The sequence below is a fragment of the Pipistrellus hanaki genome, assembly GCF_964339955.1.
Source record: "Pipistrellus hanaki genome assembly, chromosome: 2".
NCBI classification, from domain to species: Eukaryota; Metazoa; Chordata; class Mammalia; order Chiroptera; family Vespertilionidae; genus Pipistrellus; species Pipistrellus hanaki.
Window position 1 is genome coordinate 136,695,642 of NC_140504.1, and position 144,179 is coordinate 136,839,820.

The window sequence follows — 144,179 nt, forward strand, 5'->3', positions numbered from 1 at the left end:
TGTGTAAATATGAATTAGGACTGCCAATACTGATAATTCCCAGCTATGCATACTACCTAAAAATGGGCCAACTAGCAGCTTTTCAAAATTTCCATCCTGTTTTTTAAAAGATTTAAAATGCTAAAAGTAAATGAAGAAATAATACATACATACATACATACATACATAATGAAGTGCCACACATAATGAAGTACCATGCATACATACATACATACATACATACATAATGAAGTGCCACACATAATGAAGTGCCATGCATACATACATACATACATACATAATGAAGTGCCAAACAATGAGAGTTGTTGGAACTCTTAAATGCAATGATTTTTCCCTTTCTCTTTTCCAATTTTACCCCTTTATCATCAATCTCACTCCCCCAACTTTAATAAAATATAACTGACATAAATATAGCATTGTATCAGTATATGGTGATAGTAATTAGGTTTTAAAATGTTGTAATCTAAAGATTTTCCAGCCAGAATAAGCAATCTTATAGGTCATTAAGGCGAGTGGGAATGGCATTTACTGGAAACATAATAAAAAAGATGAAAGAGAAAGCAGGAAAGAGCAACTTCCAAAATATCAGCTGCCTTTCTGTAGGAACAATAATTGAGCCTGATATTGACAATCTAAATCCATTGCAAAAAATATAGAAAATGTCAGTGGAGTAAGTGGAAGGTCACAGACATGCTCCCAGGAGACAACTGAAATTATAACTAAAATACAAAAAAAAAAACAAAAACAACCCTCAACCTGAATGACCAACTGAAGACTAGCTGGAGAGATGTCTGATAACCAAGAATGGAATGTGAGCCCACATAGAGACTGATAGGAATGCTGGAGACAGAAGAGCTGGCCAAACTCCCACAGACAGAAGCTGAAGTTCCAGAGAGCTATCTCGGCTTTACAGATTTGCCACTGAAAACTGTGGGGTCAAATCTGCAATCTGGGCCCCCCAGCAGAGAGCACCAGAACTGAGAAAGCTTTACATGTAACCTTTGCTGTGCAAAACAGCAGAGTTGCTGTCTGCCAGGGTGTGTTTGCTGGAAATGCTGGCACTCTCTTAAATGGCCATTACACAACATTTTGAGTGCAGCCACTCACATTGGGCTCTGGCAGAGGGAGGGCAGAGTGGACTGGAACTGTAAGAACATAAATCAGCGTTGGGGAATCTGAGGTTAGAGCTCAGAAGGCAGACACCTCAGTTTCATGTGCTGAGTTATCTATCCCCTTGTGCTATGGAGGTCATCTTTCCCAGGCAAATATTTAACTCTCCTTCCATTTTAGTTTAGATGGGAAACGTTGACCCACCCTATTGCAAAATCCCTTGCTTCACCCTGTGGTTTCTGGGGAGCATTAAAAAACTGTGAATAATAATTAACATCTAGATAGAAGCAGTTGTCCCTTCCTATTGGGAAACCTATCACCCAACCTGTGATGATTGCTTGAGGCTACTCCAGACTGAATCCAGTCTGTAGGCAGTGGCGGTTCTCTGGAGGCTTTGAGTCTTTGCCTGATTAAATTGCTCAAAAACATCAGTTTGGGTCCTTTGCAAAAACACCATCCTAGACAGTACAGCCAGAGAAAGCCAGTGGGACCCCAGACACCTGTAGCTGACACCTGTAGGACCAGTTCCATCGGGGAAAGAAGTACAGCTTAGAACAGGGTCAATCAAAGTGTGAGGCTCAAGGCAGACTCAGCTTCTGGGCTAAGGAGTCCTCAATCACTGTACAATTGGAACAATGACATTGGGATTGAATCTTATTGGAAGCAAGTCAAAGGGTTCAACTATGCCACACATGGGACATTAGCAATCAAGCCCCAATTACAACAGGACAGCCCAAAACATACATATAGGGCCATTCCTAGAACATCCAGCTCAGATGAACAAAGAGACTACACCACTGGACCCCTCAAAACACCTTCTACATAAATCCATACCACAGACACTGGGAGGTTTAGCAGTTCTATTTAATACATAAAATCAAATACAAAAAGACAGCTAAAATGGAGAGATAAAGAAACGATCCCCAAATGAGAGAAAAGAGGAATCTACAGAGAAATAACTAAATGACATGGAAGCAAGCAATCTATCAGGCATAGAATTCAAAGCAATGATTATAAAGATGCTTAAGGAACTTCGTGAAAATTACAACAGCATGAAAAGGAAATTAGAGGCCATTAACAAGAACCATACTGAAATAAAAAAATGATATATCTGATATTAAGGACACATTGAAGGGGATTAAAAATAGATTGAATGAAGCAGAGGACTGAATCAGTGATTTGGTAGACAAGGTAGAATTAAATACCCAATTATAGCAGAAAATAGAAAAAACAATAAAAAAGCAGGAAGATAGCTAAAGAGGGCTCTGGGACAACATGAAACTGAACAACATCTGCATTACAGGAATACCAGAAGGGGAAGAGGATGAGCAATAAACGCATAATAATCTGGCCACTCAACAAACTAAAGTGCTGATGAGGATGTGGAAGGGAACCCTAGTTCACTGCTGGTGGGAGTGCAGATTGGTCCAGCCACAATGGAAAACAGTATGGAGTGTTCTCAAAAAATTAAAAATGGAACTTTCATTTGACCCAGTGACCCACTCCTGGGAATATGCCCTAAAAACCCCCAAACCCCAAACAGAAAGAATATATGCACCCATGTATTCATAGCAGCATTATTTACAATAGCTATGATTTGGAAACAGCCCAATGCCTGTCAGTAAATGAATGGATAAAAACCTGTGGGACATTAACACTTTGAAATACTATGCAGCTGTTTGCTGTTAGTACCTTAGTGAGATCACCTTACAAGACTTTGCATCCATCCTTCTATTGCTGTGCATGTTCATTGCTAAAAAGCTCACAGCTGCTCATTTCTTTGGAAAATGTCCTTTAACAACATAGCTGATCTGATTAAGATGGATAGCCCACACACAATGCCTTGATGGGTTTCAAATGTCTAGTACTTTGCTTCAAGGAGGGACAAACTCTCAGGCTATTTGTGTACAGAGATCTCAGAGGATCAGCTTGAAGCCATTTTTTTGCCTGCAACCATAGCCTCTTTTCATTCCTCTTTACTTGCCCTCTCCCGCTTCCCTTAGACCCCTTCTGTTGAAAGCACAGCCTCAATAAATCACATGTACACAAACCCATCACCAAGGGACTGTTTTTTTTTAGAAAATCTGACATAAGACAACTAACACTGCTTTGTAGTTTGGTACAGGTAAAATTCATGTGACATTTGTTAGTGTGCTTTTTTTTTTTTTTTTTAAAGCATATTCTACTATTGTTGGCAGTAGGGTTCTACATTCATATATTAGGCTAAGTTGATCACATTTTCAAAATATTTTGTAACTTTACTTAACATTTTTCTTGTTTTTCTGTTTTTTATTTACTGAGATGTATGAAAATCAGTTTTATGTCTCCTAGTATAGAAATTGAAAACTTCCTCTGTTCTTTAACTGATTACATTATAAATGGCAATCTTTAGACTTAAATGATGAAACCCAAATTACTCTCTTTAGTCTCCTCAAAACAATTCAATGATCTTATAATACTTAAGCTATATCCAGACTCTTTGGGATTTATATCATATAATAAAGAGGTAATATGCAAAGTGACCATCACACCCTCACGAGATGGCTGCTTACAACCAGCCTGCAGAAGGGTTAGTGAAGGATGACCAAATGACTGAATAGCAGGTTGTGTGGGGCAATCAGGCTGGCAGGGGGCCGTGAGGAGTGAGCAGGCCAGCAGTGGGGGGTCAGTTGGTGGTGACCAGGATGGTGGAGGGGGAGGCAGTAAGAGACAACCAGGCCAGTGGGGGCATTCAGGGGTGACCAGGCCAACAGAGGGGGGCAGTTGGGGTTTTATGTAAATTTTATGTACAAAACCTCTAGTTCTATGTTAATTTTATCTGCTCTTTTTAATGCCAGAGTACATTATTATGATTTTATAGACAGTCAACACTTATTGTTTCACATATCTATTACAGTTTTGGATCTGCATTCACTTTTATATTGCAGACATTATATTTGGGCTATCAGATATGTGCAACCATCACCACTCAAGTTTAGACCATTTTCATCATCTGCAAAGTGAAACCTAGTACACTTTAGCTTTTACCTCCCTGCTCCCCCCATACTCTTACCCAACCCTAAGCAGTCACCTCTACTCTCATGTCTATGAATTTGGCTATTTGGGACATTTCATATGAATGAAATACTAAAATACATGATTTTAGTAATGGCTTCCTTCACTTAGCATAATGCTTTCAAGGCTCATCAATAAAATGGATTTCCAACATGGCTCTAAGCATGCCTTATAACGATCAAAGTATCCACCTGCTTGCACAACCTTGTCTATGATCCAGGTCCCAATTGATTTTTCCACTTTATTCCTAGTGAGCCCACTACACTGGCTACATTGGGCTTAGCTAATATCTAGGATTTACCTCCTACTTTTGCAAATTTGCTCTTTCCCTTCCTTTGCCTTAAAATACCTTTCCTCCAATCACTCTTTTTCACAAGTGAGTCATTCTTTAAGACCTAACAGAAATAAAACTTTTCCATGAAGTCATCTATAAACTATCCTAACCCTCCCTAGTAGAAATAATTGTTGCTTTTGTTGAGACAAACACTTTTTTCCTACCATCATTTATTAACACTGTTCACGTCTTGTTTTATTTTATATTTCCCTCCTTCAAGGTTTAGATTATCGAAAGGTAAGGCCATTCCTTTGTTCATCTTTAAATTTGCAAAGGCAATGGGCCTCAAAGTATATTACATGTACCATTGAAATATACCACTATGTATTGCTGGAAAACAATAGCAGTGCCAAAATTAAAAATCCCAAATATAGATAAATTATAAAGACTGATAAACTAATATTACACAATATGGTTACATTACAACCCTGAAAGTCAGAAGTCTAGGTATAATCTCATATTAGAAGACAAACATTCTCAAGAGAACATAATAAGTAGTATTATATCACATATTAAAGGACGAAATTTCAATTTTCAGATTTTAATATATGTTATGATATTGTATTCAATGTAACAGCTTTCTTGGAACAAGTATTTCATTTTAGTAATTTACTTATGATAAATCTATAAAAATTAATCTAACATCTAGCTGCTGCTGCTTTATTTTTACTATTGTCCAAGAGCCGATTTCAACCAAGCATACTGGTGAAAGTAGAAATAACATTTAAATGTCTTTGAAACCAACTCAGAATATTCTAGGCACAGAAAAATAAACAATGAAACTCACTCAAAATTGTTCTAATAACACAGCTCCTACCTATATCCGTCCAGAAGACAACAGTTATAACAAAAATACTTTGATTACACAGTTTTTAAAAATAGTCTATTAGAGTGGAATCCTGTACAATTACATATTTTTTTCTGAATTATTATTCAGATGAAATGCAAATATAGAGAACAAAACTTAATAGACGATAAAACCAGAAAGAGCCAATATTTGTGGCACTTGTCAACTTTTAAAATCTTGTTGATGGTTATGACTTCTTTATTCATTTTGAATGTTCAGTTTTGAGTTAGTTTGTATTTTTATATTATTTCACTGAAAGAAACACTCGAAATATAAACTCAGGACCCTTACACTCCCCCACATAGCCTCCACAAAGAAAAACAAAAAACAACCGTAATTGGGAGAATATGCTACAAAATACTAGGGTCTATCTCTTGATAGGGAAAATAGGAGGTTTATGCACACAGTTATTGATAATGAAGAAGGATAAATTAATAATAAGTTTTTTTAAAGCAGAAATGAAACGGCAGTCTTAGCATAAAATTACTACAACAACAATAAGAAAAACCTCATTGGCTTTCCAAAGGATTTCTGAGAGACACACTGCAGACTGTCAGTCTGCTGTTACTGGCCTACATTCAGCCCTGCAGCTCTGTGTTCCTATGGAGTCAGGAAACACAAGTCCCCTGAGGGGGAGGTGTCAAACAGGATTTCCAAGGGGGTGTGGAAGAAATGTCATCCACCCTGCATGCCTTTGAGGGGGGTTGGGGTGGGGGGCAGAGAAGAGGGTGAGCAGGGGTGAAGGTCCACCACGTAATTTCCCAGAAAAGGATGTGTCCTTTCGATTTGATTTTTCTCAACCACACTGAAAACACCTTTGCTCTCAAATTTGGCTTCATTATCAGCTTCAAAAGAGAACTGTGAGCACCTGCGGAGCCAGACTCAGGAGGAGCAAGGCAGCAAGAGGCAAGGATTTATCCGTTGTCTGCAGCTTAGGAGACAGGTAAATTCCCTCAGAGACTTGGATTTCCATGCACATGTTCATTAAGTAACATCAACAAGAAGAATGCATGCTCCAGGGCAGCACACCTGGCTCTGGAGGCAAGAGTCTCCACTGTCAGCTCTGGAAGCACTGGCTGATGGTGTGGGCCAAGGAAGGGTGGGCCTCCAGGGCTATAAGCTGTTTGGATGGAAGGCTGCTGCAGGGCAGCAGGCACAGCTTGTTCCTGGGATGCCCAGCTCCTTCTCGGGCACCCTCCCAGGCTGCAAAAAGAGCCCTGACCGGGAGCAGGAGGGGTGAACCCTATATCACCTGCTTGGAGGGGCTGAAGTCCTTTCTGTGACTGAGGAACGAAACCTGTCCTATCCTAAGAAGCCCTGGTTGCAGTCACTTCCTCCATCTTCCCCTCACCATTTCAGACATTTCCCTGGTGTCTGTGGGACATTGAAAAAACAGAGGGAAGATGATCCTTAACATACAATTTAAACATGAAAACATACTTTATTGCATTAACTGTATTTAGTATCCCAGATATTCTATAAAGTGGTATTTAGATAAAATACTTCATTTTAACATATTTTATTCAACTATTAAAACTATCTGTAAGGTCTTAGCCAGGCTTTTATTCTGTAGTTTACAAATGTTTAAACCCTACCAAAAATTTACATCAATTATTGATTTTAGGTTCAGTTGTTTTGCTGAGTCCTCTGTAAGAATGAAAACAAATTTCCTCAGCTTTAATTTTTTTTTAAACTTCTGTAAACTACCAACAGAAAATTGGGAGGAGGAGAGAGAGGAAGGAGGAGTGAGAAGGACCTGGGAGCTTGTTCTGGGACACTCTGACCAGGGATCTGTGGGACAGAAGTGGGAATTCAACTTTCCTTTGTAAGGAACTTGGTCCTGAGCTTAAACCTCTCACTTTCTGATTCAGAATGGACTGAGGAATGGAGAGGTAGGGACACTAGTAGTCTGGTAGCTTGGACTGTAGGGCTCAGCTGCTCGCTTTAGCTTCCCCATCAGGGGCAGTGGTAGTTGTGAGGTGACAGTTTAGTAGGACTTCACATAACCGGGATAGTAGATGGTGGAGAAGAGAATGTGGGTGTATGGAGAGATGAGAGATTCAGGTGTTCTCCTGGCTGCTTAAAGGGATGGGGTGGGGCATGGAGACAGCTTCTTCATGCATGAGCTCAGTGTTCCTCATTGTAGTGTGCACTAGTTTGGACTTATGGTCCTATTCTAATTCCACCTTAGATTTACTGCGTACACAGCATTTAAAATTTTACATTTTTTAGTTAATTTTTCCCCCCTCAAGAGCAGACTTGGCTCAGAGAGCTCTGGAGTGCAGTTATTTATTAGAAAAAGAGAGGAAGGGAGGAAAAGAGGGAGAGAGAGAGAGAGAGAGAGAGAGAGAGAGAGAGAGAGAGAGTAAGAAAAGGGGCCAGACACAGATGGGCTGCATTTTGATTGTGGCCTCAACCCCAGCTCCCAGTCACATCCTTAAACGTTAGATAAAGAGAATGCTGTCCCCTGACAAGGCCCAATTCACTGCTCAGGCCCAAACTTGCTTAGAACACTGCCTGGCTCAGCTTCATTCTTGGTATGTTCTGAAAATTAGGAAGGACCAGCACAGCACTTCCTTGAATATAAGAAGTAATTTCTCTGCCCTAACAAAGTCCTAGGTCAGACATGTCCAGGAATTATGCAGACCCACTTGATATTTTCACATGCATAGTTTTTATTTATTTATAGTTTGTTTTATTTATCTTTTTTCTTTATTGATTAAGGTATTACTATGTGTCCTTATCCTCCAATTGCCACCTCCTCACCCCCACACTCATGCCCTCACCCACCTGTTGTCTGTGTCCATTGGTTAGGCTTATATGCATGCATACAGTCCTTTGATTGATCTCTTCCTCTTACACCCTCTGTCCCCTACGTTCCCTCTGAGGTTTGATGGTCTGATCAATGCTTCTCTGTCTCTGGATCTATTTTTGTTCATCTGTTTATGTTGTTCATTATATTCCACAAATGATTGAGATCATGTTATATTTATCTTTCTCTGACTGACTTATTTTGCTTAGCATAATGCTCTCCAGGTCCATCATGCTGTTGTAAATGGTAGGATTTTCTTCCTTTTTACAGCAGCATAGTATTCCATTGTGTAGATGTATCACGTTTTTTTCTAAAGTTTTACATATGTCTCCTTTTCCCCCAATTGACCCCTTCCCAGGCATGCCCCCACCGCCCCAGTGTCTGTGTCCATTGGTTATGCTAATATGCGTGCATACAAGTCCTTTGGTTGCTCTCTAACACCCCCTCCCCTACCATTTGTCTCTATCCATCTATTTTTGTTCATCAAATTATGTTGATCATTATATCCTACATATGAATGAGGTCATGTGTTGTTTAACTTTCTCGACAGGTTTATTTTGCTTAGTATATTGCCCTCCAGTTCCATCCATGTTGTTATAAATGATAAAAATTCCTTCTTTTTAAAAGCGTGTAGCTGTACCACAGTTTTTTATTTTTTTATTTTTATTTTTAAAAAACATATTGTATTGATTTTTTACAGAGAGGAAGGGAGAGAGATAGAGAGCTAGAAACGTAGATGAGAGAGAAACATCGACCAACTGCCTCTTGCACACCCCCCACCGGGGATGTGTCCACAACCAACGTATATGCCCTTGACCGGAATCGAACCTGGGACCTTTCAGTCCGCAGACTGATGCTCTTCCGCTGAGCCAAACCGGTTTAGGCAGTACCACAGTTTTTTAATCCACTCATCGGCTGATGGGCACTTAGGCTGTTTCCAAATATTAGCTGTTGTAAATTGTACTGCTATGAACATAGGGTTGCATATCTTTTCTGATTGGTGTTTCTGTTTTCTTGGAATATATTCCTAGAAGTGGTATCACTGGGTCAAATGGGAGTTCCATTTTTAGTTTTTTGAGAAAAATCCATACTATTCTCCACAGTGGCTGCACCAGTCTGCATTACTTCCAGCAGTAGTACATGAGGGTTCTTTTTTCTCTGCATCCTTGCCAGCATTTGTCATTTGTTGATTTGTTGACGATAGCCATTCTGACAGGTGTGAGATAATATCTCATTGTCATTTGTGATATTGTGAATGAATTGCATCACTCAGATGATTAGTGACTTTGAGCATGTTTTCATATATCTCCTGGCGTCCTGTATGCCCTCTTTCAAAATGTTTCTATTTAGGTCTGATGCCCATTTTTTGATTGGATTGTTTATCTTCCCTTTGGTGAGTTGTATGAGTTCCCCGTAAATGTTGGATATTAAACCCTTATCGGTGATAACATTGGAAAATATGTTCTCCCATGCAGTGGGCTCTGTTGTTTTATTGATGGTTTCTTTTGCTGTAGTCCCATTTGTTTATTTTCCCTTTAGTTTCCATTGCCCTAAGAGTTGCATCTATGAAGATAATGCTTGGCCATATGTCTGACATTATGCTGCCTGTAAATTTCTCTAATATTTTATGATTTCCCATCTTACGTTTAAGTCCTTTATCTATTTTGCATTTATTTTTGTGTACGGTATAATTTGGTGGTCTAGTTTAATTTTTTTGCATTATTCTGTCCAATTTTCCCAACACAATTTATTGAAGTGACTATCTTGACTCCATTGTATGTACTTGGCTCTTTGTCATACAAATATAATTGAGCACAGTGGTTTGGGTAGATTTCCGTGTTCTCTATTCTATTCCATTGGTTTATATGTCTGTTCTTGTGCCAGTACAAGGCCATTTTGAGAACAGTGGCTTTGTAATATAGCTTGATATCTGGTATTGAGAGCCCTCTTAGTTTGTTCTTCTTTCTCAGGATTGCTGCAGCTTTCAGGGTTTTATTTTATTCTAAATGAATAATTTGTTCTAGGTCTGTGAAATATGACATTGGTACTTTAATGGGGAGTGCATTGGGTAGTGTGAATATGTTAATGATGTTGATTCTATCAATCCATGAACATGATATGTTGTTCTATCTATGTCTTCCTCTGTCTCTTTATTCAGTGTCCTGTAGTTTTCTGAGTATAGCTCTTTTCCCTCCTTAGTTAACTTTATTCCAAGGTATCTTAATTTTGTTGGTGCAATGGTAAATGGAATTGTTTTTGTAACCTCTGTTCCTGTAAGTTCACTATTGTTGTATAAAAATGCAATGAATTTTGGGTGTTAATTTTGTATCCTGCTACATTGCTGAATTCATTGATTAAATCTAATAATTTTTGATGGAGCCTTTCAGTTTTTCTAGTACAGTATCATGTCATCTTCAAATAATGACAGTTTTACTTCTTTTCCAAGTTGGATGCCTTTTATTTCATCTTCTCCACTGATCACTATGGCTAGCACTTCCAGCTCTATATTGAAGAGGAGTGGTGAATGTGGGCATCCCTGTCTTTTCCTGTTCTTAGGTGAAATGGTTTTAATTTTTGCCCATCGAGTATGATATTGGCTGTAGGTTTGTCATATAACGCTTTTATTAAGCTGAGGTATGATTCCTCTATTCTCTTCAGTGAGAGTTTTTATCAAGAAAGAGTCTTGGATTTTGTCAAATGCCTTTTCTGTATCAATTGATAGGACTGTGTGATTTTATTTCTCAATTTGTTTATATGATATATCATTTTTATCAATTTTCAGATATTGTGCCATCCTTGCATCCCCAAGATAAATTCTACTTGATCATGGTGTATGATCTTTCTGATGTACTGCTGGATTTGATTTGCTATAATTTTATTGAGGATTTTGGCATCAATGTTCATGAAGGATATTGGCCTGTAATTCTGTTTCTTTGCATTGTCTTTATCTGGTTTTGGTATTTGGGTAATGCTGGCTTCATAGAATGAGCTTGGAAGGCTGAAACTGGTTTGGCTCAATGGATAGAGCGTTGGCTTGGAGACTGAAGGGTCCCAGGTTCGATTCTGGTCAAGGGCATGTATCTTGGTTGCGGGCATATCCTCAGTAAGGGATGTGCAAGAGGCAGCTGATCGATGACTCTCTCTCATCGATGTTTCTAACTCTCTATCCCTCTCTCTTCCTCTCTATGCAAAATCAATAAAATATATTTTTTAAAAAAAGAATGAGCTTGGAAGTATTCCTTCCTCTTGAATTGTTTCAAATAATCTGAGGAGCATAGGTTTTATTTCTTCTTTGAATGTTTGGTAAAATTCTTCTGTGAAGCTGTTTGGTCCAGTGCTTTTATTTGCTAGAGGTTTTTGATAACTGCTTCAATTTCTTTCATAATTATTGGCCTATTGAGATTTTTAGATTCTATCTGATTGAGTTTTGGAAGGTTGCATCTTTCTAGTAATATTTTCATTTCCTCCAGATTGTGTAGTTTTTAGAAATAGAGTTGTTCATAGTATTTTTTGAGATCCTTTGAATTTCTGTGGGGTCTGTTGTTATTTTGCCTCTTTCATTTCTGATTTTGTTTATTTGGGTCCTCTCTCTTTGCTTCTGAGTGAGCCTGGCTAAAGGTTCATCAAGCTTGTTTATCCTTTCAAAGAACCAGCTCTTGTTTTCATTGATCATTTGTATTGCCATTTTTTGGTCTCTATGTCATTCATTTTTGCTCTGAGCCTTCCTTCTGCTCACTCTGGGCTTTTCTTGTTGCTCTCTTTCTAATTTTTTAAGTTGCAGAGTTAGATAATTTATTAACAGTTTTACCTGCTTTATTTATTTATCTATCTGTTCTTTATTCATTTATTTATTTACTTACTTATTTATTTTTAGGTAGGCCTGTAGAGCTATAACCTTCCCTCTCGTGACTGCTTTCTCTGTGTCCATAGATTTTGGGTTGTCCATATATTTTGTGTTTTCATTGTCATTTGTTTCCAGGATTTAAAAAAATTTCTTCTTTGATGTCTTTGGTAACCCAATCATTGTTTAATACTATTCAACCTCTAAGTATTTTAAAATTTTTGGTTGTTTTTATTGTAGTTTATTTCTAATATTATGCTATTATGGTCTGTGAAGATGCTTGATCTATTTAAATCTTCTTGAATTTGGAGAGACTTTGCCTGTGACCAGCTATGTGGTCTATCTTTGAAAATGTCCCATGAGCATTGAGAAGAATGTATATTCCATGGCTTTGGGGTGAAATGTTCTGAAGATGTCAATTAATTCTATCTGATCTAGTGAGTAATTTAGGATTGATGTTTCTTTGGTGATTTTTTTGTCTAGAGGACTTATTCAGTGATGTCAGTGGGGTATTAATGTCCCCTACTATGTTGATCTCTTCCTTGATATCTTCCAGGAGGGTTTTTTTTTTTTTTTATGTATTTGGGTACTCCTGCATTGGGTGCATATTTGTTTACCAGGGTTCTATCCTCTTGTTATGTCAATCCCTTTAATATTATGAAGTGACTTTCATTATCTCTTGTTATGACCTTCACTTTGAGGTCTATTTTGTCAGGTATAAGTATTACTACCCCAGCTTTTTTCTCATTTCCATTTGCCTGAAATATATTTTTCCTGCTTTCAGTGGGTGTGAGTCCCTTGTTCTGAGGTGGTTCTTTAGTAGGCAGCATATACAGTATATAGGTCATGTTTTCTTTTTAAAAAATATATTTTATTAGCTTTTTACAGAGAGGAAGGGAAAGGGATAGAGAGTTAGAAACATCGATGAGAGATAAACATTAATCAACTGCCTTCTGCACACTCCCTATTGGGTATGTGCCTGCAATCAAGGTACATGCCCGTGACCGGAATCAGACCTGGGACCCTTTAGTCCACAGGCATATGCTCTATCCACTGAACCAAATTGATTAGTGCCGCTCATGTTTTCTTAACCATTCAGCCACTCAATGTCTTTTGATTGGAGCAGTTAGTCCGTTTACATTTAATGTTATTATTGTAAGGTACATGTCTGTAGCCATTTTTATTTTTTGTGCCTCTGTTCCTTCTTCCTTTTTTATTTCTTTTTTTTTTATACCAGGCCTTTGACATTTCTGCATTTTTGGTTTCGTAGTGATAAACCCCCTTAGCATTTTTTTGTCTGTGAAGCTTCCTATTTCACTTTCAATTTTGAATGACAGCTTTTCTAGACAGAGTATTCTTAGATTCAGTCCCCTACTTTGAGTCACTTTGTAAACTTTCTTCCATTCCTTTCTGGCCTGATGTGTTTCTGTTGAGAAATCATTTGATAGTCTAATCGGGGGATCCTTTGTAACTTTCTGTCTCTCTCTTGCAGCCTTTAAGATTCTCTCTTTCTCTTGAACATTTGCCATCATACTTACGTTGAGTGTTGGTGTGAGTCTTTTTGGGTTTATCTTCTTTTGAATTCTCTTGTGCTTGTGTGACCTTTTTCTTCCCCAAATCAGGGAAGTTTTCTGACATTATTACTTCATTACTTCAAAAAATTTTCTAACCCTTTTATCCTCTTTTTGTTGTTCTGGCACCCCTATTATCAATATTTATATGCTGCTCTGTTTCATGTTGCCCCAAAGCTCTCTTAGGCTCTCCTCCTTGCCTTTAATTTTTATCTTCAATTGTTTGGGTGTGTTGCTGCCCTATCTTCTATCAATAATTCACTAATTCACAACTCTGCTTCTCCTAGTCTACTACTGAAACTTTCCACAGTATTTTTATTTTTTTTTATATTTTATTGCAGCTATATTACTCTTAATTTCTTCTACAGTCTTACATAAGTTGTTGATTTTTTTTTTCAATCACAAGGATATTTTTAACAGACATGGAGGATGCAAAAATTGGGAGGAGTTCTTGTTATTCTTTACTGACAGTTTTATTAATATACACTTTTTTTATTGGTTTATAACATAAATCTATTTTTAAATTTTGATGCACACTTCATTTTGTAAAACAAAATAGATATCACACCACTCAATTTCTCTAAACAGGGAATGACTGTTAAACTTTATGGCCTAAATAATTTTGAAAACTTATAAGAAAGGAGAAAAATCAAAAGCTGTTTTTCTTCTGGAGCCCCACACTCCTTCAGTCCCTTCAGTATCATAAATGGAGCCATAGATATTACATTTTATTGGTCTGTCATATGTCAAACCAAATCTTCAACCTAAAATCTCAGATTGTGATGCATACTAGTCATACTCATCACTAGTTTTATAGCTGTTCTCAACAACTAGGACCACGAAACAGAGAGATGCATGAAACCTGTGGCTTAAAATACCTCGACTTTGTCCCCAGGTGCTCTGGTCCCAGGCAGGTCCTTCCTCAGTATCTGCCTCTCACTATCCTCTTAGAAGCTGGTTAAGCCTTATATTTGGGGAGAGGATATTTACATGAAGTGGTGGCTTTGCTTCTCAGTGGTGATTCTGGCATAGGGTAAAGCCACTTCACAGCATTATAAGATGTTGCTGCCCAGCGCCAGCAATAACATTCAGTCAGAGGCCCTCACAGCATTGGGAACACTTTCGCCCTTGCTGAGATTCAGTGCAAGTATAGAGCCAAAGTAGGTAAATTTTTCATTGCAGGTCCTGGCTTATGCTTACTATGACAGGAACAAAGTGGAACGCTCATATTGCTCTGAGATGGTGGGTGCTTTGCACAACTCTGCTTCAGAGAATAGGATTGTATTCTTATTTCTACTGGGATGTTCTTCTAGGTTTGCAGGTTGCTATGGCATCTAGACCCAACATGATGGCCCCCATTTGCCTGGTGGAAAACATCAATGAGCGTCTGTCAGTGAATCAGAAAGCTCTAGAGATTCTTGACCAGATTTCTCAGCCAGTGGTGGTTGTGGCCATTGTAGGACTGTATCGTACAGGAAAATCCTACTTGATGAATCGGCTTGCAGGACAGAATCACGGTGAGTGGTGTCTCAGGCAGAGGACAATTCTTTGACTCTAGCTATATCACAGTTTCTTAATTTTCTTCACTAGTCATATGAGAAAAAAAAGAGCTTAATTCCTTTCAATAAACAACCTTCTAATTCTAATTCTTTCTGATAAATTATGACCTTAATTGGTGTTATCTCATGCCAGGGCCAATTTTGTTACTCTAACTAAATCTCAACTCATTAGTTTTCTTCCCTGATTACATTAAGAGAGAACTAAACTCCTCTCAATAAACCAAATTTCTAAGTCTAATTTTCATCACTAAATCATTACTTTAATATATTCTATTGCCATATTTATAGTTTTACTTATGTTAAGAAAAATTCCTTCTAGTAATGCATAGGCTCCTTTTTTTTCTTCTTACCAGTTCCAAGACAGAGATGTTTAAATTGTGCCCTCTCTCTTGCTCATAATATGTTTTACTCTCTCTTTATAAAATTTTGCTTTTCCTATGAACATATAAAGATAATTGCATATCTGTCACCATGTTTAAATATTTTGTGAGTTCACATCCCATTGTTGTTAACCTCTCCCACACCATTTGCCATTTTTATTTTTATCACTTTGATTGGAAAAGTATTATCTGAATTTCTTTTTCTTTAGATGTCTCTCTTCTATCCACTTCTATTTGGCCTTTACTGGATCATTCTTTAAAATGCTCTCATTGTGGTATTCAATAACATTTATTATGTCTGATTATGGATGCACTTCACCTCTATTTTGAGCTCTTGCTGGGTATCATTTTCACAGTTAATATTCATCTCCTTTGAATAGGTGACAAACAAAGTAAAGAATTCTTACAAAATAGAGAAAGCACCATCTTCTATTCTGGGGTACTTCCATTCCAAAAAGTCTGATTTTGTAGTCCCTTGGCTGCTTAGTTTGTCTATTGTCACTGTGTGTTCGGTCTCCCCTTCATTTATAGGTTTCCCTCTGGGCTCTACGGTGCAGTCTGAAACCAAGGGCATCTGGATGTGGTGTGTGCCTCACCCCTATAAGCGTAATTGCACTCTGGTCCTTCTAGACACGGAGGGCCTGGGAGATGTGGAGAAGGTAAGGCAGAGAGTGACAAATAAAATGTATTCAACCTGGATATTTTCATAATGAACTTTTTAATTTAACTGCTTGATCTATTTGTGAAATCTAGAAATCCAATTACATATCAGGCAAAAGCACACTTGTTTGACTTATTTCCAGGTAAGGCGTCATGATAAATTGAGTAAATTTTTTTCTATTTCTCAGCAATCCATGACTAATTTGATTCAATTGCTGAACACCATATTCCTGGGTCTCTAAGTTAATACTGTAGATACCCATGTAAAAGCCCTGCCCTCAAAAAGTCTGCAGATCTCTGGTGAAGTTCATCATGTACTCACCAAACATTCTGGAAGACTTTCTGGAAGACTTTGAGATAGCTCTGAATGAGATGGTTCTATAAAAGCATGTGTTTGTGTACAACATTTTAAGATGTGTCTTAGATATTTTAGTTTTCTACTAAAGGATGAATTGAATGATTTCTCATTTTCTTCTTTAGTTTGAGACTTATTTTGATAGAAGAGGCCTGGTGCACAAAATTCATGCACTGGAGTGGTGTCCCTTTTGTAGTCTGGGACCCTTTGCTTCTTACCATTGCCATTTCTTCTTACTGCTTGGCTTGATGCTCCTTAGAGCTGCTGCAGAGGCAAGAAAGGCTTCTGCCACTGCTGCTGCATTCGCCAGCTGTGAGCCCGGCTTTTGATTGAGCAGCACTTCCCCTGTGGGAGTGAACTGTCCACCAGAGGACAGCTCTTACATTGAGCGTCTGCTCCTTGGTGGTCAGTGTGCATCATAGGGGCCAGTCATTCTGATCATTCAGCTGTAATGGTCACTTAGGCTTTTATTATGTAGATAGTATCTAAATGTCTACAACTTCCTATTTCTACCCAAAGAAGAGTTAGAAATTTTGTGTTTATTTTTATGTATATATTAGTCTTGCTGTCTGTATAACCTATTGTTTGTCATAAGAGCCACTTCTTATTGTAATCATTTTTAAAAAAATGAGGCTTGGAATACAAATGTACAAATCAGCATTTCCCTCCAAATTTTTCTAGGTCTTTTTAACTTTTACTGTGGTGAAATGTTACATAGTGTTTATAATAGAATGAAAATTCTGTATTGTGCTGTTATTTAGATCTGTTGTATTTATTCAAACAAATTAACCCCTCCTTTAAGCTCCTTCATCTCTTTGCCAGACTCCTGTATATGGCCATGTCTACTTTTGCTTCTGTGGGTCTATCTGCAGGATACCTTCACTTATTCAAATTCACACTTTGCTAAGACTTTAATTTTCAATCAAGATGCTGAGAAAGACTTCATGTTATGTAAAAGTTTCCAACTTTCAGAGTTCTGGTTCTTCCAGGCTTGACTTGTAAATTTTAATTTAATATTTCTTAAAATTTATATTCATTATTTAAAGTATTACATATTTTTTCCTTCTTTCCATCCTATTGACCAAGTCTTCCTAACATCTATCCCCGCTGCAGACCTTCAGCATACTATTGTCAGTGTCCATGTTATGTGCATATATGTATATAAGTTCTTTGGTTGATATTATCTCTCCCTCTCCCAAATGCCTTAATTTACTATTAGAGCTACAGGTTCCAATGCTTATATACATTACTTTGATGTAGCAACCTACAGATATTATCCTTGTTAAATTCCTTGCTACAGATGTTCATCATGGTTTTGAAATAATCATCTTGAAAGTAATATTTGTCATTTTAAACTGATTTCTACTTTAACAATAGTGGACACATTCAGTAGTTTATCATAAACACTTCTTGGCTATATCCCCAGTTATTTAACTATGGAGTATTTTATATAGCCCATGACCAACAAATATATGCAGAATAAATATGTACTAACCCGTTCATCCTACATAATAAAAGAGTAATAAACAAATTAACTATTACTCAGCTACATCCACCAGACATGCCCACCAGCCACACCCACCAGCAATTCAGAGCAAGCATGCAAATTAACACCAACCAAGATTGCTGTGGCCACAGAGAGCAGGTGGGAGGCTTGGTTTTCCCAGGCAATAGAAGAAGCCAAGATTTCCGCCTGCCCTGCCAGCCTAAGCCTCCACTCAAGGCCACAAAGTTTCAATTATAGAAGGAAAACAAATCCAAACAGAAGTGGCTCCTGCCACTGAGCAAGTAAAAGGCTTGGCTCTGCTCCAGCCTACAAAGTTTCAATTGTAAAAGGTAAATAAATTCTAGATAACAGGTCCTCCACTTGGGTCACCATGGGGCATGGCCAGCCTGCAAACCATCACAGGCACCTCGGTCAGGCCACCCTAAGCTCCAAAGGAATCCCCACCCTGATCCGGGACACCCTTCAGGGCAAACCAGCTGGCCCTCACCCATGCACCAGGCCTCTAGCCTATTTAAAAAAAGAGTAATATGCGGATTGACCGTCACTCTAGCAAACAATATGGCTGTCCCTATGTGGTCAAAGATCCTGTCCCTATGTGGACACAAAAAGACCACCACAAGATCGCCAGCAGGGGAGGGCAGTTGGGAGACAACAGGTCTGCAAGGGATGGCAGTTGTGTGTGATCAGGCAAGCAAGGTAGGGTAGTTGGTGAGCATCAGGCCTGCAAAGGTGGGCAGTTGGGGATGATCAACCCTGCAGGGGAGGGCAGTTAGGAGTGACCAGGCCTGAAGGGAAGGATAGTTAGGGGCAAACAGGCTCGCAGGGGAGCAGTTAGGCATCAGTCAGGCTGGCATGGGAATAGTTAGGGGGTGATTAGGCTGGGAGGCAGAAGCAGTTAGGGGCAATCAGGAAGGCAGGCAGGTGAGCATTTGGGAGCCAGCAGTCCTGGAAGGTGAGAGGGATCCCAGATTGGAGAGGGTGCAGGCTGGGCTGAGGAACACCACCCTTTTTTGCATGAATTTTTTTCACTGGGCCTCTAGTTTAACATAACAGCATACCAGGTGCTGCACTAAATTACCTTATATGTTATATTTTTTTTAATGAATTGGATGAAATATGTTACTTATTTCATCCAATTCATTAAAAAGAAATCCCTGTGAAGACAAAAATCACATTCACAAGTAATGTTTTTGTAATTGTAAAGCTCATATGTATATTTATTTCCATAGTCAAACTTACTTATTTGCAAGGTGAGTACATTACTTGAAATAAAAGGAAGGACTGTTAGACTTAGTGTCTGAATGGATTTCTATAGAGTAAATCTCTGACTGTTTTGCCCTAATGTACTTCCAGGGTGACCCTAAGAATGACTTGTGGATCTTTGCCCTGGCTGTGCTGCTATGTAGCAGCTTTGTCTACAATAGCATGAACACCATCAACCACCAGGCCCTGGAGCAGCTGCAGTATCCTTTCAGGAACCCAATCTCCATGTGTCATGGAGGCTGTGGGAATGGAAATCCAGTCAATTTCTCTTTTCCTCTCACTTAGTTTCCTTTGGTGGATCCAAAGGAACCAGAGTAAAAGAGAATGTTTGTAATTCTATTTTTTTTTAATGAAAGAAATATGGGAATTGTGGGTAGAAAGTTTATTTTCCTTAGCCAGGTTCTAGTTATGTGACAGAGCTTACAGAACTCATCAGGGCAAAGTCCTCCCTTACACCAAATGGAGTAGGAGATTCAACAAAATTTGTGAGTTTCTTTCCAGACTTTATCTGGACCGTACGGGATTTCACTCTGGAGCTGAAGTTAAATGGTCTCCCTATCACAGAAGATGAATACCTGGAGAATGCCTTGAAGCTTATTCCAGGTAACAAAGCATGGCTGGGCAGTGGATGGTCCAATGCAGGGTGAGAGGTACTAAACATCATGTCTGGAGTTGCATTTGTACTTGAAGTCTGCAGAAATGGTGGCTGTGAATGAGTTGAAAAGCTCTATGGACTGGAGTTTAAGTTCACATAAGAAAAGTGGAGCCTAAAGTAGAGTAAAACTATCCATAACCAATTTGTTCTTTACACATTGTAATTTAGAATCCAATTGTAACTTTTAAAATGGTGGTGCTAACATCTTCTAAAAAGCAGGCACTTATTTTTATTATTTTGCCTTTTGCTTTTCTTTTTGAGGAAAACAGCTGATCAAATAATACTTTGGCATAAAATTACAAAGAAAAGCCCATTAATGAAAAAAATGTGTTTCATGTAATTAGACATAATTTTTCTTAAATGGGCATATAATTTTGTAATATCTTTATACGAACGTTATTTATAAAAATGACTATGGTCTCATAAACCCGAAGTAGTATATTTTGTCTTTACAATCTACCAATTGGTGTAATTTTTGATAATTTTCAGAATATTATTTTAATTTCTATATAAAAGATTTACCCCCCATTGTAATGCATTTTATTTTTTTAAAAAATAACTAATCACTGAACTGAATCCAATAGGTATAATAATTTAACATTAAGCATTATTTATTTATTTATTTATTATTTTAAAAAATTCCTTTATTGATTATGGTATCACATAATTGTCTTCTTTCCCCCATTCTCATCCCAAACCCCTCCCCACATATGCCCCCACCCTCCTGTTATTTATGACCACTGGTTAGGCTTATATGCATGCATACAAGTCCTTTGGTTGATCTCTTCCCTTTTCCCCCACTTTTCCCTATCTTCCCTCTGAGGTTTGACAGTCTGATTGATGCTTCCTTGTCTCGGGGTCTGTTTTTGTTCTTCAGTTTATGTTGCTCATTATTTCCCCTAGATTTGTGAGATCATGTAATAAAAGAAATACACTTATAAGAACCAAAAATGAGACAAGCCATAATGGTTTTGCTGAGAGGCAAATGAATCAGTCTGTAGTGAGTTCCTTTCTGGACCAACAGTTCTTTTGAGTCCCAATTTCAATGTCATACAGTTCCGTATGTGTACATGTCAGCCACGGTATTTCAGATCTGGTTGGTGGACAAATGGTGGTGTTGCAGGTCCGACCATCTCTTTTGAATTGGGCATCCTTCAGTGATGCACAGCTGCTGTCTGTTAGTATGGCAAGGTGTTGTCAGTTTCTTCCATCTTTGGACTGCTTCTCTTTTGTCATCATGGCTGGAGCAGTCATGTGAATTCCTCTCTGTTGCAGGAATCCACATGGTCTCAGAGTTGTTTACTGAAAATATGCAAACATATCCTCGATCAAATGTTAATAAAGGAAAATTTTCTATAAATTTGACTTGGAATCCTTTTTCATTTTTTGCCCAAATGATTTTCCTCTGGCTCATTTTGACACCATGTGCGTGTTTCATGTCATGGTGTCCTGCAGTTAGCATTACAAATGAAAGTGAATTTTCTAAAGTACAAATTTTATAGATGTAATTTACTCACAGGATATTTTTCCTTACATGATATTCTTCTACTATCATGCCCTTTTTTAATTTAAATATTAGGAGGTTTTTGGAATTTTTATAATGTAGTCTTGATAGCTTTTACATTTTAATTATTTGCTCTAAAATATGACTGCTTTAGGTTCATTACATGTTATGCAATTTTATCATGAGATGAACTGCCAATAAAATTTTTTGTTAACACTTTAGAAACAGCTTTTTGTTCAGTACAATCAATTTTTTTTCTAGAATATTTGCTTATTTCAACTAGCCAATTTAAATTACTCTGAAAACTTGACTACTATTCTATTGTCAAACTCAACACTCTAACAACAATTTTATTTTACCCTGTGTATATTAGTGGAAGGGATTATTTTCCTTTTTGAGTAGGCCCTGAGTATTCCTGGTACTAGGCTGGATTTGGATATCAAAAACCCACTTCCCCACACCATGGGTACAAGACATCTTAAACAAGTCTTGTTGCAGTGAGAGGAAGCTGCTGTTGGCCAATTCTCTGTCTGTTAACTGGGTCCCAATTTGAGCTGTGTATGGGAAGTGAAGCTGACATGGGGGCAGGAGACCTCCCTCAGAAGGGGTGAGGTCCCCTTCAAAGTTGGGTGTGGGGGGGGTAAAGGTCTGTGCCCCACCTTTTTGACCCCCAAGTTCTCTCCTGCTGGCCCCTCTGCGACTGTGCCTGTCTTATGTTGTTCCATCCCTGAGGAATCTTACCCATCTCTGGCTAATCAGCCATCCTCCAGGGTCAAGCAGGGTGATGTGAGGTTCAGTTCTCTCCTTTTTTTAAAAAAAACTTTTTTTAAAAAATAAGTGAGAGGGATAGAGAGCTAGAAACATTGATGAGAAAGAAACATAGATCATCTGCCTCCTGCACAGCCCCTACCGGGAATGTACATGCAACCAATGTACATGACTTTGACAGGAATCGAACCTGGGACCTTTCAGTCCGCAGGCAGATGCTCTATCCACTGAGCCAAACTGGTCTTGGCCAGTTCTGTCTCCTTGATAGCCTATGCCGCTGTGGTCTCCACGCTCAGCACATGTCTTGAGATCCTATCCCTTGCTGTAGAGGTCCTGGCACTGATCACATATCTTGGGGAACCCAGGTTTATTCTACAGGGAGGGCCCAGCTCACCCCACTGGGCTAGAGACACATCCATGGTACATGATGCTTCAACACTGGCATAAACTGATAGCTCAGGCAACAGCTTTGGGCAACTGGACCATGATAAGAGCGTCCCTTTTGGCCAAATGGGGAAGAGGGGACAATATAAAATGCTCAGATGCATTCCCAGGGGGATATCTATACAGTGGAAGTGATTAAATCCTTTCATGTAATTTTTAAATTACTGCTAGACATTCAAAGAATTGTTTTGTAAGTTTGTTTAGGATAATTGTACATTATGCTGTTGTAATTCAAAACTATCAAGAGATGTGTTACCTTAGTCTCAAAGCTCCGAAAAGATTATTATTTTTTATTGATTCTGAAGGGTGTGAGGTACTATTATAGGTATTGAGGGTAACACAATTCTGGGGAGAATTGTAATGACGTTATAGAATAATATCATGTAAGGATATTCTTTGCTCTAGGCCATGGCAATTCCATTTCAAACTGGCTGTCAATTTCTTTTTGTATAGACAAGGTCTTAGTTACATTTTCTTCACCTCTCCCAGGAGCAAGTCTCTTTCAGCACCCCCCCTCTCCCCTTTTCCCTGAGTATCGTCAGTCTAATCCCCTTCCATATCTCTGATTCTATTATATTCACCAGTTAATATTGTTCATCAGATTTTATAATTCTCCTTGGTTTTTAGTTTCACTTGTTGATAGTTACGTATTTGTTGTTCATAATTTTTATCTTTATCTTATTCCTCTTACTAAAAAACCCCTTTCAGCAATTCATATAATTCTAGTTTCGTGGTGATGAACTTCTTTAGCTTTTTTTATTTTTATTTGTGAACCTGTTTATCTGGCCTTCAATTCTAAGTTATAGCTTTGCTGGGTAGAGTATTTTTGGCTGTAGGTTCTTGCTATTCATCACCTTGAATATTTCTTGCCATTCCCCACTGGTCTGCATGGTTGCTGTTGAGAAATCAGCTGACAATCATATGGGTGCTTCTTTATTGGTAAGGACCTATTTTTTTTTTCTATTCTTTCTGCTTTTAATATTCTCTCTTTGTCTTTTGCTCTTGGAATTTTAATTATGATGTGTCTTGGTGTGGTCCTCTTTGGATTCCTTTTGTGTGCTAGGTGTTCTGGTAGAACCCAGTAGCACAGCCTTCCCAGTCACCTGAGATGGACAGTGTTGGTGTGACCCTTTGTGGGCTGTGTGTGCATTCTTGTTGCTAAGCCTTGCTTGTTGTTGGAATCACTGGGTAGCATTGATCTCCAAGCCAGTTGGCTGTGAGGATCAGCAGTGTCTCAGCTAGGAGGCCTTCTGTACTCCTCTTGGATGGGGCAGCCTCTCAGGGTGACACAGACAAGCTTTGGTGAGTCCCACAAGATTGGTTGCAGGCGCACACACCTCTTTGGTATAGGCGCAGACAAACTTAGGATTCGTTCTTCATTTGGAGACTCCAGTTTGAGGGTAATGAAAAAGCCAGCTTCCGGGAGGGCTTTTGTGTTCCACTTGGATGGGGGGGAGTCTCGGGGTGGTCCCCAGAAGCTTTGGTTTCTAGTTGGCCCTTCCCTGACTCCCTCAGTAATGGCCACTGGCTTCACACACCTCCGAGAGATCTCTGCCCATTGCCTAACAGTCTGGCCTCTCCCTGACTGGGGCCATCTCTCAGAGCAATAGGGTAGTTTTGTTTTCCTCCCAAAGAAGAAAGCCAGTCGCGTATTAGCTGTCTGCCCTCTCTGTGTTTGAGGAGTAAGCCAGCCACCAACTCAGCCCACCTTTTCATGCTGCAAGTAAGCCAGTAGTGAATTCGGGCGGCCTCCTTTTCTCAAGCACAGATCTCTGGACCTTTACAGTTCTCGAGGTTCAGCGTGCCTTCTCTTTCCTTCCCGGATGGTAGAGCCTCCTCTCAACCAGCCATCCGGTGCTTCAAGGCGATGTTCCCCCGGTTTTCCAGCTCTAAATTCAAAATTGTTGTGGTAGGCTGCATTCAGGTTTCTACCGTATGCCGCCATCTTGGTTTCTCCTCTATCTCTTTTTTCAGTGTCCTTTTGTTTTCCATCTATAAGTCTTTTACTTCCTTATTCCTAGGTATCTTATTTTTTTTTAGTTCAATGGTAAATGGGATTGCTTTTTTAGTCTCTCTTTCTGTAAGCTTATTATTGATGTACAGAAATGCACAGATTTGTTGGTATTGCTTTTGTATCTTGCTACCTTGCAGAATTAATTTATTAAGTCTAATATTTTTTGATGGAGTCTTTAGGGTTTTCTATGTACAGTATCATATCATCTACAAATATGGACAATTTTACTTCTTTTCCAATTTGGATGCCTTTTATTTAATCTTCTTTACTGATCACTATGGCTAGTATTTACAGCACTATGTTGAACAGGAGTGGTGAGAGTGGGCATCCCCATCTTGTTCCTGTTCTTAGAGGAAATGGTTTAAGTTTTTGCCCATTGAGTATGATATTGGCTGTGGGTTTATCATATATAGCTTTTATTATGTTGAGGGATAATCCTTCTATTCCCACCTTGCTGAGAGTTTTTATTAAGAAATGGTGTTGGATTTTGTCAAATGCTTTTTCTGCATCAATTTATATTATTATATGGTTTTTATTTCTCAATTTGGTTATGTGATGTATAACCTTTATTGATTTGCGAATATTGTACCATCCTTGCATCCCCAGGATAAATCCTAGCTGATTGTGGTTTATGATTTTTCTGATGTACTGCTGGATCCTATATGCTAGAATTTTGTTGAGGATTTTGGCATATATGTTCATGAAGGATATTGGCCTGTAATTCTCTTTCATTGTGTTATCTTTATCTGGTTTTGGTATTAGGGTGATGCTGGCTTCATAGAAGGAACTTGGTAATAATCCTTCCTTGAATTTTATGGAATATTCTGAGGAGGATATGCTTTATTTCTTCCTTGAATGTTTGGTGAAACTGCCCTGTGAAACTGTCTGGCCCTGGACTTTTGTTTGCTGGAAGCTTTTTGATGACTGCTTCAATTTTGTCCATAGTTATCAGCCTGGTTTTTTTTGGTCTCCAAGTCATTCATTTTTGCTCTGATCTTTATTATTTCCTTCCTTCTAGTCACCTTGGTTTTTTCTTGATTCTCCCTTTCTAATTCTTTGAGTTGTTGACTCAGATGATTTATTACCATGTTTTCTTATTTTTTGAGGTAGCCCTGGACAGCTGTAAACTTCCCTCTCTGGACTGCTTCCATTGTGTCCCAAAGGATTTGCAATGTTGTGTTTTTATTGTCATTAGTCTCAGGGATATTTTTAATTTCTTCTTTGATCTCATTGATAACTGAATCATTGTTTAGTATCATGCTATTCAGCTACCAAGTGTTTGAATTTTTTGGAATGTTTTTATTGTAGTTTATTTCTAATACTATGCCATTGTGATATGAGAAAATGCTTGATATGATTTCAATCTTTTTAATTTGGGGAGACTTTACTTGTGACACGATATGTGGCCTATTTTTGAAAATGTCCCATGTGCATTTGAGAGGAACGTATATTCTGTGGCTTTGGGGTGAAATGCTCTGAAGATGTCAATTAGGTCCATCTGATCTAGTGTGTCATTTAGAATTGCTGTTTCTTTGTTGATTTTTTTTTTTTTGTCTAGAGGGTTTGTCCAGTGATGTCAGTGGTGTATTAAAGTCCCCTACTATGATTATATTGATGTTGATCTCTCCCTTGATATCTTTCAGGAGACTTTTTATGTATTGGGGTGCTCCTGCATTGGATGTGTAGACGTTTACCAGAGTTATATCTTCTTGTTGAATTGTTCCCTATAGTATTATGTAGTGGCCTTCCTTATCTTTTATTATGGCCTTTACTTTGAGGCCTATTTTATCTGACATAAGTATCACAACCCAGCTTTTTTCTCATTTTCATTTGCCTAAAAATTGTTTTTCCATCCATTCATTCTCAATATGTGTGAATCCTTTGCTCTAAGGTGGGTCTCTTGTAGGTAGCAAATATATGGTCCATATTTTCTTATCCATTCAGCTACCCTATGTCTTTTGATTGTTGCATTTAATCCATTGACATTTAATGTTATTATTGATAAGTACCTGTTTGTTGTCATGTTTTTCCTTAGTGTTTTAGTTTCTTCTTACCTTTCTCTTTCTTCTTTTTATAACAGTCCCTTTAGCATTGCTGTCTTGGTAGTGATAAACTCTCTTAGCCCTTTTTTGTTTGTGAAGCTTCTGATTCCACCTTCAATTTTGAATCATAGCCTTGCTGGTAATAGTATTCTTGGATTCAGTCCCTTGTTTTGCATCACATTGTATAGTTCATTCCATTCTCTTCTGGCATGTTGTATTTCTGTTGAGAAATCAGTCGGTATTTTAATCGGAGATCCCTTGTAAATAACTTTTGTATCTCTCTTGCAGCCTTTAAGATTCTTATTTTGTTGTTGATGATCACCAATTTAATTATGATTTGTCTCGGTGTGGGTCTTCTGTGTTTCAAATTGTTTGGAACTCTATGTACTTCTTGGGCTTGGATAGTTTTTTTCTTGCCAATATCAGGGAAGTTTCCTGTCATTATTTCTTCAAACAGGTTTTCTATACTTTGCTTCTCTTCCTCTCTTTCTGATATCCTTATTAAATGAATGTTATTTTGTTTTGTGTTGTCCCAAAGCTCCCTTAGGCTCTCCTTTTGCTCCATAAGTCTTCTTTTTAGTTCCTGCAGTGTTTGTGGGTTTTTTTTTTCTTTCTACCTTGTCTTCTAGTTTGCTGATGCGGTCCTCAGCCTCTTCTAGTCTACTGTTTAAGCCTTCCATTTTGTTCTTTATTGCAGCTATGTCATTTTTCATCTCCTCTTGGTTTCTTTTCATGTTGTGACATTCTCATTCAGCTCCTTATAGTTCTCATTGAGTTGTGTGTAGTTGTCATTGAGCTGTGTGTATTTGTCATACAGCCATTTAAACTCCCTTATAACCATTAGTCTGAATTCTATCTCTGATAAGCTGCTAGTCTTGAATTCATTTAACTCCCTTTCTGGTGATTCCTCTTTCTCTTTACTTTGGGCTTTGCTTTTGTTGTCTTCCCATGTTTTCCTGTAATGTTTTTATTGTAGATGCAATGGCTCTTCTGCCAAGGTTCTTTTGGGGATGGTGCTGCTGGAGCAATCTCTCAACTCTCCTGGGCTTGTTTATCTAGTGTAGCTCCCTACTAGAGCTATTTGGGTTCTCTTGATGTAGGCCTGCGAGCATTGAAGGCACAACTGTGGTGTCTAGAATTCAGCCACTGTGGACTGGAATATCCTAATCTTTGCTGCCTTGCACCCTGAATTGTAATCACATGTGCCTAGCAGGGACACCCTGGAACCATCTGTTGGGATGTTGGCGCCCAGGGAAAAGGTCTTTGGAAAGGCTTGATTCTGGTGCCCAGGGTTCTGCAGTCATGGGGTTGGGAGACTCAGCTTTTGCTCTTGTACCTGTGGTGGTTTGGCGCTTACTCCCAGCACAAGTTCACTGGAGCACCTTTGTAACTTTTGCCAGCAAGGCACACTGAAGGACTCTGAAGAGCCCTGGCAGTGTAGCTGCACAATTGAGGTGCCTGTGGGCCAGTATACAGGCTAAATGAATCCAAAGCTTCTATTTCTAGAGAGGAGTGTGCCCCCTGTTCAAGATCGCACCGAAGGAGAGCTCACAGTGGTTTCCACTAGCGCCCTGTGGTTAGTTGGGCTCAGTGTGTCTGGCTGCTGGAACCTCGCATCTGCAAAGACACACTCTCTGGGCACAGAGCTCCAATGCACTCTGAGGGATGCCTGCTCCATGGTTGAGCAGTTGGGATGAACGTGGGCAACCCTCCAGGAATAGAGAATTCAGAATTTCCACTGCAGGGCTGCGCGCCCCCGACTGCACAGAACCACACCCTTGGATGCTCTCAGTGTTTCCCAAGCTCTTCCAAAAGAGACACATGCAAACCCAAAGTAAAGTGTCCAGGCTTACCTATGGTGTTGGGAGTACACGCACGAACACGTGCACACATGTGAACACAGGGTTCTACTGCTGGGGAGGAGCAGATGCACTTACAGCTGCGGAATGTTGTTTCTTTGGCGGTGGAGGTCCCAGAGTTTGCAGGTCTGCAGCTGGGGTAGCAGGATATTGGCTGGTGTGGGTGCTGGGTCACGGGGCAGTTCCAAGGCTTGCCTTGTTGGTGGTATTGATGGGTTTCTACAAAAGGCCATTCTCTGCTTCAAAATGGCATGGGCACTGTGCTGGAGTCCCGCAGTCCTTGGAGTGCCCACAGTGGTGGTAGTCTCTCCTTGTCAACAAAAGGCTGTCTTCCAGCCCCTGCTGCTCCTGAGAGATATAATATTCCCTCCCTCACTCACACACATCCCACACACATCCACATATACTCCTTTCATACCCTCACTCACTCACTTCCTCACTCTCAGCTCTGTCTTGCCAGATGCCATCTTTTCTCTCTAAATATTTTTTTTTATTTTTAAATAATTTAATTTTTTAAAATTTTATTTTATTTAAAGTATTACAAATAGTAGTACTTATATCTCCTTTCCCCCCTCACTGACCTCCCCCTAGCCTCCGCTATCTTCTGGCACATGCCTTCATCCTCACACAGAGTATGTTGTGTCCATTGGTTATGCTTATATGCATGAATACAAGTCTTTCAATTGGGCTCTTATCCCTCTCCTGCAACCCTACCCTGCCTTCTTGATGTAGTTTGACAGTGTGTTGGATGCTGCTTTGCCTTTGTATCTATTTTTGTTCATCCTATCTAATAAAAGAGTAATATTCAAATTGACCATCACTCCAAGACACAAGATGCTGGCCCCATGTGGTCAAAGATGGCTGTCCACATGTGGACACAAGATGGCCAGTGGGGGAGGGAAGTTGTGAGCAGTTAGGGGTGACAGACCACCAGAGGAGGGCAGTTGGGGGAGACCAGGCCAACAAGGGAGAGCAGTTGGGGGAAACTGAGGCCTGCTGGGGAGAGAAGTTGGGGGAGACCAGGCCTGCAAGGGAGGGCAATTGCAGGGGGACTAGGCCTGGAGTAGAGGGCAGTTGGGTGGGGATCAGGCCTACTGAGGAGGACAGTTGCAGGGAGGACCCAGGTATGCAGGGGAGGAAAGTTGGAGGTGACCAGCCTAGCAGGAGAGGGCAGTTAGGTGTAACGTGGCCAGCAGGCGAGGACAGTTGCGGGTGATCAGGCCTGTTGGAAAGGCCAGTTAGGGGCAATTGGGCAGGCCAATGAGCAGTTAGGTATTGATCAGGCTGGCAGAGGGATGGTTAGGGGTTGATTAAGCTGGCAGGCAGAAGTGGTTAGTGGCAATCAGACACATGCAGGTCAGTGTTTGGAGCCAGCAGTCCTGGTGTGATTGGGCCTAAATAGGTAGTCAGACATCTATCAAGGGGTCCCAGATTGGACAGAGTGCAGGCTGGGCTGAGGAATCCCCACCCCATGCACAAATTTCGTGCATCGGGCCTCTAGTGAGTTTATAATGTTATTTATATTCCACAAATGAGTGAGATCATACTATATTTATCTTTCACTGACTGGTTTATTTTGCTTAGCATAATGCTCTCCCATTCCAAACATGCTGTTGTAAATGGTAAGAGTTTTTCCTTTTTATAGGAGCATAATATTCCATTATGTAGATGTACCACCGTTTTTTAATCCACTCATCTGCTGATGGGCATAAAGGCTGTTTCTAAATCTTAGCTATTATGAATTGTGCTGCTATAAACATAGGGGTGCATATATCCTTTCTGATTGGTGTTTCTGCTTTCTTGGGATTATATTCCTAGAAGTGGTATTATTGGGCCAAATGTGAGTTCCATTCAATTTTTTGAAGAAATGCCATTCTCTTTTCCACAGTGGCTGTTCCAGTCTGCATCCCTCCAGCAGTTGTCATTTTTCTACATCCTAGCCAGCACTTGTCATTTGTTGATTTTTTGATGATAGCCATTCTGGTAGGTGTGGCATAGTTCCTCATTGTTGTTTTGATTTGCATCTCTCTGATGATTAGTAACTTTGAGCATGTTTTCATATGTCTCAACTTTGTATATGTCCTCTTTTAAAAAGTACCTATTTACATCCTTTGCACATTTTTTGATTGGATTGTTTACCTTCCTTTTGTTAAGTTATATGAGTTCCCTGCAAATGTTGGAGATTAAACACTTAAATCAGATATAACATAGGCAAATATGTTCTCCCATGCAGTGGGCTTTCTTGTTGTTTTATTGGTGGTTTATTTTGCTGTGCAGAAGCTATTTATTTTGATGTAATCCCATTTGTTTATTTTCTCATTAATTTCTATTGTCATAGGAGCTCTATCAATAAAGATATTGCTACAACAAATGTCTTCTACTTTAGTGCCTATGGATTTTTAAGATTTTTGTGATTCCCCATCTTATGTTTAAGACATTTATCCATTTTGAGATTATTTTTGTGTATGGCTTAAGTTGGAGAACTAATTTAATTATTTTGCATGTATCTGTCCAATTTCCCAACATCATTTATTGAAGAGACTATCTTGACTCCATTGTATGTTCTTACCTCCTTTGTCAAATATTAATTGAGCATAGTGACTTGTGTCAATTTCTGTGTTCTCTGTTCCTTTCCACTGGTCTATATGTCTGTTCTTGTGCGAGTACTAGGCAATTTTGAAAACAGTGGCTTTGTAGTATAGCCTGATACCTGGTATTGAGATACTTCCAACATTGTTCTTGTTTTTCAAGATTGTTGAGGCTATTTGGGGTCTTTGAGCATGTTTTAACATATCTCTTGAATTTCTATATGTGCTAGGTCTTTGAAGTATGAGTTGGTATTTTAATGAGGATTGCATTGAATTTATAGATTGCTTTGAGTAGTATGGTCATTTTAATGTTGATTCTACCAAACCCATGAACATGGTATATTCTTCCATTTGTTCATGTCTTCCTGTATGTCTGTTTTCAGTGTCCTAAAATTTTCTGAGTACGGGTCCTTTATCTCCTTGGTTAAATTTATTCCTAGGTATCTTAATTTTTATGTTGCAATGGTAAATTTGATTGCTCTTTTAGTTTCTCTTGCTGTGAGTTCATTAGTTGTGTATAGAAAAGCCATATACTTCTTGGTGCTAATTTTGTATCCTGCTACTTTACTGAATTCATTTATTAAATCTAGTAGTTTTTTGATGGAGTCTTTGGGGTTTTCTGTGTACAATATCATTGTCATCTGTGAATAAGGACAATTTTACTTCTCCTTTTCTAGTTTCGATGCCTTTTATTTCTTCTTCTTATCTAATAGTAATGGCTAGCACTTCCAGTACTATGTTAAACAGGAGTGGTTAGAGTGGGCATCCCTGTCTTGTTCCTGTTTTTAGGGAAAATGTTTTCATTTTTTGCCAATTGAGTATTATGCTTTTATTCCACGTTGCTGAACGTTTTTATCAAGAAAGGGTGTTGGATTTTGTGAAATGCTTTTTCTGCATAAAGGGATATGATTATATAGGTTTTCTCTCTCAGTTTGTTTATGTGATGTATCACATTTATTGATCTGCAGATAGTGAACCATCCTTGCATCCTTGTAATAAATCCCACTTGGTTATGGTGTATGATCTTTCTAATGTAATTGCTAGAATTTTTTGATAATGTTGGCATCTATATTCATGAGGGATATTGGCTCATAATTCTTTCTTTTTTTTTCTTTCCTTCCTTCCTTCCTTCCTTCCTTCCTCTCTCTCTCTCTCTCTCTCTCTCTCTCTCTCTCTCTCTCTCTCTCTCTCTCTCTTTCTCTCTCTCAATCTTTCTTTCTTCCTTCCTTCCTTCCTTCCTTCCTTCCTTCCTTCCTTCCTTCCTTCCTTCCTTCCTTCCTTCCTCCTTTCCTTCTTTCCTTCTTTCCTTCTGTCTTTCTGTCTTTCTGTCTTTCTTTCTTTCTTTCTTTCTTTCTTTCTTTCTTTCTTTCTTTCTTTCTTTCTTTCTTTCTTCCTTCCTTCCTTCCTTCCTTCCTTCCTTCCTTCCTTCCTTCCTTCCTTCCTTCCTTCCTCCTTTCCTTCCTTCCTTCCTTCTTTCTTTCTTTCTTTCTTTCTTTCTTTCTTTCTTTCTTTCTTTCTTTCTTTCTTTCTTTCTTTTCTTCCTTCCTTCCTTCCTTCCTTCCTTCCTTCCTTCCTTCCTTCCTTCCTTCCTTCCTTCCTTCCTTCTTTCTTTCTTACCTGTTTTGGGGATTAGGGTAATATTGGCTTCATAGAAATAGCTTGAAAGTGTTTCTTCCTCTTCAATTATTTGAATAGTTCCTTCCTCTTGAATTATTTGAACTATTCAATAATAGTTCTTGAGGAAGATAGGTTTTATTTCTTCTCTGAATGTTTGATAAAAGTCCTGTCTGAAGCCCTCTGGTTCAGGGCTTTTTATTATTGGAAGATTTTTTTATTATGCTTCAATTTTCTCCATAGTCATCAGCCTTTAGTTTTTTTTTTTTTTTTTTTATTCCTCCTGCTTGATTGTTGGAAAGTTGTATTTTTCTAGAAACATGTGCATTTCTTTTTTTGACCAGTTTGTTGGAATAGTGTTATTCATAATATTTTTTTGTAATCCTTCATATTTCTATGTGGTCTGTTGTTACTTCACCTCTTTCATTTCTGATTTTGTTTATTTGGGTCCTCACTCTTTGCTTCTTGGTGAGCCTGGCTAAAGGTTCACCAATCTTGTTTATCCCTTCAAAGAACCAGTTCTTAGTTTCATTGATCTTCTGTATTTTAGTTTTGCTCTGATCTTTATTATTTCCTTCCTTCTGCTCACTCTGAGATTTTCTTGTTACTCTTTTTCTAATTCTTCAAGTTTCAGAGTTAATGGTTTATTACCAGTATTTCAAAGTAGGCCTGAAATGCTATAAACTTCCCCCTCAAGATTGCTTTCAGTATGTCCCAAAGATTTTGGATTGAATTTTCATTGTTGTTTGTTTCCAGGATGCTTTTATTTCTTCCTTTTGGCAACCCACTCATAGTTTAGTAGTATGCTATTCAGCTATTTGAATTTTTCTATTGTTTTTATTGTAGTTGATTTCCAATTTTATGGCATTCTGATCTGAGAATAAGCTTGATATGATTTCAATCATTTTGGATTTGGAGAGGCTTTGCCTGTGTCCCAATATGTGGTATATATTTGGAAATGTCCCATGTGTGCTTGAGAAGAATATATATCCTGTGGTTTTGGAGTGGAAAATTCTAAAGATGTTGATTAAGTTTATCTGATCTAGTGTGTCATTTAGGATTGCTGTTTCTTTGCTAATTTTTTGTCTAGAGGATTTATCCAGTGTTAAATCCTCCTACATTTATTATAATACTATAAATCTCTCCTCTGATATCTTACAGAATTTTTAAAATTTATTTATTAGGTTGCTCCTGTATTGGTTGCATATATATATATATATCATATTTACCAGGCTTATATCCTCTTGTTTTATCGATCTCTTTTGAATTATAAAGTGCCCTACCATGTCTCTTGTTATGGACTTCATTTTGAGGTCTATTTTGTCATATATAAGTATTGCTTCTGAGTATATTTTTCATTTCCATTTGCCTGATAAATATTTTTTCAACCCTTCACATTCATTCCATTTGAGTCCCTTGTTCTGAGGTGGGTCTCCTGAAGACAGCATATATATGGGTCATGTTTTCTTATCCATTCAGTCACTCCATGTCTTTTGATTGGAGCATTTAAAAAAAATATATTTTATTGGTTTTTTACAGAGAGAAAGGGAGAGAGATAGAGAGCTAGAAACGTCCATGAGAGAGAAACATCGACCAGCTGCCTCTTGCACACACCCTACTGGGGATGTGCCCGCAACCAACATACATGCCCTTGACCAGAATCGAACCTGGGACCTTTCAGTCTGCAGACTGATGCTCTACCGCTGAGCCAAACCGGTTTCGGCTGACTGGAGAATTTAATCCATTTAAGTTTAATATTATTATTGATTGGTACTTGTTTTTAGACATTTCTGTACTTTATGCCTGTGTGTTCATCCCTGTCTATTTCTTCTTTTCACAACATTCCTCTTAGCTTTTTTACATTTCTGGATTGCTAGTGATAAACTCCCTTAGCATTTTTTTTTGTCTGCAAAGCTCCTGATGTCCCTTTTAATTCTGATTGATAGTCTTGCATTCAGTCCTTTGCTTTGCAAAACTTTATATATATGATTCCATTACCTTCTAGTTTGGTGTGTTTCTGTTGAGAAATCATTTGATAATCTGATGGGGAATCCTTTGTAAGTAACTGTCGATGTCTTGCAGCCTTTAAGATTCTCTCTTTGTCATTAACATTTGTGATTGTAATTATGACGTGTCTTGGTGTGGGTCTATTTTGGATTCACCTTGTTTAGGAATCTCTGTACTTGTGTGACTTTTTCTTTCCCATATTAGGGATGTTTTTTTCTGTCATTATTTCTTCAAATAAATTCTCCAGTCATTGCTCATCTTCTTATCCTTTTGGTACCCCTGTTATGTGTATGTTACTTCATTTTGTATTGTCCCAAATTTCACTTATGCTCTCCTTCTGTTAAAAAAATTTTTTTTGTCCAGGCGGAGTTCAGATTGGGCTTGTTTCTCTACCTTATCTCTTAACTCACTAATTCAGTCATCTGATTCTTCTGGTTTACCATTGAAACCTTCCATAACATTTTTGATTGTAGCTATATCACTTTTGATTTCTTCCTGATTTTTGCATGGGTTGTTGATTTTCTCATCCATCTGCTTTATGAACTGTATGACCATTACTCTGAATTATTTTTCTGTCATATTGCATGTCTCCATTTCACTTATTTCCTTTCTTGGCGATTCCTCTTTTTCTTTCGTCTGGGGATTGTTTCATTTTCTATTCATTCTAACTATCATCAGAAGGTCCAAATGCTAAGTTGTAGGTGGCCTGATCCATGTGAAGTGGGAAAGTCAAACCACCAGAGTGTCACTGAAGAGCTCTGAAACCGAGACCTGTGGCTGCCATGGGTCAGTGGGTGCCATGCGTGCCAAGTTTCGGAGTTACTGGTGTTCAGTGCAGCCTCCTGCGTGCACCTAGAATAGGGATCCCACATGCACCGCACTGAAAAAAGTAAGGCTCTTTAGTTATGCACTGAAAATCAGAGTCCTCTGGCATATGCCAGGAGTCAGAGTCACCTTATGTACATGCCGAGAATTGAGTATTGGAGTCTCTGTCATTAGTGTGACTTTGCGCCGAGAATCACGGTCCATGTGGGCATGTGTGCCAAGAATTGGAGTCACTGGAACTCAGTTTGCAAAAATTGAGAATTAGGGATCCCATGTGCATCCAATGAGAAACAAAGTTCCAGCCTGTAAGTGCTGAGAGTCAAGTTACTGGTGTACACAGCTGCCTTTTCCTGTGCATTGGATAGACATGACTGTGGTGTCTGGTGGTTGGCAGCTGTGGATTGGGAAGACTCAGTTTTTGCTGCTGTGCCCTTGTGCCTTTGTGCCCTTGTGCCCTTGATTGAATTCACAAGCCCAGCAGTGGCTCACAGAGGCACCCGGTGGTCCTTTGCCATGGCAGGGCACTCTGAAGGATCCTGGCGTTGAAGCTGTGTTACCTCCTGTGCCTGTGGGCAGACAGCCAGGAAGGAGGGAGTTCCAATTTCTATTGCTAACGCATGTTCCCTTGTTTGATTAAAGTGCACCCATTGGGGGTTCACACTGGCACTGAAAAGTCACTTTTGAGGTGGTGGGCTCAGGAGACTTGCACAATGGAAAGGCACAACTGTGGTGTCTGGAGGTTGACAGCCAGGGAGAGGGAAGTCACACTTATTGCTGCGGGAGCCTTGCACCCTTGGAGGCGGAAGTCCTAAGGATCTGCAGGTCTGTGGCCAGGACAACCGGATTTTGACTAGAATGACTGCAGGGTCACGGGCAGTGTTCAAGGCCAGTGTGGGTGGTGGTGTTGATGAGTTCCTTGAAGAGGCTGCTCTCCTCTTCAAGATGGCAAGGGCTCTGTGTCCAAGTCCCACAGCCCAGGGAGTGTTGCTGGTGATAGTAGGTGCTCCCTGTCCAGGAGAGCCTGGTCTGCCAGCCTCTGATATTTCTGCTGGATTTAATTGTCCCACACACACTGACACCTATTTTCAATTTTAGTTTACATTCAATATCATTTTGTATTATTTTCAAGTATGTAACACAATAGTTAGATAACACATACTTTACAATTAGATTTCCCCCTATATTTCAAGTACCCACCTGGTACCATACATAGATATTACAATATTATTAACTATATTCTGTATGCTGTTTTTCACATCCCCATGAATATTCTTAAATACCAACTTGTATTTGTTAATGCCTTCACTTTTTTCTCCCCCACTTCTCTCAGGCAGCCATAATTTTGTTCTCTATATGTATTAGTCTGTATTAATTTTGTTTAGTTTGTTTTTTTAGAATCTATAAATACGTGAAGTCATATGATATTTGTCTTTCTCTGTCTAACTTATTTCACTGAGCACAGTACTAGATTCATCCATGCTATCTCAAATGGTATGATTTGATTCATCTCTAGATTCATCCATGTTATCTCAAATGGTATGATTTCATTCTTTATTATGATTGAGTAGTAGTTCATTGTGTATATTACTTCCTATACTTTATCTACTTGTCTATTTTTGGGCACTTATGTTACTTCCATATATTGGCTATTGTAAACAATGCTGCAATGAATATAAGAGTCACATATTCTTTTTGAATTCGTGTTTTGGATTTCTTCAAATATATAACCAGTAGTGAAATCACTGGGCCATAAGATAGCTCTAATTTTAATTCTTTTTGAAACTTCCATTCTCTTTTCTTAGTAGGTGCACAAATCTGTATTCCCTCCAACAATGCACAATGGCTCCCTATTTTTCATATCCTCCGCAACCCTTATTGCTTGTTTATTTATTAATGAATGCCATTTGGACAGACATGAGGTGATATCTCATTGTTGTTTTAACTTGCATTTCTCTGATGATTAGCAATGTTGAACATCTTATCATATGTGTATTGGCCTTCATGTTGGAGATTATACTGTCCATGTTTTATTCTAGTAGATGTATGGTTTTGAGTCTTACATTTAAGTCTTCAATCTATTTTGAGTTTATTCTTATATATGGTTTAAGAATGTGGTGTAGTTCCACTTCTTTTGCACATATTTGTCCAATTTCCCAACTCCATGCACGAACTAGGTTGCCTTTACCACATTGTATGTTGTTGTTGTTTTGTCATCTATTAATTGATTGTATTCGCATAGGTTTATTTCTGGGCACCCTTATGTTTCAATTGATCTTTATGTCTGTTTTTATTCCAACACTATGCTGCTTAGATTAACACAGCATTGTATTATAGTTTGGCATCAGGTAGCATAATAGTTCCAACTTTATTCTTTCTCAGTATGTCTGTGACTATTCAGGGTCTTTTATGGTTTCATGTACATTTTTTGGATTATTTATTGTAGTGATATGAAAAACACCATTGGTATTTTGAAATAGATTGTGTTGAATTTATGGATTTCTCTGGGCATTATAGACATTTTTTATTATGTTAATTCTTTTTATTTGTATCATAGATTTTCCCCCATTTTCCCCATATTTACCCATGCTACAATTTCAAAATAATAAAAATATTTGAATGGGTTACATTTTCATAGGCATGTAGATATCTGATGAACCCTTGAAAGAAATTCCACTTCTGATTTATACACTCTTGATTTCATGTTTGTATTTATAATTTCTCAAAACAATGAGAAATGGGCTACACAGAACAGCAAAACTATGAAAGAAATATAATTCTTTACCTTAAAGAGTTAAGAGACTAATGGTGATATCTTAAAATTGTGTTTTAACTACATTTACACTTCACTCTTCAGAGTATTTTATTTTTTTAAAAGCTAATGCTGTACACATTATTTTTAGCATCTAAACAGTTTTCTTTAGATAATCTGGTGTTATTTCCAACATTGCTTCATTAACTATTGTTTGAGCTCTTCATTTTGATCCACAGCTTCATTTTCCCATGGTGTCAAGTAGACCAAAAACTTACATTTGACCCATCTTTCTGTTATTCATTCAGTAGCTAATTTTGACAATATAAACATTTCTCTACCATTTGAGGCCCGACAACAATAGTAGGTTGCTGTAGTTGTTTTTTAAGCATATTTAATCAATTCCAAAAATTTCCCCAAAGTTGTATCATCAGTAAATTTGATATTAAAGAAGCATTTGTATGTCCATCCAAAGGAGTTATAACCAGAAGTTATATATGGCAAAGATACACAATTCTCTGTCATAAAAATCTTTAGATCCCTTGTCCTCAGACTGCACCTACTGTAATACCTGTTTTTGTTTGCTTTATTTTTCAGGCAGGAATCCCAAAGCCCAAATATCCAATCTCCCCAGAGAGTGCATCCGGAATTTCTTTCCAAAACGAAAGTGTTTTGTCTTTGACCGACCAATAAATGACAAAGAACTCCTAGCCAATATTGAGAAGGTTGCAGAATACCAACTGGATCCTAAATTCCAGGAACAAACAAAGAATTTCTGTTCTTACATCCTCACTCAGGCAAGGGCCAAGACCCTCAGGGAGAGAATCACAATCACTGGGAAACGTGAGTCTCAATTTCACATTTTGGGTTCCCAATAATTGTTGAATATATTATAGGATGTGTTCTCCAGGATTTATTTTTGATTCTACATAGAATTATGAGTCCACAGATATTCATACTACACAAATACACATGTGTATTTATCCTACTTTTGGATGTTTATAAATTTCTCTCCAAAATTACAACCATTGACAGCAAAATCTGTAACATCTATACATATAAAAAGTGTTCTACTAATAATGAATCACTAACTGGGTCTAAAACCAGAATACTATATTTCCTTAATTGAAGTCAATATAATGAATGAGATTTGCAAGAAGAATACAAAAGATATTTTGGAGGTTTAGAGAAATTTAACAATGCACCTAAGCCCATAAAGCTCTGATAATTTACTGGCAGCTTCAGAATTCAGAAAAATATAGCATCACATTTACCCTGCCTCATCTTATCTACCTATGTAAACAATTTGTTTCTAAGATTTTCAATGGGAAATTATGTTTTCCAGATACCCTTTTGTATGTTGGATAAAGGAATATATTGAATTATGTTAGCCCTGTGGTCTAAAGAAACATAAAAATTAATAGTCAATGGGACACTAGTGTTACTGGAGGAAATATGTTCTCCTGTGGTGTTGTGTGAAAGGAATTTAAAGGACCCTTGATGTCGGAGGAATTTTATGTGATAATGGCAAGGGTTATTAAAGTGAAAAGCAATGTACACTCTAAGGAAGACAGAGATCTGGCATATTAGAGAGCAGCTACTGCCCTGACGTTTTTGTTAAGCTTCCTCATATTTGGGTTTGGGAAAGATCAGGTTTTTTTTTTTTTTTTTTTTTTTTTTTTTTTTTTTTTTTTTTTTAAATGATCCAATCTCTTTCCTGTTTTCTTTAAGGCTTGTGCCCTTACCCTTTGCAATCTTTTCCCCTAGATTTTCCCAGGCTTGTGCCCTCCCCCCCAAATGGTCCAAATATAACTCCTATTGCACACACTTCATTTGGCTCCTATTGTGCAGGTACTTAGTAGAGGAATTCTTTCTGCACCACTTTCTCCCATCCTGGTTAGTTGGGTAGACTCCCCAAAGTGTGTGTAAGACTATTTTTTCCTATTTAATCAGGTTTTATCAGATGTCTCATTCCATTATGCCCCTAGTCTCTTGTTAATATTTAATTAACAGCGTAGACCAATCATAGTAGATGGAAGTATTGTGTGTGTGTGTGTGTGTGTGTGTGTGTGTGTGTACGGGCGCACATGCACGTGCATTTGTGTGTGTGTATATGTGTGCACATATGTATGTGTTTGGTTGTGAAAGACAGACAGACAGACAGAGAGATTTGGAAATGTAGTCTTTGAATCTTAGATCCCGTTTAGCTATATCCCTTAAATTTACTGGCTTATTAGGTCTAAGAACTCTAGTGGTTATTTATGTGGATGCCATCAATAGTGGAGCAGTGCCTTGTTTGGAGAATGCAGTGAAAACTCTTGCCCAGCTTGAGAACTCAGCGGCTGTGCAGAAGGCAGCCGACCACTACAGTGAGCAGATGGCCCAGAGAGTGAGCTTCCCCACAGACACCCTGCAGGAGCTGCTGGACCTGCATGCAGCCTGTGAGAAGGAAGCCATTGCCATCTTCATGGAGAACTCCTTCAAGGATGAAAACCAGGAGTTCCTGAAGCATCTTATGGTACTTTGTCTTAGCATTCATTTACCCTTTGTGTCTTTCCCTTGAAAAATGAAGCCTAGAAGAGCTTTTCTGACCTGAGTCCTCCTCTCTCAATCCATTGATTGAGTGGTCTGGATTCTTATGAAGGACAGAGTTTCAAGGGACTGCATTTTCTTCTTCCTCTCCCCACCAAACCTCAGGCACTTAATGTAAAAATTTCGCTGGTCCCTGATGTATATTCAGTATAGATGTCTTTCATAAATGAATGCTTATGTTGAATTCAAGCCTGCCCTGAACACCCAAAAGAAGGACATGGAATAAAAGCTAGTCACTTTCGTGAGGGACTCCCCTACTCTCAGGAACCAAATGTCTCAAAACAGACCTTCCATACCAGGCTATTTTCAACTCCTTTAACTCCTTGTTGCATCTATTTAATCAGGCTTCATCAGATGTCTCATTCCATTAGGCCCCTAGTCTCTTGTTAATAACTAACTAACTGCCATTGAAGATGGAATTAACAAAAGTTTTAGCTGTAGTGAGCCAAAGAGAAAAGGGAATTCAACACCAACATTTTTTATGAGGAGCCTGAGACCTAGGAAGGTTGGAAGCTTTTACCTGGCTCACATGGAATTACCTACCTTGTGGGTAAAGGAAGCCTTGTAATTCCTGTTTTATTCCATGTCCTTCTCCAACAGAATGCTTTTCTCATGAGGACTACAGCTAGACTTGCTTCCACCAGATTCTTTGGAATTTTTTCTCCTCTGTTCCTTTCTCCTGGTGACAGCCCTCTATATTTCCCTTGCAGGAAATCATAAAGGATAAGCAGGATAAGTTCTTGCTGCAGAATGAAGATGCATCTGTTAAATACTGTCAGGATCAACTTGAGCAGCTTTCCAAGTCCCTAATGGAAGCTATTTCAGCAGGCATGTTCTCTGTTCCTGGTGGTCACAAGCTCTACATGGAAACAAAGGGAAAGATTGAACAGGACTACTGGCAAGTGCCCAAGAAAGGAGTGAAGGTGAGGAATAAGGGGAGCATAGGATCCTACAGATTAAAGTCAAGAGGGTCTCCTGGAAATTGGTCACAGCACTGGTTGTGGGTAATATGAGAGCATGGGGATATCATGACTGTTTTAACGTTAAAGGCCCATAATTTGATCTTTATTCCTAAGGAAATCCCCAATGTCCATTCTCAAAAAGGAATATGGATTTCTGAAATCCATAAAATTCGGAAGAGAAATAATCATTTTCCATCAACAATATAACATTCAGTGAGTCAAAGGCAAACAATTTACAAGTTAAAATTAGAGTTTTTGTATTCAAAACTTATCAAAAGAAGAAAGGAATTCAATCATGCACATAATTGCATACAGCATTAAAATACTTATGAATCTGAGATAGTTGTCTATATATTGTAGATGGTGGTACAAACTAATAATATTAAAATAATAATGATAATAATGCAATTAATGTTTATTGAAATCTTAATGTTAAGACCTAATGTTGAGTACTTTTCCTAGAATTTTAATTTTATTCTTCAAGTAGCATTAATAGGCATCTATACATTTTGTAAACATTTCACACATCTGAACTGAGAGGCAGAGATGGATTAAAATGACTTGCTTAAAGGTACATCCAGCAAGTGTCAGAGGAGAACAGCAACACTAATTGAAAAAAACATATCTCCCTGGAAGGTAAATATACAAAAGCACCAGAGCCATTGGTTTTGCAGCACTGAAAATGGTTCTCACTGGCTGGAATGTAGAATGAATAGAAGAATGGAGCACTAGGAGAGACAGTTCAGGGGGTATGAAGAGCTTCTGATCTCTCTAATGAGATTGGAAACTATGGAGATATGATTCAGTTTTAATCAGGAAGGAAAAATTATATAGACACAGTTATTTTGAAGCCTTTTCTTCCCAGTGGAAGTCAAAGTTTTTTGTTCCTTCTTGTCTCCTTAGGCAAATGAGGTTCTCCAGAGGTTCCTGCAGTCGCAGGCAGCAATAGAGAATTCCATCCTGCAGGCAGACAAAGCTCTCATGGACAGGGAGAAGGCCATGGCAAGTAAGTGGCAGGGCTGGGCTTACAATGGGTGGCAGGTACCTGCAGTGTCCTTTGACAGTTGTGAGAACAAAACTTCCTGAAACAAGGAGCTTTCTGTTCTTCTGTGGGACATACTCTATAACTTGAAAACACCAAAGCACCTCAACCAGTCAGGGCCTTTCCCATCACACTCTGAAATGTGCTCCTGATGGTGTGGCAGAGGGAGCAATTCAGATTCTTCTACCTCCTCTTCCAGTTTGGCTTGTTCTCAGAGCTCAGGAGGGTAGAGATCAGTCCTCACCTAATTTTTTTTGCCTCTCTCAAACCTCCCTGGGGCAGCGGAGCAGGCCAAGAAGGAGGCTGCTGAGATGGAACAGGAGCTGATGAAACAGAAACTACAGGAGCAGGAGCAACAGATGGAGGCACAGATGAAAAGTTTTGAGGAACATATATTGCAACTGAAGGAGAAGATGGAGAAGGAAAGAGAGAATATAATAAAAGAGCAGACTATGATGTTGGAGCATAAATTGAAGGTAAGTCCTGCCATGGCCTCAGTACTGCTCCATGGTCATTGTCCTTGTACGTCTGGTGGGATGGAGAATGTTACAGCAAGACCATGGAGGCAACACCATTGCCCTTTACTACTTGTGATTTGGTAAAGTATTGAATCTTCCCCTTGTTCCCTTTCTTTGTAAAAAAAATTAATTTTGAAATATACTTTGTGCATAGACTCTGGAGTGGTCAGGACAAGCATCTCATCTCTCAATACTTAGACAATATAAATAGGTTCTGAGCTGTGATTTTAGGTCATTTTAAAATGACTTATTTTGAAACACATGTACTTATTGTGACTACCAACTGGTTTATTTTACCGAGATCATTGCCTATTATCAGGAACCCTGCTACCACCCAAAGACTCTGAGGTAGATCTATGCTGACAATAAACTATCAGAAATGTCCAGATTAAAAATATCAGGATTTGACACCTTTAAACTTGCTGCATGGTTCCCAGATATGGAGAATCTACCCAAGACATCTAATGGCAAAGGAAGAATTCCTGATTGGCTATCTGATCATGTTTATAATAGGGTTCTAGAGCAATGTATAATTTCCCATTATTTCTACATTTGATTGGCCATATTATCCTAAGAGGGATTGAGAATTTGTGCCAGCAGACCTAGGTTATTGCTCAACTGATATTGTGACTGGCACACATTACATTTGTCCTCATGCTAAGCTTAGCATCCTATAAAACCCTATATATGTGTGAATATTTGTAAGAATGTAAACTAATCTTTCTTTCAAAGTTTAGGTCCAAGACAGAATTATTCATTTTGGAAAAATATCCTTGATTCTATAATAGAGAACAATTTTCAGAGTGAAAGGAAAGAGTTATTAAATATAAAATTAAATTCTTGTAAAACATGTGAATTTAAAATATTTTATTTTCCTTCTCACATTTTTTAGGTTCAAGAAGATCTACTTAAAGAAGGGTTTAAAAAGAAAGCTGAAGAGATGAATGCAGAGATCAGTAATTTGAAAAATAAGGTTGATAATGCTAAAGAAGATGCTTCTCACTGGATTGAAAAAGCCATAGATGTCTTTACAATTTTGTGTTTTCCTGGTAACCCTGTTATGAAAGGCATTGGATTACTGCTTAGAATAATGAAATAATTCTCCTTTGAAATAAATTATAGACTGGATATATGCTATGGATTGTTTCTAGTGTGTATTCTTTTTAATTTCATTCATCCAAGTCTTAAACAAAAAAAGGTGCCTACTAAAGTATATCAATGCCTAGCCCTCATTAGACAGAATTAATGCTCCTATGCTTTGATATAATATGTTTACTTTATGAAATATGCATGTTGAAAAAAATATACTTACAAAAAATTCATTGACTTACCACTGTAAGTGACAAGAAATTGGAAACTACTAAAACATTTATCTATATAAATTGGTAATGTAATTTAACATGTGCACATGCTGGAATAATATGCAGCCATTAAGTTCAGCTCTATTTTTTTTTATAAATATACAACAATGTTGAAAATACATTGTAAAGTGAAAAAAGGAGGTGCACCAGTAGTGTATAATGTGTTTACTGGAAAAATGTAAGAACTGTGTGCAATCATATGTATGTGCACACATTGAATACCCATGGGAGTCCTCAAAGAAGTAATATCTTCTACTCCGGAGAAGTGGGTGGAATCAGGGTAAACATGTCCCTTGCTTTTCAGTATATACTCTTTCTTTTTGAATCATGTAAAAAAATCATAAATAAATAAATAAATAACAAAGAAATGTAAAGTACAATACAAATAATGACTATAATAACAAGAAAATGTAAAAAATGGCTGTGGAATCATGAAAGTTCTCACTGTTTCTAGAAATGACACCAGCCTGCAAAATTAGGGGTTTCATCTTAAGTCAAAGTATACAAGGTATAAAATTTGCATCCTCATCTTGTTTCCTTTTAGGCCTAGTTCTCAATTCATTATATTTGCTTCAAAACTAAGACATACGCCGAAGCCGGTTTGGCTCAGTGGATAGAGCGTCAGTCTGCGGACTGAAAGGTCCCAAGTTTGATTCCGGTCAAGGGCATGTACATTGGTTGTGGCCACATACCCGGTAGGGGGTGTGCAAGAGGCAGCTGGTCGATGTTTCTCTGTCCTCGACGTTTCTAGCTTTCTATCTCTCTCCCTTCCTCTCTGTAAAAAAATCAATAAAATATATTAAAAACAAACAAAAAAAACTAAGACATACACTTGCTTGTCTCACCTAGAAATCAAATCTCAGCTAGAATAACTTCTACTTCCTATCCTGAATTACCCTTATAAGATTTTAGAAACAAATTACCAAACATAAGAACATGGTCTGGTGAGAGAGATCCTGTCATCCTTAAAAGTGTAATGGTGGCCGCTATGCTCTAATCAAGGGCCAAAGAGACATGAGCAACTGCGTAACTGGATGGCCTGCTGGTGTTGTGGATAAACCTTGTCACACGGAGGCCAGGTTTTGCAGTATATGCCATCAGTATCATGGTTTGCCTTAGCTCAGGCTGCTAGAAAAAGTTACCATTTATTGTGTGTCTTTGAAAGCAAATATTTCTTTCTTCTAGTTCTGGAGGCTGTTAGAGATCAGTGTGCCGGCATTGGGTGTGCTTGGTCTGAATTCTCTTCTTGATTTGCAGAAGGCTGCTTGCATGTTGTGTCTTCACATGGTGGAAAGGGTCTGAAGGTGTTGTCTTCACATGGTGGAAAGGGTCTGAAGGTATAATATTTTCATGATCTTTATAATTAGGGTAGTCAAACCGCAGTGCAAGAACCAGAGTGTAAGTTTGTGAATTATAATTGTCAACCTAGATGTATGGTGCCAAAAAATAACTTTCAAAATGGGTGCAAAATTTATATTTGGGGGGTCATTTTTCTTGAAAAAGTCTGAAATGTTATAAATATTTTAGTTCAGGCAAAAATAACGATAGCCTAAATAAAATGTCTGCATTATATATGTGGATGCAGATCCAAAACTGTAATATATATGTGAAACAATAAATATTGAATGTGTAAAAAAAATAATAATATACTCTGGGATTAAAAGAGAGCAGATAAAATTAACATAAAAAATTTCCAAAGAGTCTGGATATAAATCAAGTATTACTTGGTCCTTGAATTGTTTTGAAGAGGCTAAAGCCTAAGGTGAGTAATTTTGGGTTTCTTGATTTAAGTCTAAAAATTGCCATTTACAACATAATCAGTTAGAGAACAGAGAAAGTTTCCATTATACTAGTAGACATAAAAATAATTTTTATACATCTCAGTAAGTAAAAAAGCAAAAAACCAAACACAACAAAAAATGAAAAATTAAAAAAAATGTTAAGTAAAGTTAGAAAATATTTTGAAAACATGATGATCAACTAAGCCTAATGTATGAATGTAGAACCCTACAGCCCACAATAATGGAATATGCTTTTTTTTTAAGCACACTAAGAAACATCAGATGAATTTTACCTGTACCAAACCATAAAGCAGGATTAGTTGTCTTATGTCAGATTCTCTAGAAGCTGAGCCCTGGTGCGGGTTCTTGTTCACGTGATTTTTGACGGTGTGCTTTCAATAGAAGGGCCTAAGGGAAGCAAGAGAGGGCAGGAAGATAGAAATGAAAAGAGGCTATCGATTTAGGCAAAAAATGGCTTTAAGCTAATACACTGGGGTTTCCATAGCACAAATAGCATGAGAGATTGTTCTTCCTTGAAACAAAATGCTAGATACTTGTACCCCATCAGGCATTATGCGGGAGCTATCCATCTCGAGCAGAGCAGCCACCGTGCTGCTAAGGGAAATTTTCCAAAGAAAAGAGCAGCTGTGAGCTTTTTAGCAATGAACACGCACAATGACTTGTAAGATGATCTAACTGAGGCACTAACAGCAAACAGCACCCGTATAATGATTAATATATGCATACCTCCCTTGTGCCATGGTCTATGTATGCCACACTAAGCATTACTGGTGGGGTCCTGTCATTTAGGCAGCCAGTTACCTAGTTCTAGAATCCCTTTATAGAAACTTATTTTTCAGAGCTCTGTGGGTACAATCTACTGCTGGTTGAATTCCCTAGAAAGCAAATTCTACAACTGAAATTTGTATGAAAAATTTTTGTATGGAACACTACTCCGTTGAGCATTTATGAAAGGATGTGGACAGAAATGAGACTAGGAAGGAAGGAAGGAAGGAAGGAAGGGAAAATTAGCCACATCCTTAACAATTGCTTCACCCATTTCAATGGAGAACTCTGGTCATCAGTAGTTCTTTCTTTTCCCATGTTTTTAAGAGATCAGTCATGGAATGATGAACACTTTGAGCAAGGGAGCTGAACACTGAATTACATGTGTTTGTAGGAGAGGATGAAATTTAAAGGCAAAGAATCTTACAAAGTTAAGTGACATGGGAGAGGTGAAAAGTGGTGAGAACAATGGATATATATATATACTCCACTGAGGTTCAAGATCATTCAAGTAGGGTTGTAGAAGAAGGGCTCACAATACAAAAAAGAATGTCATGAGCAAAGAATTAAATTTGTATTGGCAAGTTTCATAGGCAGAAATGTTATTGTTAATTCCAAAATTTGACCCTGTGTTGTAGTTAGGGTTCTACAAAGAAACAAATAAATCAAGACAAACAAAAAAACCCCAGAACGAATAGGATGTGTGTATATGTTGAAAGAAATTTATTGAAAGGAATTGGCTCAAATTATTATGGAGGTTATCAAGTCCATAACCTGCAAGGTGGGCCAGAAAGCCCAGAAGAGCTGAAGTTCCATTTCTAGTCTGAAGGCCAGGAAGAGCCAAAGTTGCAGATGAAGTTCTGAGTCTACTGGAGAGTTTAGTATAGAGGTACCCACAATATTAATTACACATAAATGCATCCTTGAAACTCCCCCATGATAAAAATATAAAGCATTAATTTAATCCCAGTAATGTTTTTACTTCTCCTTACCCACAATTAACTACTACTGTGATTTTTATGACCAAGCAAAGTTTAGTCTGTCTTTACTTCATATAACACAACTTCATATACTCTTTTCTGAGATTTTTGCTCAATGTTGTTTTGTTTGTGACAGTCATCCTTGTTGCAAACAGAAGTTCATTCTCTTCCTTGCTCCACAAACATTTCTCAATGTTAGCACTCTTGATATTTTGGGCTGGAAATACACACACACACACACACACACACACACACACACACACACACATACACGGGGCCTGGTGCACGAAATTCATGCAATGGGATGTGGTCTCTCAGCCCAGCCTGCCCCTCTCATATACTGGAAGCCCTCAGGGGATGTCCTACTGAGGCGACATGGCTGATCAGGGGAATGCACCAGCCCCATCACCCTGCTGCTGCAGCCACTGCCAGTCACCATTGCCATTGAGGTGTTTTGATCAATACAGACTCCAGTCTCTTTCCCATGGAAAAATGAAAACTTTAGGTATTTTCAAGATGTGATTTTCATAGGATATGACATTTCTTTCTTTCTGTCTCTCTTTTTGTAATCCCCAATCTGAGGATATGTTTCCATTGATTTTTAGAGAATGTGGAAGAGAAAGGGAAAGACAGAAACATCCAAGTGAGAGGAACACTTTGATTGGTTGCCTCCTGCATGAGCCATGACCTGGGCACCCACCAGGGAGGATCCTGTAACCTAGGTACATGCCCTTGATCAGAATAGAACCAGACCCTGTGGTCAGCAGGCCAAGGCATTATCCACTGAGCCAAACCTGCTAGGGCAGGATATGACATCTCTTAGCCCTCCAGCAGCAGACCTTCATTTTTTTCTCCACGAGTGTGGTGGAAAAACCCTAAATCACCTTTTTGGATTCTTATACCAAAGTTACTAATATTACCAATGCCATACAGAGAGGTTAGTCAATGAGCTGTCAGAAAAGGTAGTTCACACTGATAACTTCTGATCTCAGACTCCACCTCTACCAAGGCCTAAAGCTTCCAGACCTGCGCAGGGCCTTCCAGCTCCCTCTGATTGCCAGGTCCATCCCTGCCAAGCCCTAAAGCCTCAGGGCCTGGGCAGGGGCTAACCAGCACCCTTGATCACCCGGCTCTGGCCCTGCCCAGACCCAAGCTTCTGGCCTGGGCTTGAGGCGTGGATAGGGGAACCCCAGCTCCCTCTGATTACTTGGCTCCACCCCTGCCCAGGAGCCCCCTGGCTCTGATCCTTCCCATGTTTCTTAGGACCCAGGGGAGGCCCACCTTCGAGTGTTCTGGGTGCTGAGAAAGTCCCCAGGACCCAGGCTGCAGGGCTCCTACATTTGCAAATTAACCTCAATCTTTGTTTGGTTAATTTGCATACTCACTCTGATTGGATGTGGGCATTGCAGAAGTATGGTCAATTTACATGCTTGTCCATTATTATATATGATATATGATATATGATATATGATATATGATATATGATATATATATATATATATATATATATATATATATATATATATATATATATATAGTGCAGGAGCTGGCATTGTAGGATGTTTAACAGGCAGTCCTGGCCTCTAACCACAAGATGCCACAGCATCTATACTTTTAAATAACCCAGTTGTGACAACCAAATATGTTCTAGTCATTACTAAATTTCTGCTGGGGTCAGATCACCACCTTTAGATGCTATTGATTGGAATCATTAAAACTGTCTCTATTCAATCACATCCCAATCTCATAATAGGTATTCCAAAGTCTAAATAGACATAAGGACTGAGAGAACTATGGAAGAAGGGACCACTTAACAATGCCTAAGGAATGTCTTTTTATCTCAAAATATGTTTATCTTGCCTGACTCTCTGTGGAGAATCTAGATGCAGCATCATCCAAACCACTGACTCACTTATAGTTTAACAGGTCTCAGTTCTGTTTGTTGTGGCTTTATTAACGAGTAAGGAAGTATGTGCTACTTCATTAAAATTTTTAATGAGTTTTTTGTTGTTGTTAATCCTCACTTGAGGTTATTTTTTTTCTATTAATTTTTAGGGAGAGTAGAAGAGAGAGGGAAAGACAGAAAGAAACATTGATGTGAGAGAAACCCATTGATTGGTTGTTTCCTTCTGCACAAGCCCTGACCAGAACCCACACCAAGGATGAGCATACAACCCAGCAAATGCCTTTAATTGGAAAAAAAACTGATCCTTTGGTGTACAGGCCAATGTTCTATCCACTAGGCGAAACTGCCAAAGGCAGTTTTTTAAAATTTGTATTTAGAACTAGAGGCCCGGTGCACATTAGGGGATGTCCCTCAGCCCAGCCTGCATCCTCTCCAATCTGAGACCCCTCGAAGGATGTCTGACTGCCTGTTTAGTCAGACATCCCTCTCAGAATACAGGACTATTGACTTCCAACTGCTCATCTGCCTGCCTTCATGATTGCTCCTAATGGCTTCTGCCTGCCAGCCTGTTCAACCCCTAATCACTCCCCTGCCAGCCTGATTGATAGCTAACTGCTCCTTGTCAGCCTGTTTGCCCCAAAATGCCCTCCCCTTCAGCCCTGGTCCCCTTTTACCCCCCTTCTATGCAGGCCTGGTGCCCCTTAAATTGTCTCCCCAGCAGGCCTGGTCACACCTAACTGCCCTTTCCTGTAGGCGTGGTTCCCTCAACTTCTCTCCCCTTCAGAAATGGGTCCCCTCCAAATTTCCTTCCCTGAAGGCATGGTTATCCCCCACTTCAACCCTCTGCCAGCCTGGTCACCCCAAACTGCCCTCCCCTGCAGGCTTGATTGCCCCAACTGTCCTCCCTTGCAGGCCTGTCCCTCCCAACTGCCCTCCTCTACTGGCCATCTTGTGGTTGCCATTTTGTGTCCACATGGGGGCAGGATCTTTGATCACATGGGGGCAGCCATCCTGTGTGTTCGAGTGATTGTCATCTGCATATAATTCTTTTATTAGATAGGATAGAGGCCTGGTCCATGGGTGGAGGCCAGCTGTTTTGCCCTCAAGTGTGTCCTGGATCAGGGTAGGGATTGATCCCTTGAGGTGTGAGGTCACCTTGGCTAGGAGCCTGTAGTGGTTTGCAGGCTGGTCATGCCCCATGGTGACCGAAGCAGAGGCCTTGGTATTTGGGATTTATTTATCTTCCACAATTAAAACTTTGTAGCTTGGAGGGGAGCCAAGCCTTCCGCTTGCTGTGTGGCAGCAGCCATTTCTGTTGGAATTTATGTATCTTCAATAATTGAAACTTTGTAGCCTGGAATGGAGGCCTAGGCAAGCCTGGGATGCAGAAGCTTGGCTTCCTCCATTGCTGAGGGAACCCTAGCCTCCTGCTCTTCTAGCTCCCTGGCTGCCACCATTTCTGTTTGGATCTATAATGGAAACTTTGTAGCATTAAGTGGAGGCCTAGGCCAGGAAGGGCAGTCAGAAAGCTTGGCTTCCTCTTTTCCCAGGGAAATCCAAGCCTCTCTCCTGCTCTCTGTGGCCACAGCCATCTTGGTTGGGTTTATTTTTATATTTGCTCCTGATTGGCTTGTGGGTGTTGTGGAGGTATGGTCAATTTGCATATTATTCTTTCATTAGATAGGATGACAGTAAGTAAATATTTTAATTCAGAATAAAATCCAAATCTTTAATGTAAACATAAAGCATATTTTAACACTACCTAAAAAGTTCCTTGGGTTTACAATATACATTTCTTACTTAGAGACAGTGGTTTTGTTTGAATGACAGAACAATCAAAGGCAAACCTAACACAAATAGTGATGGTGATGATAATGATGATTGTGATAATAACAATGATAGCAAGAAATATAGTATTTACAAGAGGCCCTGTGCTCAAAATTCGCCCAGCCTGCACCCTCTCCAATATGAGACCACTTGAGGGATGTCTGACTGCCCGCTTAGGCCTGATCCAAGTCTGATATCCCTCTCCCAATCCAGGACTTCTGGCGCAATTGCTCCCAGCGTGATCACCCCCTAACCACTCCACTGACAGCCTGATTGATGCCTAACTGCACCCTGCCAGTTTGATTGCCCTTAACTGCCCTCCCCTGCAGGCCTGATCCCCCCCCCAACTGCTCCTCTGCAGGCCTCCCCCCCCCCCCACCTGCCCTTCCCGACAGGCCCATTTGCCCCAAGTTTCCTCCTCTGCTGGCTTGGTCACCCCTAACTGTCCTCCCCTGCAGGCTTGATCAACTCTAACTGCCCTCCCTTGCAGGCCTGGTCCCTCTTTACTTCCCTCCCTTGCAGGCCATCTTGTAGTTGCCATCTTGTGTCCACATGGGGGCAGGATCTTTGACCACATGAGCTAGGCCATCTTGTGTGTTAGAGTGATTGTCAATTTGAATATTACTCTTTTATTAGATAGGATAGAGGCCTGGTGCATGGGTGGGGGCCAGTTGGTTTGCTGAAGGGTGTCCCAGATCAGGGTGGAGATTCCCTTGGGGTGTGGGTGGCCTGGGTGAGGTTGTGATTGTTTGCATGCTGGCCACACCACCCAGTGACCCAAGCATAGGCCCTGATATCTGGGATTTATCTATCCTCTATAATTAAAACTTTCTAACATTGAGCAGAGACCAAGGCTGGCTAGGGCTGGGGAAGCTTGGCTTCTTCTATTGCCAGAGGAAACTCAAGCCTTCTACTCTCTCCAGCTCCATGGCTGCTGCAATTATTGTTGGGATTTATTTATCTTCTATAATTGAAACTCTGTAGTCATAAGTGGAGGCCTGGGCCCGACATGGTGTGCAGAAAGCTTGTCTCCCTCTATTGCTAGAAAAACTCAAGCCTCTTGCTTGCTTCAGCTCTGTGGCCACAGCCATCTTGGTTGGGTTAATTTGCATACTTGCTTCTGATTGGCTGGTTAGGGTGCCTTGTGGGTGTAGCAGAGTAAAGATTAATTTGCATTTTACTCTTTTATTAGATAGAACAAAATATCACTTTTATAGTTCATGTTTTCTGTATTATTGATGAATTTTGATGTTTTTGCCAGGTTACAATGCAGAAGAAAAAAAAAAACCACACACACACACACACACACACACACACACACACACAAAAACCTTCAAATATAATTCTGGATGATATCAAATGGGTTCTTTTATTTTATTTATTTATTTTTTAATATATTTTATTGATTTTTTACAGAGAGGAAGGGAGAGAGATAGAGAGCTAGAAACCTCGATGAGAGAGAACATCGACCAGTTGCCTCTTGCACACCCGCTACAGGGGATGTGCCCGCAACCAAGGTACATGCCCTTGACCGGAATCGAACCCGGGACCTTTCAGTCCGCAGACCGATGCTCCACCACTGAGCCAAACCGGTTTTGGCTCAAATGGGTTCCTTTAAACATGACTGCAATTAATCACTCAGTGCATGTGTGCTGACCACTGACCATAGCTGAACATTGGGGAAGACATTGAGAAGGAATTGAGGAGTCTATGATCATCATAGCAGACATGATCTCTGTGCCCATGCAGTATTTTTATATCAGAAAAAAGATATTAAAACAAGTTATACCAACAAACATAATATTTGCATGCCTAATAGGCATTGTGAAGGAATCATACAGAGAGCTATGAGTAACTGTAGAAAGGAAACTGGATTTGGACCCTTCAGCCAGCAATCCCTCATTGGCAAAATGAAGTTTAAGATAAATTTTTGGTGAACACAGTTAGGAAAAATGTTTAGGAAGAGAATTTCAGAAGGAGGAGAGTTTGTGTACAAATGTCCTCTTTGGTGGTGTGTTGGGTGCATTTGGTATCTGAAGCGGAGTTAACATGTGATGAGGACAGAGGCAGGCAGGGTCAGAATATGTAGGAGCTTGCAACCATGATATGGAGAATGCAAGCTTTTAATGCTTTAGGACTTTGTAAAGTCCTAAAGCAAAAAAGAAAAAAAAAGTGAGAAGATAACTTGTTTTAATAAACTCATTGTGACTACTGTGTAAATATGAATTAGGACTGCCAATACTGATAATTCCCAGCTATGCATACTACCTAAAAATGGGCCAACTAGCAACTTTTCAAAATTACCAGTCTGTTTTTTAAAGATTTAAAATGCTAAAAGCAAATAAAGAAATAATACATACATACATACATACATAATGAAGTGCCACACATATTGAAGTGCCATACATACATACATACATACATACATAATGAAGTGCCAAACAATGAGAGTTGTTGGAACTCTTAAATGCAATGATTTTTCCCTTTCTCTTTTCCAATTTTACCCCTTTATCATCAATCTCACTCCCCCAACTTTAATAAAATATAACTGACATATATATAGCATTGTATAGTATATGGTGAATAATTGAGCCTGATTTTGACAATCTAAATCCATTGCAAAAAATACAATAAATGTCAGTGGAGTAAGTGGAAGTTCACAGTCATGCTCCCAGGACAAGACTGAAATTATAACTAAAATACAAAAAAACAAAACAAAACCCCAACCTGAATGACCAACTGAAGACTAGCTGGAGAGAAGACTGATAACCAAGAATGGAATGTGAGCCCACATAGAGACTGATAGGAATGCTGGAGACAGAAGAGCTGGCCAAGCTCCCACAGACAGAAGCTGAAGTTCCAGAGAGCTATCTCAGCTTTAAAGATTTGCCACTGAGAACTCTGGGGTCAAATCCGCAATCTGGGCCACCCAGCAGAGAGCACCAGAACTGAGAAAGCTTTACATATAACCTCTTGCTGTGCAAAACAGCAGAGTTGCTGTCTGCCAGGATGTGTTTGCTGGAAATGCTGGCACTCTCTTAAATGGCCAATAAACAACATTTTGAGTGCAGCCACTCACATTGGGCTCTGGCAGAGGGAGGGCAGAGTGGATTGGAACTGTAAGAACATAAATCAGCGTTGGGGAATCTGAGGTTAGAGCTCAGAAGGCAGACACCTCCGTTTCATGTGCTGAGTTATTCCCTTATGCTATGGAGGTCATCTTTCCCAGGCAAACATTTAACTCTCCTGCCATTTTTGTTTAGATGAGAAACAGCTGACCCACCCTTTTGCAAAATCCCTTGCTTTACCCTGTGGTTTCTGGGGAGCCTTAAAAGACTGTGAATAATAATTAACATCCAGATAGAAGCAGTTTTCCCTTCCTATTGGGAAACCTATCACCCAACCTGTGATGATTGCTTGAGGCTACTCCAGACTGAATCCAGTCTGTAGGCAGTGGCGGTTCTCTGGAGGCTTTGAGTCTTTGCCTGATTAAATTGCTCAAAAACATCAGTTTGGGTCCTTCCCCAAAACACCATCCTAGACAGTACAGCCAGGGAAAGCCAGTGGGACCCCTAACACCTGTAGCTGACACCTGTAGCTGACACCTGCAGGACCAGTTCCATGCGGGAAAGAAGTAAAGTTAGAACAGGGTCAATCAAAATGTGAGACTCAAGGGAGATTCAGCTTCTGGGCTAAGGAGTCCCCAGTCACTGTACCTTTGGAACAATGACATTGGGATTGAATCTTATTGGAAGCAAGTCAAAGGGTTCAACTATGCCACACATGGGACATCAGCAATAAAGCCCCAATTACAGCAGGACAGCCCAAAACATACATATATGGCCATTCCTAGAGCATCCAGCTCAGATGAACAAAGATACTGCACCACTGGACCCCTCAAAACACCTTCTACATAAATCCATACCACAGAGACTGGGAGGTTTAGCACTTCTATTTAATACATAAAATCAAATAAAAGAGACAGCTGAAATGCAGAGACAAAGAAACAATCCCCAAATGAGAGAAAAGAGGAATCTACAGAGAAATAACTAAGTGACATGGAAGCAAGCAATCTATCAGACATAAAATTCAAAGCAATGATTATATAGGTGCTTAAGGAACTTAGTGAAAATTACAACAGCTTGAAAAGGAAATTAGAGGCCATTAACAAGAACCATACTGAAATAAAAAATGATATATCTGATATTAAGGACACATTGAAGGGGATTAAAAATAGATTGAATGAAGCAGAGGACTGAATCAGTGATTTGGTAGACAAGGTAGAATTAAATACCCAATTATAGCAGAAAATAGAAAAAACAATAAAAAAGCAGGAAGATAGCTAAAGAGGGCTCTGGGACAACATGAAACTGAACAACATCTGCATTACAGGAATACCAGAAGGGGAAGAGGATGAGCAATAAACGCATAATAATCTGGCCACTCAACAAACTAAAGTGCTGATGAGGATGTGGAAGGGAACCCTAGTTCACTGCTGGTGGGAGTGCAGATTGGTCCAGCCACAATGGAAAACAATATGGAGTTTTCTCAAAAAATTAAAAATGGAACTTTCATTTGACCCAGTGACCCACTCCTGGGAATATGTCCTAAAAACCCCCAAACCCAAATCAAAAAGAATATATGCAGCCATGTATTCATAGCAGCATTATTTACAATAGTTATGATTTGGAAACAGCCCAATGCCTGTCAGCAAATGAATGGAAAAAACCTGTGGGACATTAACACTTTGAAATACTATGCAGCTGTTTGCTGTTAGTACCTTAGTGAGATCACCTTACAAGACTTTGCATCCATCCTTCTATTGCTGTGCATGTTCATTGCTAAAAGCTCACAGCTGCTCATTTCTTTGGAAAATGTCCTTTAACAACATAGTTGATCTGATTAAGAAGGATAGCCCACACACAATGCCTTGATGGGTTTCAAATGTCTAGTACTTTGCTTCAAGGAGGGACAAACTCTCATGCTATTTCTGTTACAGAGGTCTCAGAGGATCAGCTTGAAGCCATTTTTTGCCTGCAACCATAGCCTCTTTTCATTCCTCTTTTCTTCCCTTAGACCACTTCTGTTGAAAGTACGCCCTCAATAAATCACATGTACACAAACCCATCACCTAGGCCCTGTTTTTAGAAAATCTGACACAAGACAACTAACACTTCTTTGTGGTTTGGTACAGGTAAAATTCACGTGACATTTGTTTAAAAAAAAAAAAGCACATGCTACTATTGTTGGCAGTAGGGTTCTACATTCATATATTAGTTTAAGTTGATCATATTTTCTAACTTTACTTAACATTTTTCTTATTTTTCTTGTTTTTCATTTTTTTACTTACTGAGATATATGAAAATCAGTTTTCTGTCTACTAGTATAGAAATTGAAAACTTTCTCTGTTCTTTAACTGATAACATTATAAATGGCAATCTTTAGACTTCAATCATGAAACAAAAATTACTCTCTTTAGTCTCCTCAAAACAATTCAAGGATCTTATAATACTTAATCTATATCCAGACTCTTTGGGAATTATACCATATAATAAAGAGGTAATATGTAAATTGACCATCACACCCTCACAAGATGGCTGCTTACAACCAGCCTGCAGGAGGGTTAGTGAAGGATGACCAAATGTCTGAAAAGCAGGTTGTGTGGGGCAATCAGGCTGGCAAGGGGTGTGAGGATTGACCAGGTCAGCAGTGGGTGGTCAGTTGGTGGTGACCAGGCTGGTGGAGGGGGGGACCGTAAGAGACAACCAGGCCAGTGGGGGGCAGTTAGGGGTGACCAGGCCAATAGAGGGGCAGTTGGGAGCAAGCACGGTGGCAGGTGCATCAGTTTGGGGTTACCTGGTCAGCAAAGGGGGGAAGTTGGGGGTTTTATGTTAATTTTATGTACCAAACCTCTAGTTTTATGTTAATTTTATCTGCTCTTTTTAATGCCAGAGTACATTATTATGATTTTGTAGACAGTCAACACTTATTGTTTCACATATCTATGACAGTTTTGGATCTGCATTCACTTTTATATTGCAGACATTATATTCGGGCTATCAAATATGTGCAACCATCACCACTCAAGTTTAGACCATTTTCATCATCTTGAAAGTGAAACCTAGTACACTTTAGCTTTTACCTCCCTGCTCCCCCCATACCCTTACCCAACCCTAAGCAGTCACCTCTACTCTCATGTCTATGAATTTGGCTATTTTGGGCATTTCATATGAATGAAATACTAAAATACATGATTTTAGTAATGGCTTCCTTGACTTAGCATAATACTTTCAAGGCTCACCCATAACATGGATTTCCAACATGGCTCTAAGCATGCCTCGTAACCATCAAATCTCCACCTGCCTGCACAACGTTGTCTATGATCCAGGTCCCAATTGATTTTTCCACTTTATTCCTAGTGAGCCCACTACACTGGCTACATTGGGCTTAGCTAATATCTAGAATTTACCTCCTACTTTTGTTTATTTATCATTCCCTTCCTTTGCCTTAAAAATATCTTTCCTCCAATCACTCTTTTTTCGCAATTGAGTCATTCTTTAAGACCTAACAGAATTAAGACTTTTCTATGAAGTCATCTATAAACTGTCCTAACCCTCCCTAGTAGAAATAATTGTTGCTTTTGTTGAGACAAACACTTTTTTTGCTACCATCATTTATTAATACTGATCACTTCTTGTTTTATTTTAAATTTCCCTCCTTCTAGATTTAGATTATCGAAAGGTGAGACCATTACTTTGTTCATCTTTAAATTTGCAAAGTCAATGGGCCTCACAAGTTTATTACATGAACCATTGAAATATACCACCATATATTGCTGGAAAACAATAACAGAGCCAAAATTAAAAATCGCAAATATAGATAAATTATAAAGACTGATAAACTAATATCACACAATATGGTTACATTACAACCCTGAAAGTAAGAATTCTAGGATATAATCTGATATTAAAAGACAAATATTCTCATGAGAACATAATAAGTAGTATAGTATCACATATTAAAGGAGAAAATTTCAATTTTCAGATTTTAATTTATGTTATGATATTGTATTCAATGTAACAGCTTTCTTGGAACCAATATTTCATTTTAGTAATCTACTTATGATAAATCTATAAAAATTAATCTAACATCTAGCTGCTGCTGCTGCTTTATTTTTACTATGTTGTCAAAGAGCCGATTTCAACCAAGCAAACTGGTGAAAGTCGAAATAACATTTAAATGTCTTTGAAGCCAACTCAGAATATTCTAGGCACAGAAAAATAAACAATGAAACTCACTCAAAATTGTTCTAATAGCACAGCTCCTACCTATATCTGTCCAGAAGACAACAGTTATAATAAAAATACTTTTATTATACAGTTTTTAAAAATAGTCTATTAGAGTGGAATCCTGTACAATTACATATTATTTCTGAATTATTATTCAGATGAAATGCAAATATAGGGAAGAAAACTTAATAGACGATAAAACCAGAAAGAGACAATATTTGTGGCACTTGTCAACTTTTAAAATCTTGTTTATGGTTATGACTTCTTTGTTCATTTTGAATGTTCAGTTTTGAGTTAGTTTGTATTTTTATATTATTTCACTGAAAGAAACACTCGAAATATAAACTCAGGATCCTTACACTCCCCCCCAGAGTCTCCACAAAGAAAAACAACAAACAATAGTAAGTGGGAGTATAAGCTACAAAATACTAGGGTCTATCTATTGATAGAGAAAGTAGGAGTTTTATGCACACAGTTATTGATAATGAAGAGGGATAAATTAATAATAAGTGTTTTGTTTTTTTTAAAGCAGAAATGAAAAGGCAATCTTAGCATAAAATTACTACAACAACAATAAGAAAAACCTCATTGCCTTTCCAAAGTATTTCTGAGAGACACACTGCAGACTCAGTCTGCTGTTAATGGCTCACTTTAATCCTGCAGTTCTGTGTTCCTGTGGAGTCAGGAAACACAAGCCCCATGAGGGGGAGGTGCCAGACAGGGATTTCCAATGGGGTGTGGAAGAAATGTCACCCACCCTGCATGCCTTTGGGGGCGGGGAGGGGCAGAGAAGAGTGAGAGCACCAGTGAAGGTCCAACACGTAATTTCCCAGAAAAGGATGTGTTCTTTCGATTTTGGTTTTTCTCAACGACACTGAAAACAGCTTCGCTCTCATATTCTGCTTCATTATCAGCTTCTAAAGAGAACTGTGAGCACCCTGCGGAGCCAGACTCAGGAGGAGCAAGGCAGAAAGAGGCAAGAACTTACCCATTGTCTGCAGTTTAGGAGACAGGTAAATTCTCCCAGAGACTTGGATTTCCATGCACATGTTCATTAAGTAACATCAACAAGAACGCAGCACACCTGGCTCTAGAGGCAAGAGTCTCCACTGTCAGCTCTGGAAGCAGCTGGCTGATGGTGTGGTCAGAGGAAGGGTGGGCCTCTAGGGCTATAAGCTGTTTGGATGGAAGGCTGCTGCAGGGCAGCAGGCACAGCTTGTTCCTGTGATGCCCAGCTCCTTTTTGGGCACCCTCCCAGGCTGCACAAAGAGCCCTGACCAGGAGAAGGAGGGGTCTCCACCCTCTATCACCTGCTTGGAGGGGCTGAAGTCCTTTCTCTAACTGAGGAACGAAACCTGTCCTATCCTAAAAAGCTCTGGTTGCAGTCACTTCCTCCATCTTCTCCTCTCCATCTCAGACATTTCCCTGGTGTCTGTGGGACATTGAAAGAACAGAGGGAAGATGATCCTTAACATACAATTTAAACATGAAAACATACTTTATTGCATTAACTGTATTTAGTATCCCAGATATTCTATAAAGTGGTATTTAGATGAAATACTTCATTTTAACATATTTTATTCAACTATTAAAACTATCTGTAAGGTCTAAGCCAGGCTTTTATTCTGTAGTTTACAAATGTTTAAACCCTACCAAAAATTTACATCAATTATTGTTTTTAGGTTCAGTTGTTTTGCTGAGTCCTCTGTAAGAATGAAAACAAAATTCCTCAGCTTTTTTTTTTTTAACTTCTGTAAACTAGCAACAGAAAAGTGGGAGGAGAAGAGGGAGCAAGGAGGAGGGAGAAGGACCTGGGAGCTTGTTCTGGGACACTCTGACCAAGGATCTGTGGGACAGAAGTGGGAATTCAACTTTCTTTTGTAAGCAACTTGGTCCTGAGCTTAAACCTCTCACTTTTTGATTCAGAATGGACTGAGGAATGGAGAGGTAGGGACACCAGTAGCCTGGTAGCCTGGACTGTAGGGCTCAGCTGCTGGCTTTAGCTTCCCCATCAGGGGCAGTGGTAGTTGTGAGGTGACAGTTTAGTAGGACTTCTCCTAACTGGGATAGTCGATGGTGGAGCAGAGCATGTGGGTGCATGGCGAGATGAGAGATTCAGGTGTTCTCCTGGCTGCTTAAAGGGATGCGGTGGGGCATGGAGACAGCTTCTTCATGCATGAGTTCAGTGTTCCTCATTGTAGTGTGCACTAGTTTGGACTTATGGTCTTATTCTAATTCCACCTTAGATTCACTGCATACACAGCATTTAAAATTTTAAATTTTTTGTTAATTTTTTTTCCCCTCAAGAGCAGACTTGACTCAGAGAACTCTGCAGTGCCTTTATTCATTGGAAAAAGAGAAAGAGGGAGGAAGGAAGGAAGGAAGGGAGGAAGAGAGAGAGAGAGAGAGAGAGAGAGAGAGAGAGAGAGAGAGAGAGAGAGAGAGAGAGAGAGAGAGAGAAGGAGCCAGACACAGATGGGCTGCATTATGATTGTGGCCTCACCCCCAGCTCCCAGTCTCATCCTTAAAGGTTAGATAAAGAGCATGCTGTCCTCTGACAAGGCTGTAATTCACTGCTCAGGCCCAAACTTGCTTAGAACACTGCCTGGCTCAGCTTCATTCTTGGTATGTTCTGAAAATTAGGAAGGACCAGCACAGCACTTCCTTGAATATAAGAATTACTTTCTCTGCCCTAACAAAGTCATAGGTCAGACATGTCCAGGAATTATGCAGACCCACTTGATATTTTCACATGCATAGTTTTTATTTATTTATAGTTTGTTTTATTTAACTTTTTTCTTTATTGTTTAAGGTATTACTATGTGTCCTTTTCCTCCAATTGCCATCTCCTCACCCCCACACTCATGCCCTCACCCACCTGTTGTCTGTGTCCATTGGTTAGGCTTATATGCATGCCTACAGTCTTTTGATTGATCTCTTCCTCTTACACCCTCTGTCCCCTACGTTCCCTCTGAGGCTTGATGGTCTGATCAATGCTTCTCTGTCTCTAGATCTATTTTTGTTCATCAGTTTATGTTGCTCATTATATTCCACAAATGATTGAGATCATGTTATATTTATCTTTCCCTGACTGACTTATTTTGCTTAGCATAATGCTCTCCAGGTCCATCCATGCTGTTGTAAATGGTAGGAGTTCCTTCCTTTTTACAGCAGCATAGAATTCCATTGTGTAGATGTACCACATTTTTCCCTAAAGTTTTACATATGTCTCCTTTTCCCTCAATTGACCCTTTCCCCCATCCCTTCAACCCAGGCATGCCCCCACCGCCCTAGTGTCTGTGTCCATTGGTTATGCTAATATGCATGCATACAAGTCCTTTGGTTGCTCTCTAACACTCCTTCCCCTACCATTTGTCTCTATCCATGTATTCTTGTTCATCAAATTATGTTGATCATTATATCCTACATATGAATGAGGTCATGTGTTATTTAACTTTCTCAACAGGTTTATCTTGCTTAGTATATTGCCCTCCAGTTCCATCCATGTTGTTATAAATGATAAAAATTCCTTCTTTTAAAAAGCGTCATAGTGTTCCATTGTGTAGCTGTACCACAGTTTTTTAATCCACTCATCGGCTGATGGGCACTTAGGCTGTTTCCAAATCTTAGCTATTGTAAATTGTGCTGCTATGAACATAGGGTTGCATATATCTTTTCTGTTTGATGTTTCCGTTTTCTTGGAATATATTCCTAGAAGTGGAATTACTGGTTCAAATCGGAGTTCCATTTTTAGTTTTTTGAGAAAACTCCATACTATTCTTTACAGTGGCTCCACCAGTCTGCATTCCTACCAGCAGTACATGAAGGTTCTTTTTTCTCTGCATCCTTGCCAGCATTTGTCATTTCTTGATTTGTTGATGATAGCCATTCTGACAGGTGTGAGATAATATCTCATTGTCATTTTGAATTGCATCACTCAGATGATTAGTGACTTTGAGCATATTTTCATATATCTCCTGGCGTCCTGTATGCCCTCTTTCAAAATGTTTCTATTTAGGTCTGATGCCCATTTTTTTTTTGGATTGTGTATCTTCCCTTTGCTGAGTTGTATGAGTTCCCTGTAAATGTTGGATATTAAACCCTTATTGGTGATAACATTGGCAAATATGTTCTCCCATGCAGTGGGCTTTGTTGTTGTTTTATTGATGGTTTCTTTTGCTATGCAGAAGCTTTTTATTTTGATGTAGTCCCATTTGTTTACTTTCCCTTTAGTTTCCATTGCCCTAAGAGTTGCATCTGTGAAGATAATGCGTGGCCATATGTCTGACATTTTGCTACCTATGGATTTCTCTAACATTTTATGATTTCCCATCTTATGTTTAAGTCCTTTATCTATTTTGCATTTATTTTTGTGTACGGTATAATTTGGTGGTCTAGTTTAATTTTTTTGCATTATTCTGTCCAATTTTCCCAACACAATTTATTGAAATGACTATCTTGACTCCATTGTATGTTCTTGGCTCCTTTGTCAAACAAATATTAATTTAGCATAGTGGTCTGGGTAAATTTCTGTGTTCTCTATTCTATTCCATTGGTTTATATGTCTGTTCTTGTGCCAGTACAAGGCCATTTTGAGAACGGTGGCTTTGTAATATAGCTTGATATCTGGTATTGAGAGCCCTCCTAGTTTGTTCTTCTTTCTCAGGATTGCTGAACCCTTGTTCCTCTTCTTGTTGTTCTGGCACCCCTATCATTTATATGCTGCTTTGTTTCATGTTGTCCCAAAACTCTCTTAGGCTCTCCTCCTTGCCTTTAATTTTTATCTTCAATACTTTGGGTGTGTTTTGCTGCCCTATCTTCTAATTCACTAATTCACAACTCTGCTTCTTCTAGTCTACTATTGAAACTTTCCATAGTGTTTTTTTTTTAATTTTTTTTATTGTAGCTATATCACTCTAATTTCCTCTAGAGTCTTACATAAGTTGTTGATTTTTTTTTTCAATCACAAGGATATTTTTAACAGGACATGGAGAATGCAAAAATTGGGAGGAGTTCTTGTTATTACTTATTGACAGTTTTATTAATATACACTTTTTATTGGCTGATAGCATCAATTTATTTTTAAATTTTGATGCACACTTCATTTTGAAAAACAAACTAGATATCACACCACTCAGTTTCTCTAAACAGGGAATGACTGTTAAACTTTAAAGCCTAAATGATTTTGAAAACTTATAAGAAAGGAGAAAAATCAAAAGCTGTTTTTATTCTGGAGCCCCAAACTCCTACAGTCCCTTTAGTACCATAGATATTACATTTTATTGGTCTGTCATATGTCAAACCAAATCATCAACCTAAAAGCTCAGATTGTGATGCATACTAGTCATACTCATCACAAGTTTTATTGCTGTTCTCAACAACTAGGACCACAAAACAGAGAGATGCATGAAACCTGTGGCTTAAAATACCTCAACTTTGTCCCCAGGTTGCTCTGGTCCCAGGCAGGTCCTTCCTCAGTATCTGCCTCTCACTATCCTCTTAGAAGCTGGTTAAGCCTTATATTTGGGGAGAGGATATTCACATGAGGTGATGGCTTTGCTTCTCAGTGGTGATTCTGGCATAGGGTAGAGCCACTACTCTACAGCATTGTAAGATTTTGCTGCCCAGCGCCAGCAATAACATTCAGTCAGAGGCCCTCACAGCATTGGGAACACTTTGGCCCTTGCAGAGATTCAGTGCAAGTATAGAGCCAAAAGTATTATAGATCAATTTTTCATTGCAGGTCCTGGCTTATGCTTACTATGACAGGAACAAAGTAGAACACTCATACTGCTCTGAGATGGTGGGTGCTTTGTACAACTCTGCTTCAGAGAATAGCATTGTAATCTTATTTCTACTGGGATGTTCTTCTAGGTTTGCAGGTTGCTATGGCATCTAGACCCAACATGATGGCCCCCATTTGCCTGGTGGAAAACATCAATGAGCATCTGTCAGTGAATCAGAAAGCTCTAGAGATTCTTGACCAGATTTCTCAGCCAGTGGTGGTTGTGGCCATTGTAGGACTGTATCGTACAGGAAAATCCTACTTGATGAATCGGCTTGCAGGACAGAATCACGGTGAGTGGTGTCTCAGGCAGAGGACAATTCTTTGACTCTAGCTATATCACAGTTTCTTAATTTTCTTCACTAGTCACATGAGAAAAAAAAAAGAGCTTAATTCCTTTCAATAAACAACCTTCTAATTCTAATTCTTTCTGATAAATTATGACCTTAATTGGTGTTATCTCATGCCAGGGCCAATTTTGTTACTCTAACTAAATCTCAACTCATTAGTTTTCTTCCCTGATTACATGAAGAGAGAACTAAACTCCTCTCAATAAAACAAACTTCTAAGTCTAATTTTCTTCACTAAATCATTACTTTAATATATTCTATTGCCATATTTATAGTTTTACTTATGTTAAGGAAAATTCCTTCTAGTAATGCATTGGCTTTTTTTTTATTATTATTTTTATTATTTTTTTTTATACCAGTGCCAAGACAGAGATGTTGAAATTATGCCCTCTCTCTTGCACATAATATGTTTTACTCTCTCTATCAAATTTTGCTTTTCCTATGAACATATAAAGATAATTGCATATCTATCATCATGTTTAAAGATTTTTGTGAGTTCACATCCCATTGTTGTTAACCTCTCCCACACCATTTGCCATTTTTATTTTTATAATTTTGATTGGAAAAATATTATCTGAATTTCTTTTTCTTTAGATGTCTCTCTTCTATCCACTTTTATTTGGCCTTTACTGGACCATTCTTTAAAATGATCTTATTGTGGTATTCAGTGACATTTATTATGTCTGATTCATGGATGCACTTCACCTCCATTTTGAGCTCTTGCTGGGTATCATTTTCACAGTTAACATTCATCTCCTCCTTTGAATAGATGACATACAAAGTAAAGAATTCTTACAAAATAGAGAAAGCACCATCTTCTATTCTGGTGTACTTCCATTCCAAAAGTCTGATTCTGTAGTCCCTTGGCTGCTTAGTTTGTCTATTGTCACTGTGGGTTCGGTCTCCCCTTCATTTATAGGTTTCCCTCTGGGCTCTACGGTGCAGTCTGAAACCAAGGGCATCTGGATGTGGTGTGTGCCTCACCCCTATAAGCCTGGTTGCACTCTGGTCCTTCTAGACACCGAGGGCCTGGGAGATGTGGAGAAGGTAAGGCAGAGAGTGACAAATAAAATGTATTCAACCTGGATATTTTCATAATGAACTCTTTAATTAACTGCTTGATCTATTTGTGAAATCTAGAAATCCAATTACATATCAGGCAAATGCTCATTTGTTTGATTCCTATTTCTAGGTAAGGCATCATGGTACATTGAGTAAATTTTTTCTATTTCTCAGCAATCCCTGACTAATTTGATTCAATTGCTTAACACCATATTCCTGGGTCTTTAAGTTAGTACTGTAGATACCCATGCAAAAGCCCTGCCCTAAAAAAGTCTGCAGTTCTCTGGTGAAGTTCATCAAGTACTCACCAAGCATTCTGGAAGACTTTCTGGAAGACTTTGAGATAGCTCTGAATGAGATGGTTCTATAAAAGCATGTGTTTGTCTACAACATTTTAAGATGTGTCTTAGATATTTTAGTTTTCTACTAAAGGATGAATTGAATGATTTCTCATTTTCTTCTTTAGTTTGAGACTTATTTTGATAGAAGAGGCCTGGTGCACAAAATTCATGCACTGGGGTAGTGTCCCTTTTGCAGTCTGGGACCCTTTGCTTCTTACCATTGCCATTGCTTCTTACTGCTTAGCTTGCTGCTCCTTAGAGCTACTGCAGAGGCAAGAAAGGCTTCTGTCACTGCTGCTGCATTCGCCAGCTGTGAGCCCGTCTTTTGATTAAGCAGCACTTCCCCTGTGGGAGCGAACTGTCCACCAGAGGACAGCTCTTACATTGAGCGTCTGATCCTTGGTGGTCAGTGTGCATCATAGGGGCCAGTCATTCTGATCATTCAGCTGTAATGGTCACTTAGGCTTTTATAATGTAGATAGTATCTAAATGTCTACAACTTCCTATTTCTACCCAAAGAAGAGTTAGAAATTTTGTGTTTATTTTTATGTATATATCAGTCTTGCTGTCTGTATACCTATTGTTTGTCATAAGTGCCACTTCTTATTGTAATCATTTTTTTTAATTGGGGCTTGGAGTATAAATGTACAAATCAACATTTCCCTCCATATTTTTCTAGGTATTTTTCACTTTTGCTCTGGTGAAATTTTAGATAGTGTTTATAATAGAATGAAAATTCTGTATTATGCTGTTATTTAGATCTGCTGTATTTATTCAAACAAATTAAGGCCTTTCATCTCTTTGCCAGACTCCTGTATGTGACCATGTCTTCCTTTTGTTTCTGTGGGTCTCTCCATACAGGATACCTTCATTTATTCAAATTCACACTTTGCTAAGACTTTAATTTTCAATCAAGATGCTGAGAAAGACTTTATGTTATGTAAAATTTTCCAACTTTCAGAGCTCTTGTTCTTATATGCTAGACTTGTAAATTTTAATTTAATACTTCTTAAAATTTATATTCATCATTGAAAGTATTACATATTTTTTCCTTCTTCCCATCCTATTGACCAAATCTTCTTCACATTTATCCCCTCTACAGACCTTCAGCATACTATTGTCAGTGTCCATGTTTTGTGCATATTTGTATATAAGTTCTTTGGTTGATATTATCTCTCCCTCCCCCAAACGCCTTAATTTACTATTAGAGCTACAGGTAACAATGCTTATATACATTACTTTGATGAAGCAACCTACATATATTTTCTGTGTTATATTCCTTGCTATATCTGTTCATCATGGTTTTGAAATAGTCATCTTAAATAATATTTGTCATTTTAAACTGATTTCAATTTTTACAATAGTCGACATATTCAGCAGTTTATCATAAACACTTCTTGGATATATCACCAGTTATTTAACTATAGTGTATTTTATATAGCCCATGACCAACAAATATATGCAGAATAAATATGTACTAATCCGTTCATCCTACATAATAAAAGAGCAATAAACAAATTAACTATCACTCTGCTACATCCACCAGCCATGCCCAGCAGCCACACCTACCAGCCATTCAGAGCAAGCATGCAAATTAACACCAACCAAGATGGCTGCAGGCACAGAGAGCAAGAGGAAGGCTTGGGTTTCCCAGGCAATAGAAGAAGCCAAGCTTTCTGCCTTCCCTTGCCAGCCTAAGCCTCCGCTGAAGGCCACAAAGTTTCAATATAGAAGATAAACAAATCCAAACAGAAGTGGCTGCTGCCACTGAGCAAGTAAAAGTCTTGGCTCTGCTCCAGGCTACAAAGTTTCAATTGTAGAAGGTAATTAAATTCCAGATACCAGGGCATCCACTTGGGTCACCAGGGGGCATTTCCGGCCAACCAACCACCACAGGCACCTTGCTCAGGCCACCCCAAGCCAAAAGGGAACCCCCACCCTGATCCGGGACACCCTTCAGGGCAAACCAGCTGGCCCCCACCCATGCACCAGGTCTCTAGCCTATTTAATAAAAGATTAATATGCAGATTGACCGTCACTCTAACAAACAATATGGCTGCCCCCTTGATGTCAAAGATCCTGTCCCTATATGGACACAAAATGACCAGCACAAGATGGCCAGCAGGGAAGGGTCCTTGTGTGTGATCAGGCAAGCAAGGTAGGGCAGTTGGGGAGCATCAGGCCTGCAAAGGTGGGCCGTTGGGGATGATCAACCCTGCAGGAGAGGGCAGTTAGGAGTGACCAGGCCTGAAGGGGAGGATAATGAGGGGCAAACAGGATGGCATGGGAGTAGTTAGGGGGTGATTAGGCTGGGAGGCAGAAGCAGTTAGGGGCAATCAGGAAGGCAGGCAGGTGAGCAGTTGGGAGCCAACAGTGCTGCATTGTGAGAGGGATCCCAGATTGGAGAGGGTGCAGGCTGGGCTGAGGAACACCACCCTCTGTGCATGAATTTTGTTCACTGGGCCTCTAGTTTAACATAATAGCATACCAGGTGCTGCCCTAAATTACTTTATATGTTAGTTATTTCATCCAATTCATTAAAAAGAAATCCTTGTGATGACAAAAATCACATTCACAAGTAATGTTTTTGTAATTGTAAAGCTCATATGCATATTTATTTCCATCTTCAAACTTACTTGTTTGCATGGTGAGTACATTATCTGAAATAAAAGGAAGGACTGTTAGACTTAGCGTCTGAATGGATTTCTATAGAGTAAATCACTGACAGTCTTGCCCTAATGTACTTCCAGAGTGACCCTAAGAATGACTCGTGGATCTTTGCTCTGGCTGTGCTGCTATGTAGCAGCTTTGTCTACAATAGCATGAATACCATCAACCACCAGGCCCTGGAGCAGCTGCAGTATCCTTTTAGGAATCAAACCTCCATGTGTCATGGAGGCTGTGGGAATGGAGATCCAGTCAATTTCTCTTTTCCTCTCACTTAGTTGCCTTTGGTGGACTCAAAGGAACCAGAGTAAAAGAGAGTGTTTGTAATACTATTTTTTAATGAGAGAAATATGGGAATTGTGGGTAGAAAGTTTATTTTCCTTAGCCAGGTTCTAGTTATGTGACAGAGCTTACAGAACTCATCAGGGCAAAGTCCTCCCTTACACCAGATGGAGTAGAAGATTCAACAGAGTTTGTGAGTTTCTTTCCAGACTTTATCTGGACCGTACGGGATTTCACCCTGGAGCTGAAGTTAAATGGTCTCCCTATCACAGAAGATCAATACCTGGAGAATGCCTTGAAGCTGATTCCAGGTAACAAAGCATGGCTGGGCAGTGGATGGTCCAATGCAGGGTGAGAGGTACTAAACATCATGTCTGGAGTTGCATTTGTACTTGAAGTCTGCAGAAATGGTGGCTGGGAATGAGTTGAAAAGCTCTATGGACTGGAGTTTAAGTTCACATAAGAAAAGTGGAGCCTAAATTAGAGTAAAACTATTCATAACCAATTGTTCTTTATACATTGTAATTTAGAATCCAATTGTAACTTTTAAAATGGTGGTGCTAACATCTTCTAAAAAGCAGGCACTTATTTTTATTATTTTGCCTTCTGATTTTCTGTTTTGAGGAAAACAGCTGATCTAATTAGTATTTGATTGGCATAAATTTACAAAGAAAAGCCCATTAATGAAAAAAAATGTCTTTCATGTAATTAGACATAATTCTTCTAAAATGGCATATAATTTTGTAATATCTTTATTCCTATGTTATTTAGAAGAATGACTATGGTCTCATAAACCTGAAGTAGTATATTTTGTCTTTTTAATCTACCCATTGGTGTAATTTTTGATAATTATCAGAGTACAATATTAATTTCTATATAAAAGATTTTCCCCCCATTGTAATGCATTTTATTTTTTTTAAAAAATAAATGACCAATGAACTGAATCCAATAGATATAATAATTTAACATAAAGCATTATTTTATTTATTTATTATTTTAAAAAATTCCTTTAGTGATTATGGTATCACATAATTGTCTTCTCTCCCCCATTCTCATCCCAAACCCCTCCCCACATATGCCCCCACCCTCCTATTGTTTATGACCACTGGTTAGGCTTATATGCATGCATACAAGTCCTTTGGTTGATCTCTTCTCCTTTCTCCCACTTTCCCTTATCTTCCCTCTGAGGTTTGACAGTCTGATTGATGCTTCCTTTTCTCTGGGTCTGTTTTTGTTCTTCAGTTTATGTTGCTCATTATTTCCCCTAGATTCGTGAGATCATGTGATACAAGAAATACACTTATAAGAACCAAAAATGAGACAAGCCATAATGGTTATGCTGAGAGGCAAATGAATCAGTCTATAGTGAGTTCCTTTCTAGGCCAACAGTTCTTTTGAGTCCCAATTTCAATTTCATACAGTTCCTTATGTGTACATGTCAGCCACGGTATTTCAGATCTTGTTGGTGGACAAATGGTGGTGTCGCAGGTCTGACCGTCTCTGAATTGGTCCTGGGCATCCTTCAGTGATGCACAGCTTCTGTCTGTTAGTATGGCAAGGTGTTGTCAGTTTCTTCCATCTCTGGACTGCTTCTCTTTTGTCATCATGGCTGGAGCAGTCATGTGAATTCTTCTCTGTTGCAGGAATCCACATGGTCTCAGAGTTGCTTTCTGAAAATATACAAACATATCCTCGATCAAATGTTAATAAAGGAATATTTTCTATAAATTTGACTTGGAATCCTTTTTCATTTTTTGCCCAAATGACTTTCCTCTGGCTTGTTTTGACACCATGTGCGTGTTTCATGTTATGGTTTCCTGCTGTTACCATTACAAATGAAAGTGAATTTTCTAAAGTACAAATTTTATAGATGTAATTTACTCACAGGATATTTTTCCTTACATGATATTCTTCTACTATCATGCCCTTTTTTAATTTAATATTAGGAGGCTTTTGGAATTTTTATAATGTAGTCTTGATAGCTTTTACATTTTAATTATTTGCTCTAAAATATGACTGCTTTAGGTTCATTACATGTTATGCAATTTTATCATGAGATAAGCTGCCAATAAAATTTTTTGTGAACACTTTAGAAACAGCTTTTTGTGCAGTACAATCAATTTTTTTTCTAGAATATTTGATTATTTCAACTAGCCAATTTAAATTACTCTGAAAACTTTACTACTATTCTATTGTCAAACTCAACACTCTAACAACAATTTTATTTTACCCTGTGTATATTAGTGGAAGGGATTATTTTCCTTTTTGAGTAGGCCCTGAGTATTCCTGGTACTAGGCTGGATTTGGATATCAAAAACCCACTTCCCCACACCATGGGTACAAGACATCTTAAACAAGTCTTGTTGCAGTGAGAGGAAGCTGCTGTTGGCCAAGTCTCTGTCTGTTACCTGGGTCCCAATTTGAGCTGTGTATGGGAAGTGAAGCAGCCATGGGGGCAGGAGACCTCCCTCAGAAGGGGTGTAGGTTCAGGTCCGCCTGGGTGGCGGGGTAAAGGTCTGTGCCCCACCTTTTTGACACCCAAGGTCTCTCCTGCTGGCCCCTCTGTGACTATGCCTGTCTTAGGTTGTTCCATCTCTGAGGAATCTTACCCGTCTCTGGGTAACCAGCCATCCTCCAGGGCCAAGCAGAGTGATGTGAAGTTCAGTTCTCTCCTTTTTTTTTCCTTTTTTTTTTTTTTTTTAAATAAGAGAGAGGGATAGAGAGCTAGAAACATTGATGAGAGAGAAACATCGACCAACTGCCTCCTGCACGCCACCTACCGGGAATGTTCCCGCAACCAATGTACATGCCTTTGACAGGAATCGAACCTGGAACCTTTCAGTCCGCAGGCAAATGCTCTATCCACTGAGCCAAACTGGTCTTGGCCAGTTCTGTCTTCTTGATAGCCTATGCCCCTGTGGCCTCCACGCCCAGCACCTGCCTTGAGATCCCCTTGCCTGCTGTAGAGGCCCTGGCACTGATCACATATCTTGGGGAACCCAGGTTTATTCTCCAGGCAGGGCCCAGCTCACCCCAATGGGCAAGAGACAGATCCATGGTACATGATGCTTCAACATTGGCATGAACTGAAAGCTCAGGGAACAGCTCTGGGAAACTGGACCATGAGAAGAGGGTCCCTTTTGGCCAAAAGGGAAAGAGAGGACAAAATGCTCAGATGCATTCCCAGGGGGATCTGTATACACTGGAAGGGATTAAATCCTTTCATGTAATTTTTAAATTACTGCTAGACATTCAAAGAATTGTTTTGTAAGTTTGTTTAGGATAATTGTACATTATGCTGTTGTAATTTACAACTATCAAGAGATGTGTTACCTTTGTCTCAAAGCACCAAAAAGATTATTATTTTTTATTGATTCCGAAATCATAATTTTAATTATGATGTATGAGGTACTATTATAGGTAATTATTTTGCTCTTGGAATTTTAATTATGATGTGTGAGGTACTATTATAGGTAATGAGGGTAACACAAATCTGGGGAGAATTGTAATGACATTATAGAATAATATCATGTAAGGATATTCTTTGCTCTAGGCCATGGCAATTCCATTTCAAACTGGCTGTCAATTTCTTTTTGTATAGACAAGGTCTTAGTTACATTTTCTGCACCTCTCCCAGGAGCAAGTCTCTTTTCGCATCCCCCTCTCCCCTTTACCCTGAGAATCGTCAGTCCACTCCCCTTCCAAATCTCTGATTCTATTATATTCATCAGTTAATATTGTTCATCAGATTTTATAATTCCCTTGGTTTTTAGTTTCACTTGTTGATAGTTACGATTTGTTGATCATAATTTTTATTTTTATCTTATTCCTCTTACTAAAGAACCCCCTTCAGCAATTCATATAATTCTGGTTTGGTGGTGATGAACTCCTTTGGCTTCTTTTTTATTTGTGAAGCTCTTTATCTGGCCTTCAATTCTGAGTTATAGCTTTGCTGGGTAGAGTATTTTTGGCTGTAGGTTCTTACTATTCATCACCTTGAATATTTCTTGCCATTCCCCACTGGCTTGCATGGTTTCTGTTGAGAAATCAGCTGACAATCATATGGGTGCTCCTTTATAGGTAACTACCTGCTTTTTTTTTTTTTTTTTGCTTTTTTTCTTTTTTGCTTTTTTTTCCTGTGTTTAATATTCTCTATTTGTATTTTGCTCTTGGAATTTTAATTATGATGTGTCTTGAGTAGTCCTCTTTGGGTTCCTTTTGTGTGCTAGGTGTTCTGGTAGAGCCCAGTAGCACAGCCTTCCCAGTCACCTGAGGTGGACAGTGTTGGTGTAGCCCTTTGTGGGCTGTGTGTGCATGTTGTTGTTAAGCCTTGCTTGTTGATGGTATCACTGGGAAGCATTGATCTCCAAGCCAATTGGCTGTGAGGATCAACTGTGTCTCAGCTAGGAGGGCTTCTGTATTCCTCTTGAATGGGGCAACCTCTCAGGGTGGCACAGACAAGCTTTGGTGAGTCCCACAAGATTGGTTGCAGGCGCACACACCACTTTGGTATAGGCTCAGACAAGCTTAGGATTAGCCCCTCCTCAGGAGAGTCCAGTTTGCGCCTAATGAGAAAGCCAGCTTCCGGGAAGGGTTTTGTGTTCCACTTGGATGGGGCAGAGTCTCTAGCTGGTGCTCACAAGCTTTGGTTTCTTGTCGGCCCTTCCCTGAGTCCCTCAGTAATGGCCGCTGGCTTCACACACCTCTGAGAGATCTCTGCCCATTGCCTAACAATCTGGCCTCTCCCTGACTGGGGCCATCTATCAGAGCAATAGGGTAGTTCTGTTTTCCTCCTGAACAAGAAATCCAGATGCTTATTAGCTGTCCGCCCTCTCTCGGTGCCTGGAGTAAGCCAGGCAAGAACTCAGCCCGCCCTTTCCATGCCGCAAGTAAGCCAGTGGTGAACTCGGGTGGCCTCCTTTTCTCATGCACAGATCTCTGCACCTTTACAGTTCTCCAGGTTCAGAGTGCCTTCTCTCTCCTTCCCGGATGGTAGAGCCTCCTCTCAATCAGCCATCCGGTGCTTCAAGGCGATGTTTCCCCTGTTTTCCAGCTCTAAATTCAAAATTGTTGTGGTAGGCTGCATTTAGGTGTCTACCCTATGGTGTCATCTTGGTTTCTCCTCTATCTCTTTTTTCAGTGTCGTGTTGTTTTCCATCTATAAGTCTTTTACTTCCTTAGTTAAGTTTATTCCTAGGTATCTTAATTTTTTGTGTGGAATGGTAAATGGGATTGCTTTTTTAGTATCTCTTTCTGTAAGCTCATTATTGGTGTACAGAAATGCCACAGATTTGTTGGCATTGCTTTTGTATCCTGCTACCTTGCAGAATTAATTTATTAAGTCTAATAATTTTTTGATGGAGTCTTTAGGGTTTTCTTTGTACTGTATCATATCATCTACAAATAAAGATAATATTCTTCTTCTTTTCCAATTTGGATTCCTTTTATGTAATCTTCTTTACTGATCACTATGGCTAGTATTTACAGCACTATGTTGAACAGGAGTGGTGAGAGTGGGCATCCCCATCTTGTTCCTGTTCTTAGAGGAAATGGTTTAAGTTTTTGAGTATGATATTGGCTGTGGGCTTATCATATATAGCTTTTATTATGTTGAGGTATAATCCTTCTATTCCCACCTTGCTGAGAGTTTTTATCAAGAAATGGTGTTGGATTTTGTCAAATGCTTTTTCTACATCAATTTATATCATTATATGGTTTTTATTTCTCAATTTGTTTATGTGATGTATCACCTTTATTGATTTGCAAATATTGTACCATCCTTGCATCCCCAGGATAAATCCTAGCTGATAGTGGTTTATGATTTTTCTGATGTACTGCTGGATCCTATATGCTAGAATTTTGTTGAGGATTTTGGCATATATGTTCCTGAACGATATTGGCCTATAATTCTCTTTCATTGTGTTATCTTTATCTGGTTTTGGTATTAGGGTGATGCTGGCTTCATAGAAGGAACTTGGTAATGTTCCTTCCTCTTGAATTTTCTGGAATATTCTGAGGAGGATATGATTTATTTCTTCCTTGAATGTTTGGTGAAACTGCCCTGTGAAACTGTCTGGCCCTGGGCTTTTGTTTGCTGGAAGCTTTTTGATGACTGCTTCAATTTCGTCTATAGTTATCAGCCTATTGAAATGCTTAGAATCTTCCTGAGTAAGTTTTGGAAGGTTGTGGTTTTTTAGGAATGTGTCCATTTCCTCCAGGTTGTCTAGTTGTTCATAGTATTCTTTTTAACAATCCTTTGTATTTTTGTGGGGCTGTTGTTACTTCACCTCTTTCATTTCTGATTTTGTTTATTTGGGTCCTTTCTCTTTGCTTCTTGGTGAGCCTGTCTAGAGGTTCATCAATCTTGTTTATCCTTTTGAAGAACCAGCTCTTGATTTTGTTGATCTTTTGAATTGCTTTTTTGGTCTCTAAGTCATTCATTTTTGCTCTGATCTTTATTATTTTATTCCTTCTACTCACCTTGGTTTTTTCTTGATTCTCCCTTTCTAATTCTTTGAGTTGTTGACTTAGATGATTTATTACCATTTTTTTCTTGTCTTTTGAGGTAGCCCCGGAGAGCTATAAACTTCCCTCTCTGGACTGCTTCCATTGTATCCCAAAGGATTTGCAATGTTGTGTTTTTATTGTCATTAGTCTCCAGGATATTTTTAATTTCTTCTTTGATCTCATTGATAAATCAATCATTGTTTAGTATCATGCTATTCAGCTACTAAGTGTTTGAATTTTTTGGAATGTTTTTATTGTAGTTTATTTCTAATACTATGCCATTGTGATATGAGAAAATGCTTGATATGATTTCAATCTTTTTAATTTGGGGAGACTTTACTTGTGACACGATATGTGGCCTATTTTTGAAAATGTCCCATGTGCATTTGAGAGGAACGTATATTCTGTGGCTTTGAGGTGAAATGCTCTGAAGATGTCAATTAGTTCCATCTGATCCAGTGTTTCATTTAGAATTGCTGTTTCTTTGTTGATTTTTTTTTTTTTTTTTTTTTTTTTTTTTTTTGTCTAGAGGGTTTGTCCAGTGATGTCAGTGGTGTATTAAAGTACCCTACTATGATTCTATTGATGCTGATCTCTCCCTTGATATCTTTCAGGAGACTTTTTATGTATTTGGGTGCTCCTGCATTGGATACGTATATGTTTACCAGAGTTATATCTTCTTGTTGAATTGCTCCCTATAGTATTATGTAGTGGCCTTCCTTATCTTTTATTATGGCCTTTACTTTGAGGCCTATTTTTTCTGACATAAGTATCACAACCCAGCTTTTTTCTCATTTTCATTTGCCTGAAAATTGTTTTTCCATCCATTCATTCTCAATATGTGTGAATCCTTTGCTCTTAAGTGGGTCTCTTGTAGACAGCAAATATATGGTCCATATTTTCTTATCCATTCAGCTACCCTATGTCTTTTGATTGTTGCATTTAATCCATTGACATTTAATGTTATTATTGATAAGTACCTGTTTGTTGTCATGTTTTTCCTTAGTGTTTTAGTTTCTTTTTACCTTTCTCTTTCTTCTTTTTATAACAATCCCTTTAGCATTTCTTGCATTGCTGGCTTGGTAGTGATAAACTCTCTTAGCCCTTTTTTTTCTGTGAAGCTTCTGATTCCACCTTCAATTTTGAATGATAGCCTTGATGGGTATAGTATTCTTGGATTTAGTCCCTTGTTTTGCATCACATTGTATAGTTCATTCCATTCTGTTCTGGCATGGTGTATTTCTGTTGAGAAATCAGTAGGTATTTTAATAGGAGATCCCTTGTAAGTAACTTTTGTATTTCTCTTGCAGCCTTTAAGATTCTGATTTTGTTGTTGGTGATCACCAATTTAATTATGATTTTTCTTGGTGTGGGTATTCTGTGGTTCAACTTGTTTGGAACTCTGTGGACTTCTTGGGCTTGGATAGTTTTTTTTCTTGCCAATATCAGGGAAGTTTCCTGTCATTATTTCTTCAAACAGGTTTTCTATACTTTGCTTCTCTTCCTCTCTTTCTGATATCCTTATTAAATGAATGTTATTTTGTTTTGTGTTCTCCAAAAGCTCCCGTAGGCTCTCTTCTTGCTTTTTAAGTCCTCTTTTTAGATGCTGCTCTGTTTGTGTTTTTTTTTTTTCTTTCTACCTTGTCCTCTAATTTTCTGATGCGGTTCTCAGCCTCTTCTAGTCTTCTGTTTAAACCTTCCATTTTGTTATTTATTGCAGCTATGTCATTTTTCATCTATTCTTGTTTTCTTTTCATGTTGTGACATTCTCATTCAGCTCCTTATAGTTCTCATTGAGTTGTGTGTAGTTGTCATTGAGCTGTATGTATTTGTCATTCAGCCATTTAAACACCCTTATAACCATTAGTCTGAATTCTATCTCTGATAAGCTGCTAGTCTTGAATTCATTTAACTCCCTTTATGGTCATTCCTCTTTCTCTTTACTTTGGGCTTTGCTTTTTTTTGTCTTCCAATGTTTTCCCGTATTGTTTTTATTGTAGATGCAATGGCTTTCCTGCCCAGGTTCTTTTGGGGATGGTGCTGCTGGAGTAATCTATCAGTTCTCCTGGGCTTGTTTATCTAGTGTAGCTCCCTACTCGAGCTATTTGGGTTCTCTTGATGTAGGCCTGCGAGCATTGGAGGCACAACTGTGGTGTCTAGAATTCAGCCACTGTGGAGGGGAGTATCCTAATCATTGCTGCCTTGCACCCTGAATTGTAATCACGTGTGCCCAGCAGGGACACCCTGGAACCATCTGTTGGGATGTTGTCGCTCAGGGAAAAGGTCTTTGGAAAGGCTTGACTCTGGTGCCCAGGGTTCTGCAGTCATGGGGTTGGAGACCCAGCTTTTGCTGTTGTACCTGTGGTGGATAGGCGCTTACTCCCAGCAGCAGTTCACTGGAACACCTTTGGTACTTTTGCCAGTGAGGCACACTGAAGGAATCTGAAGGGCCCTGGCAGTGTAGCTGCACAATTGAGGTGCCTGTTGGCCAGTATCCAGGCTAAATGAATCCAAAGCTTCTATTTCTGGGGAGGAGTGTGCCCCTGCTTGTTCAAAATTGCACCGAAGCACAGCTCACAGTGGCTTCCACTAGCGCCCTGTGGTTAGTTGGGCTCAGTGTCCGGCTGGTGGAACCTTGCATCTGCAAAGACCCACTCTCTGGGCACAGAGCTGCAATGCACTCCAAGGGATCCCAGCTCCATGGTTGAGTAGTTGGGGTGAATGTGGGCAGCCTCCAGAAATAGAGAATTCAGAATTTCCACTGCAGGGCTGCGGGCCCCCCCCCCCCCCCCCCCCCCCCCCGCCGTCTGCACAGAACCACACCCTTGGATTCTCTCAGTGTTTCCCAAGTGCTTCCAAAAGAGACACATGCAAACCCAAAGTTAAGTGTCCAGGCTTTCCTACGGGGTTGGGAGCACATGCACGAACACGTGCACATGTGCGAACCCAGCGTTCTACTGCTGGGGAGGGGTAGTTGCACTTCCAGCTGCGGAATGTTGTTTCTTTGGTGGTGGAGGTCCCAGAGTTTGCAGGTCTGCAGCTGGGGTAGCAGGATATTGGCTGGTGTGGGTGCTGGGTCACGGGGCAGTTCCAAGGCTTGCCTTGTTGGTGGTGTTGATGGGTTTCTACAAAAGGCCATTCTCTGCTTCAAAATGGCATGGGCTCTGTGCTGGAGTCCCGCAGTCCTTGGAGTGCCCACAGTGGTGGTAGTCTGTCCTTGTCAACAAAAGGCTGTCTTCCAGCCCCTGCTGCTCCTGAGAGATATAATATTCCCTCACTCACTCACACACATCCCACACACATCCACATATACTCCTTTCATACCCTCACTCACTCACTTCCTCACTCTCAGCTCTGTCTTGCCAGATGCCATCTTTTCTCTCTAAATATATTTTTTTTATTTTTAAATAATTTAATTTTTTAAAATTTTATTTTATTTAAAGTATTACAAATAGTAGTACTTATATCTCCTTTTCCCCTCATTGACCTCCCCCTAGCCTCCGCTATCTTCTGGCACATGCCTTCATCCTCACACAGAGTATCTTTTGTCCATTGGTTATGCTTATATGCATGAATACAAGTCTTTCAATTGGGCTCTTATCTCTCCCTGCATCCCTACCCTGCCTTCTTGATGTAGTTTGACAGTGTGTTGGATGCTGCTTTGCCTTTGTATCTATTTTTGTTCATCCTATCTAATAAAAGAGTAATATTCAAACTGACCATCACTCCAAGACACAAGATGCTGCCCCCATGTGGTCAAAGATGGCTGTCCCCATGTGGACACAAGATGGCCAGCAGGGGAGGGCAGTTGTGAGCAGTTAGGGGTGACAGACCACCAGAGGAGGGCAGTTGGGGGAGACCAGGCCAACAAGGGAGAGCAGTTGGGGGAAACTGAGGCCTGCAGGGGAGAGAAGTTGGGGGAGACCAGGCCTGCAAGGGAGGGCAATTGCAGGGGGACTAGGCCTGGAGTAGAGGGCAGTTGGGTGAGGATCAGGCCTACAGAAGAGGACAGTTGCGGGGAGGACCCAGGTATGCAGGGGAGGAAAGTTGGAGGTGACCAGCCTAGCAGGAGAGGGCAGTTAGGTGTAACGTGGCCAGCAGTCGAGGACAGTTGGGGGTGATCTGGCCTCTTGGAAAGGCCAGTTAGGGGCAATTGGGCAGGCCGATGAGCTGTTAGGTATTGATCAGGCTGGCAGAGGAATGGTTAGGGGTTGATTAAGCTGGCAGGCAGAAGTGGTTAGGGGCTATCAGGCAGATGCAGGTGAATCGTTGGAGCCAGCAGTCCTGGTGTGATTGGGCCTAAACAGGTAGTCAGACATCCCTCAAGGGGTCCCAGATTGGACAGAGTGCAGGCTGGGCTGAGGAATCCCCACCCCCATGCACAAATTTCGTGCATCGGGCCTCTAGTAAGTTTATAATGTTATTTATATTCCACAAATGAGTGAGATCATACTGTATTTATCTTTCACTGACTGGCTTATTTTGCTTAGCATAATGTTCTCCCATTCAAACATGCTGTTGTAAATGGTAAGAGTTTTTCCTTTTTATAGGAGAATAATATTCCATTATGTAGATGTACCACCATTTTTTAATCCACTCATCTGCTGATGGGCATAAAGGCTGTTTCTAAATCTTAGCTATTATGAATTGTGCTGCTATAAACATAGGGGTGCATATATCCTTTCTGATTGGTGTTTCTGCTTTCTTGGGATTATATTCCTAGAAGTGGTATTACTGGGCCAAATGCGAGTTCCATTTAATTTTTTGAAGAAATGCCATTCTCTTTTCCACAGTGACTGTTTCAGTCTGCATCCCCCCAGCACTTGTCATTTTTCTACATCCTACCCAGCACTTGTCATTTGTTGATTTTTTTATGATAGCCATTCTGGTAGGTGTGGCATAGTTCCTCATTGTTGTTTTGATTTGCATCTCTCTGATGATTAGTGACTTTGAGCATGTTTTCATATGTCTCAACTTTGTATATGTCCTCTTTTAAAAAGTACCTATTTACATCCTTTGCACATTTTTTGATTGGATTGTTTACCTTCCTTTTGTTAAGTTATATGAGTTCCCTGCAAATGTTGGAGATTAAACACTTAAATCAGAGATAACATAGGCAAATATGTTCTCCCATGCAGTGGGCTTTCTTATTGTTTTATTGGTGGTTTATTTTGCTGTGCAGAAGCTGTTTATTTTGATGTAGTCCCATTTGTTTATTTTCTCATTAATTTCTATTGTCATAGGAGCTCTATCAATAAAGATATTGCTACAACAAATGTCTTCTACTTTAGTGCCTATGGATTTTTAAGATTTTTGTGATTCCCCATCTTATGTTTAAGACCTTTATTCATTTTGAGATTATTTTTGTGTATGGCTTAAGTTGGAGAACTAATTTAATTATTTTGCATGTATCTGTCCAATTTCCCAACATCATTTATTGAAGAGACTATCTTGACTCCATTGTATGTTCTTACCTCCTTTGTCAAATATTAATTGAGCATAGTGACTTGTGTCAATTTCTGTGTTCTCTGTTCCTTTCCAATAGTCTATATATCTGTTCTTGTGCGAGTACTAGGCAATTTTGAAAACAGTGGCTTTGTAGTATAGCTGATACCTGGTATTGAGATCCTCCCAACATTGTTCTTGTTTCTCAAGATTGTTGCGGCTATTGAGCATGTTTTAATATGGGGTCTTTGAGCATGTTTTAATATGTCTCTTGAATTTCTATATGTCCTAGGACTTTGAAATATGTAGTTGGTATTTTAATGAGGATTGCATTGAATTTATAGATTGCTTTGAATAGTATGGTCATTTTAATGTTGATTCTACCAAACCCATGAACATGGTATATTCTTCCATTTGTTCATGTCTTCCTGTATGTTTTTTTCAGTGTCCAAAAATTTTCTGAGTACAGGCCCTTTATCTTCTTGGTTAAATTTATTCCTAGGCATCTTAATTTTTATGTTGCAATGATAAATTTGATTGCTCTTTTAGTTTCTCTTGCTGTGAGTTCATTAGTTGTGTATAGAAAAGCCATATACTTCTGGGTGCCAATTTGTATCCTGCTACATTGCTGAATTCATTTATTAAATCTAGTAGTTTTTTGATAGAGTCTTTGGGGTTTTCTGTGTACAATATCATTGTCATCTGTGAATAAGTACAGTTTTACTTCTTTTCTAGTTTTGATGCCTTTTATTTCTTCTTCATATCTAATAGTAATGACTAGTACTTCCAGTACTATGTTAAACAGGAGTGGTTAGAGTGGGCATCCCTGTCTTGTTCCTGTTTTTAGGGAAAATGTTTTCAATTTTGCCTATTGAGTATCATCCTTTTATCCCACCTTGCTGACAGTTTTTATCAAGAAAGAGTGTTGGATTTTGTCAAATGCTTTTTCTGCATGAAGGGATATGATTATATGGGTTTTATCTCTCAGTTTTTTTATGTGATGTATCACATTTATTGATTTGCAAATATTGTACCATCCTTGCATCCTTGTAATAAATCCAACTTGGTCATGGTGTATGATCTTTCTAATGTAATTGCTAGAATTTTTTGATAATGTTGGCTTCTATATTCATGAAGGATATGGGCCCATAATTCTTTCTTTTTTTTTTTCCTTTCTTTCCTCCTTTCTAACTTCCTTCCTTTCTTCCTTCCTTTCTTCCTTCCTTTCTTCCTTCCTTTCTCTCTCTCTCTCTCTCTCTCTCTCTCTCTCTCTCTCTCTCTCTCTCTCTCTCTCTCTCTCTTCTTTCTTACCTGTTTTGGGGATTAGGGTAATATTGGCTTCATAGAAATAGCTTGAAAGTGTTTCTTCCTCTTGAATTATTTGAATAGTTCCTTCCTCTTGAATTATTTGAACTATTCAATAATGGTTCTTGAGGAAGATAGGTTTTATTTCTTCTCTGAATGTTTGATAAATGTCCCTTCTGAAGCCCTCTGGTTCATGGCTTTTTATTATTGGAAGTTTTTTTTTATTACTGCTTCAATTTCCTCCACAGTTATCAGCCTATTTAGTGTTTTTTTTTAATTTTTTATTATTTATTTTTTTTATTCCTCCTGCTTGAGTGTTGGAAGGTCGTATTTTTCTAGAAATATGTGCATTTCTTCTATTTGACCAGTTTGTTGGAATAGTGTTATTCATAATATATATATATATATATATATATATATATATATATATATATATATATATTGTAATCCTACATATTTCTATGGGGTCTGTTGTTACTTCACCTCTTTCATTTCTGATTTTGTTTGGGTCCTCTCTCTGCTTTTTGGTGAGCCTGGCTAGAGGTTCATCAATCTTGTTTATCCTTTCAAAGAACCAGTTCTTATTTTCATTGATTTTTTGTATTTTAGTTTTGCTGTGATCTTTATTTTTTCCTTCCTTCAGCTCACTCTGGGATTTCCTTGTTACTCTTTTTCTAATTTTTCAAGTTGCAGAGTTAATGGCTTATTACCAGTATTTCGAAGTAGGCCTGAATGCTCTAAACTTCCCCCTCAAGATTGCTTTCAGTATGTCCCAAAGATTTTGGATTGAATTTTCATTGTTGTTTGTTTCCAGGATGCTTTTATTTCTTCTTTTTGGCAACCCACTCATAGTTTAGTAGTATGCTATTCAGTGTCAAAGTGTTTGAATTTTTTTATTGTTTTTATTGTAGTTGATTTCCAATTTTATGGCATTCTGATCTGAGAATAAGCTTGATATGATTTCAATCATTTTGGAATTGGAGAGGCTTTGCCGGTGTCCCAATATGTGGTGTATATTTGGAAATGTCCCATGTAGGCTTGAGAAGAATATATATTCTGTAGTTTTGGGGTGGAATGTTCTAAAGATGTTGATTAAGTTTTATCTGATCTAGTGAGTCATTTACAATTTCTGTCTCTTTGCTAACTTTTTGTCTAGAGGACTTAACCAGTGTTAAATTCTCCTACATTGTATATTACTATTAATCTCTCCTCTGATATCTTACAGAAGTTTTTTTTTTAAATTTATTTATTAAGTTGCTCCTGTATTCGGTGCATATATATCATATTTACCAGACTTATCTCCTCTTATTTTATCGATCTTTTTAGAATTATAAAGTGGCCTACCTTGTCTCTTGTTATGGACTTCATTTTGAGGTCTATTTTGTCAGATATAAGTATTGCTTCCCCAGTATATTTTTCATTTCCATTTCCCTGATAAATATATTTTCAACCCTTCACTTTCAGTCTGTGTGAGTCCCTTGTTCTGAGGTGGGTCTCCTGATGACAGCATATATATGGGTCATGTTTTCTTATCCATTCATTCACTCCATGTCTTTTGATTGGAGCATTTAATCCATTTAAGTTTAATGTTATTATTGATTGGTAGTTGTTTGTAGACATTTCTGGACTTTATGCCTGTGTGTTCTTCCCTGTCTATTTCTTCTTTTCACAGCATCCCCCTTAGCTGTTTTACATTTCTGGATTGCTAGTGATAAACTCTGTTAGCAACTTTTTTTTTTTTTTGTCTGCAAAGCTCCTAATTTCCCTTTCAATTCTGATTGATAGTCTTGCTGGATAGAGTATTCTTGGATTCAGTCCTTTGCTTTGCAAAACTTTTTATACATCATTCCATTACCTTCTAGTTTGGTGTGTTTCTGTTGAGAAATCATTTGATAATCTGATGGGGAATCCTTTGTAAGTAACTGTCTCCATCTTGCAGCCTTTAAGATTCTCTCCTTGTCCTTAACATTTGTGATTGTAATTATGACACGTCTTTGTGTGGGTCTATTTTGGATTCATCTTGCTTGGGAATCACTGTACTTGTGTGACTTTTTTCTTCCCCACATTAGGGATGTTTTCTGTCATTATTTCTTCAAATAGATTCTCCAGTCATTGCTCCTCTTCTTATCCTTCTGTTACCCCTGTTATGTGTATGTTACTTCATTTTGTATTGTCCCAAAATTTCCTTATGTTCTCCTTCTGTTAAAAAACAATTTTTTTTCTCCATGCGGAGTTCAGATTGGGCTTGTTTCTCTACCTTATCTCTTAACTCACTAATTCAGTCATCTGATTCTTCTGGTTTACCATTGAAACCTTCCATAATATTTTTGATTGTAGCTATATCACTTTTGATTTCTTCCTGATTTTTGCATAGGTTGTTGATTTTCTCATCCATCTGCTTTATGAACTGTATGACCGTTACTCTGAATTCTTTTTCTGTCATATTGCAGGTCTCCGTTTCACTTATTTCCTTGCTTGGCGATTCCTCATTTTCTTTCTTCTGGGATTGTTTCATTTTCTATCCATTCTAACTATCATCAGAAGGTCCAAATGCTAGGTTGCAGGGGGCCTGAGCCATGTGCAGTGGGAACGTCACAACATGAGAGTGTCACTGAAGAGCTCTGAAACCGAGACCTGTGGCTGCCATGGGTCAGTGGGTGCCATGTGTGCCAAGTTTCGGAGTTACTAGTGCTCAGTGCAGCCTCATGCATGCACCTAGAATTGGGATCCCACATTCACCGCACTGAAAAAATTAAGGCTCCGTAGTCATGCACTGAAAATCAGAGTCCTCTGGCATGTGCCAGGAGTCAGAGTCACCTTATGTACACGCCGAGAATTAAGTATGGGAGTTTCTGTCATTGTGACTTTGCACTGAGAATCAGGGTCTCTGTGTGCATGTGTGCCAAGAATCAGAGTCACTGGAACTCAGTTTGCATACATTGAGAATTAGGGATCCCATGTGCATGCAATGAGAAACACCAGTAACTTGACTCTCAGTGAGTGCTGAGAGTCAAGTTACTGGTGTACACAGCTGCCTTTTCCTGTGCATTGGATAGGCATGACTGTGGTGTCTGGCGATTGGTAGCTGTGGATTGGGAAGACTCAGTTTTTGCTGCTATGCCCTTGTGCCCTTGTGCCCTTGATTGGATTCACAAGCCCAGCAGTGGCTCACAGAGGCACCCGGTGGTCCTTTGCCATGGCAGGGCACTCTGAAGGGCCCAGGCATTGAAGCTGTGTTACCTCCTGTGCCTGTGGGCAGACAGCCTGGAAGAGGGAATTCCAATTTCTATTGCTGGGTCATTCCCATGTTTGGATAAAGTGTACTCAGTGGGGGTTCACACTGGCACTGAAAAGTCACTTTTGAGGCGGTGGGCTCAGGAGACTTGCACAATGGAACGGCAAAACTGTGGTGTCTGGAGGTTGACAGCCAGGGAGAGGGAAGTCACACTTATTGCTGCGGGAGCCTTGCACCCTTGGAGGCGGAAGTCCTAAGGATCTGCAGGTCTGTGGCCAGGACAACAGGATTTTGACTAGAATGACTGCAGGGTCACAGGCAGTGTTCAAGGCCAGTCTGGGTGGTGGTGCTGATGAGTTCCTTGAAGAGGCTGCTCTCCTCTTCAAGATGGCAAGGGCTCTGTGTCCAAGTCCCACAGCCCAGGGAGTGTCGCTGGTGATAGTAGGTGCTCCCTGTCCAGGAGAGCCTAGTCTGCCAGCCTCTGATATTTCTGCTGGATTTAATTGTCCCCCACACACTGACACCTATTTTCAATTTTAGTTTACACTCAATATCATTTTGTATTATTTTCAAATATGTAACACAATAGTTAGATAACACATACTTTACAATTAGATTTCCCCCTATATTTCAAGTACCCACCTGGTACCATACATAGATATTACAATATTATTAACTATATTCTGTATGCTGTTTTTTACATCCCCATGAATATTCTTAAATACCAACTTGTATTTGTTAATGCCTTCACTTTTTTCACCCCCACTTCCCTCAGGCAGCCATAATTTTTTTCTCTATATGTATTAGTCTGTATTAATTTTGTTTAGTTTGTTTTTTTAGAATCCATAAATAAGTGAAGTCATATGATATTTGTCTTTCTCTGTCTAACTTATTTCACTGAGCACAGTACTCTCTAGATCACATATGTCAAACACAAGGCCCGCGGGCCAAATCCAGCCCTCCAGGCCTTGCAATGTGGCCTGCACCACGCTGTCATCACTGCACTCCGCTGTCAGTTTATGACATTGTCAGTTTATGACTGTTTAGTAAACCATTCGGCCCGCGATTTAGGCTGGATTTTAGATTTTGGCCCCTTCTCTGATTGAGTTCGACACCCCTACTCTAGATTCATCCATGCTATCTCAAATGGTATGATTTCATTCTTTATTATGATTGAGTAGTAGTCCATTGTGTATATTACTTCCTATACTTTATCTACTTGTCTATTTTTGGGCACTTATGTTACTTCCATATATTGGCTATTGTAAACAATGCTGCAATGAATATAAGAGTCACATATTCTTTTTGAATTTGTGTTTTGGATTTCTTCAAATATATAACCAGAAGTGAAGTCACTGGGCCATAAGATAGATCCAGTTTTAATTCTTTTTGAAACTTCCATTCTCTTTTCCTTAGTATGATAGCTGCACAAATCTGCATTCTCACCAACAGTGCACAATGGTTCCCTATTTTTCACAGCCTCAGCAACCCTTATTGCTTGTTTATTTATTAATGAGTGCTATTTGGACAGGCATGAGGTGATATCTCATTGTTGTTTTAACTTGCATTTCTCTGATGATTAGCAATGTTGAACATCTTTTCATATGTGTATTGGCCTTCATGTTGGAGATTATACTGTCCATGTTTTATTTTAGTAGATGTATGGTTTTGAGTCTTACATTTAAGTCTTCAATCTAGTTTGAGTTTATTCTTATATATGGTGTAAGAAGGTGGTGTAGTTTCACTTCTTTTGCACATATTTGTCCAATTTTCCAACTCCATGCACGAACAAGGCTGCCTTTACCCCATTGTATGTTGTTGTTGTTTTACCTCCTTTGTCATCTATTCATTGATTGTACAATATTTCCATGGGTTTATTTCTGGGCACCCTGTTGTTTCAATTGATCTGTATGTCTGTTTTTATTCCAGCATTATGTTCCTTAGATTTCCACAGTATTTTTTATAGTTTGGTATCAGGTAGCATAATACTTCCAGCTTTATTCTTTCTCAGTATGTCTGTGCCTATTCAGGGTCTTTTATTGTTTCATGTACATTTTTTGGATTATTTATTGTAGTGATGTGAAAAACACCATTGGTATTTTGAAATTGATTGTGTTGAATTTATAGATTTCTCTGGGCATTATAGACATTTTAATTGTGTTAATTATTTCTATCTGTATCATAGATTCCCCCCCCCCCCAATTTCACCACATTTACCCATGCTACAATTTCAAAATAATAAAAATATTTAAATGGGTTACATTTACATAGGCATGTAGATATCTGATGAACCCTTGAAAGAAATTCCACTTCTGACTCATACACTCTTGATTTCATGTTTGTATTTATGGTTTCTCAAAACAATTAGAAATGGACTACACAGAACAGCAAAGCTATGAAATGAATATAATTCTTTTCCTTAAAGAGTTTAGAGACCAATGGTGATATCTTAAAATTATGTTTTAACTACATTTGCACTTCACTCTTCAGAGTATTTTATTTTTTTTAAAAGCTAATGCTGTACACATTATTTTTAGCATCTAATCAGTTTTCTTTAGATAATCTGGTTTTATTTCCAACATTGATTCATTAAGTATTGTTTCAACTCTTCATTTTTATCCACAGCTTCATTTTCCCATGGGATGAAGTAGACCAAAAACTTACATTTGACCCAACTTTCTGTTATTCATTCAGTAGCTAATATTGACAATATAAACATTTCTCTACCATTTGAGGTCCAACAATAATAGTAGGTTTCTGCAGTTGTTTGTTAAGCATATTTAATCACTTCCAAAATGTCCCCAGAGTTGTATCATCCATAAATTTGATGTTAAAGAAGCATTTGTATGTCCATCCAAAGGAGTTATAACCAGAAGTTATATATGGCAAAGATACACAATTCTCTGTCATAAAAATCTTTAGATCCCTTGTCCTCAGACTGCACCTACTGTAATACCTGTTTTTGTTTGCTTTATTTTTCAGGCAGGAATCCCAAAGCCCAAATATCCAATCTCCCCAGAGAGTGCATCCGGAATTTCTTTCCAAAACGAAAGTGTTTTGTCTTTGACCGACCAATAAATGACAAAGAACTCCTAGCCAATATTGAGAAGGTTGCAGAATACCAACTGGATCCTAAATTCCAGGAACAAACAAAGAATTTCTGTTCTTACATCCTCACCCAGGTGAGGGCCAAGACCCTCAGGGAGAGAATCACAATCACTGGGAAACGTGAGTCTCAATTTCACATTTTGTGGGGCCTAATAATTGTTGACTATATTATAGGTTGTGTTCTCCAGGATTTATTTTTGATTCTACATAGAATTATGGGTCCACAGATATTCATACTCCACGAATGCACAGTATATTTATCCTACTTTTGGATGTTTATAAATTTCTCTCCAAAATTACAACCATTGACAGCAAAATCCGTAACATCTATACATATAAAAAGTGTTCTACTAATAATGAATCACTAACTGGGTGTAAAAACAGAATACCCTATTTCCTTAATTGAAGTCATTTATAATGAATGAGATTTGCAAGAAGAATACAAAAGATATTTTGGGGGTTTAGAGAAATTTTACAATGCACCTAAGCCCATAAAGCTCTGATAATTTACTGGAAGCTTCAGAATTCAGAAAAATATAGGATCATATTTACTCTGCCTCATCTTGTGTATCTATGTAAGCAATTTGCTTCTAAGATTTTCAATGGGAAATTATGTTTTCCAGATACCATTTAGTATGTTAGATAAAGGAATATATTGAATTATGTTAGCCTTGTGGTCTAAAGAAACATAAAAATTAATAGTCAATGGGACAATAGTGTTACTGGAGGAAAGATATTCTCCTGTGGTGTTGAGTGAAAGGAATTTAAAAGACCCTTGATGTAGGAGGAGATTTATGTGATAATGGCAAGGGTTATTAAAGTGAAAAGCAATGTACACTCTTAGGAAGATAGAGAGATGGCAGACTAGAGAGCAGCTACTGCCCTGACATTTTTGTTAAGCTTCCCAATATTTGGGTTTGGGAAAGAGCAGGGGTTTTTTTTGTTTGTTTGTTTTGTTTTGTTTTGTTTTTTAAAAAAACTATCCAATCTCTTTCCTGTTTTCTTCAGGGCTTGTGCCCGTCCCCTAGGCAATCTTTTCCCCTAGATTTTACCAGGCTTGTACATTTCCCCATATATGGTCCAAATTTAGCTCCTACTGCACATGCTTCATAGTTCTGCTTGGTCATTTTGCTCCTATTGTTCAGGTACTTAGTAGAGGAATTCTTTCTGCAGCATTTCTCCCATCCTGGTTAGTTGGGTAGACTCCCCAAGGAGTTTATAAGACTATTTTTTTCCTATTTAATCAGGCTTTATCAGATGTCTCATTCCATTAGGCCCCTAGTCTCTTGTTAATATTTAATTAACAGCGTAGACGAATCATAGTAGATGGAAGTAGTATGTGTGAGTGTGTGTGTGTGTGTGTGTGTGTACGCGCCCAAGCATGTGCGTGCATTTGTGTGTTTATATGTGTGCACATATATGTGTGATTGGTTGTGAGATACATAAGAAAAGAGAGATTTAAAAATGTAGTCTTTGAATTGTAGATCCCGTTGAGTGATATCCCTTAACTTTCCTGGCTTATTAGGTCTAAGGACTCTAGTGGTGACTTATGTGGATGCCATCAATAGTGGAGCAGTGCCTTGTTTGGAGAATGCAGTGACAACTCTGGCCCAGCTTGAGAACTCAGCGGCTGTGCAGAAGGCAGCTGACCACTACAGTGAGCAGATGGCCCAGAGAGTGAACTTCCCCACAGACACCCTGCAGGAGCTGCTGGACCTGCATGCAGCCTGTGAGAAGGAAGCCATTGCAATCTTCATGGAGAACTCCTTCAAGGATGAAAACCAGGAGTTCCTGAAGCATCTTATGGTACTTTGTCTTAGTATTTATTTACCCTTTGTGTCTTTCCCTTGAAAAATGAAGCCTAGAAGAGCTTTTCTGACCTGAATCCTCCTCTCTCACTCCATTGATTGAGTGGTCTGGATTCTTATGAAGGACAGAGTTTCAAGGGACTGCATTTTCTTCTTCCTCTCCCCACCAAACCTCAGGCACTATATGTAAAAATTTGTCTGGTCCCTGATGCATATTCAGTATAGATGTCTTTCAGAAATGAATACTTATATTGAATTCAAGCCTGCCCTGAACACCCAAAAGTCATTCCTCAGCTAGTCACTTTCGTGAGGGACACCCTACTCTCAGGAACCAAATGTCTTTAAACAGACCCTCCATACCAGGCTATTTTCAACTCTATTGGTTACTTGTTGTATCTATTTAATCAGGCTTTCTCAAATGTCTCATTCCATTAGGCCCCTAGTCTCTTGTTAATATCTAAGTGCCATTGAAGATGGTATTAACAAAAGTTATAGCTGCAGGGAGCCATAGAGGTAAGGGAGTTCAATATCAACATTTTTTTATGAGGAACCTGAGATCCAAGAAGGTTGGAAGGTTTTCCCTGGCTCACATGGAATTACCTACCTTGTTGGTAAAGGAAGCCTTGTAATTCCTGTTTTATTCCACGTCCTTCTCCAACAGAATGCTTTTCTCATGAGGACTACAGCTAGACTTCCTTCCACCAGATTCTTTTGAATTTTTTCTCTACTGTTTCCTTCTCCTGGTGACAGCCCTCTATACTTTCCTTGCAGGAAATCATAAAGGATAAGCACGATAAGTTCTTGCTGCAGAATGAAGATGCATCTTTTAAATACTGTCAGGATCAACTTGAGCAACTTTCCAAGTCCCTAATAGATGCTATTTCAGCAGGCATGTTCTCTGTTCCTGGTGGTCACAAGCTCTACATGGAAACAAAGGGAAAGATTGAACAGGACTACTGGCAAGTGCCCAAGAAAGGAGTAAAGGTGAGGAATAAGGGGAACATAGGATCCTACAGATTAAAGTCAAGAGGGTCTCCTGGAAATTGGTCACAGCACCAGTTGTGGGTAATATGAGAGCATAGAGGTATCATGACTTTTTTAACGTTAAAGGCCCATAATTTGGTCTTTCTTCCTAAAGAGAGCCACAATGTCCATTCTCAAAAAAGAATATGGATTTCTGAAATCCATAAAATTCAGAAGAGAAATAATCATTTTCCATCCAACAATATAATATTCAGTGAGTCAAAGGCAAACAATTTACAAGTTAAAATCAGAGTTTTTGTATTCAAAACTTATCAAATAGGAAAGGAATTCAATCATGCACATAATTGCATACAGCATTAAAATACTTATGAATCTGAGATAGTTTGCTATTTAGGTGGTGGTACCAATTAATAATGTTAAAACAATAATGATAATAAAGCAATTAATGTTTATTGAAATCTTAATGTTAAGACCTAATGTTGAGTACTTTTCCTAGAATTTTTTATTTTATCCTTCAACTAGCATTAACAGGCATCTATACATTTTGTAAACATTTCACACATCTGAACTGAGAGGCAGAGATGGATTAAAATGACTTGCTTAAATGTACAGCCAGCAAGTGTCAAAGGAGAACAGCAACACTAATTGGAGAAAACATTTCTCCCTGGAAGGTAAATATACAAAAGCACCAGAGCCAGTGGTTTTGCAGCACTGAAAATGGTTCTCACTGGCTGGAATGTAGAGTGAGTAGAAGAAGGGAGCACTAGGAGAGAGAGTTCAGGGGGAATTGAGAGCTTCTGATCTCTCCAATGAGATTGGAAACTATGGAGATATGATTCAGTTTTAATCAGGCAGGAAAAATTACATAGACACAGCTTTTTTGAAGCCTATTCTTCCCAGTGGAAATCAAAGTTCTTTGTCCCTTCTTGTCTCCTCAGGCAAATGAGGTTCTCCAGAGGTTCCTGCAGTCGCAGGTAGTAATAGAAAATTCCATCCTGCAGGCAGACAAAGCTCTCACGGATGGGGAGAAGGCCATGGCAGGTAAGTGGCAGGGCTGGGCTCACAATTGGTGGCAGGTATCTGCAGTGTCCTTTGACAGCTGTGAGAACAAAACCTCTGGAAACAAGGAGCTTTCTGTCCTTCTGTGGGACATAGTCTCTAACTCTGAAAACTCCCAGGCACCTCAGCTAGCCAGAGCCTTTCCCATCACATTCTGAAATGTCCTCCTGATGGTGTCGCAAAGGAAGCAATTCAGATTCTTCCACGTCCCCTTTCATTTTGGCTTGTTCTCAGAGCTCATAAGGGTTGAGGTCAGTCCTCACCTAATTTTTTTGCCTCTCTCAAACCTCCCTGGGGCAGCGGAGCGGGCCAAAAAGGAGGCAGCTGAGAAGGAACAGGAGCTGATGAAACAGAAACTACAGGAGCAGCAGCAACAGATGGAGGCACAGAAGAAAAGTTTTGAGGAACATATATTGCAACTGAAGGAGAAGATGGAGAAGGAAAGAGAGAATATAATAAAAGAGCAGACTATGATGTTGGAGCATAAATTGAAGGTAAGTCCTGCTGTGGCTTTAGTAGTTCTCCATGGTCATTGTCCTTGTAAGACAGGTGGGATTAAGAATGTTACAGCAAGATCATGGAGGCAACACCATTGCCATTTACTATTTATGATTTGATAAAGTATTGAATCTTCTCCTTGTTCTTTTTCTTTGTAAAAAAATTAATTTTGAAATACACTCTGGGCATAGACTCTGGAGTGGTCAGGACAAACATCTCATCTATGAATACTTAGACAATATAAATAGGTTCTGAGCTGTGATTTTAGGTTGTTTAAAAATGGCTTATTTTGAAACACAAGTATTTATAGTGACTACCAACTGGTTTATTTTACCAAGATCATTGCCTATTATCAGGAACCCTGCTACCATCCAAAGACTCTGAGGTAAATCTCTGCTGACAATAAACTATCAGAAATGTCCAGATTAAAAATATCGGGATATGACAGCTTTAAACTTGCTGCATGGTTCCCGGATATGGAGAATCTCCCCAAGACATCTGATGGCAAAGGAAGAATTCCTGATTGGCTATCTGATCATGTTTATAATAGGGTTCTAGAGAAATGTATAATTTCCCATTATTTCTACATTTGGTTGACCATATTATCCTAAGAGGGATTGATAACTGGTGCCAGCAGACCTAGGTTACTGCTCAACTGATATTGTGACTGGCACACATTACATTTGTCCTCAGGCTAAGCTTAGCATCCTATCAAAACCCTATATATGTGTGAATATTTGTAAGAGTGTAAACTAATCTTTCTTTCAAAGTTTAGGTCGAAGACAGAATTATTCCTTTTTGGGAAATTATCCTAGATTGTGTAAGAGCGAACAATTTTAAGAGTGAAAAGAAAGAGTTATTACATATAAAATTAAATTCTTGAAAGACATGGGAATTTAATATGTTTTATATCCCTTCTCACTTTATTTTTTTTTTAGGTTCAAGAAGATCTACTTAATGAAGGATTTAAAAAGAAAGCTGAAGAGATGAATGCTGAGATCAGTAATTTAAAAAATGTGATTAATAATGCTAAAAAAGATGCTACTCACTGGATTGAAAATGCCTTAGATGTCTTTTCATTAATGTGTATTCATGGTAACCCTATTGTGAGAAGCATTGAATCTTTGATTAGAAAAAAGAAATAATCCTCATTTGAAATAAATTATAGACTATGGATATATGCTATGGATTGTTTATAGTGAGTATTCTTTTAATTTCATTCATCCAAGTCTTAAACAAAAAAAGGTACCTACTAAAGGATATCAATGCCTAGCCCTCATTAGACAAAATTAATGCTCCTATGCTTTGATATAGTATGTTTATTTTATGAAATATGCATGTTGAAATAAATATACTTACAAACAATTCATTGACTTACCACTGTAAGTGACAAGAGATTGGAAACTACTAAAACATTTATCTATATAAATTGGTAATATCATTTAACATGTGCACATGCTGGAATAACATGCAGTCATTAAATTCAGCTCTATTTTTTATAAATATACAACAATGTTAAAATACATTGTAAAGTGAAAAAAGGAGGTACACAAGAAGTGTACAATGTGTTTACTGGAAAAAAATGTAAATACTGTGTGCAATCATAGGTATGTGCACACATTGAATACCTATGGGAGGCCTCATAGAAGTAATATCAGTTTCTACTCAAGAGAAGTGGGTGGGATCAATGTAAACATGTCCCTTGCTTTTCAGTATATACTCTTTCTTTGGAATCATTTAAAAAAAAATCATAAATAAATAAATAACAAAGAAATGTAAAGTATAATACAAATAATGAGTATAATAACAAGAAAATGTAAAAAATGGCTATTGCATCATGAAAGTTCTCACTGCTCCTAGAAATGACACCAGCCTGCAAAATTAGGGGTTTCATCTTAAGTCAAAGTATACAAAGTATAAAATTTGCATCCTCATCTTGTGTACTTTTAGTCCTGATTCTCAATCCATTATATTTGCTTCAAAACGAAGACATACACTTGCCTGTTTCACTTGGAAATCTCAGCTAGAGTAACTTCTATTTCTTTCCTGAATTATATTTCTAAGGTGTTAGAAACAAATTACCAAACATAAGAACATGGTCTGGTGAGAGAGATCCTGTCATCCTTAAAAGTGCAGTGGTGGCCTCTATGCTCTAATCAAGGGCCAAAGAGACATGAGCAACTGCGTAACTGGATGGCCTGCTGGTGTTGTGGATAAACCTTGTCACATGGAAGCCAGATTTTGCAGTATATGCCATCAGTATCATGGTTTGCCTTAGCTCAGGCTGCTAGAAAAAGTTATCATGTATTGTGTGTCTTTGAAAGCAAACATTTCTTTCTTCTAGTTCTGGAGGCTGTTAGAGATCAGTGTGCCAGCATTGGGTGTGCTTGGTCTGAATTCTCTTCTCGATTTGCAGAGGGCTGCTTTCTTGTTGTGAAAAGGGTCGGGAGGAGTTTTCATGATATTTATAATTAGGGTAGACAAACTGCAGTGAAAGAACTATAATGTAAATTAGTGAAATATAATCGTAAACCTATGGTGGCAAAAAATAACTTTCAATAATGGATGCAAAATTTATATTTGGAGGGTAATTTTTTTTTGAAAAAGTCTGAAATGTTCAAAATATTTTTGTTCAGGCAAAAATAAAGAGAGCATAAATGTCTGCATTATAAAAGTGGGTGTAGATCCAAAACTGTAATCTATATGTGAAACAATAAATATTGACTGTTTAAAAAAAATAATGTACTCTGGGATTAAAAGAGAGCAGATAAAATTAACATAAAATAATTCCCAAAGAGTCTGGATATAAATCAAGTATTACTTGGACCTTGAATTTTTTTGAAGAGACTAAGGCCTAAGGTGAGTAATTTGGGGTTTCATGATTTAAGTCTAAAGATGGCCATTTATAACGTAATCAGAGAACAGAGAAAGTTTCCATTTTCTGTACTAGGAGACATAAAAATGTTTTTCATACATCTCAATAAGTAAAAAAAAGAAACCACAAAAAATGAAAAATAAGAAAAATGTTAAGTAAAGTTAGAAAATATTTTGAAAACATGATGATCAACTAAGCCTAATGTATGAATGTAGAACCCTAAAGCCAACAATAGTGGAATATGTTTTTTTTTTGTAAAGCACACTAAGAAACGTCAGATGAATTTTACCTGCACCAAACCATAAAGCAGGATTAGTTTTCTTATGTCAGATTTTCTAGAAACAAAGCCTTGGTCAAAATCATGTGTTTTTTGACAGTGTGCTTTCAATAGAAGGGGCCTAAGGGAAGCAAGAGAGCACAGGAAGATAGAAATGAAAGGAGGCTATGGTTTCAGGCAAAAAATGGCTTCAAGCTAATACACTGGGGTTTCCATAGCACAAATAGCATGAGAGATTGTTCTTCCTTGAAACAAAATGCTAGATACTTGTACCCCATCAGGCATTATGTGGGAGCTATCCATCTTGAGCAGAGCAGCCACCGTGCTGCTAAGGGAAATTTTCCAAAGAAAAGAGCAGCTGTGAGCTTTTTAGCAATGAACACGCACAATGACTTGTAAGATGATCTAACTGAGGCACTAACAGCAAACAGTACCCGTATAAAGATTAATATATGCATACCCCCTTGTGCCATGGTCTAACCACTACTGGTGGGGTCCTGTCATTTAGGCAGCCAGTTTCCTAGTTCTAGAATCCATTTATAGAAACTTGTTTTTCAGACCTCTGTGGGTACAATCTACTGCTAGTTGAATTCCCTAGAAAGCAAATTCCACAACTAAAATTTGTATGAAAAATTTTTGTATGGAACACTACTGGGTTGAGCATTTATGAAAGGATGTGGACAGAAATGAGACTAGGAATGAAGGAAGGAAGGGAAAATTACACACATTCTTAACAATTGCTTCACCCTTTTCAATGGAGAACTCTGGTCATCAGTAGTTCTTTCTTTTCCCATGTTTTTAAGAGATCAGTCATGGAATGATGAACACCCTAAGAAGAGTCAAGACTTTGGGCAAGGGAGCTGAACACTGAATTACATGTGTTTGTAGGAAAGGAAGAAATTTACAAGCAAGGAATCTTAGAAAGTTAAGGGACATTGAGAGATGAAAAGTGGTGAGAACAATATATATATATATATATTCCACTGAGGTTCAAGAGCATTCATGTAGGGTTGTAGAAGAAGGGCTCACAATACAAAAAAGATTGTCATGAGCAAAGACTTGAATTTGTAATGGCAAGTTTCATATGCGGAAATGTTATTGTTAATTCCAAAATTTGACCCTGTGTTGCAGTTATGGTTCTACAAAGAAACAAACAAAACAAAACAAACAAAAAAACCCCAGAACCAATAGGATGTATGTATATTTAGAACAAAATTTATTGAAAGGAATTGGCTCAAATTATTATGGAGGTTATCAAGTACAAACCTGCAAGGTGGGCCAGAAAGCCCGGAAGAGCTGATGTTCCATTTCTAGTCTGAAGGCCAGGAAGAGCCAAAGTTGCAGATGAAGTTCTAGGTCTACTGGAGAGTCTAGTATAGAGGTACCTACAATATTACTTACACATAAATGCATCCTTGAAACTCCCACCATGATAAAAATATAAAGCATTGATTTAATTACATTAATGTTTTTACTTCTCCTTACCCACAATTAAATACTACTCTGACTTTTATGACCAAGCAAAGTTTAGTCTGTCTTTACTTCATATAACACAACTTCATGTACTCTTTTCTGAGTTTTTTGCTCAATGTTTTGTTTGTGACAGTCATCCTTGTTGCAAACAGAAGTTCAATCTCTTCATTGCTCCACAAACATTTCTCAACCTTAGCACTCTTGATATTTTGGGCTGGAAATACACACGAACACACACACACACACACACACACACACACACACACACACACACACACACGGGGCCTGGTGCATGAAATTCATGCACTGGTAAGGGGTCTCTCAGCCCAGCCTACCCCTCTCACATACTGGAAGCCCTCAGTGGATGTCCTACTGAGGCGACATGGCTGAACAGGGGAATGCACCAGCCCCATCACCCTGCTGCTGCAGCCACTGCCAGTCACCACTGCCATTGAGGTGTTTTGATCAATACAGACTCCAGACCCTTTCCCATGGAAAAATGAAAACTTTAGGCATTTTCAAGATGTGACTTTCATAGGATATGACATTTCTTTCTTTCTCTCTCATTTTTTAATCCCCAATCTGAGGATATGTTTCTATTGATTTTTAGAAAATGTGGAAGAGAAAGGGAAAGACAGAAACATCAAAATGAGAGGAACACTTTGACTGGTTGCCTCCTGCATGAATCCTGACCTGGGCCCCCACCAGGGAGGATCCTATAACCTAGATACATGCCCTTGATCAGAATTGAACCATTCACTGTGGTCAGCAGGCCAAGGCATTATCCACTGAGCCAAACCAGCTAGAGAAGTATATGACATCTCTTAGCCCTCCAGCAGTAGCCCTTCAATTTTTTCTCCACCACTGTGGTGGAAAAACCCACGATCACATTTTGGATTCTTATACCCAAGTTACTAAGAATATTACCAGTGGCTTACAGAGAGCTTAGCCAATGAGCTGTCAGAAAAGGTGCTTCCTCTGTAGTTCACACTGATCACTTCTGATCTCAGACTCCACCTCTGCCAAGGCCTAAAGCCTCTAGACCTGGGCAGGGCCTTCCAGCTCCCTCTGATCGCCAGCTCCATCCCTGCCAAGGCCTAAAGCCTCAGGGCCTGGGCAGGGGCTCTCCAGCTCCCTTGATCACCCGGGTCTGGCCCTGCCCAGACCCAAGCTTTTGGCCTGGGCTTGAGGCATGGACAGGGGACCCCCAGCTCCCTCTGATCACCTGGCTCCACCCCTGCCCAGGAGCCCCCTGGCTCTGATCCTTCCCCTGTTGCTTAGGACCCACAAAAGGCCTACCTCGGAGTGCTCTAGGTGCTGAGAAAGTTCCCAGGACCCAGGCTGCTGGGCTCCTACGTTTGCAAATTAACCTCAATCTTTGTTGGGTTAATTTGCATACTCACTCTGATTGGCTGTGGGCATTGCAGAGGTATGGTCAATTTACATGCTTGTCTATTATTATATATGATATTATCGATATATCATATATATATATATATATATATATATATATATATATATATATATATATATCGATAATATCATATATATAATGTGCGGGAACTGGCATTGTAGGATGTTTAACAGGCAGCCCTGGCCTCTAACCACAAGATGCCACAGCATCTGTACTTCTAAACAACAAAGTTGTGACAACCAATTATGTTCTAGTCATTACTAAATTTCTGCTGGGGTCAGATCACCACCTTTAGATGCTATTGATTGGAATCATTAAAACTGTCTCTATTCAATCACATCCCAATCTCATAATAGGTATTCCAAATTCTAAATAGACATAAGGACTGAGAAAACTATGGAAGAAGGGACCACTTAACAATGCCTAAGGAAGATGTCTTTTTATCTCAAAATACGTTTATCTTGCCTGACTCTCTGTGGGGAATCTAGACTCAGCATCATCCAAACCACTGACTCACTTATAGTTTAACTGGTCTCAGTTCTGTTTTTGTTGTGGCTTTGTTAATGAGTAAGGAAGTATGTGCAACTTCATTAAAATTTTTTTTTTCATAAGTTTTTATTGTTCATATTATTACAAATGTTCCTCCCCCCCCCCCCACACACCATTGCTCTCCTCCACCAGGTTCCCACCCCACCCTCTGCCCTTTCCCCACTCCCCATTGTCCTCATCCATAGGTGCACAGTTTATGTTCAGTCTCTTCCCACGCCCCCCTCTCCCCTTTTCCCCAAGAATCATTAGTTCACTCCCCTTCCATACCTCTAATTCTATTATATTCAACAGTTACTATTGTTCATCAGATTTTTTTTTTTTAATTTCCTTGGTTTTTAGATTCACTTGTTGATAGTTACATATTTGTTGTTCATAATTTTTATCTTTGTTTACTTTCCCTTCTGAAAGAACCCCCTTCAGCAATTCATATAATTCTTGTTTGATGGTGATGAACTCCTTTAGCTTTTTTTCATTAGTGAAGCTCTTTATCTGACCTTTGATTCTGAGTGATAGCTTTGCTGGATAGATTATCTTTGGCTGTAGGTTCTTACTATTCATCACCTTGAATATTTCTTGCCATTCCCTTCTGGCCTGCATGGTTTCTGTTGAGAAGTCAGCTGAGAATCGTATAGGTGCTCCTTTATAGGTAACTACCTGCTTTGCTCTTGCTTCTTTTAATATTCTCTCTTTGTCTTTTGCTCTTGGAATTTTAATTACGAGGTGTCTTGGTGTGGTCCTCTTTGGATTCCTTTGTTTGGAGTTCTGTGAGCTTCCTGGACTTGTAAGTCTAATTCTTTCACCAGGTGGGGGAAGTTTTCTGTCACTATTTCTTTCAGTATGTTTTCGATATCTTGCTCTCTCTCATCTTCTGGGACCCCCATAATTCTGATGTTGTTTCGCTTGAAGTTGTCCCAGAGGTTTCTTACATTATTTTCAATTTTCTGGATTCTCTTGCCTTCTAGCTTCTGTGGAGGAGTATCTTCTGGCTCTTTATGTTCCAAGTCTTTGACTTGATTCTTGAGATCTTCCCTTCTGTTTTTAGGATTCTGTAAAATATGTTTTATTTCAGACAATATATTCTTTATTTCTTGTTGATCCCTTACCATTTCTTGATGACTCCTTATTAATTCTAGTTGATCTCTTTTCATATCCTCATAGGTCTTATCCATCTTTTCTAGGAAATTCTTGAAAAACCTTATAAGCATAGATTTGAACTCTATATCCAGAAGCTTTTTGTCTTCCATTTCTTTCGTTTGTGATCTATTTTGTTGTCGCATTTCGCAATTACAGATGGGACAGGGTTTCCAGGTGGAGCCTGCAGCTTTGGCTTCCGTCAGCCCCGCCCTATGTGGGTCCTTCAGTGCTCGCTGCCGGGCGCCTCTGAGAGAAAGGTGCCCTCGATTTTCGCGTGCTGCCAAACAGTCTATGCTCTCCCCCAATGAGCCTGGTTCAGTTGGAAGTGGAGTTGGAGGTGGCGTTCAGAGCAGTCTGGAGCCCCAGTATCCTTCTAGCCAGGGCAATCCCACGGCACAGCCGATCTGCGCACAGCCTCCGGGACCTCCTTTCGCTGCTTCTCAGAGTCCCGCCTTACAGCCTGGCTCCCTATGGCTGAGCCTGGGTCCCCGGGGTCCAGGCTAGAACTGGGGTTCAGAGCAGTCGGGGGCCCAGCACAGTCAGAGTTTTATCTCCTTTCTGCTAGGGAATGCCCGCCAGGCACTCTGCCTCCCCCTCCTCTCTGGCTCCGTGCTCTCCGCACACCGCGTCTCCGTACCTTGGGCTTTTCCAGCTCCTCCACACCTCCTTCTGGTTTTCTCTTTGCTTCTGGCTGTAGAATTTCCAGTCAGTCAACCTTCCTGTAGTTCTGAGCAATGTCCATTTTATATTTTAGTTGTATTTTATTGAAATTGTTGTGTGCCGCTGCGGCTAGGTGTTCACCTGGGTGCAGCCATCTTGGATCCATGTTCATTAAAATTTTTAATGATTTTTTTGTTGTTAATCCTCACTTGAGGTTATTTTTTTCTATTAAATTTTAGGGAGAGTAGAAGAGAGAGGGAAAGACAGAAAGAAACATTGATGTGAGAGAAACACATTGATTGGTTGCTTCCTTCTGCACAAGCACTGACCAGAACCCACACCAAGGAGGAGCATGCAACCCAGCAAATGCCTTTAATTGGAAAAAAAACTGATCCTGTGGTGTACAGGCCAGTGTTCTATCCACTAGACGAAACTGCCAAAGGCATTTTTTAAAAATTTGTATTTAGAACTAGAGGCCCGGTGCACATTAGGGGATGTCCCTCAGCCCAGCCTGCATCCTCTCCAATCTGAGACCCCTCAAAGGATGTCTGACTGCCTGTTTAGTCAGACATCCCTCTCAGAATACAGGACTACTGACTTCCAACTGCTCATCTGCCTGCCTTCATGATTGCACCTAATGGCTTCTGCCTGCCAGCCTGTTCACCCCCTAATCACTCCCTGCCAGCCTGATTGATAGCTAACTGCTCCCTGCCAGCCTGTTTGCCCCTAAATGCCCTCCCCTTCAGCCCTGGTCCCCTGTAACTCCCCTTCCCTGCAGGCCTGGTGCCCCTTAACTGGCCTCCCCAGCAGGCCTGGTCACCCCTAACTGCCCTTTCCTATAGGCGTGGTTCCCCCAACTTCTCTCCCCTTCAGATATGGGTCCCCTCCAACTTTCCTTCCCTGAAGGCATGGTTATCCCCCACTTCTCCCCTCTGCCAGCCTGGTCACCCCAAACTGCCCTCCCCTGCAGGCTTGATTGCCCCAACTCTCCTCCCTTGCAGGCCTGGTCCCTCCCAACTACTGGCCATCTTGTGGTTGCCATTTTGTGTCCACATGGGGGCAGGATCTTTGATCACATGGGGCAGCCATCTTGTGTGTTGGAGTGATTGTCATCTGCATATAATTCTTTTATTAGATTGGATAGAGGCCTGGTCCATGGGTGGAGGCCAGGTGGTTTGCCCTCAACTGTGTCCTGGATCAGGGTGGGGATTGCTCCCTTGAGGTGTGAGGTCACCTTGGCAAGGAGCCTGTGGTGGTTTGCAGGCTAGTCATGCCCCACGGGGACCCAAGCAGAGGCCCTGGTATTTGGGATTTATTTATCTTCTACAATTAAAACTTTGTAGTCAGGAGCGGAGCCAAGCCTTCAGCTTGCTGTGTGGCAGCAGCCATTTCTGTTGGAATTTATGTATCTTCAATAATTGAACTTTGTAGCCTGGAGTGGAGGACTAGGCAAGCCTGGGTTGCAGAAGCTTGGCTTCCTCCATTGCTGAGGGCAACCCTAGCCTCCTGCTCTTCTAGCTCCCTGGCTGCCACCATTTCTGTTTGGATCTATAATTGAAACTTTGTAGCATTAAGTGGAGGCCTAGGACAGGAAGGGCAGTCAGAAAGCTTGGCTTCCTCCTTTCCCAGGGAAATACAAGCCTCCCTCCTGCTCTCTGTGGCCACAGCCATCTTGGGTGGGATTATTTTCTTTTTAATATATTTTTTTATTAAATTATTATTTTTGTACATATACCAATGCACCCCTCCCTTTCCGTACATCCCCCCCTCCTCAGAGTTTTGTGTCCATTGGTTGTACTTACATGCATGTATACAAGTCCTTTGGTTGATCTCTTATTTCTCCCAGATCTCCCCAACCTCCCCACTGTAATTTGACAGTCTGCTTGTTGCTTTACTGTCTCTATATCTATCTTTTGGTTCTTCAGTTCATAATGTTCTTTATCATCTATAAATAAGTGAGGTCATGTGGTGTCTCTCTTTCAATGACTGGCTTGTTTCACTCAGCATGATGTTCTCCAGTTCGATCCAGGTTGCTGCAAACGATGAGAATTTTTTCTTTTTTATCGCAGCATAATATTCCATTGTGTAAATGTACCATAGTATTTAAATCCAATCATCTGCTGATGGGCACCTAGGCTGTTTCCAAATCCTAGCTATTGTAAATTGTGCTGCTATGAACATAGGGGTGTATACATCCTTTCTGATTGATGTTTCTAGTTTCTTGGGATATATTCCTAGAAGTGGGATTACTGGGTCAAATGAGAGTTCCATTTTCAGTTTTTTGAGGAAGCTCCATACTGTTCTCCACAGTGGTTGCACAAATCTACATTCCCACCAGCAGTGCACGAGGGTTCCTTTTTCTTCACAACTGCGCCAACACTTGTTGTTTGTTGATTTGTTGATGTTGGCCATTCTGACAGGTGTGAGATGGTACCGCATTGTTGTTTTGATTTGCATTTCTCGGATAATTATTGACTTTGAGCATGTTTTCATGTGCCTCTTGGCCTTCCTTCAATCTTCTTTTGAGAAGATTCTGTTTAGATCCATTGCCCATTTTTTAATTGGGTTATTTATCTTCCTTTTATTAAGTTGTATAAGCTGTTTGTAGATGTTGGAGATTAAACCTTTATCAGTGATAACATTTGCAAATATGTTCTCCCATACAGAGGGCTTTCTTGTTGTTTTGTTGATGGTTTCCTTTGCTGTAAAAAAGCTTTTTATTTTGATGTAATCCCATTTGTTTATTTTCTCTTTAGCTTCCATTGCCCTAGGGGCAGTATCAGTGAAGAAGTTCTTTTGGCATATGTCTGAGATTTTGCTGCCCATGGATGCTTCTAGTGTTTTTATGGTTTCCCGTCTTATGTTTAAGTCCTGTATCCATTTTGAGTTTATTTTTGTGTATGGTGTAAGTTGGTGATCCAGTTTCATTCTTTTGCATGTATCTGTACAATTTTCCCAACACCATTTATTGAAGATACTGTCTTGACTCCATTGTATGTTCATGCCTCCTTTGTCAAATATTAACTGAGCATAGTGATTTGGGTTGATATCTGGGTTCTCGATTCTATTCCATTGACCTATATATCTGTTCTTGTGCCAGTACCAGGCTGTTTTGAGAACAGTGGCTTTGTAATACAGGTTGAAATCTGGTATTGAGATCCCTCCTACTTTACTCTTCTTTCTCAGGATTGCTGTGGCTATTCGGGGTCTTTTGTTGTTCCAAATGAACTTTGGGAGAGTTCTTTCTAGGTCAGTGAAATATGCTGTTGGTATTTTAATTGGGAGTGCATTGAATATATAGATTGCTTTGGGAAGTATGGACATTTTGATGATGTTTATTCCACCAATCCATGAACATGGTATGTTCTTCCATCTGTTTACATCTTTCTCTATCTCTTTTTTCAGTGTCGTGTAGTTTTCCGTGTATACGTCTTTTACCTCCTTAGTTAAGTTTATTCCTAGGTATCTTATTTTTTTTGGTGCGATGGTAAATGGGATTGCCATTTTAGTCTCTGTTTCTGCAAGTTCACTATTGGTGTATAGAAATGCAATAGATTTCTTGGCATTAATTTTGTATCCTGTTACATTGCCAAATTCATTTATTAAGTCAATTAGTTTTTTAGTGGAGTCTTTTGGTTATTTTTATGTACAATATCATGTCATCTGCAATTAGGGATAACTTTACTTCTTCTTTTCCAATTTGGATGCCTTTTATATCCTCTTCTTGCCTAATTGCAATGGCTAGTACTTCCAGTACTATGTCAAACAGGAGTGGCGAGAGTGGGCAACCCTGTCTTGTTCCTGTTCTTAGAGGGAATGGTTTTAGTTTTTGCCCATTGAGTATGATGTTAGCTGTGGGTTTATCATATATACCTTTTATTATGTTGAGGTATGATCCTTGTACTCCCACCTTGTTGAGAGTTTTTAACAGGAAAGGGTGTTGGATTTTATCAAATGCTTTTTCTGCATCAATTGACATGACTATATGATTTTTATCTTTCAATTTGTTTATGTGATGTATCACGTTTATTGATTTGCAGATATTGTACCATCCTTGCATTCCTGGAATAAATCCTACTTGGTTGTGGTGTATGATCTTTGTGATGCTCTGCTGGAGCCGATTTGCTAGAATTTTGTTGAGGATTTTGGCATCTATGTTCATAAGGGATATTGGCCTGTAATTCTCTTTCACTGAGTTGTCTTTATATGGTTTTGGTATTAAGGTGATACTGGCTTCATAGAAGGAGTTTGGAAGTGTTCCTTCCTTTTGGATTTTTTGGAATAGTCTGAGGAGGATAGGTTTTAGTTCTTCCTTGAATGTTTGGTAAAACTCTCCTGTGAAGCCATTTGGCCCTGGGCTTTTGTTTGCTGGAAGCTTTTTGATGACTGTTTCAATTTCTTCCCAAGTTACTGTTCTATTGAGATTTATAGATTCTTCCTGATTGAGTTTTGGAAGGTTGTATTTCTCTAGAAATATGTCAATTTCCTCTAGGTTGTTCAGTTTGTTGGAATGGAGTTGTTCGTAGTATTTTATAACAATCCTTTGTATTTCGGCAGAGTCTGTTGTTATTTCACCTCTTTCGTTTCTGATTTTGTTTATTTGGGTCCTCTCTCTTTGTTTTTTGGTTAGCCTGGCTAGAGGTTCATCTCTCTTGTTTATCCATTCAAAGAACCCGATCTTGGTTTTGTTGATCTTATGTATTGTTTCTTTGGTCTCTATGTCGTTTATCTCTGCTCTAATTTTTGTTATTTCCTTTCTTCTGCTCACAGTGGGCTTTTCTCTTTGCTCTTTTTCTCTAACTCTTTGAGTTGTAGAGTTAGATCATTTGTTACCATTTTTTTCCAGTTTTTTTTTTTTTTTTTGCAATTGGCTTGTAGGGATATGAACTTCCCTTTCAAAACTGCTTTTTACTGTGTCCCATAGATTTTGGATTGTTGTGCTTTCATAGTAATTTGTTTCCAGGATGTTTTTAATTTCTTCCTTGATTTTTCTTGTAACCCAGTCCTTGTTTTATAGCATGTTGTTTGGTCTCCATGTGTTTGATTTCTTTGGATTATTTTTATTATAGTTGATTTCCAGTTTTATGCCATTATGATCTGAGAAGATGCTTGATATGATTTCTATCTTCTTGAATTTGAAGAGACTTTGCCTATGTCCCAAAATGTGGTCTATATTTGAGAATGTCCCATGTGCACTTGAGAAGAATGTATATTCTGTGGCTTTGGGGTGGAATGTTCTGAAGATGTAGATTAATTCCATTTGGTCTAGCGAGTCATTTAGGATTGATATTTCTTTGTTGATTTTTTGTTTAGATGATTTGTTGAAGGATGACAGTGGGGTATTAAAATCTCCTACTATGATTGTATTGCTATTAATCTCTCCCTTAATGTCCTCCAGCAGTTTTTTAAATGTATTTGGGTGCTCCTGTATTGGGTGCATATATATTTACCAGGGTTATTTCTTCTTGTTGGATTGTTCCCTTGAGTATTATGAAGTGGCCTTCATTATCTCTTGTTATGTCCTTCACTCTGAGATCTAATTTGTCAGATATAAGTACTGCTAGCCCAGCTTTTTTTTCATTTCCATTTGCCTGGAAAACCCTTTTCCATCCCTTCACCCTCAGTCTGTGTGCATTTTTTTTTTCTGAGGTGGGTTTCTTGTAGACAACAGATGCATTGGTCTTGTTTTCTTATACAGTCTGTTACCCTATGTCTTTTTATTGGAGCATTTAAACCATTTACATTTAAAGTTATTAATGATGAAAGGTCCCGGGTTTGATTCCGGTCAAGGGCATGTACATTGGTTGCGGGCACATCCCCAGTAGGGGGTGTGCAAGAGGCAGCTGGTCGATGTTTCTCTCTCATCGACGTTTCTAGCTCTCTATCTCTCTCTCTTCCTCTCTGTAAAAAATCAATAAAATATATTTAAAAAAAATAAAGTTATTAATGATAGGTACTCACTTGACGCCATTTTTATTCTATACCCCTGTGTTCCTTCTTCGCTTCCTATTTCTTTATTTTTACAGTAGACCCTTTAGCATTTCTTACATTGCTGGTTTGGTGCAGATAAATTCCTTTAGTCTTTTTTTGTCTGTGAAGCTCCTGATTTCACCTTCTATTTTGATTGATAGTCTTGCTTGGTACAGTATTCTTGGAATCAGACCTTTCCTTTGCATTATTTTGTATATTTTATCCCATTCCCTTCTGGCCTGATAAGTTTCTGTTGAGAAATCAGTTGTTAATCTGATGGGGGTTCCTTTACATGTAACTTTCTGTCTCTCTCTGGCTGCTTTTAAGATTCTTACTTTGTCCTTGGTGTTTGCCAATTATAATATGTCTTGGCATCGGTCTTCTGGGATTCATTTTGCTTGGAACTCTGGGTGCATCTTGGATTTGTGTGGGGTTTTTTTTCTTCTCTATCTCGGCAAAGTTTTCTGTTATTATTTCTTGAAATACGTTTTCCATATCTACCTAAGTTTCCCTTCCTTCTGGAACCCCTATTATTCGAATATTGTTTTGTTTTGCATTGTCCCAAAGCTCCCGTACGCTCTCCTCCTGCTTTTTAATTTTTTTTTCTAGAAGCTGCTCTAATTGGGTATTTTTTTCCATCTTGTCTTCTAGCTCACTGATGCGGTCCTCTGCTTCTTCTAGTCTGCTCTTGATGCTTTCTATTGAGTTTTTCATAGTAGAGATGTCATTTTTCATTTCTTCTTGATTCATCTTCATTTCCTCTTGGTTTTTCTTCATTTCCTCTTGGGTCTTACTCATATTGTCAAATTTGTCTTCCATTCTTTTTAGCCATCTTATGATTGTTACTCTGAATTCTTGCTCTGGTAGGTTGCTTGCCTCTAACTTGTTTACTTCCTTTTCTGGTGGTGCCTGCTTTTCTTTCATTTGTGGGCTGTTTCTTTGTCTCTCCATGGTCTCTATTTTCAGAATGTCTCTCTCCTGCATTGATTTCTCTCTCCTGCGTTGATTTAAAGGCACAAAATACAACACAACCAGGTACAACACACAAGGCACTAAACAGAAATGTATTTGCAATATTAATAACCTCCAATAAAGGTAACCACTTGGGAAAGGCAAATTAGGGGATAGGAGAGAAAGAGGAAGAGTAAAAAAAGAAGAGGGAGGGAGCAATAGAAAAATATAGGAAAAAGAGTGTCAAAATAAATTTGGGAAACAGGGAGAAGAAAGAGAGAGAAAGAGAGAGAGAGAGAGAGAGAGAGAGAGAGAGAGAGAGAGAGAGAGAGAGAGAGATTAAAAGATAAATGGGGAATAGACTATATATATGGGGAGAGAATTTCAATTGAACAACCACTAACCCCAACAAATGCTGTCAGCAGTACCTGGATAATAAAACAATCTACAAGATCCCCTAATTTCCAGCACAGGAAGGGAAAACAGAAGTAATAAAATAACAACGAACAAAAACCAATCAAATAAGAAAATACCAAGCAACAGCAACAACAAAAGAATAAGCAAAATACTTTCACTAAAAAGCATAAAAATGCAATATAATCATCATTCCCCCAAACAGCATCAAAAGAACAGTGAGGAAAACAATTTTTTTTTTTTTTGCTAGTTAATACAGCTCAGAGAGGGGTGTGTATGCACTTAGCACCAGAGATTGGAAATTAGATAAATAAGTAGGATAGAAATTTTAGCAGGGTAGATACAGAAAGAGTAAGGAAATCTAAAGCAGTAAATGGTTAAGATAAACAGGATAGCACAAGGGGGAAGGGTAGAAAGAGAATTAAGGTGTAAAGGTCATGTTGAGATAGGGTTAAACAATGTTAATGGACAAATGAAAATAAAATTAAGAACAATAATTCCAATGTAAAATAAAGAGAAAATAAAATGGCACTTAAAAAACATTAAAATAGCAGTAGTAAAAATGCTTATTGAACCTAAAAATGTAATAAAAAAAAGTTAAAATCTCGTAAGGAAAAAAATTTTTTCTTAAGTAAAAGATTCAAAAAATGAAAAAAAAAATTTAGCAAAAAAAGTGTGCAGTTGTGAAGGCCATTCACTTCTGTTATTCTATTTGACAGGCCCGTTTCTCAGTCCAGACCGTATTACAGTTCCCTGCGTTTTGCTGCACCTCAGTGGCATTCCTTAGTATCTTGGTTTTTGATCAAATAAAACTAATAATAAAAACAGTCAGTTAGTACTCCAGACCCTAGGTGGCAGTGTATGTGGATTGATGTCCCTTCTTTTTGGCTGTTCTAGCCTTTTTTTCCTGTGGCACTCAATACCATTTTTTTTTTGTTGTTTGTTTCATTATTGTTTTTTGCCTCGGAGCTGAATCCTGGATGATTTCTTCCTGCTCTGCTTCTCAATTTCCAGAAAAGCAGTTTCCCCCTGCTGTCTCTTAGGGCCAGCTGATCTGGGTGATCTCTCCTTTGTAATCAGAAGCAAAGGGTTGCAGGGGAACCAGCCTAGGTGCGCGATGGGTGAGTCTGCACGCACTTACAAACAGACTGCTTTCCAATTGCTATGTTCTCCCACCATGTTGGATCAGAATGGGTTGCTCCCTAGAGAACCCCACCAGAAGCAACCTTGGGGACCCCCGTCCACTCTCTTGAATCACGCCAGACCCAACCGTGGGGGGCTTCTGTGGACGCAGATTTCCGGGGTCCCAATGTGCACTTTTTTCTCTGCCTCCCCAGCAGCCACTGCTTCTGCGGCTGCTGTAGCTGCCGCTTTCACTTTCACTGTTGGGACACAGTCACCCCAAGTTATCCCCGGCAAAATCCAACCTTTCTGTGGAATCCGTGTGTCGGCGACAGTCGGGGCCCCACAGTTGTGGTCCTTTCAGGTCTCAGGTAAAAACCCCCGTGGCAGCACTGATATGGTTGTGGAAGGCAGCCCATACACGTATTTACCTGGCTGCCATCTTCCAGGAACCTACAGCAGTTGGGTTTATTTTCATATTTGCTCCTGATTGACTTGCGGGTATTGCGGAGGTATGGTCAATTTGCATATTATTCCTTTATTAGATAGGATAACAGTAAGTAAATAATTTAATTCAGAATAAAATCCAAATCCTTAATGTAAGCACAAAGCATATTTTAGCACAACATAAAAAGTTCCTTGGTTTTACAATATACATTTTTTACTTAGAGACAGTGGTTTTGTTTGAATGACAGAACAATCAAAGGGAAACCTAAGACAAATAGTGATGGTGATGATAATGATAATGATGATTGTGATAATAAGGATGATAGCAACAAATATAGTATTTACAAGAGGCCCTGTGCACAAAATTTGCCCAGCCTGCACCCTCTCCAATATGAGACCATTTGAGGCATGTCTGACTGCCTGTTTAGGCCTGATCCCAGTCTGATATCCCTCTCCCAATCCAGGACTGCTGGCTCCCAATTCCTGACTTCCCCTAACCACTTCTGCCTCCCAGCCTGATCACCCCCTAACCACTCCATTGACAGCCTGATTGATGCCTAACTGCATCCCTGCCAGTTTGATTACCCTTAACTGCCCTCCCCTTCAGGCCTGTTCCCCCCCAACTGCCCTCCCCTGCAGGCCTGATACCCCCCAAACTGCTCCTCTGCAGGCCTTGGTCCCCCCCCACACACACACACACACACACCTGCCCTTCCCAACAGGCCCATTTGCCACAAGTTTCTACCTCTGCTGGCTTGGTCACCCCTAACTGTCCTCCCCTGCAGGCTTTATCAACTCTAACTGCCCTCCCTGGCAGGCCTGGTCCCTCTCAACTGCCCTCCCTTGCAGGTCATCTTGTAGTTGCCATCTTGTGTCCACATGGGGGCAGGATCTTTGACCACATGAGGGAGGCCATCTTGTGTGTTAGAGTGATGGTCAATTTGAATATTATTCTTTTATTAGATAGGATAGAGGCCTGGTGCATGGGTGGGGGCCAGTTGGTTTGCTGAAGGGTGTCCTGGATCAGGGTGGAGATTCCATTGGGGTGTGGGTGGCCTGGGCGAGGGGCATTTGATTGTTTGCAGGCTGGCCATGCCACCCAGTGACCCAAGCATAGGCCTTCATATCTGGGATTTATCTATCTTCTATAATTAAAACTTTGTAACCTTGAGCAGAGACCAAGGCTGGCTGGGGCTGGGGAAGCTGGGTTTCTTCTATTGCCAGAGGAAACTCAAGACTTCTACTTTCTCCAACTCCATGGCTGCTGCAATTATTTTTGGGATTTTTTAATCTTCTATAATTGAAACTTTGTAGCCATGAGTGGAGGCCTGGGCCCCCCAGGGTGTGCAGAAAGGTTGTCTTCCCCTATTGCTAGAAAAACTCAAGCCTCTTGCTTGCTTCAGCTCTGTGACCACAGCCATCTTGGTTAGGTTAATTTGCATACTTGCTCCTGATTGGCTGGTGAGGGTAGCTTGTGGGTGTAGCAGATTAATGGTTAATTTGAATTTTACTCTTTCATTAGATAGAACAAAAGCTCAATTTTATCAGTTCATGTTTTCTGTATTATTGATGAAATTTGATGTTTTTGCCAGGTTACAATGTAGAAAAAACAAAAACAAAACACATCAAATATAATCCTGGATGACATCAAATGGGTTCTTTTAACATGACTACATTTAATCACTTAGTGCATATGTGCTGACCACTGACCATAGCTGAACATTGGGGAAGACATTGAGAAGGAATTGAGGAGTGTATGATCATCATAGCAGACATGGTCTCTGTGCTCATGCAGTATTTTTATATCAGAAAGAAGACATTAAAACAAGTTATACCAACAAACATAATATTTGCATGCCTAATAGGCATTGTGAAGGAATCATACAGAGAGCTATGAGTAAGTGTAGAAAGGAAACTGGATTTGGACCCTTCAGCCAGCAATCCCTCATTGGAAAAATGAAGTTTAAGATAAATTTTTGGTGAACACAATTAGGAAAAATGTTTAGGAAGAGAATTTCAGAGAAAGGAGAGTTTGTGTACAAATGTCCTCTTTGGTGGTGTCTTGGGTGCATTTGGTATCTGAAGCGGAGTTAACATGTGATGAGGACAGAGGCAGGCAGGGTCAGAATATGTAGGAGCTTGCAACCATGATATGGAGAATGCAAGCTTTTAATGCTTTAGGACTTTGTAGAAAAAAAAGTGAGAAGATAATAAACTCATTGTGACTACTGTGTAAATATGAATTAGGACTACCAATACTGATAATTCCCAACTATGCCTTACTACCTAAAAATGGGCCAACTAGCGGCTTTTCAAAATTACCAGCCTGTTTTTTAAAGATTTAAAATGCTAAAAGTAAATAAAGAAATAATACATATATACATACATAATGAAGTGCCACACATAATGAAGTGCCATACATACATACATACATACATACATACATAATGAAGTGCCAAACAATGAGAGTTGTTGGAACTCTTAAATGCAATGATTTTTCCCTTTCTCTTTTCCAGTTTTACCCCTTTATCATAAATCTCACTCCCCCATCTTTAATAAAATATAACTGAAATATATATAGCATTGTATCAGTATATGGTTTATAGTAATTAGGTTTTAAAATGCTGTAATCTAAAGGTTTTCCAGCCAGAATAAGCAATCTTATAGGTCAATTAAGGCCACTGGGAATGGCATTTACTGGAAATATAATGAAAAAGATGAAAGAGAAAGCAGGAAAAAGTAACTTCCAAAATATCAGCTGCCTTTATGTAGGAACAATAATTGAGCCTGATTTTGACAATCTAAATCCATTGCAAAAAATACAGAAAATTTCAATGGAGTAAGTGGAAGGTCACAGACATGCTCCCAGGACACAACTGAAATTATAACTAAAATACAAAAAAACAAAACAAAACTCAACCTGAATGACCAACTGAAGACTAGCTGGAGAGAAGTCTGATAACCAAGAATGGAATGTGGAGTCCACATAGAGACTGATAGGGAAGCTAGAGACATAGAAGAGCTGGTCTAGCTCCCACAGACAGAAGCTGAAGTTCCAGAGAGCTATCTCAGCTTTACAGATTTGTCACAGAGAACTCTGGGGTCAAATCCGCAATCTGGGCCTCCCAGGAGAGAGCACCAGAATTGAGACAGCTTTACATATAACCTCTTGCTGTGAAAAACAGCAGAGTTGCTGTCTGTCAGGGTGTGTTTGCTGGAAATGCTGGCACTCTCTTAAATGGCCATTGCACAACATTTTGAGTGCAGCCACTCACACTGGGCTCTGGCAGAGGGAGGGCAGAGTGGACTGGAAATGTAAGAACATAAATCAGCATTGGGGAATCTGAGGTTAGAGCTCAGAAGGCAGACACCTCCATTTCATGTGCTGAGTTATCCCCTTATGCTATGGAGGTCATCTGTCCCAGGCAAATATTTAACTCTCCTTCCATTTTTGTTTAGATGGGAAAAAGCTGACCCACCCTATTGCAAAATCCCTTGCTTCACCCTGTGGTTTCTGGGGAGCATTAGAAGACTGTGAATAATAATTAACATCTAGATAGAAGCAGTTGTCCCTTCCTATTGGGAAACCTATCACCCAACCTGTGATGATTGCTTGAGACTACTCCAGGCTGAATCCAGTCTTTAGGCAGTGGCGGTTCTCTGGAGGCTTTGAGTCTTTGCCTGATTAAATTGGTCAAAAACATCAGTTTGGGTCCTTGCCAAAAACACCATCCTAGACAGTACAGTGAATGAAAGCCAGTGGGACCCCAGACACCTGTAGCTGACACCTATAGCTGACACCTGTAGGACCAGTTCCATGGGGGAAAGAAGTACAGCTTAGAACAGGGTCAATCAAAGTGTGAGACTCAAGGCAGACTCAGCTTCTGGGCTAAGGAGTCTTCAATCACTGGACAATTGTTACAATGACATTGGGATTGAATCTTATTGGAAGCAAGTCAAAGGGTTCAACTATGCCACACATGGGACATCAGCAATAAAGCCCCAATTACAACAGGACAGCCCAAACCATATATCTAGGGGCATTCCTAGAGCATCCAGCTCAGATGAACAAAGAGACTGCACCACTGGACCCCTCAAAACACCTCTACATAAATCCATACCACAGAGACTGGGAGGCTTAGCAGTTCTATTTAATACATAAAATCAAATCCAAAGAGACAGCTAAAATGTGGAGACAAAGAAACAATCCCCAAATGAGAGAAAAGAGGAATCTACAGAGAAATAACTAAATGACATGGAAGCAAGCAACCTATCAGACATAGAATTCAAAGCAATTGTTATGAAGATGCTTAAGGAACTTAGTGAAAGTTACAACAGCATGAAAAGGAAATTAGAGGCCATTAACAAGAACCATACTGAAATAAAAAATGATATATCTGACATTAAGGACACATTGAAAGGGATTAAAAGTAGATTGAATGAAGCAGAGGACTGAATCTGTGATTTGGAAGACAATGTAGAAATAAATACTCAATTATAGCAGAAAATAGAAAAACCAATAAAAAAACAGGAACCAATGGACATAAAACTCTGGGGAGGGAGGGTATGTGTGGGAAGTAGGGAGGGGGCAAAAAAATCAATAAAATATATATAAAAACAAAACAAAACAAACAAACAAACAAAAAAAACAGGAAGATGACTATAGGGGGCTCTGGGACAACATGAAACCGAACAACATCTGCATTACAGGAATATCAGAAGGGGAAGAGGATGAGCAATGAACGCATAATAATCTGGCCACTCAACAAACTAAAGTGCTGATGAGGATGTGGAAGGGAACCCTAGTTCACTGCTGGTGAGAGTGCAGATTGGTCCAGCCACAATGGAAAACAGTATGGAGTTTTCTCAAAAAATTAAAAATGGATCTTTCTTTTGACCCAGTGACCCACTCCTGGGAATATGCCCTAAAAACCCCAAAACCCCAATCAGAAAGAATATATGCATCCACGTATTCATAGCAGCATTATTTACAATAGTTATGATTTGGAAACAGCCCAATGCCTGTCAGTAAATGAATGGATAAAAACCTGTGGGACATTAACACTTTGAAATACTATGCAGCTGTTTGAAGTTAGTACCTTAGTGAGATCACCTTAGAAGACTTTGCATCCATCCTTCTATTGCTGTGCATGTTCATTGCTAAAAAGCTCACAGTTGCTCATTTCTTTGGAAAATGTCCTTTAACAACATAGCTTATCTGATTAAGATGGATAGCCCACACACAATGCCTTGATGGGTTTCAAATGTCTAGTACTTTGCTTCAAGGAGGGACAAACTCTCATGCTATTTGTGCTACAGAAATCTCAGATGGTCAGCTTGAAGCCATTTTTTGCCTGCAACCATAGCCTCTTTTCATTCCTTTTTTCTTGCCCTATCCTGCTTCCCTTAGACCCCTTCTGTTGAAAGCACACCCTCAATAAATCACATGAACAGAAACCATCACCAAGGCCCTGTTTTTAGAAAATCTGACATAAGACAACTAACACTGCTTTGTGGTTTGGTACAGGTAAAATTCATGTGACATTTGTTAGTGTGCTTTTTAAAAAAAAAAAAAAAAAAAAAAAAAAAAAAAAAAAGCACATTCTACTATTGTTGGCAGTAGGGTTCTACATTCATATATTAGGCTTAGTTTATCATGTTTTCAAAATATTTTCTAACTTTACTTAACATTTTTCTTGTTTTTATTTTTTTTACTTACTGAGATGTATGAAAATCAGTCTTATGTCTCCTAGTATAGAAATTGAAAACTTCCTCTGTTCTTTAACTGATTACATTATAAATGGCAATCTTTAGACTTAAATCATGAAACCCAAATTACTCCCTTTTGTGTCCTCAAAACAATTCAAGGATCTTATAATACTTGATCTATATTCAGACTCTTTGGGAATTATACTATATAATAAAGAGGTAATATGCAAATTGACCATCATACCCTCACAAGATGGCTACTTACAACCAGCCTGCAGGAGGGTTAGTGAAGGATGACCAAATAAATGAACAGCAGGCTGTGTGGTGCAACCAGGCTGGCAGGGGGACCATGAGGAGTGACCAGGCCAGCAGTGGGTTGGGGGCAGTTGGAGGTGACCAGGCTGGTGGAGGGGGGCTGCAGTAAGAGACAACCAGCCCAGTGGGGGGCATCAGTTTGGGGTTACCAGGCCAACAGAGGGGGGCATTTGGGGTTTTATGTAAATTTTATGTACAAAACCTCTAGTTCTATGTTAATTTTATCTGCTCTTTTTAATGCTAGAGTATATTATTATGATTTTGTAGACAGTCAACACTTATTGTTTCACATATCTGACAGTTTTGGATCTGCATTCACTTTTATATTGCAGACATTATATTTGGGCTATCAAATATGTGCAACCATCACCACTCAAGTTTAGACCATTTTCATCATCTTGAAAGTGAAACCTAGTACACTTTAGCTTTTACCTCCCTGATCCTCCCATACTCTTACCCAACCGTAAGCAGTCACCTCTACACTCATGTCTATGAATTTGGCTATTTTGGGCATTTCATATGAATGAAATACTAAAATATATGATTTAGTAATGTCTTCCTTCACTTAGCATAATGTTTTCAAGGCTCATCAATAAAATGGATTTCCAACATGGCTCTAAGCATGCCTTATAACCATCAAAGTCTCCACCTGCTTGCACAACCTTGTCTATGATCCAGGTCCCAATTGATTTTCCTACTTTTTCCTAGTGAGCCCACTACACTGGCTGCATTGGGCTTAGCTGATATCTAGGATTTACCTCCTACTTTTGCATATTTGCTCATTCCCTTCCTTTGCCTTAAAATACCTTTCCTCCAGGGCGGAGCTTGAAGATGGCGACTGAACAGATGGACTTGTTCTGACCCCGGTCCCAAAACAGATAGAAGCAACATCTGAGTCGCTCAGGGAGTGTTGATTAGCAGCTAAGGGGCAGCAGATCACTCTAGGAAGGTAAGGAAGTGTCCGCTGGACTGGACAGGATTTCCTGACCAAGCGGCCAGCACTCCCGACTTCTCCCAGAGCTCTGGGCTCCGCGCAAAGGCGGCGCCACCCTACCAGGAAGGGAGCAGCTTCTCTGAGGCCTGGAAAACCCACAGCCGAGGAGTCCATCGAGCACCTGTGGCGCCCCGATCGGAGCAAGCACGTGGATTCAAGGAAGCTCTTCAACCACCCATGGAAAGGTCAGAGTTTGCGCGGCTAGCCTGAGAGTTCAGGCTGTGGTAGCCCCATTGCTCCGGTGAGGCCCCACCCCCAGAGCAGCCCTGAGCGCCCACGGTGGCCTGGAGCGCTGCGAGGCCCCGCCCCCAGTGCGGCGGGAGAGCCGCGGCCCCGCCTATATTGTAGCCCCAGAGCGCCGCGAGGCCCCGCCCCCAGTGTGGCCCAGGAGCACCACCGTGGCCCGCGCGCCAGAGCTTCGCACAAAGAAGGCCACAGCTAGAAACCTGTCTGGCAACACCCAGTCCGGGGTTTGGCAGTATTGTCCCCAGAAGCGGGACTTTATCTAAAACACCAGTGGGACACGGGACAGATTGTTAAGAATTGCGGCTGTCCGGACAAGGGCGGAACACCTGGACACCTTGGCGCATGATCCCCTTCACGCCCTAGCTTCAGAATACTAGGGAAGGACCGCCCAGTTGGGCATATCCTGGAAATTGTAGGGGGAAATTGCCTCCCTGGAAACAAGGGATCGGAACCAGAAGAGATAGTCTGGAAGCCAGTTGGCACTCTGCCAGGTAGAGCCATAGAGAAAGAAGGCCAGAGCAACCAAAGACTGGGAGGTCAAACCAGTAACACTGACACCTAAGGGCTGAACTACAAACTGCCTTTTTTTTTTTTTCTTTTTTTTTTCTTTTTCTTTTTCTTTTAATTAATCAAAAATAAATGGACACAAATAACTAAGATATAGCCTACCTAAAATTAAGGACTACCTTACAAAACTGAGGTGCAGTGGAATACTGGGAACTGCAAGACTCTCTGGTCCAAGAACCAGGCATACCAAATACAATAACAGAGGAAGTGATTGAACACTACTGGACAATTTTATGCTAATTTTACTATTCTTTATTTTATTTTCATTTTTTACATTTTTTATTTAATTTTCATTTTTTACATCTTTTACTTAAGAAATGATTTTTTTTCTTTTTTCCTTACTTGATTTTACCTTTTCAACTATTACATTTTTCAATCTCTATCATCACTATTACTACTGCTATTTTGCAATTTTTTTTTTTCTCTCTTTTCCTCTCCAGTACCATTTTACTTCTTCTTTATTTTACATTGGGAGTAACCTTCATTCTATTTTAATCTCTACTATAGCATCATCCAACCCTATCTCAATTCGACCTTTACCCCATCACTCTCTTACTAAACTTTAACCTTTTAGTCTCCAGTTTATTCTATCCCTTTCCGGCTTTAGTTTTTCCTCTATTCTTTCTGTATACCCCCTGCTAAAGCTCTCACTATACTTATAGACCTAAGTTCCAACCCCTGATACAAGTGTATAAATACCACTCTCTGCACTATATTAACTAGTTAAAAAAACACACACACACAAAAAAATGGTTCTACTTTCTATCCTTTTCTCATTGTTTGAGTGAAGGTTGATTATTGTGAATATTTATGCTTTTCAGTGAAATTGTTATGCTTATTCCTGTGTTGTTATCGTTGCTTTGTATTTTTTTTTAAATCCTCTGTTTTTGTTTGTTTCTTTGACTTCTGTATATCATAACCTTACTTAATAATAGTGGATATTGTAGTTTGTATTAATCTCCAAGTATTGTTACCGGCATTGGCTGGGCTCAGTGGTTGATCTATGGCAATTTTCTCCACATATATATAGTTTGTTTCCCTTTTTTTTTTTACTTTGCTTCTTTTCTCTCTCTCTCTCTCTCTCTCTCTCTCTCTCTCTCTCTCTCTCTCTCTCTCTCTCTCTCTTTCTCTCCCTCTCTCTTCTTTTTCTCCCTATTTTCCAACTTCATTTTGTCATTACTTTATTTCTTCTTTGACTTTTTTTTTTAAATTTTTCTTTATTTTATTTTTACCTTCCTTCCTTCCTTCTCTCCTATACCCTAATTTGCCTATCGCTAGGGGTTACCTTTATTAGAGGTTATTAATATTGTAAATTCATTCCTGTTAAGTGCCTCTCGTGTTGTACCTGGTAGTGTTGTATTTTGCACCTTTAAATTAACGCAAGAGAAAGAAAACCACATAACCAGACATCCTGAAAAGAGATACCATGGGAAGACAAAGAAATACCCCACAAATGAAAGAAAAGCAGGCATCACCAGAAAAGGAAGTAAACGAGCCAGAGGCAAGCAGCCTACCAGAGCAAGAGTTCAGAATAATGATCATAGGTTGGCTAAAAAGAATGGAAGAGAAATTTGACAATAACCAAGAAGAAAAGAGGAAGAATCATCAGGAACTGAGGAAGAACCAAGAAGAAATGAAAAATGACATCGCTACCATGAAGAACTCAATAGAAAGCATCAAGAGTAGACTAGATGAAGCGGAGGACCGCATCAGTGAGCTAGAAGACAAGATGGAAAAAATACCCAATTAGAGCAGCTTCTAGAAAAAAAGATTAAAAAGCAGGAGGAGAGCCTACGGGAGCTTTGGGACATTACAAAACAAAATAATATTCGAATAATAGGGGTTCCAGAAGGAAAGGAAACTGATGTAGACGTGGAAAAAGTATTTCAAGAAATAATGACAGAAAACTTTCCTGAGATAGAGAAGAAAAAACCCACACAAATCCAAGATTCTCGCAAAGTCCCAAGCAAAATGAATCCCAGAAGAGAGACGCCAAGGCACATTATAATTAAAGTGGCAAACAACAACGACAAAGTAAGAATCTTAAAAGCAGCCAGAGAGAGACAGAAAGTTACTTACAAAGGAACCCCTATCAGACTAGCAACTGATTTCTCAACAGAAACTTATCAGGCCAGAAGAGAATGGGATGAAATATACAAAGTCATGCAAAGGAAGGGTTTGAATCCAAGAATACTGTACCCAGCAAGACTATCAATCAAAATTGAAGGGAAATCAGGAGCTTCACAGACAAAGACTGAAGGAATTTATCTCCACCAAACCAGCAATGCAAGAAGTGCTAAAGGGTCTACTGTAAAAATAAAGAAATAGGAATTGAAGAAGGAACACGGGTATAGAATAAAAATGCCATCAAATGAGTACCTATCAATAATAACCTTAAATGTAAATGGATTAAATGCTCCAATCAAAAGACATAGGGTGTCAGATTGGATAAGAAAACAAGACCCTTACATCTGTTGCCTACAAGAAACCCACCTCAGAAAAAAAGATGCACACAGACTGAGGGTGAAGGGATGGAAAAAAGTTTTCCAGGCAAATGGAAAGGAAAGAAAAGCTGGGGTAGCAATACTTATATCTGACAAATTAGATCTCAGAGTGAAGGACATAACAAGAGATAATGAAGGCCACTTCATAATACTAAAGGGAACAATCCAACAAGAAGAAATAACCCTGATAAATATATATGCACCCAATACAGGGGCACCCAAATACATAAAAAAAACTGCTGGAGGACATTAAGGGAGAGATTAATAGCAATACAATCATAGTAGGAGATTTTAATATCCCACTGTCACCCTTCGACAAATCATCTAAACAAAAAATCAGCAAAGAAATATCAATCCTAAACGAGTCACTAGACCAGATGGAATTAATTGACATCTTTAGAACATTCCACCCCAAAGCCACAGAATATACATTCTTCTCAAGTGCACATGGGACATTCTCAAAGATAGACCACATTTTGGGACATAGGCAAAGTCTCTTCAAATTCAAGAAGATAGAAATCATATCAAGCATCTTCTCAGATCATAGTGGCATAAAACTGGAAATTAATTACAATAAAAATAATCCAAAGAAATCAAACACATGGAGACTAAACAACATGCTATTAAACAAGGACTGGGTTACCAGAGAAATCAAGGAAGAAATTAAAAACATCCTGGCAACAAATGACAATGAAAACACAACAATCCAAAATCTATGGGACACAGTAAAAGCAGTTTTGAGAGGGAAGTTCATATCCTTACAAGCCTATTGCAAAAAACTAGAAAAAATGGTAACAGATGATCTAACTCTACAACTCAAAGAGCTAGAAAAAGAGCAACAAGAAAAGCCCAGTGTAAGCAGAAGGAAGGAAATAACAAAAATCAGAGCACAGATAAATGACATAGAGACCAAAGAAACAATACATAAGATCAACGAAACCAAGAGCTGGTTCTTCGAAAGGATAAACAAGATTGATGGACTTCTAGCCAGGCTAACCAAGAAACAAAGAGAGAGGACCCAAATAAACAAAATTAGAAATGAAAGAGGTGAAATAACAACAGACCCCACTGAAATACAACAGATTGTTACAAAATACTAGGAACAACTCTATTCCAACAAACTGAACAACCTGGAGGAAATGGACATATTCCTAGAAAAATATAAACTGCCAAAACTCAATCAGGAAGAATCTAAAAATCTCAATAGACCAGTGACATGGGAAGAAATTGAAACCGTCAACAAAAAGCTTCCAGCAAACAAAAGCCCAGGGCCAAATGGCTTCACAGGAGAGTTTTACCAAACATTCAAGGAAGAACTAAAACCTATCCTCCTCAGACTATTCCAAAAAATCCAAGAGGAAGGAACACTTCCAAACTCCTTCTATGAAGCCAGCATCACCCTAATACCAAAACCAGATAAAGACAACTCAATGAAAGAGAATTACAGGCCAATATCCCTCATGAACATAGATGCCAAAATCCTCAATAAAATTCTAGCAAATCGACTCCAGAAGAACATCACAAAGATCATACACCATGACCAAGTAGGATTTATTCCAGGAATGCAAGGATGGTACAATATCCGCAAATCAATAAACGTGATACATCACATAAACAAACTGAAAGATAAAAATCATATAGTCATATCAATTGACGCAGAAAAAGCATTTGATAAAATCCAACACCCTTTCCTGTTAAAAACTCTTAAAAAGGTGGGAGTACAAGGATCATACCTCAACATAATAATAGCTATATATGATAAACCCACAGCCAACATTATACTCAATGGGCAAAAACTAAAACCATTCCCTCTAAGAACAGGAACAAGACAGGGATGCCCACTCTCGCCACTCCTGTTTGACATAGTTCTGGAAGTACTAGCCATTGCAATTAGACAAGAGGAGGAAATAAAAGGCATCCAAATTGGAAAAGAAGAAGTAAAGTTATCCTTATTTGCAGATGACATGATATTGTACATAAAAAACCCAAAAGACTCCATTAAAAAACTAATTTACTTAATAAATGAATTTGGCAATGTAGCAGGATATAAAATTAATGCCAAGAAATCCATGGCATTTCTATACACCAACAGTGAAACTACAGAAACAGAGGCTAAAAAAGCAATTCCATTCACCATCGCACCAAAAAAATTAAGATACCTAGGAATAAATTTAACTAAAGAAGTAAAGGACCTATTTGTGGAAAACTACACGACACTGAAAAAAGAGACAGAGGAAGATGTAAGGAGATGGAAGAACATACCATGTTCATGGATTGGTAGAATCAACATCATCAAAATGTCCATACTTCCTAAAGCAATCTATAGGTTCAATGCAGTCCCCATTAAAATACCAACGACATATTTCACTGACCTAGAAAGAACTCTCCAAAAGTTCATTTGGAACAATAAAAGACCCCGAATAGCCACAGCAATTCTGAGAAAGAAGAGTAAAGTAGGAGGGATCTCAATACCAGACTTCAAACTATATTACAAAGCCACTGTTCTCAAAACAGCCTGGTACTGGCACAAGAACAGACAAATAGATCAATGGAATAGAATTGAGAACCCAGATATCAACCCAAATCACTATGCTCAATTAATATTTGACAAAGGAGGCACAAATATACAATGGAGTCATGACAGTCTCTTCAATAAATGGTGTTGGGAAAATTGGACAGACACATGCAGAAGAATGAAACTAGATCACCAACTTACACCATTCACAAAGATAAACTCAAAATGGATACAGGACTTAAACATCAGACGGGAAACCATAAAAATACTAGAAGCATCCACAGGCAGCAAAATCTCAGACGTATGCCAAAATAACTTCTTCACTGATACTGCCCCTAGGGCAATGGAAGCTAAAGAGAAAATAAACAAATGGGACTACTTCAAAATAAAAAGCTTTTTTACAGCAAAAGAAACCATCAATAAAACAACAAGAAAGCCCACGGTGTGGGAGATCATATTTGCAAATATTAACATTGATAAAGGTTTAATCTCCAACATTTACAGACAGCTTATACAACTAAATAAAAGGAAGATGAATGATCCAATTAAAAAATGGGCAATGGACCTAAACAGAATATTTTCAAAAGAAGACAGAAGGAAGGCCAAAAGGCACATGAAAACATGCTCAAAGTCACTAATTGTCCGAGAGGTGCAAATCAAAACAACAATGCGGTACCATCTCACACCTGTCAGAATGGCCAACATCAACAAATCAACAAACGACAAGTGTTGGCGAGGTTGCGGAGAAAAAGGAACCCTCGTGCACTGCTGGTGGGAATGCAGACTGGTGCAACCACTGTGGAGAACAGTGTGGAGTTTCCTCAAAAAACTGAAAATGGAACTCCCATTTGACCCAGTAATCCCACTTCTAGGAATATATCCCAAGAAACTAGAAACACCAATCAGAAAGGATATTTGCACCCCTATGTTCATAGCAGCACAATCTATAATAGCCAGAATTTGGAAACAGCCTAGGTGCCCATCAGCAGATGATTGGATCAAAAAACTTTGGTACATCTACACAATGGAATACTATGCTGCCATAAAGAAGAAGGAATTCTCATCATTTGCAGCAACCTGGATGGAATTGGAGAGCATCATGCTGAGTGAAATAAGCCAATCAATAAAAGAGAAACACCACATGACCTCACACATTGGTGGATGATAAAGATCATTATAAACTGATGAACCAAGAGACAGATATAGAGAAAGTAAAGCAACAGGCAGACTGTCAAATTACAGTGGGGAGGGTAGGGATATCAGGGGGAGATAATAGATCAACCGAAGGACTTGTATAAATGCATATAAGTACAACCAATGGACATAAAACTATGGGGAGGGAGGGGATGTGTGGGAGGGAGGAAGGGGGGCAATAAAAAAAATCAATAAAATATGTAAAATAAATAAATAAATAAATAAAAATCACAAAAAAATAAAAGAAATAAAAGTAATCAGAAGCAAATGAAAAAAAAAAGAAAAATACCTTTCCTCCAATCACTCTTTTTTCACAAGTGAGTCATTCTTTAAGACCTAACAGAAATAAAACTTTTCTACGAAGTCATCTATAATCTATCCTAACCCTCCCTAGTAGAAATAATTGTTGCTTTTGTCGAGACAAACACTTTTTTCCTACTATCATTTATTAACACTGTTCACGTCTTGTTTTATTTTATATTTCCCTCTTTCAAGGTTTAGATTATTAAAAGGTGAGAACATTACTTTGTTCATCTTTAAATTTGCAAAGGCAATGGGCCTCACAAGTACATTACATGAACCATTGAAATATACCACCATATATTGCTGGAAAACAATAGCAGTGCAAAAATTAAAAATCCCAAATATAGACAAATTATAAAGACTGATAAACTAATATCACACAATATGGTTACATTACAACCCTGAAAGTCAGAAGTTTAGGATATAATCTCATATTAAAAGACAAACATTCTCATGAGAACATAATAATTTGTATTATATCACATATTAAAGGAGGAAATTTCAATTTTCAGATTTTAATATATGTTATGATATTGTATTTAATGTAACAGCTTTCTTGGAACACGTATTTCATTTTAGTAATCTACTTATGATAAATCTATAAAAATAAATCTAACATCTAGCTGCTGCTGCTTTATTTTTACTATGTTGTCAAAGAGCCGATTTCTATCAAGCATACTGGTGAAAGTGGAAATAACATTTAAATGTCTTTGAAACCAACCCAGAATATTCTAGGCACAGAAAAATAAACAATGAAACTCACTTAAAATTATTCTAATAACACAGCTCCTACCTATATCCGTCCAGAAGACAACAGTTATAACAAAAATACTTTGATTACACAGTTTTTAAAAATAGTCTATTAGGTGGAATCTTGTACAATTAAATATTTTTTCTGAATTATTATTCAGATGAAAATGCAAATATAGGGAACAAAACTTAACAGACAATAAAACTAGAGCAAGACAATATTTGTGGCCCTTGTCAACTTTTAAAAACTTGTTGATGGTTATGACCTCTTTGTTCATTTTGAATGTTCAGATTTGAGTTAGTTTGTATTTTTATATTATTTCACTGAAAGAAACACTCGAAATATAAACTCAGGACCCTTACTATAAGGTTCTCCCTCCTCCCAACTGGTGGGCGGAGTTATGACATTCCTGGCATCTGTCACAGAGACATCCCCAGTCCATTGAGTCACCAATCAGTGCGTGTCAAAGTGTCCTGGAGCCCACCCTTCCCTGTTGTGCCTTGGGTCCAACCCTCTCCTGTTCCTCCTCTTAAAAGGACCCCCAGATCAGCCATGTGCTGCTGATCCTCCATGTCCACCCCACTAAGGCCCGCCTTAGTCACCCTCCCCCCATCCCCTTTCCTCCCAGCCCTGGGCAACCTCAGTGAAACCTATGACAAGGAAAGCACATGAGTCACCAGGCAAGTAGGATCTCAGGACTGCCCTGTGGTCAGACACCAGGCTGAGATTCTGATTGCTGATCTTCCATGTCCAGGAGGCAGCCCTGCTGTGTCCATCCCCCTTCCCAATTCCTTCAATCCTGATTTCTCTACCTCCGTAATGAGTCCTGCTCATTACTGGGGAATAAACTTTACTTTAAAATATCTTGGTTAGTTTCCTGCGCCTCAAACCTTACACTTACACTCCCCCACAGAGCCTCCACAAAGAAAAACAACAAACAACAGTAAGTGGGAGAATATGCTACAAAATACTAGGGTCTATCTCTTGATAGGGAAAATAGGAGTTTTATGCACACAGTTATTGATAATGAAGAAGGATAAATTAATAATAATAAGTTTTTCTTTAAAGCCAGAAATGAAAAGGCAGTCTTAGCATAAAATTACAACAACAATAAGAAAAGCCTCAGTGCCTTTCCAAAGTACTTCTAAGAGAGTTGCTGCAGACCTGTCAGCCTGCTGTTACTGGCTCACATTCAGCCCTGCAGCTCTGTGTTTTTGTGGGGTCAGGAAAGGCAAGCCCCCTGAGGGGGAGGTGCCAGACAGGGATTTCCAAGCTGGTGTGGAAGATACTTCAACCACCCTGCATTTCTTCAGGGGGGGAGAGGGGGGGAAAGAGGGAGAGAGGGGGTGAAGGTCCAACACATAATTTCCCAGAAAGGAAGTGTCCTTTCAATTTCGATTTAGGTTCTTCTCAACCACACTGAAAACAGCTTTGCTCTCATATTCCCCTTCATTATCAGCTTCTGAAGAACTGTGAGCACCCTGTGGAGCCAGACTCAGGACCAGCAACACAGCAAGAGGCAAGAATTTATCCATTGTCTGCAGCTTAGGAGACAGGTAAATCCCTCAGAGACTTGGATTTCCATGCACGTGTTCATTAAGTAACATCAACAAGAACAATGCATGCTCCAGCGCAGCACACCTGGCTCTGGAGGCAAGAGTCTCCACTGTCAGTTCTGGAGGCAACTGGCTTATGGTGGGGGCAGAGGAAGGGTGCCCCCCCAGGGCTATAAGCTGGAGACAGCTCAGCCCCTCTATTTGGATGGAAGGCTGCTGCAGGGCAGTGGGCACAGCTTGTTCCTGGGATGCCCAGCTCCTTCTTGGGCACCCTCCCAGGCTGTACAAAGAGCCCTGCCCAGGAGAAGGAGGGGTCCACTCTACATCATCTGCTTGAAGGGGCTGAAGTCCTTTCTGTGACTGAGGAACCAAACCTGTCCTTTCCTAAGAAGCCCTGGTTGCAGTCACTTCCTCCATCTTCCCCTCCCCATCTCAGAAATTTCCCTGGTATCTGTGGGACATTGAAAAAACAGAGGGAAGATGATCCTTAACATACAATTTAAACATGAAAACATTCTTTATTGCATTAACTGTATTTAGTATTCCAAAGATTGTATAAAGTGGTATTTAGATGAAATACTTCATTCTCACATATTTTAATCAACTATTAAAATTACCTATTAAAAATAAAAAAAGTCAAATTCAGTTTGGTTCAGTGGATAAAGCATCGGCCTGCGGACTGAGGGGTTCAATTCTGGTCAAAAGCATGCACCTTCGTTACCAGCATATCCCCAGTGGGGGAAGGGGAGAGTGCAGGAGGCAGCTGATCTATGTTTCTTTCTCATCAATGTTTCTAGCTCTCTATCCCTCTCTCTTCCTCTCTGTAAAAAATGAATAAAATATATGAAAAAAAAATACCTATAAGTTCTAAGCCAGGTTTTCATTCTGCAGTTTTAAAATGTTTAGACCCTACCAAAAAATTACATCGGTTATTGTTTTTTAGGTTCAGTTGTTTTGCTGAGTCCTCTGTAAGAATGAAAAAAGTTTCTCAGTTTTTTTGTTGATTCTTTGTTTCAAACTTCTGTAAACTAGCAACAGAAAAGTGGGAGGAGGAGAGGGAGCAAGGAGGAGTGAGAAGGACCTGGGAGCTTGTTCTGGGACACTCTGACCTGAGGAGCTGTGGGACAGAAGTGGGAATTCAACTTTCTTTTGCAAGCAACTTGGTCCTGAGTTTAAACCTGTCACTTTCTGGTTCAGAATGGACTGAGGAATGGAGAGGTAGGGACACCAGTAGCCTGGTAGCCTGGACTGTAGGGCTCAGCTGCTGGCTTTAGCTTCCCCATCAGGGGCAGTGGTAGTTGTGAGGTGACAGTTTAGTAGGACTTCTCCTAACTGGGATAGTAGATGGTGGAGCAGAGAAGGTGGGTGCATGGCGAGATGAGAGATTCGTGTGTTCTCCTGGCTGCTTAAAGGGATGGGGTGGTGCATGGAGACAGCTTCTTCATGCATGAGTTCAGTGTTCCTCATTGTAGTGTGCACTAGTTTGGACTTATGGTCTTATTCTAATTCCACCTTAGATTCACTGCATACACAGCATTTAAAATTTTACATTTTTTGTTAATTTTTTTCCCCCCTCAAGAGCAGACTTGGCTCAGAGAGCTCTGGAGTGCCTTTATTTATTGGAAAAAGAGAGGAATGGAGGAAAAGAGGAAGGAAGAGAGAGAGAGAGAGAGAGAGAGAGAGAAGGGGCCAGACACAGATGGGTTGCATTATGATTATGGCCTCACCCCCAGCTCCCAGTCACATCCTTAAAGGTTAGGTAAAGAGCATGCTGTCCCCTGACAAGGCTGTAATTCACTGCTCAGGCCCAAACTTGCTTAGAACACTGCCTGGCTCAGCTTCATTCTTGGTATGTTCTGAAAATTAGGAAGGACCAGCACAGCACTTCCTTGAATATAAAAATTTCTTTCTCTGCCCTAACAAAGTCCTAGGTCAGGCATGTTCAGGAACTATGCAGATCCACTTGATATTTTCACATGCATAATTTTTATTTATTATAGTTTGTTTTATTTATCTTTTTTCTTTATTGATTAAGGTATTACTATGTGTTTTTATCCTCCAATTGCCACCTCCTCACCCCCACACTCATGCCCCCACCCACCTGTTGTCTGTTTCCATTGGTTAGGCTTATATGCATGCATACAGTCCTTTGATTGATCTCTTCCTCTTATACCCTCTGTCCCCTACGTTCGCTCTGAGGTTTGATGGTCTGATCAATGCTTCTCTGTCTCTGGATCTATTTTTGTTCATCAGTTTATTATGTTGTTCATTATATTCCACAAATGATTGAGATCATGTTATATTTATCTTTCCCTGACTGACTTATTTTGCTTAGCATAATGCTCTCCAGGTCCATCCATGCTGTTGTAAATGGTAGGATTTCCTTCCTTTTTACAGCAGCATAGAATTCCATTGTGTAGATGTATCACGTTTTTTTCTAAAGTTTTACGTATGTCTCCTTTTCCCCCAATTGACCTTTTCCCCATCCCTTCTAACCCAGGCAATCCCCCATCGCCCCAGTGTCTGTGTCCATTGGTTATGCTAATATGCATGCATACAAGTCCTTTGGTTGCTCTCTAACATCCCCTCCCCTACCATTTGTCTCTATCCATGTATTCTTGTTCATCAAATTATGTTGATCATTATATCCTACATATGAATGAGGTCATGTGTTATTTAACTTTCTCGACAGGTTTATTTTGCTTATATAATGCCCTCCAGTTCCATCCATGTTATTATAAATGATAAAAATTCCTTCTTTCTAAAAGCGTCATAGTATTCCATTGTATAGCTGTACCATAGTTTTTCAATCCACTCATCGGCTGATGGGCATTTAGGCTATTTCCAAATCTTAGCTATTCTAAATTGTGCTGCTATGAGCATAGGGTTGCATATATCTTTTCTGACTGGTGTTCTGTTTTCTTGGAATATATTCCTAGAAGTGGTATTACTGTGTCAAATGGGAATTCCATTTTTAGTTTTTCGAGAAAACTCCATACTGTTCTTTACAGTGGCTGAACCAGTCTGCATTCCTACCAGCAGTACATTTGGGTTCTTTTTCTCTGCATCCTTGCCAGCATTTGTCATTTGTTGATTTGTTGATTATAGCCATTCTGACAGGTGTGAGATAATATGTCATTGTCATTTTGAATTGCCTCACTCAGATGATTAGTGACTTTGAGCATATTTTCATGTATCTCCTGGCGTCCTGTATGCCCTCTTTCAAAATGTTTCTATTTAGGTCTGATGCCCATTTTTTGATTGGATTGTTTATCTTCCCTTTGCTGAGTTGTATGAGTTCCCTGTAAATGTTGGATATTAATCCCTTATCGGTGATAACATTGGCAAATATGTTCTCCCATGCAGTGGGCTTTGTTGTTGTTTTATTGATGGTTTCTTTTGTTGTGTAGAAGCTTTTTATTTTGATGTAGTCCCATTTGTTTATTTTCCCTTTAGTTTCCATTGCCCTAAGAGTTGCATCTGTGAAGATAATGCTTGGCCATATGTCTGACATTTTGCTGCCTATGGATTTCTCTAACATTTTATAATTTCTCATTTTATGATTAAGTCCTTTATCTATTTTGCGTTTAATTTTGTGTATGGTATAATTTGGTGGTCTAGTTTAATTTTTTTGCATGATTCTGTCCAATTTTCCCAACACAATTTATTGAAGTGACTATCTTGACTCCATTGTATGTTCTTGGCTCCTTTGTCAAACAAATATTAATTGAGCATAGTGGTTTGGGTAGATTTCTGTGCTCTCTATTCTATTCCTTTGATTTATATGTCTGTTCTTGTGCCAGTACAAGGCCATTTTGAGAACAGTGGCTTTGTAATATAGCTTGATATCTGGTATTGAGAGCCCTCCTAGTTTGTTCTTCTTTCACAGCATTGCTGCAGCTTTCAGGGTTTTATTTTATTCTAAATGAATAATTTGTTCTAGGTCTGTGACATATGCCATTGGTAATTTAATGGGGAGTGCATTGGGTAGTATGAACATGTTAATGATGGTGATTCTATCAATCCATGAACATGATACAAATGCCTTCATGTTCCATCTATGTCTTCCTCTGTCTCTTTATTCAGTTTCCTGTAGTTTTCTGAGTATAGCTCTTTTCCCTCCTTAGTTAACTTTATTCCAAGGAATCTTAATTTTGTTGGTGCAATGGTAAATGGAATTGTTTTTTTAAACCTCTGTTACTGTAAGTTCACTATTGTTGTATAAAAATGCAATGAGCCAAGACCGGTTTGGCTCAATGGATAGAGCATCGGCTTGGGGACTGAAGGGACCCGAGTTTGATTCCGGTCAAGGGCATATACCTTGGTTGCGGGACTTGCAAGAGGCAGCTGATTGATGACTCTCTCTCATCGATGTTTCTAGCTTTCTATCTCTCTCCCTTCCTCTCTGTACAAAATCAATAAAATATCTTTAAAAAAAATGCAATGAATTTTGGGTGTTAATTTTGTATCCTGCTACATTGCTGAATTCATTGATTAAGTCTAATCATTTTTATGGAGTTTTTCAGTTTTTCTAGTACAGTATCATGTCATCTTCGAATAATGATAGTTTTACTTCTTTTCCAAGTTGGATGCCTTTTCATCTTCTCCACTCATGGCTATGGCTAGCACTTCCAGCACTAGGTTGAAGAGGAGTGGTGAATGCAGGCATCCCTGTCTTTTCCTCTTCTTAGGTGAAATGGTTTTAATTTTTGCCCATCGAGTATGATATTGGCTGTAGGTATGTCATATAAAGCTTTTATTAGGTTGAGGTATGATTCCTCTATTCTCTTCCGTGAGAGTTTTTATCAAGAAAGAGTGTTGGATTTTGTCAAATGCCTTTTCTGCATCAATTGATAGGACTGTGTGATTTTATTTCTCAATTTGTTTATATGATATATCATATATATCGATTTTCAGATATTGTGCCATCCCTGCATCCCCGAGATAAATTCTACTTGGTTATGGTGTATGATATTTCTGATGTACTGCTGGATTTGATTTGCTATAATTTTGTTGAGGATTTTGGCATCTATGTTCATGAGGAATATTTGGCCTGTAATTCTCTTTCTTTGCGTTGTCTTTATCTGGTTTTGGTATTACGGTAATGCTGGCTTCATAGAATGAGCTTGGAAGTATTCCTTCCTCTTGAATTGTTTCAAATAATTTGAAGATCATAGGTTTTATTTCTTCTTTGAATGTTTGGTAAAATTCTCCTGTGAAGCTGTCTGGTCCAGTGCTGTTATTTGCTAGAGGTTTTTGATAACTGCTTCAATTTCCTTCATAATTATTGGCCTATTGAGATTTTTAGATTCTTTCTGATTGAGTTTTGGAAGGTTGCATCTTTCTAGGAATATGTCCATTTCCTTCAGATTATCTAGATTTTTTGGAATAGAGTTGTTCATAGTATTTTTTTTTTTTTTTTTTTTGTGATCCTTTGAATTTCTGTGGGGTCTGTTGTTATTTTGCCTGTTTCATTTCTGATTTTGTTTATTTGGGTCCTCTCTCTTTGCTTCTAGGTGAGCCTGGCTAAAGGTTCATCAATTTTGTTTATCCTTTCAAAGAACCAGCTCTTGTTTTCATTGATCATTTGTATTGCCATTTTTTGGTCTCTATGTCATTCATTTTTGCTCTGAGCCTTCCTTCTGCTCACTCTGGGCTTTTCTTGTTGCTCTCTTTCTAATTCTTTAAGTTGCAGAGTTAGATAATTTAATAACAGTTTTACCTGTTTTATTTATTTATCTATCTGTTATTTATTCATTTATTTAATTATTCATTTATTTATTTATTCATTTATTTATTTTTAGGTAGGCCTGTAGAGCTATAACCTTCCCTCTCATGACTGCTTTCTCTGTATCCATAGATTTTGGGTTGTTGTGTTTTCATTGTCATTTGTTTCCAGGATATTTTTTTCAATTTCTTCTTTGATCTCTTTGGTAGCCCAATCATTATTAAATACTATTCAACCTCCAAGTATTTGAAAATTTTTGGTTGTTTTTATTGTAGTTTATTTCTAATATTATGCTATTATGGTCTGTGAAGATGCTTGATCTATTTAAATCTTCTTTAATTTGGAGAGACTTTGCCTGTGACCCACGATGTGGTCTATCTTTGAAAATGTCGCATGTGCATTGAGAAGAATGTATATTCCATGGCTTTGGGGTGAAATGTTCTAAGATGTCAATTAATTCCATCTGATCAAGTGAGTAATTTAGGATTGATGTTTCTTTGCTGATTTTTTGTCTAGAGGACTTATTCAGTGATGTCAGTGGGGTATTAATGTCCCCTACTATGATTGTATTGTTGATCTCTTCCTTGATATCTTCCAGGAGGGTTTTTTTTGTTGTTTGTTTGTATTTGGGTACTCCTGCATTGGGTACATATATGTTTACCAGGGTTCTATCCTCTTGTTATGTCAATCCCTTTAGTATTATGAAGTGACCTTCCCTATCTCTTGTTATGACCTTCACTTTGAGGTCTATTTTGTCAGGTATAAGTATTACTACCCCAGCTTTTTTCTCATTTCCATTTGTCTGAAATGTATTTTTCCCGCTTTCAGTCGGTGTGAGTCCCTTGTTCTGAGGTGGTTCTCTAGTAGGCAGCATATACAGTATATGGGTCATGTTTTCTTTTTAAATAAACATATTTTATTAACTTTTACAGATAGAAAGGGAGAAAGATAGTGAGTTAGAAACTTCGATGAGAGATAAACATTGATCAGCTGCCTCCTGCACACTCACTGTTGGGTATGTGCCTGCAACCAAGGTACATGCCCTTGACCGGAATTGAACCTGGGACCCTTTAGTCCACAGGCCAATGCTCTATCCACTGAACCAACCAGATTAGGGCAGGTCATGTTTTCTTATCCATTCAGCCACTCAATGTCTTTCAATTGGAGCAGTTAATTTGTTTACATTTAAAATTATTATTGTAAGGTACATGTTTGTAGCCATTTTTATTTTTTGTGCCTTTGTTCCTTCTTCCTTTTTTATTTTTTATTTTTTTATACCAGGCCTTTGACATTTCTTGCATTGTTGGTTTGGTAGTGATAAACTCCCTTAGCATTTTTTTTTGTCTGTGAAGCTTCCTATTTCCCCTTCAATTTTGAATGATAGCCTTGCTAGACAAAGTGTTCTTAGATTCTGTCCCCTACTTTGAATCACTTTGTAAACTTCCTTCCATTCCTTTCTGGCCTGATGTGTCTCTTTTGAGAAGTCATTTGATAGTCTAATGGGGGATCCTTTGTAACTTTCTGTCTCTCTCTTGCAGCCTTTAAGATTCTCTCTTTCTCTTGAACATTTGCCATCGTACTTAAGTTGAGTGTTGGTGTGAGTCTTTTTGGGTTTATCTTCTTTTGAATTCTCTGTGCTTGTGTGACCTTTTTCTTCCCTAAATCAGGGAAGTTTTCTGACGTTATTACTTTATTACTTCAAAAAATTTTCTAACCCTTGTTCCTCTTTTTGTTGTTCTGGCACCCCTATTATTTATATGCTGCTTTGTTTCATGTTGTCCCAAGACTCTCTTAGGATCTCCTCCTGGCCTTTAATTTTTATCTTCAATTGTTTGGGTGTGCTTTGCTGCCCTATCTTCTAATTCACTAATTCAGAACTCTGCTTCTTCTAGTCTACTATTGAAACTTTACATAGTGTTTGTTTTTTTAAATTTTATTTTATTGTAGCGATATCACTCTTTATTTCCTCTAGAGTCTTACGTAAGCTGTTTTTTTGTTTTTGTTTTTGTTTTTTTCAATCACAAGGATATTTTTAACAGGACATGGAGGATGTAAAAATTGGGAGGAGTTCTTGTTATTTTTTATTGACAGTTTTATTAATATACACTTTTTATTGGCTTATAACATAAATCTATTTTTAAATATTGATGCACACTTCATTTTGAAAGACAAAATAGATATCACACCACACAGTTTCTCTAAACAGGGAATGACTGTTAAACTTTAAAGCCTAAATGATTTTGAAAACTTATAAGAAAGGAGAAAAATCAAAAGCTGTTTTTCTTCTGGAGCCCCAAACTCCTTCAATCCCTTCAGTATCATAAATGGAGCCATAGATATTACATTTTATTGGTCTGTCATATGTCAAACCAAATCGTCAACCTAAAACCTCAGATTGTGATGCATACTAGTCATACTCATCACTAGTTCTATAGCTGTTCTCAACAACTAGGATCACAAAACAGAGAGATGCATGAAACCTGTGGCTTAAAATACCGTATTTTCCAGCGTATAAGACGACCCCCTAATTTTACAGTTAAAACATAGGTTTAGCCTATATTCGCTGTATAAGTCTACCCCCCCACTTTCTAGGCAACGCCAGTTCTTTTTTTAATAGACAGCCTCTCTGACTCTGGCCAATCTGAGCAGGCTTTTTACTAGAACACAGTGTAGCTTCGGGTACAGAACATGAGCAGGCTTTTTCTAGAACACAGTGTAACTTTGGGTACAGAACATGTACACTGTGTTCTAGTAAAAAGCCTGCTCAAATTGGCCAGAGTCAGAGAGGAGGTCTATTAAAAAAAGAACTGGTGTTGCCTCGGAAGTGGGGGGTAGTCTTATACAGTGAATATAGGCCTAAACCTATGTTTTAACTGTAAAATTAGGGGGTCGTCTTATAGGACGGAAAATACGGTACCTCAACTTTATCCCCAGGTTGCTCTGGTCCCAGGCAGGTCCTTCCTCAGTATCTGCCTCTCACTATCCTCTTAGAAGCTAGTTAAGCCTTATATTTGGGGAGAGGATATTCACATGAGGTGATGGCTTTGCTTCTCAGTGGTGATTCTGGCATAGGGTAGGGCCACTCTACAGCATTGTAAGATTTTGCTGCCCAGCGCCAGCAATAACATTCAGTCAGAGGCCCTCACAGCATTGGGAACACTTTGGCCCTTGCAGAGATTCAGTGCAACTATAGAGCCAAAAGTAGATCAATTTTTCATTGCAGGTCCTGGATTATGCTTATTATGACAGGAACAAAGTAGAACACTCATATTGCTCTGAGATGGTGGGTGCTTTGCACAACTCTGCTTCAGAGAATAGCATTGTAATCTTATTTCTACTGGGATGTTCTTCTAGGTTTGCAGGCTGCTATGGCATCTTCACCCAACATGATGGCCCCCATTTGCCTGGTGGAAAACATCAATGAGCGTCTGTCAGTGAATCAGAAAGCTCTAGAGATTCTTGACCAGATTTCTCAGCCAGTGGTGGTTGTGGCCATTGTAGGACTGTATCGTACAGGAAAATCCTACTTGATGAATCGGCTTGCAGGACAGAATCACGGTGAGTGGTATCTCAGGCAGAGGACAATTCTTTGACTCTAGCTATATCACAGTTTCTTAGTTTTCTTCACTAGGCACATGAAAAAAAAAAGAGCAAAATTCTTTCAATAAATCAACCTTCTAATTCTAATTCTAATTTTTACTGATAAATTATGACCTTAATTGGTGTTATATCATGCGAGGGCCAATTTTGTTAGTCTAAATCACAGCTTCTTAGTTTTCTTCCCTGATTACATGAAGAGAGAACTAAACTCCTCTTAATAAACCAAACTTCTAAGTCTAGTTTTCATGAGTAAATCATTACTTTATTATATTCCATTGCCATATTTATAGTTTTACTTATGTTAAGGAAAATTCCTTCTAGTAATGCATAGGCTCCTTTTTTTTTTTTTTTTTTTTTCAGTACCAAGACGGAGGTGTTGAAATTGTGCCTTCTCTCTTGCTCATAATATGTTTTACTCTCTCTATAAAATTTTGCTTTTCCTATGAATATATAAAGATAATTGCATATCTATCACCATGTTTAAAGATTTTTTGAGTTCACATCTCATTGTTGTTAACCTGTCCCACACCATTTGCCATTTTTATTTTTATCACTTTGATTGGAAAAATATTATCTGACTTTCTTTTTCTTTAGATATCTCTCTTCTATCCACTTTTATTTGGCCTTTACTGGACCATTCTTTAAAATGCTCTTATTGTGGTATTCAGTGACATTTATTATGTCTGATTATGGATGAACTTCACCTCCATTTTGAGCTCTTGCTGGGTATCATTTTCACAGTTAACATTCATCTCCTCCTTTGAATAGAATACACACAAAGTAAAGCATTCTTACAAAATAGAGAAAACACCATTTTATATTCTGGGGTATTTCCATTCCAAAAAGTCTGATTTTGTAGTCCCTTGGCTGCTTAGTTTGTCTATTGTCACTGTGTGTTCTGTCTCCCCTTCATTTATAGGTTTCCCTCTGGGCTCTACGGTGCAGTCTGAAACCAAGGGCATCTGGATGTGGTGTGTGCCTCACCCCTATAAGCCTGATTGCACTCTGGTCCTTCTAGACACAGAGGGCCTGGGAGATGTGGAAAAGGTAAGGCAGAGAGTCAAAGACAAAATGGTTTCATTCTGGATAGTCTCATAACAAACTCTTTAATTTAACTGCTTGATCTATTTGTGAAATCTAAAAATCCAACTATATATCAGGCAAATTGTCAGTTGTTTGACTCTTATTTTTAGGTAAGTTGTCATGGAACATTGAATAAATTTTTTTCTATTTCTCGGCAATGCATGACTAATTTGATTCAATTGTTGAACACCATATTTCTGGTCTCTAAGTTAGTACTGTAGATGCTAGTGACCCATGTAAAAGCCCTGCCCTCAAAAAGTCTGCAGTTTTCTGGTGAAGTTCATTAGTACTCACCAAGCATTCTGGAAGACTTTGAGACAGCTCTGAATGAGATGAATCTATAAAAGCATGTTTGTCCTACAACATTTGAAGATGGGTATTTGATATTTCAATTTTCTACGAAAGGATGAAATGAATGATTTTCCCTTTCTGCTTTAGTTTGAGACTTATTTGGAAACTAGAGGCCTGGTGCACAAACTCATGCACTGAGGTGGTGTCCCTTTTGCAGTCTGGAACCCTTTGCTTCTTACCATTGCATTGCTTCTTACTCCTTGGCTTGCTGCTCCTTAGAGCTGCTGCAGAGGCAAGAAAGGCTTCTGCCACTGCTGCTGCATTCACCAGCTGTGAGCCTGGCTTTTGGTTGAGTAGCGCTTCCCCTGTGGGAGCACACTGTCCCTTGAGCGTCTGCCCCTTGGTAGTCAGTGTCTATCATAGGGACGAGTCATTCTGGTAATTTAGCCATAATGGTCACTTAGACTATTATATATAATAGATAGTACCTAAATTTCTACAACTTTCTATTTCTACCCAAGGAAGAGTTAGAAATGTTGTGTTTATTTTTATGTGTATATCAACCAGTCTTGCTTTCTGTATAACCTATTGTTTGTCATAAGTGCCACTTCTTATTGTAATCATTTTTTTTTAATGGGGGTTGGGAATATAAATGGACAAATTAGCATTTCCCTCCAAATTTTTCTAGATTCTTTCCACTTTTGCTCTGGTGAAAAATTTAGACAGTGTTTATAATAGAATGAAAATTCTGTATTATGCTGTTATTTAGATCTGCTGTATTTATTCAAACAAATTAACCCCTCCTTTAAGGTCTTTCATCTGTTTGCCAGACTTTTGTATTTGGCCATGTCTACTTTTGCTTCTGTGGGTCTTTCTATGTGCAGGATACCTCCACTTATTCAAATTCACACTTTCCTAAGTCTTTAATTTTCAATCAAGATGCTGAGAAAGACTTTATGTTATGTAAAATTTTCCAACTTTCAGAGCTCTGGTTCTTCCATGCTAGACTTGTAAATTTTAATTTAATACTTCTTAAAATTTATATTCATTATTGAAAATATTACATATTTTTTCCTTCTTTCTATCCTATTGACCAAGTCTTCCTCACACCTATCTCCGCTGCAGACCTTCAGCATACTACTATTGTCAGTGTCCATGTTTTGTGCATATATGCATATAAGTTCTTTGGTTGATATTATCTCTCCCTTTCCCCCTTAATTTACTATTAGAGCTACAGGTTCCAATGCTTATATACATTACTTTGATTTAACATCCTATAGATATTATCCTTCTTATAATCCTTGCTATAAATGTTCATGCTTTTGAAAGTCACCTTGAAAGTAATATTTGTCATTTTAAACTGATTTCTATTTTAACAATAGTGGACATATTCAGTAGTTTCTCATAAATACTTCTTGGCTATATCACCAGTTATTTAACTATGGAGTATTATAAATAGTCCATGATCAACAAATATATGTAGAATAAATATGTACTAACCTGTTCATCCTACATAATAAAAGAGTAATATGCAAATTAACCATCACTCTGCTACACCCACCAGCCATGCCCAGCAGCCAATCAGAGCAAGCATGCAAATTAACACCAACTAAGATGGCTGTGGCCACAAAGAGCAGGAGGGAGGCTTGGGTCCCAGGCAATAGAAAAGCCAAGCTTTCTGCCAGCCCTTGCAGGCCTAAGCCTCCACTCAAGGATACAAAATTTCAATTATAGAAGGTAAACAAATCCAAACAAAAATGCCTGCTGCCACAGAGCAAGTAAAAGTCTTGGCTCTGCTCCAGGCTACAAAGTTTCAATTTTATAAGGTAAATTCCAGATACCAGGGCCTCCACTTGGGTCACCAGGGGGCTTAGCCGGCCTGCAAACTACCACAGGCCCCTTTCTCAGGCCACCCCACATCCCAAGAGAAGCCCCACCCTGATCCAGGATACCCTCCAGGGCAAACTAGCTGTCCGCCACCCATACACCAGGCCTCTAGCCTATTTAATATAAGAGTAATATGCAGGTTGACCATCACTCTAGCAAAAAATATGGGTGCCCTCATGATGTCAAAGATCCTGTCCCTATGTGGTCACAAAATGTCCACCACAAGATGGCCAGCAGGGGAGGGCAGTTGGGAGGTACCATGTCTGCAAGGGAGGGCAGTTGTGGGTGATCAGGCAAGGAAATCAGGGCAGTTGCGAGGCACAAGGCCTGCAAATGAGGGCATTTGGGGATGATCAACCCTGCAGGGGAGGGCAGTTAGGAGTGACCAGGCCTGAAGGGGAGGATAGTTAGGGGCAAACAGGCTGGCAGGGGAGCAGTTAGGCCTCCATCAGGCTGCCTAACTGGGAATAGTTAGGGGTGATCAGGCTGGGAGGCAGAAGCAGTTAGGGGCAATCAGGAAGGCAAGCAGGTGAGCGGTTAGGAGCCAGCAGTCCTGTATTGTGAGAGGGATACCAGATTGGAGAGGGTGCAGGCTGGGCTGAGGGACACCCCTCTCTGTGCATGAATTTTGTTCATTGGCCCTCTAGTTTAACATAATAGCATACCAGGTGCTGCACTAAATTACTTTATATGTTAGTTATGTAATCCAATTCATTAAAAATAAAAACCTTTGATGACAAAAATCACATTCACAAGTAATGTTTTTGTAATTGCTAAAACTCATATGCATATTTATTTCTATCTTCAAACTTACTTGTTTGGATGGTGAGTACATTACCTGAAATAAAAGGAAGGACTGTTAGACTTAGTGTCTGAATGAATTTCTACAGGGTAAATCCCTGACTGTCTTGCCCTAATGTACTTCCAGGGTGATCCTAAGAATGACTTGTGGATCTTTGCCCTGGCTGTGCTGCTATGTAGCAGCTTTGTCTACAATAGCATGAATACCATCAACCACCAGGCCCTGGAGCAGCTGCAGTATCCTTCCAGGAACCCAACCTCCATGTGTCATGGAGGTTGTGGGAATGGAGATCCAGTTAATTCTCCTTTCTTCTCACTTAGTTGCCTTTGGTGGACCAAAAGGAACCACAGTAAAATAAAACTATTTTTTTTTGCATGAGAGAAATGTGTGAATTGTGGGCAGAAAGTTCATTTTCCTTATCCAGGTTATAGTTATGTGACAGAGCTAACAAAACTCATCAAGGCAAAGTCCTCCCTTACACCTGATGGAATAGAAAATTCAACAGAGTTTGTGAGTTTCTTTCCAGACTTTATCTGGGCTGTACGGGATTTCACCCTGGAGCTGGAGTTAAATGGTCTCCCTATCACAGAAGATGAATACCTGGAGAATTCCTTGAAGCTGATTCCAGGTAACAAAGCATGGCTGGGCAGTGGATGGGAGGTACTAAACTTCATGTCTGGAGTTGCATTTGTACTTGAGACTAGAAGTCTGCAGAAATGGTGGTTGGGAATGAGTAGAAAAGCTCTATGGACTGGAGTTTAAGTTCACATAAGAAAAGTGGAGCCAAAAATAGAGAAAAACTATTCATAACCAATTTGTTCTTTACACATTGTAATTTAGAATCCAATTGTAACTTTTAAAATGGTGGTGCTAAAATCTTTTAGAAAGCATGCACTTATTTTTATTATTTTGCCTTCTGATTTTCTGTTTTGAGGAAATCAGCTGATCAAGTACTACTTTGGCATAAATTTACAAAGAAAAGCCCATTAATGAAAAAATGTCTTTCATGTAATTAGACATAATTTTTCTAAAATGGGCATATAATTTTTTAATATCTTTATAGCTATGTATTTATAAAAATGACTATGTTTTCATAAACCTGAAATAGTATATTTTATCTTTTCAAAAGACAAAATATACTATTTGTACAATTTGTAAAAAATAAATCTTTATTGTTCACATTATTACAAATGTTCCTCTTTTTTTTCCCCCCTCCACTGCTCCCCTCCACCAGGTTCCCTCACCAACTTCTGACCTTTCCCCAACCCCATTGTCCTCATCCATATGTGCGCAGTTTATGTTCAGTCTCTTCCCTCACCCCCACACCCCTTTTCCCCAAGAATCGTCAGTCCACTCCCCTTCCATACTTCTGATTCTATTATATTTACCAGTTAATATTGTTCATCAGATTTTTTTAATTCCCTTGGTTTTTAGATTCACTTGTTGATAGTTACATATTTGTTGCTCATAGTTTTATTTTTATCTTCTTCCTCTTCCTAATTAACCACCTTCAGCAATTCATATAATTCTGTTTTGGTGGTGATGAACTCCTTTAGCTTTTTTTTTTATTGGTGAAGCTCTTTATCTGGCCTTCGATTCTGAGTGATAGCTTTGCTGGGTAGAGTAATTTTGGCTGTAGGCTCTTCTTATCCATCACCTTGAATATTTCTTGCCATTCCCATCTGGCCTCATGGTTTCTGTTGAGAAATCAGCTGAGAACTGTATGGGTGCTCCTTTACAGGTAACTATCTGCTTTTCTCTTGCTGCTTTTATTCTCTCTTTGTCTTTTGCTCTTGGAATTTTAATTATGGTTTGTCTTGGTGTGGTCCTCTTTGGATTCCTTCTGTTTGGGGTTCTGTGTGCTTCCTAGACTTGTAAGTCTATTTCTTTCACCAGGTGGGGGAAGTTTTCTGTCACTATTTCTTTAAATAGTTTTTCGTTATCTTGCTCTCTCTCATCTTCTGGGACCCCCATAATTCTGATGTTGGTTTGCTTGAAGTTGTCCCAGAGGTTTGTTACACTATCTTCAAGTTTCTGGATTCTTTTCTCTTCTTGCTTCTGTGGAGAAGTGTCCTCTGGCTCTTTGTGTTCCAAATCTTTGACTTGATTCTTGTGACTTTCCATTTTGTTTTTAGGACTCTATATAATATTTTTTATTTCTGACAATGTATTCTTTATTTCTAGTTGATCCCTTTTCATACCCTCAAAAGTCTCATTTATTTTATTGGCCTTTTCTAGAAAATTCTTGAAAAACCTTATAACTGTGGTTTTGAACTCTATGTCCATTCTTTTACTTTCCTCCATTTCCTTCCTTTGTGTCCTGCCTCTTTTCTGCATTTTAGCTGCTTCCCTGATTTGATGGAACAGTTTTGTGTGTTAGGTGTCCTGGCAGAGCCCAGTAGCACAGTCTTCCCAGTTACCTGAGTTGAACAGTCTTGGTGCAGCCCTTTGTGGCCTGTGTGTGTAGTCTTATTGTTAAGCCTTGCTTGTTGTTGGTATCACTGGGAAGCATTGATCTCCAAGCCAACTGGCTGTGAAGATCAGCAGTGTCTCAGTTAGGAGGACTTCTGTGTTCCACTTGGATGGGCCAGAGTCTTGGGGTGGCACAGACAAGCTTTGGTTCCCTTTCAGTCCTGCCTTAGGAAAGTCCTATTCGAGGTGAGTCCCACAAGACTGGCAGCAGGCTTGTGCACCTCTTGGGGAATGGCTGTTCTGGAGTTTTGCCTGCTCCCTGACAGCGAGTTTTTCCGCAGATCAGAGTTGTCTCTCAGTACAGTTGGGAGTTCTTTTTCATCCCACCACAATGGCTGCTGGCTGCCTGCACCTCTGAGAGAAGGCTGCTCTCAAGTTTCGCCTGCTTCCTGACAGTCAGTTTCTCCCCAACTGGAGCTAATTTCTCTCCCAACCGGAGCTGGCTAACAGTGCAATCAGGAGGTTTTGTTTTTCTCCCCAATGAAAAAGCTAGCCACACGTTAGCTGCCCGCCATCTCCTCACACACTGCAAGT

The 144,179-nt window shown here is 39.1% G+C and overlaps 3 protein-coding genes across 4 annotated transcripts in view; all 3 read left to right on the top strand.

Moving 5' to 3' along the window:
- The first annotated feature begins 6,190 nt into the window (after positions 1-6,190).
- LOC311616667 (guanylate-binding protein 6-like) lies at positions 6,191-44,613 on the top strand. Of its 2 annotated transcripts, XM_084872335.1 has the most exons (12): positions 6,202-6,288; positions 10,604-10,683; positions 14,883-15,086; positions 16,040-16,167; positions 19,384-19,493; positions 19,700-19,896; positions 38,960-39,205; positions 40,600-40,880; positions 41,665-41,877; positions 42,820-42,922; positions 43,241-43,434; positions 44,369-44,613. In XM_084872335.1, exons 2-12 carry the CDS (start codon positions 10,608-10,610, stop codon positions 44,573-44,575), a joined length of 1,959 nt encoding a protein of 652 aa, XP_084728461.1. In that variant the 5' UTR covers positions 6,202-6,288; positions 10,604-10,607; the 3' UTR covers positions 44,576-44,613. The 2 variants fall into 2 exon arrangements, with proteins under 2 accessions (XP_084728462.1, XP_084728461.1); XM_084872336.1 differs by lacking the exon at positions 10,604-10,683 and having other exon boundaries at positions 6,191-6,288.
- A 15,563-nt stretch (positions 44,614-60,176) lies between these two features.
- On the top strand, positions 60,177-96,789 carry LOC311616673 (guanylate-binding protein 6-like). Its single transcript, XM_084872342.1, has 11 exons — positions 60,177-60,419; positions 65,281-65,484; positions 66,461-66,588; positions 69,695-69,804; positions 70,008-70,204; positions 89,368-89,613; positions 91,019-91,299; positions 92,073-92,285; positions 93,224-93,326; positions 93,645-93,838; positions 94,781-96,789. The coding sequence occupies exons 2-11, from the start codon at positions 65,295-65,297 to the stop codon at positions 94,985-94,987; spliced, it is 1,869 nt and encodes a 622-aa protein (XP_084728468.1). The 5' UTR covers positions 60,177-60,419; positions 65,281-65,294; the 3' UTR covers positions 94,988-96,789.
- A 30,843-nt stretch (positions 96,790-127,632) lies between these two features.
- LOC311616672 (guanylate-binding protein 6-like) overlaps positions 127,633-144,179 on the top strand; it is a 32,573-nt gene continuing 16,026 nt past the window's right edge. The window contains exons 1-5 of the mRNA XM_084872341.1: positions 127,633-127,782; positions 136,865-137,068; positions 138,030-138,157; positions 141,300-141,409; positions 141,605-141,801. Of these exons, the coding sequence (XP_084728467.1) occupies positions 136,879-137,068; positions 138,030-138,157; positions 141,300-141,409; positions 141,605-141,801 (625 nt within the window). The 5' untranslated portion in view covers positions 127,633-127,782; positions 136,865-136,878. The remainder of the gene's footprint in view (positions 127,783-136,864; positions 137,069-138,029; positions 138,158-141,299; positions 141,410-141,604; positions 141,802-144,179) is intronic.

Coding starts and splice junctions, on each gene's coding strand:
- LOC311616673 (XM_084872342.1), top strand. CDS start 65,295: ATGGCATCTAGACCCAACATGATGGCCCCCATTTGCCTGGTGGAAAAC. Junction 70,205..89,367: donor TGCCTTGAAGCTGATTCCAG/GTAACAAAGCAT, acceptor TTTATTTTTCAG/GCAGGAATCCCAAAGCCCAA. Junction 92,286..93,223: donor TGCCCAAGAAAGGAGTAAAG/GTGAGGAATAAG, acceptor TTGTCTCCTCAG/GCAAATGAGGTTCTCCAGAG.
- LOC311616667 (XM_084872335.1), top strand. CDS start 10,608: ATGCCTTTTATTTCATCTTCTCCACTGATCACTATGGCTAGCACTTCC. Junction 16,168..19,383: donor GCCTGGGAGATGTGGAGAAG/GTAAGGCAGAGA, acceptor ATGTACTTCCAG/GGTGACCCTAAGAATGACTT. Junction 43,435..44,368: donor TGTTGGAGCATAAATTGAAG/GTAAGTCCTGCC, acceptor CACATTTTTTAG/GTTCAAGAAGATCTACTTAA.